Here is a 144,179-nt window from a genome sequence, read left to right as displayed (position 1 = left end):
CTTTTAAAAAATATACAAAGAGGGGCTTCCCTGGTGGCGCAGTGGTTAAGAATCCGCCTGCCAATGCAGGGGACATGGGTTTGAGCCCTGGTCCGGGAAGATCCCACATGCTGCGGAGCAACTAAGCCCGTGCACCACAACTACTGAGCCTGCGCTCTAGAGCCCGCGAGCCACAACTGCTGAGCCTGCACGCCACAACAACTGAAGCCCACGCACCTAGAGCCCGTGCTCCGCAACGAGAGAAGCCACTGCAATGAGAAGCCCGTGCACCGCAACTAGAGAAAGCCCACGCGCAGCAACGAAGACCCAACACGGCCAAAAATAAATAAAATAAATTTATATTAAAAATATATGTATATACAAAGAAAATGATAGTACAAGTGATAGGAGGGCAAGGCTGGCTGGCTGGAGCTGGGAGCTCTGCTCACCAACAACTCCCTCATCTATTTTGGGGTCTCCGGTGGGGTTGAGTTCTTGGGGAGGCTGTGCGCTGGGCCCATGGCTGGTCTTGTTTCCCAGGTAAGAGCAAAGTCACAGCCTAGGTTAATAAACTGTGTTTTCCTTTACTCTCAAGACGACTACCACACTCACAAGACCTCTGACACCAGATGCGGGGTTTTCCCCCATCTCAACCCATTCTCTTGACACCAGCTGCTTGTCCTGTGATTCAGTTCCGTTCTGACGGTAACCGGAGTTAGTGCGGTCCCCACAGGTTCACAGCTCAACCCCACAAGGCTAACTCCCACTTCAGACGCCAATCACAGGCAGTAGGTCCCAGATTCCCAAAACCTTCGTCTGACTGGTCTGTAAGGTGGGTTCCTCACAGCCCCTCCTTGGGTTTGATAATTTGCTAGAATGGCTCATAGGACCTACTGAAACCCTTACTTACATTTACCGGTTTATGATGAAAGAACATGATGAAGGCTAGGGCACAACCAGATGGAAAGATGCATAGAGGGGGGTCTGGGGAAAGGGCACGGAGCTCCCATGTCCCCGCTGGTGCGCCCCCCTCCTGGCACCGCCATGTGTTGAGCAACCGGAAGCTCTGCGAATCCTTGGTGCTTTTATGGTTGGCTGCATCAGGTAGGCATGATGGATCATTAACTCCACCTCCAGCCCCTCTCTGCTCTCCAGAGAAGGGGAGCAGGGGGCTGAAAGTCCCAAGCTTCTAATCATGGCTTGGTTTTTCGAGTGACCAGCCCCACTCCTGAAGCTCTTCAGGACCGCCCCCTCCCCGCCGCCCGAGTCATCTCATTAAAAAAAAGATACTCCTTTACCCATGAAATTCCAAGGGCTTTAGGAGCTCTGTGTCAGGAACCGGGGACAGAGATCAATATATATTTCACAATCCATTTTTCTCACACTAATCTTCCAACTTATAAATCAAACTTTGCGAGGTTGGTTAATGTGATGAAATCAATCCCTGGAACCCACGGTGTTAAGGATTCAACTCTAGATCTGGGGTAACCACCATCCCAGCTTTACCAACTGAAGTTCGGATACAGCTTGATCAAGCCTTTCCTGACGCTTCCTGTGTGCCAGGCTCTGGGGGGGCCAGTCATTGGGAGTACAGAGCTGGATCTGACACAGTCACTGAGCTCGAGCGCCCTCACTCCAAGAAGGGCGACAAAGCCTGAAGCACAGCACGTCGTGCATGGTCCCTTACGGGAGATGCCTTTGTCCCCGAAGTTCTGAGGAATGAAGAAACTATTCCTCCTGCGGCTGAGTTAGGGACCTTTCACGTGGGAGGTGACATTTGCACGAGACCTGGTGGAGCTGGGGGAACAAGGAGACTCCAGGCAGAGAAATGACCCCCACAAGGCCCAGAGGCACAACAGAACTTGTGCAAATGAAACAGTCCTCACGGGAGGCTAGTGCAAGACACACGTGCAGCAAGGATGAGGGCTGGAGGGGCGCCCAAGACAAAGTGGGGCTGCAGATTGGGGGTGAGGGGGAAGCTACAAGGTGTGTGTGGTTGACGGGCTATACGGTTGTCCCCAAAGAAGATCCAGACGCTGGAGCAGAGCGTTCAAACCAGTGAGAGTTTTGATATAAGAGCAATTTATGAGCAACTTCAAAAATCAGCAGTATGGTGACACACCAGGAAAGCCAGTTTGAAAATAATTTTTTTTTTTTTTGGCTATGTCACGCGGCATGTGGGATCTTAGCTCCCCGACCAGGGATCGAATCCACGCCCCCTGCAATGGAAGCGCGGAGTCCTAACTACTGAACTGCCAAGGAAGTCCTGAAAATAATTTTTTTAAAGATGCCATTTACGGTAATAAAAATTACATGTCAAAAATCTTTTAAAATTTTAAGAAATTAGCAAAAGACAAAATTTTAAACATCCATTGACAACAGAGAACTACATGTTCATGGATGGGAAGATTCTATCTTAAAAGCATGAGTTCTGTCCAGATTCATCCAAAAAGTCAATGCTATTTCAATCAAAATCCCGACAGGTCATTTCCGGAAGTTGACAAGCTGCTCATTAAACTCGGAAGGAATTTAAAGGTCCAAAATGGCCAAGACAGTTCTGAAGAATAAAGAAGAGAAGGTCTTCCCATAGCATATGTCAAGATTTATTATAAAAATAGTACTTAGGCCTGTGGTCCCGGCTCAAAGCTAGAAGCTTGGAGCAGAAGAGAGGCCGCAGAAAAAAATCCCAGGCGTGACAGCTGGGTCCAGACAGATGTTTGAGAAATCAATGAGGCGATAACAGACTTTTCGGTGAATGATGCTGGACCAGTTGGCAATCCACATGGCAAAACACAAAATTAAATGTTATATGGCAATCATAAAGTATTTATTTTGCTTCGATTTATCTCTCAGTGGATAGTGGCATCTGTAGTGACTCTTTGTCCGTTCCTGAGGGGAGCACGCCCCACACCCGCACCTCGAGCCTTGCCCTCCCCTGGTCAGGAGGTGGCCTTGCCCCTGTTCTGCTGAGACTGAGGTCGAAGCTCCCAGTCCTCCTTCCATTGTCATCTCTTAATATCTGGCATCTTCTCTCTAGATTAAAGTCCCTTCTTCCCTTGCTGCCTATTCTCTCCCACCATTCATTCATTCATTCATTCATTCATTCACGGGACATTTGAAGCCCTCCCACTTTCCCCAGTACATTTTTCTTTTCCTTTCTTTTTCTTTTTTCTGGCCACACTGTGCGGCTTGTGGGATTTTAGTGCCCCAACCAGGGATCGAATCCGGGCCCTCGGCAGTGAGAGCGCAGAGTCCTAACCACTGGACCACGAGGGAATTCCCTTTTCTATTTTTTTATTGTGGTGAAATATACATAAGATTTACCATCTTAACCATTTTTTAAATGTACAGTTCATTGGCATTAAATACATTCATAATGGTGTGCAACCGTCACCACCATTTATCTCCATAACTCATTTCATCTTGTAAAACTGAAACTCCGTTCCCATGACACAATAACCCCCTATCCTCCCCTCCCCCCAGCCCTGGCACCCACCGTTCTACTTTCTGTCTCTGTGATTTTGACTAGTCTAAGTACCTCATATATGTGGGATCATGCAGTATGCCTTTTTGTGACTGGCTTAGTTCATTCAGTATAATGTCCTTGGGGTTCATTCACGTTGTAGTGTGTACCAGAACTTACTCTTTTTTAAGGCTGAATAATATTCCATTGTATATATGTGCCATACTTTGTTTCTCCATTCATCTATCAATGGACACTTGGGTTGCATCCATGTTTTACTTATTGTGAGTAAGGCTGCTGTGAATATGAGCATAAAAAATATCTCTTGGAGACCCTGCTTTCCATTCTTTCGGGTATGTACCCAGAAGTGGAATTGCTAGATCATACGGTAATTCTATTTTAAAATTTTTGAGGAACTGCCACACTGTTTTCCACAGTGGCTGCACCATTTTACATTCCCACCAACTGTGTACAAGTGTTCGAATTTCTCCACACCCTCATCAACACTTGTTATTTTCTGGTGTTTTTTGATAGCAGCCATCCTACTGGGTGTAAGGTGGTAAAACTTCTACATCAAGCTTAACACAAAGAAAATTCCACCTAGAATAAAGAACTAAATGTGAAAAGGAAAACTTTAAAATTCTTAAAGAAAAAAATAATAGGCAAGTGTCTTTATGACTTCCAAGCAAGGAAGAATTGCTTAACCGACACGGAAAGTGCACAAACCCATAAAGGAAAATATTGATAAATATTACATTGAAATTACAGTTTTCTGTATGACAAAGATGCTGACAAAATGCAAAGACAAATCATGCGCTAGAAAGTGACGTTTGTAAGATACATGTCCATCAAATCTCTGTAGCTAGAATATATAAAGAACCACATATCAACAAGAAAAATGTAACTCAGAAAAAGGAACAAAGGATCAGAATGAGAAATTCATAGAAAAAGTAACCCAAGTGATCAGTAAACATGAAAAAGTACTCAAACTTACCAGGAAAGCAAACAAAAGTACAATTAGGTGCCTTTTCATACCCAGCAGACGAGCCAAGATTGGCAGGCAGATCACTCTTGAGTGTCGGGAAGGACACCAGGGAAGGGGGACTTTCGCACATTTTGAAGAACATGTTTATAATATCAAGCAAGGTTGCAGATGGCATGTCATATCCTGTGACCCTATGTTTCCATCTCTAAATACATACTTCACAGTCACGCTGTCCTATACGGTAATCACCAGCCTTGTGTGACTCTTGAACACTTGAAATGTGGCTCATCCAAACTGAGAAATTCGTTTTGGATTTGAAGACTTTATGAAAGAAATACTGGACTTCCCTGGTGGCACAGTGGTTAAGAATCCACCTGCCAATGCAGGGTACACGGGTTCGATCCCTGATCTGGGAAGATCCCACATGCTGCAGAGCAACTAAGCCTGTGCACCACAACTACTGAGCCTGCGCTCTACAGCCCACGACCTACAACTACTGAGCCCACATGCTGCAACTACTGAAGCCTGCACGCCCAGAGCCTATGCTCCGCAACAGGAGAAGCCACTGCAATAAGCCCGTGCACTGCAACGAAGAATAGCCCCCGCTCACCGCAACTAGAGGAAGCCCGTGTGCAGCAACGAAGACCCAACGCAGCCAAAAATAAATAAATACATTTTTTTTTAAAAGAAGTACTGTAATGTGTTTCATTAACGTATTGGTTATATGTTGAAATGGATATATTGGCTATGTTGGGTTAAAATATGTTATTAAAATTAAATTCATCAGTTTCTTTTTATATTTTTTAATGTGGCTACTAGAACATTTTAGGTTACATATATAACTCTCATTTGGGGCTTTATTATATTTCTACTAACAAAGCTGCTGTGGAGAAACTCTCACTATCGTACACAAAGAGACATGCTCAAAATGTTAATTGCCCTATTGTTTGAAATGGTAAAAATTGGGAAACATTAGTGCCCACCAACAGGAAAACGATGAGAAACACACATTGCTGGAGGATTTAGACAGTTAATAAAATATACGTAAAAGTGAACAACACAAAACAATCCAGTGTGTTATTACAGGGAGGGAGGAAAGGGTTCAGATAAAGTGAAAGTGTAAAACATGGATGGAAGGGACGTGTCACATCTTCCAGAGAGCGACTGGCCCTGGGAAGAAGAGGACAATAGGACGAGCAGTGCATACAGAGAACATCGATGCACCGGGAACAGCTTATTCCTTTAGATTAAAAACCAAATATTCTAGGCAAATAGGGCAAAGTGCAAACATTTGTCATATTTGTCCAATCTGGTTGCTTGCGCCACGTTATTTATGTTATGTTGTTCTCTACATGTTTGTGTGCTTAAAATAATTAATAATTTTTTAAAGAAACAGGTCGTGAAGAGTTTTGTATCCCATGCAGAGGGGTTTGGACTTTGTTCTTTTGGTCAATGTTCGGAAGCCACTGAAGGGTTTTAAAACAGGGGACAAGATTTCCATTTAGAGGGAGCATTTTGGCAGCCTCGTTTTAGGCTCATCCAGGCCAGCTAATAAAGGTGAAGAAGAGTATTTCATTGCTTCTGGCACACACTGTTTCCCCATGCTTTAACAGCTCTGAGATTGGGCTATGCCGTGTTGGCCAGTCAGCAGTCAGGGCGTGGGTGTCGCTGATGCATCAGGATTTGCAGAATGGGTGTCCGGAACCTGGATGAACATCCTGGAGATGGTGGAGCAGCCTTAAATGCTGCCTCACCCTCGCTGCGCTGCTCGTGGTACTGAGAACGCTGATGCTGGTAAACCTCGGCATCAGTGACTCTGAATCAAAAAGCGATTTAGAAGGAGTAAGTTCTACACATGCGTGAGTTTTAGAAAAGCATTAACTTATTGATTCGGCCTATATTTTCCTTTTTATATATGCACAAGAGTGGAATGATGTGTTTTTTTTTTTAATTTGTTTTAGAGTTCCCTGGTGGTCCAGTGGTTGGGACTCCATGCTTTCACTTCCAGGGGCCCAGGTTCGATCTCTGGTAAGGGAACTAAGATCCCACAAGCCTCGAGGCCAAAAAAAAATTTTTTTAAAACAATTTTTAATCGTGGTAAAATACACATAACATGAAATTTACCACCTTACCCATTTTTAAGTGTACGGTTCAGTGGCATTAAGGACATTCACCTTGCTGTGCAGCCGTCATCACCATCCGTCTCCGGAACTCTTTCTGTCTTGTACAGCTGGGACTCTGTCCCCATTATGCAATAACTCCCGTTCCTGGCAACCAGAACGAAACCAGTCTCCAAGTCTCACACAGGTCCGTCTGATTGGTAGGACCTCCCTAAATCACAGCCGAACTCTAGTCGAGGTTGGAGGGTACCATTTTCAGCTCTGCAGGCTCTGCCACGCAGGGAGGCGCCCTGCAGGGGGCAGATGGAGGTGGGGACCACTCTGCCGTCTGTGCTGTAAATGTCCACTGGTCCTGGTCCAGGGATACACTGGGGAAGGATTGTTCTAAACAGGGAAACCCGATCACAGGCGAATTCTGTGAGTTTGAACCACCAAAGTCGGCCTCACTGAACTCTGGCCCTAGGGACCCACCCCTGTAATTCCCAAGGGCGGCCACTGCAGGGTCTCCCATCACAGTGGGACCTCACACATCCTCCAGGACTAAACCTTACCAGGACCAGTCCAGGCTGAAGACCTTACGCAGATAAAGCCCATCGAATCTCCCACGTTTGCTGCCCCTGGGACTTAGCTAGCCTTGAACTTTTCATCTCAATGAATTGCTCTTCTAATGCATTTCCTTTTCCAATGGCCAGAGCGCCTCTCTGCCCTCCCAGAAGTTCCCCATCGACACGTGGTCTGCGGCGCTTAGCTGGCGGTTATGCTATTGACCCATGAGGTGCTGTTTACGCCCAATTCTCTATTGTGTCAGCCTGTGAGTTCCCTCCTCCTTTTCCTCAACAAAAAAACGAGGAAACCAAACAACCACAAATCCCTACAGCTTTTCTCCAATTCTCAAGCTTTCATCTACTTTCAGTGTTCCTGTCACCAGCGGTTGTGTCATCAGCAGAGTGCTTCAGGGACGATCGGATTTTGATCTATCAAACTGGCAAAAACACATTAAAGGAGATCACAGTAATCCCAGCCCCAAATCCAAGCAGATAAGGATTATATTACTCAAGAACGTACCCCGAGTGACAGAAACTGAACTCATCCAGTGGGAAGACTCATTAGCATTCAGCAGCCAGGATTTCAAGTCTCACCAGTTTGGGTAGTGGTTTTATATATTTATTTCAAAATCGTCTGGAAATCTCTGGCTCCCGGAGGTGGCTCCCTGTAAATCTTTTTGAAAAGACACAGCGTCGTCATTTGCTTTCCTCTGCTGATGTTTTCCATTTCCTCAGGCCAGTCCAGCCTTTGACACAAAGACTATTTGATGACAGATGGCTCTGTGAGCTCCTGGTGAGGCCATATCTCACTCTTGGAATGCAAGTGATAACCGGGTTCCTCTAGAGCCTTATTTATTATACTGTTATTCCACACAAACTCATTCGATGTAAAACGTTCTGCCAGTCAACTTGAACCCGCTCTTCCCCAGCTGTCATGCTGGCAGCTCAAAGATGGTGACAGATGATGCTGATGGACAGGACGCCTGCCGCCTCCTGCTTTCCCAAATTTAAAGCCGGATGCTTCCCAACTGAGGGAACATGCTAGAGAAAAGAGCTAAGAAGGCACTCTGCGGCATCCTGCAGTTTAATCACCGTAGTAGTTTACTAAGTGGCGTTTGCAGGGTCTCGTTGCCAGGCCTTCCTAGCACTTGTGAGTGTACTTACGCCAATGGTATGAAATCAATCGAAGGCAGACCACATCACTCCCTCCAGAGCCACGGGAATGCTGTCAGTCTTGCATCCTTGTCCCAATGCTTGCCAAGGACTAGTTCTTTCTCCCTTTTCAGAGGTGCCTGCCTCCGGTCTCCAGCTCAAACATTTCTCATAGATATTTTGGCAATAATATAAGAAGTAATGATTTATTCAATCACTCATTTAACAAAGGCACGCAGTAAATATTATCTAACGGTATTATTTGCTGTTCTGTGGAAACACACCTAAAGGATTGGATAGACTGTCTGTGCATGGATTCAATCAGGACATTACCTTTGGGGTGAGTCTCAAAGAACCAATAGGAATTTGGCAAGTGGACGCTGGGAGCTCAGTAGTTCCGGGCATGCGTGTGCCAAGGGAGGTTCATGACCAGGTGATCATTTTTACCTGTGAGCAATTAGAATTTTCGTATAACAAGAGAGCTCATGTTAGGCTCTCATGTCTCACATTCTGACCCCAGGTGACCTTGAACCTCAGCAAATCCCCTTGGGAGGATGTGGGAGAAGAAAGACTATTAATGTACGTCATGAGAATCAGGGGACAGGTGCCATGTTGGCACTGAGGACAGGCAGCAGAAAAGCCAAGATTATGATCCAATGAGAAACTCATCCTCCACGTCTGGAGGACAGGAGTCCAAACAGGAGGAGAGAGGTTTCTGGGAAGGTGGTGGGGTAGGAAGCCCCAGGACTCTGTCTCCTCACCCAGACAACAACTGCACTGGCAGGATGCGGCTGATGTAACTGCCTTTGAACTCTGGAGCCTATCCAAAGGCTTGCAACTTCCAGGGGAGGGTTTGGATGGTAAACTGCAGTTAATTCCAGCCAATTTCAGCTCCCAGCATAGTGGCTGATACCCACCCCCGACCCTTATCCACATGGCAGGCAGCTGTGCATGAGTTCCTGGAGCAGCTTATGGGCAACTTTGGGGAGCCAGAGTGGGCAATAAGGACCTTGACCTCCAAAAACTGGGACTCTGTGTTCTGATTGCTGATTGCTGCTTCTGATCTTGGAGGTGCAGAGACATAGGCAGGTGGCCCATGTGGAACCCCTCCTCGGTGTTGCAAGCCCCTCCCTCTCCAGCTGAAGCAACTGCCAAGGGAATTAAAGGGCCAGCACCCTTTTTTTCCCCTTCCATTCATTTTTCTGCTTTTCCCTTTTGGGAGCCAGACATTTAAAATCTAGGACTTTGAAAAGGAACCACAAATACAGGGGAATTTATAAAGTCAACACATAAGGCCAGAGAAAGGTACATGCCCAAGGAAATATGCAGGTTTAAAAAAAGACCTGAGAAGATCGATGTTTATACCTCAGGCTTATCCCCAGCAGAGACACAGCTTACAACAAGCAACAAAACAAAACCAAAATGCAGCAAATCCTGAGGAAGGGGGAGAATCTGATTTCCAGAGTTACTACATTACTAGATTCAAATGTCCAGTTTTCAACAAAAATTCACAAGGCGTACAGGAAAGAACAGCCTGTTCAAAGGAAGAAAGAACCTGACAGAAACCATCACTGAGAAAGACCAGATGGCAGAATTGCTAGATGACAAAGACAACTGTCTTAAAGATGCTCAAAGAACTAATCAAAGACATGGAGAAAGTCAAGAAAACAATGTATGAGCAAAATGGAAATATCCAAAAAGAAATAGAAAACCTAAAAAGAAACTAAAAAGAAATTCTGGAGCTGAAAAGTGCAATAACTGAAATTAAAAATTCACTAGAGGGATTCAAAGGCATATTTGAGCAGCCAGAAGGAAAAAAAAAAAATCAGTGAACTCGAAAATAGGACAATTTGAAATTATTGAGACTGAAGAACAGAAAAAAAAATTGAAAAAAAGTGAACAGAGCCTAAGGGACCTGTGGGACACCATAAACTGGACCAACAAACACATTGTAGGCATCCCAGAAAGAGAAGAGAGAGAGAGAGAGAGAGAGAAAGGGATAGAGAGATTATTTGAAGAAATAGTGGCCAAAAATTTCCCAAATTTGATGAATGACATGACTATAAACATTTAAGAAGCTCAGCAAACTCCAATAGGATGGACTCAAAGAGACCCACACCAAGACACATTATAATCAAGCTATAGAACAGCCAAGACAAAAGGAGAATCTTAAAAGCAGCAAGAGAAGAGTAATGCATCACATACAAGGGATCCTCAGTAAGATTATCAGCAGATTTCTCACCAGAAACTTTTGCCCAGAAGGCAGTGGGGCTGTTATATTCAAAGTACTGAAAGAAAAACTGTCAACCAAGAATCTTATACCCAGCAAAACTGTCCCTCAAAAGTGATGGAGAAATGAAGACATTCCCAGATAAACAAAAGCTGAGGAAGTTGGTTGCCGCTAGACCTTTCCTGCAAGGAATGCTAAAAGGAATCCTGCAGATTGAAATGAAAGGACATTAGACAGTAACTTGAAGCCGTATGAAGAAATCAAGATCTCAGTAAAGATAAAGATGTGGGCAATTGTAAACACTAGTATTATTTTAACCTTGGTTTATAACTCAATTTTTTATATTCTACATGATTGAAGAGACTAATACATTTTTTTAAATATTAGCTTAAAAGCTATTATTATAACTTTTGTTTGTAATTCCACATTTTGTCTTATACACAATGTAAGAAATTAATGCATAAAAAATTATTATTAGTTCATGTTTTGGACACACAACATGTAAAGACATTTTTGTAACATCAATAACTGAAAGGGGTGGGGACAGAATTATTTAGGAGCAGAGTTTTTTTATGTTATTGAAGTTAAGTTGGCATAAATTCCAGTTGGTGCTATAATGTTAGGATGTTAAATGTAATCCCTGTGGTAACCACAAAGAAAATAGCTACAGAATATACACAAAAGGAAATGAGAAGGGAATTAAAACATTTCACTGCAAAAAATCAACTCAACACAAAAGAAGCCAGTAATGCAAGAAATGAGGCACCAAAAAAAGCTATAAGGCATATAGAAAAAAAAAGTTAAAATGATACAAGTAAGTCTCTCCTTATCAGTAATTATTTTAAATGTAAACAAATTTAACTCTACAATCACAAGACAGAGATCAGCAGGATGGATTTTAAAAAACATGACCCAACTACATGCTGCGTACGAGAGACTCAATTTAGATTTAGAGACACAAATGGGTTGAAAGTGATAGGATGGAAAAAGATACTCCACGCAGAGAGCAATCAAAAGAGAAGAGGGGGCTTCCCTGGTGGCGTGGTGGTTGGGAGTCTGCCTGCCGGTGCAGGGGACACGGGTTCGAGCCCTGGTCTGGGAAGATCCCACATGCCGCGGAGCGGCTGGGCGCGTGAGCCACAACTACTGAGCCTGCGCGTCTGCAGCCTGTGCTCCGCAACAAGAGGGGCCGCGATAGTGAGAGGCCCGCGCACCGCGATGAAGAGTGGCCCCGCTTGCCGCAGCTAGAGAAAGCCCTCGCACAGAAACAAGGACCCAACACAGCCAAAAATAAATAATAAAATAAAAACTAAAAAAAAAAAAAGAGAGCAGGGGTGGCTATAAATAAGCTGGTCCCAAGAAGACAGATGCTGTATGATTTCACTCATATGAGTTCCCTAGAGTAGTCAAATTCATAGAGATGGAAAGTAGAATGGTGGCTCCTGGGAGGTTGGGAGGAGAGGGAAAAGGGGAGTTAGTGTTTAATGTTTTAGTTTTGCAAGATGAAAAGAGTTCTGGAGATGGGACAGTGGTGATGGTTATACTTCAATATGAATGTACTTACCACTAAAAATGGTGAAGATGGTAAATTTTCTGTTATGTGTATTTTACCACAATTTTTTAGTGTTATTAAATTTAAAAAAAACCAACTAAATTGGAGTCATTACAGTCCTAATGTACCAAATGATAGTCTTTTTTTTTTTAAGTGTGCATCATGGTCAGATAGGTTCAGGAAGCACTTTATGTTAAACCCCCCACGCATATGAGCTTCTGAAATTCTTGGGGAGGTGCTGCATAAGGAAACCCTTGTTTACCCTTTTTTTCATGGAGCAGTTTGATCTCCGCGCTTCGACAGAGTGGCCCTGATATAATCAAGGAGCCGAAGGTGTGTGAAACACAGCCATCTCTCATGTGCCCTGTTCCTGTGGTTGCTGTCTGGCCTATAGGAAATTGCCGCTGGCCACAGCCCCACATCCGTGTGTGTGGTGAACTGTCCATCTAGTGGCCCCCAGTGACCCTCTCCCCCTGGTATTTAAGTCTTTTGAATCTGGCCTGGCCCTGTGACCTGCGGCAGAATCCACACGGTGCCAGTTCCAGGCCTTGAGCCTAGGAAGGTCTGGCAGCTTCCACTTTGGCACTCTGAGGGAAGCCAGGGGCCGTGTCAGAAGTCCGGCTGCTCTGAGCCCACAATGAGCTGTGAGGGAGCCCATGCTGGCCTTGTGGGCAGGACACGTGGACGAGAACCGAGGAACCCAGCCAACAGCAAGTCGTTCTGTTCAGCCTCCAGCTTTGTGAGCACCAGAGCTGGTGAGTCTGCGTGAAGCCAAGATGAGCTGCCTGCCCGAAGTCCACGTTGGGAGCAAATAAGCAATTGTTGTTTGTCTTAAGCCTCTACGTTTGGGGCTGGTGGATTTGTGCAGCGATAGATACTCAAAGCCGCATGTTTCCCGTCTGGCTGAGTGAGGTCGTGAGCAGCCCAGCTGGGGCTTCTCATTACCTTCATTCTCCCTTCCCCTGTGGTCCCCTCTTCTTTCCTGATGATCTAATCCTCCAGCCTGCATCTCTGAACAATAAGGCCATATCCTACCTAATCACAGTACTATTATCATATTTAAGACAACTAGCATTAATTACGTAATGCCCTCCAATATATAGTCCCTATTCTAATTTCACCATTTGTGCCCCCAAAATTTCTCTTATAATGTTTTTCTAACTCCAGGAGCCACCAAGGCTTACTCGTTGCATTTGGTTTTCAGAGACATGAAGAATTCTCGAAAGGCATTTCACTGGAGAAAAAGATCATGACTGAAGTCCTGCTGTGGTTATTACCTGGGCCGCCCTTCGCTCCTCTCCTGGTCCACCTCCTTCACAGGTTGTGTTTCAATGAGAGCCATTGCTAATTTGTGGTGACCACTATTCTAAACTAGTCCAGGTTAGTAAGAGCTTCCACATATACCATTTTCATTTATGCTCGCACATAAACACCCAGTGTCCTCACTACTTGGTATATTGGCTTCTTCGTGGGTCTTCTCTCAGTTCTTATTTTATTTCTTGGTGGCTCATTGATTTCTCTGGATAGTAATTCCAAGCTGTGCATTTCCCTTGTGGGAACCTCTGGCTCCATTGTGTTGTCTTCGCTGCATCTTTTTTGGGTAGAGATGAATCATTCTGGAGGGGTTGCTTCGAAAGAGTGAGACCTGGGCGTGGGAAGAGAGAGGAAGATAACATGTTTTTTGCAGCAATGGTGTTAAGAGGGTGAAAGTAAGCTAACCCAGGGCTTTCCTGCCTCTGTTGGTGGACAAGGCAGTAGGACATCTCCAGAGACAGAGGGGAGTCCAGGATATGGGGGAGCTATCAACCCTAGTCCTGGCATTAAGCAAAATTTTTTGCATGAAGATACAGGTATATCCATAGTAATAATTCTCGGTTTGCACATTATCTTGCCCAAAGCCAGATAAATTCACAAGTTTCTTCTTGATACTGTGAGGAAGGATTCTGAAGTTTCCTGGGGCACTTACGCTGCCCTCACATCACGTGGGGGAGTCAATATTTTATTCTAATAAATGTTTAAACATTTAAAAAATGTTTTACAAGGACTTTCAAAGGTTTATTGTGATCTCAGTCCTTTAAGGTGGAGTCCCTTCCTGCCCAGAGGGAAAGGGACCATGACCCTGTTTTAGCCAGTTCCTGCCTGCGACCCTCTTTCCCCAGGAAACCTCCAGAAAAAAGAATGCTGCAGGGACCCCCACAGGCTATACCAGGACCTGGGAAGTCAGATGTCTTCCTATTTCTTCCTACGGAAGCAGCTCTGCAAGAACTGGGAAAGGACAGATTGCTTCCCATCTTCTGTGTGGCCTCAGGGGAAGAACAACTGATTAAAAATGGGGAAGGTCAATATCACCCCTGCTGGGCAAACTTGAGATCCTTGAAGAGCCTCTCAGCCCAGCAGGACACTCGAGCCCTGCTCAGAGTGAACAGAAAGAGACTGAGCTTTCCCCTTGGAGGCCCATCCCGGCCCGAGCTCATCATCAAATGCGGAGCGTCTTCATCTTTATGCTGCCCCTGCTGCCCTGGCCAGAAAAGCATTCATCACAGCGCCTCGCTCTATCATTTCCTTCAGAAGCCTAAAGTTCCAGTCACTCCAAGCCTCTCTTGTCAGAAAGTGGGAGATGATGGCATGACGTTGGCCCCCGTGAGTACAGAATAGCACACGGGGTCCCCATTTGCATGGCTCAGTTGCGAAGCTGGTCCGTGACCTTTCCTGACCCCTCCATCCTAACTCTGCATCCATTTGCCGAACACAACCGGCTCCTTTTTTAGGGCAGCTGAAAGCTTTATCCTGAGATTTTTAATAATGTCAAATATTATAATAGCTGCAGTTTGGGGTCATGGCCATCTTTCCCCACCCTGGTAGTTACAGACAGGGACTCTGAGGTGGCCACATTCCCGTCATGGGGGTGGGGGCAGGGGAGGCTCCCTGGCCCGAGAGAGGCAGACCACAGGTCGGGGAGAAGCCCCCGTACCTCTGTCCCCAGCCAGCAGCGCTCTGCCCCTGGCCTCTGCCGACCCTTCCCTCATGAGGCTGTCTGCCTGGGGTTCCCTGAGCTCTGTGCTCAGATTCCCCACCTCCTCACCCGTCAGGTGTGATAAGGAGAAAACCAGTATCCCCTGGTGGGGACCTCAGCTGGGGCCGTCGGCCAGAACGGCTACACCTGGCCTCTCCAGGTGGCTGCTTGGCTTCCTCACACATGGTGGATGGGTTGAGAGAGAGAGAGAGAGGGGGACACGGCTCCAGGTGGAAGATGTATTGCCTCAGAAGTCACATCCTGTCCCTTCTGCCACATTCTGTGCCTTGGAATCAAGTCACTAAGGCCAGTCCAAATTCAAAGGAAGGAAGTGATGAGAAGGGTGCTATGGAATGTTCAGACACGTTTTAACTTTACCACACATCTGCACAGTTGCCAAAACTCATTGGCTGAACATTTGAGAACTGATCATCTTATGGTAGGTTGTGGTATTATGACTTACTATAAGAAATACGTATTTGGTCTTCGTCCCAGTTCCTGGCACAGAGCTCCTGAAACCCTGGGAATTTCCCAGAGCTGATAGAGGTGTCTTTTGTGATGTTAATGAGGATGGAGAACCAACCTTGATTAGATTGGAACTTTCAGTCCCACCCTCTGATTTCAGGGGAGGAGAGAAGGTCTGGAAATGCAGTCAATGATCCGTCATGCCCATTAGATGAAGCCTTCAGAAGACCCAAAAGTACAAGTTCGGAGAACATCCGAGTTGATGAATATGTTGAAATTGGGGAGGGTGGTAGCACCCAGAGCTCCACACCCTTTCCCCACCCTGCCCTGTGCATCTCTTCCATCTGGCCCTTTCCTGAGTTGTGTTCTTTTATAACAAACCGGTAAGCTAATAAGTAAAATGCTTCTGTGTTCTGTGAGCCACCCTAGCAAATTAGTCTAACCTGAGGAGGAGGTCATGGGAACCCCTGATCTACAGCCAGTGGGTCAGAAGCACAGGTGACGACCAGACTTGCGAGGGGCATCTGAAGTGGGGGGAGGGGCAGTCTTGGGGGACTGAGCCCTCAGCCTGTGGGATCTGACACCATCTCCAGGTAGACAGTGTCAGAATTGAGTTGAATTGTGGGACACCCAGCTGGTGTCACAGCATTGCTTGATGGAGAATTGCAATTACACTTTGAAATTGGTGTCAGAAGCGTATATGTCAATTATACCCCAATTTAAAAAATGGAAATTTGGCTTTCCTTGACCCTAAAATAGAGGCCCCACCCCACTGTCACTCCCCTTCCCTGCACCCTGTTTTATTTTACTCCAGAGCACTTATCACAACCCAACACAGTATTATACGTTGTTTCTTCACTTATTTGCCGTCTCTCTCCCACGCCACTCCCCATGCTAAGCAAGACTGTAGAATCTAGGAAGACAGGCAATTTTTGATGAACACCTAGCACCTCCAAAAGAGGCTGGCACACAGCTGCACAGTCAAGATTTGCCAAATGTTACTGAAAGCATTCTAATGACTCCAGGGAGGGAAGCCCCACAAAGCTGAAAACAAGTGGCAACAAGCTGTGTATGTCAACGTGTTAAATACTGACCACAGATGACACAGGCATTCAGACAAGGAAAGTGGCGTCTAATGCTGAAGGTTAGAGCCGGAAGAATCCTCAGAGGTGATTGGTTTAGCAACTCGCTTTACAGGTGAGGGTAGTGAGGTCCCAAGGAGGTGAGAGGATCGTTCAAGGCCACACAACAGTAGGTCTAGAGCCAGGTCTGTGACTTGGGTCACTAGGTAAAGTTAAAGCCCCAGGTGTCTATCCCTCTCTCCAGTGCAGCATCTTTTAGGATCGTGGCATCCCTAGCCTGACGGTGCTGGCTGGCTGGGCAAAAACGAATGAGATTTTAGAACAAGACTATGAATTGGACAATGAAAGTCCGGCTCACACGTTGCGGGATCTCTGGGTACTAGACCGAAGGAAATGCATTCTTTGGAGTTTTATTTGATTTACCTTGGGTCGTGGGATCAGCTGCATGAAAACTACTACTGGTCTTTGGTATCATAAAAGCCTCTGTTTTTCCCGGCCATTGGCTAAAGTGCTCTCTGTAAAAGACAGAAGTTTCTAAGCCAGTTCTCCTTAAGCAAGTGATCCCATGATAGAAAGATAGAAACACGTGACTGCCATTCATGCACAGAAAAGCTTTTGGATTCTTACCTTTGTTAACTTTCTGAGAGCTCTAATTTAAGGCGCTCTCCCATGGTGCTGGACTAACTCCCACATCGTGCAGCCAGAAGCCAAATCATGACTCATCTCTGCACCACACAAGCATCCAATTCTATGTCTTAGTTCTTATTCAAGTTTCTTGAGTGATTCTATTTGAGTAATGTGTTAGGACAAAGAAATGCACTAGTCCAGGTGGAAGATTCATTTCAGAAAAGAACATGAGGATTTGCAGAACAGTGGGAATCAGGTTTAAAAAAACAGAATAAAAAATGGCACGTGCACACTTCCTATACCAATGTATTTTCTCCTTCAAATTGACATCGTCTTAACAAGCAAAATGGGCCGCTGGCGATTTTGTAAATGCACGATTCTTCTCCCCTCCATCCCGTTTTCATCTTCGTGATTGGCTTTACCTGGAAGAGACTGCATCTGAGCCCAGGAGACATTACAGATCTTTTTCATGATGATGCTTCTTTTTTAAAAAAAATAATTAATTAATTAATTTGTTTTTGGCTGTGTTGGGTCTTCATTGCTGCACGCAGGCTTTTTCTAGTTGCGGTGAGCGGGGGCTACTCTTCGTTGCGGTGCGTGGGCTTCTCATTGTGGTGGCTTCTCTTGTTGGGGAGCACAGGCTCTAGGTGCGTGGGCTTCAGCAGTTGTGGTACACGGGCTCAGTAGTTGCAGCACGCAGGCTCTAGAGCACAGGCTCAGTAGTTGTGGCGCCCGGGCTTAGTTGCTCCGCGGCATGTGGGATCTTCCCGGGCCAGGGCTCAAACCCATGTCTGCTGCACTGGCAGGCGGATTCTCAACCACTGCGCCACCAGGGAAGTCCTCATGATGATGTTTCTAATAGCGATAGACATCATTGCAATTCAGCAGCACCAAATGGACACTTGAGGTTTATTTGCTTAAACAATGAATGAATAATGAGACAGGGTGGGCTGCTCGCTTTTTCTTCCTCTTCGTAATTGTCATGAACTGTATATTCCAGTTTTCCCATTTGTGCTTCAGGTAAAATTGCATCAGCCCATGTGGTTACTTCAGGCTCCCTTAGAGCCGTCTGCTACTTCCCCCTTTTAGACTGCTGCAGTGACCCACATCCATCCTATAGAGATTCTACAAATGGTATCTCCCATTATGCTTTGCTCCTAGTAGATGCTCACTAAATGTCTGTAGACTGAATCTGTCAAGAGAATGCTTTCTGTACTCCCTTCCCTTCAAAAAGAAGATTTCTGAAATCCTAGAAACATGTTTGGAATGTTTAGAGACAGACAAAATTTCAAGATTAATGATGTCTGTGAAGTTTGCCTTAAGAATGTGATGTCACATATATAAGTTGGTGCCTAACCCTGACCATTTGGCTGGTAGGTATGCAGTCACATGGACAACGAGGCAAAAAGAGGAGCTGGACTAGTGCAAATCCATGTGCAGTCCTGGAAAAACTGTCACTTATGTTTGGCTCAGTTGTGGATGAGCAAGTAGTTCAATGGTGTGTGAGTGAGTGAAGTAAGCATATACTAGGGTGGTGGAAAAGCAAAATAAGGGCAGATGGCAGAGGGCCAAAGATGCTAGTCTAAGGAGTATCAATTCCATTCTATAGCAATCAGAGAGCCTCCCAAGGTTTTTGACAATGACAAGAATGCTCATGGAGGCCATTCTTATAATCATCAAATGTATGTTTAGGTAAGATGGTACAACTATTTGTAAAACAGTTTGGCAATTTCTTACAACATTAAACATACACCTACCAGCAGCCCTTATTCCCAGTATTTGCTTGCTCCAAAGAAATGAAAGTGTATTTGCAAATACACACAAAAAAACTTGTACATGGATGTTCACAGAAGCTTTATTCCAAAACATTGGAGACAACCCAAATATCCATCAACAGGTGAATGGACCAACAAATTGTGGTACATCTACATAGTGATAAACAAAGGACTGATTCACACAACATGGATGAATTTCAAAAACATTATACTGAGGAAAAGAAGTCAGACAAAAGACTATAAACGGTAGGTTTCATTTATAGGAAACTCTCGAAAAAACGTATCTAAATTAAAAAAAAAATAAATAAATAAAATAAAAAAAATTTTTTTAAATAAAAAATAAATAAAAATAAAAAACTAAAAAAAATAAAAAATAAAAAATGAAATAAATAAAAAACACTAAAAAAATAAAAAAATAAAAAAATGAAAAAAGTAAAAATAAAAATAAAAAATAAATAAATTAAATAAACTAAAAAATAAAAATAAAAAAATTTTAAAAATAAAAAAAATAAAAAAATAAAAAAATAAAAAATGAAAAAAATAAAAAATAAAAATAAAAAATAAATAAATAAAATAAATAAATAAACTAAAAAATAAAAATAAAAAAATTTTTAAAAATAAAAAATAAAAAAAAAAACGAATCTAATCTATAGGGGCAAAATGCGGATTAAGAGTTGCCTGAAGCCAGGGGTGAGGAGGGAGTTGCCACCGCACGCACAGGAGCACAGGGAACTTTTGGGGGTGATGGAATTGTTCTATATCCTTGTTGTAGTGTTGGTTTCCCAAGTACGTCCATTTGTCAAAATTCATTGAACTTAAATGGAAGTATTTTAATGTATGTAAATTATACCTAAACGAAGCTGGTTTTTAAAAAAAAAAAGAACTGTACTTGGGCAAAATGCCACACAAGGCAGAGGAAACAAGACAGACCTTCCTAAGGTGCTTGTCCTCTTGTCTGAAGGTGAGTTGCAGCCTGTGACATAGAGGCCCCGCACTGCAGCACCATGGACAGCAGTGTGGGTGCCATGGCCCGGGAAGCATGTGGACAGAACGGAGAGGAGAGTGCGTGTGCGTGCGTTCGTGTGTGCGTGCAGGGGGGATGGGATCCCTGTGGCCTGGAGTTAATTAATGCACGTCATTCTAGTGAAAATCTTACCTATCTGGCTCTTCCTTCAAGACTTGTTCCCAGTCCCACTTTCTCCATGAAGTCTTGCTTGACTCCCTACCCACATCAGCCTTTTCTTCTTTCTCTCCTCTGAACTCTTACAGTAAGTTCTGTTTAATTTGTTTGGAAGTAACCATGGCCTTTTTTTTTAATTTTTATGTCATAATATTGACATTCAGTCCAGTAATCCTCCACTGTAGCAGCTCCTTTACTTTGCAGTGAAAATTGATTTGTATATTCTTTGCCTCTGAGTCCTTGTGGGATTTTTTTTTAAAAATTCAAACAGAAAGTAACAAAAATTATACTCATCCTCATCAGTTCACTCAGTCCCATGTAATTTATTTATTTATTTATTTATTTTCATCTTGATCTTTTGTTAGCACTTTTATGAGTTCATCAGTTCCTTTTTTTTTTTCTTCTTGTACTGCTATTGAAATTGCTTATTGCTACTTAATTTTAAATGTGATTACACCTTATATCGTCTGCTACTGTGAGTCCCTGAAGAGAGAACCACAGCCCGGATCCCCCTCAGTTCCTACAGAGAAGTCAGGCAGTTTTTGTGGATGTGCTTGATTCATGTTGATTTTCAGTTCCTAAAACTGGACTCTGTTAACAATTTGGCAGAAGGAAGAGACAGCTACAACTCTATCATAATTGAACTTAAGGACTACATAGGGAGATGATGAGGTTTGTGAACCCCTCAGTAATTCATCTCCATTTCTACTTTATTTATTTTTATTAATATTTATTGGAGTCTGGTTGCTTTACAATGTTGTGTTAGCCTCCACTGCACACCAAAATGAATCAGCCCTACACATACAGATATCCCCTCCCTTTTGGACCCATTTCTACTTTAATTGACAGACCATAATTTCTACCACAAAGCCAATACCCTCTTCAGGTGATGTCCTCTCTGTGGCAAACTGAAATCTAGTTGATATATTTCCCCGATGATTTCATATCTCCATGATTTTTTTTTCAGTCATGAATTTCAGCCAGGGCAGTCACATTTGTATTCGAAGCCTGCCAACTCTGACCAGAAATCAGGTGTCCGCTTAAGACACACCTTGACAAGTGGATTAGATGTTCTAGTGAAAGGCAGATAAATGTCACTCATGTCACTATAAATAAAAGTCTGGACTTGCTTATCAGCTTGTAGGGTTGAGGTCATACCTTCAACACTTCTGAGTGCTTCACACTTTATTATCCTTTAAAGGAGGCCTTTTTCATCCAGTTTCTCCATTTATACCCCCAGAGGGAATTATTACCGTTCAACTCCTTGAAACATGTGCCTTCTGTCAACTTCCTGTCTTGCTTTAGGAGACAATACAACCTGTGGCCTTAAACAGAAATCTGCCAGAATCTTCTCAAATGTCATATTATGGAATGAAATGGAGCAGGACCCTTTCATAGTGCTGACCTAGGACGTCTTATACCTGCTTTACAAGCGAATCACATTCTGGTGGGCTTTGACTGTTTGGGGTTACATTTCAGAGCACGGGATTTGTCATTGAAATCCATGTAATAACAAGTATGGATTTAGATTTGTGGTTTTGGTCAAATCCTGTTCTTTGAAACCGAACTACATACAGCCAAAGTCAGTCGCGGCCTGTATACACTGTATACACTCCAAAAGTATCTGAGGGATACAAGGCCTTGCAAAAAAAAAAAAAGGATTTTTGTGGTTAGAGAAATTGTGAGATGGGGCATGCCAAAAGGCTCTAAGATGGCCACAGAAATGTAGTCTGCTTAACTCAGTTTAACCCAGAGCTCCTCAAGTCATGTGACTACAGATCCCCTTTCTCACACACTTTGGGGGTACGATGCTCATTGTTTTATGTCTTTGGTCAACTTAAGGTGTGAGTACAGACTGAGAAAGTTTACAGGGAAATAAGCTTTCTGAATACATTTAGCAGTGTGTACAGATTGAGGCCTTAACAAATGCATCTTTCAGTTATCACCATGTCTGCATTACCTTTCTGTCCCTACATTTCTGAGCTGCATTCTTAAGTTCAGTGAGGACAGGACTGCACAGGAACAAACATGTTTTCACCACCGTCATGTTCATTTGTACCTGTGAATTACACCTGGTGATCATGATTGCACATTGTTTTGTGCTGCAAGGAGCATTTAAGACAAGATCTGAATATATCAAAATCCTAGAAATTTGAAAAAGTAGATTTGGATGGGTTCTAAGAGCAGAAACTTGTCGATTCCATTTCTGTTTCTGTGTCCTAAGACAGAGGTTCTCCAAGTTTTTGGCCTTGGGACTCCTTATACTCTTCAAAATTATTGAGCACCCCAAAGAGGTTTTGTTCAGGTAATTAGATCTGTCAATATTTACCATGTTAGAAATCAAACCTGAGAAAATTTAAAAATGCTTAGAATACTAAAATAAATAATTATTAATTGGGACTTCCCTGGTGGTCAGTGGTAAAGAGTCCGCCTTCCAATGCAGGGGATGCTGGTTCGATCCCTGGTCAGGGAACTAAGATCCCACATGCCGCGGGGCAACTAAGCCCAGGCGCCGCAGCTACTGAGCTTGCGGCCTCAAGGAGAGAGCCCACGTGCCGCAAACTACAGAGCCCATGTGCCACAACTGGAGAGGGAAAACCCACATGCCACAACTAGAAAGAAGCCCGTGCACTGCAACGAAAGATCCCGTATGCCGCAACTAAGACCCGACGCAGCCAAAAAAGAAAAAAATTATTAATTCACTTTAACAAAAAACCCATAACATGCTAACATAAGTAACATATTTTAATAAAACAACGATTTTTCCCAAATGCCCCAAAATTAGTGAGAAGATTGGCATTGTTTTATATTTTTTTTGAAATTCTTCAGTGTCTGGCTTAATAGAAGACAACTGGGTTGCCACAGCTGCTTCTGATATTCAATCTGTTGCGCTATCACATCACATAGCCTCTGAACAATACACTCGGAGGATGAGAGTGAAGAGGGAAAATCACATCTTTTTTTTGGCCTCGCCGCTCGGCATGCGGAATCTTAGTTCTGGACCAGGGATCGAACCCATGCCCCCTGCAGTGGAAGCACGGAGTCCTAACCACTGGACCACCAGGGAAGTCCCCAAAATCACATCTTAATATTACTATGAAAATAGTTTTAACCTCATGGACCCCCTGAACAGGTCTCTGGGATCTTAGGGGCCCCCGGATCACATTTTGAGAACTACTGCTCTAAGAATTCAATTCAATAAAAATATTGACAATCTACTGGATGCCCACAACAAGATTAATAAAGACATGTCCCTGCTTCCAGGGAACTCACAGTGTCTCCTTCCACAAACACCTCCTTATTTCCAATCCAATCTCACTGAGATTTCAAGACTCATTGTCATTCTACTTCCTCCTTATCATCTCTGATTTCCCCATTAGATGACTAGATCTCTATCTTTTTAAAATGTCTGTAGCAGTTATTGTCTGTGCAATTCATCTGGGATTTTTAATCATACACTGTGGTATGAGACTTGTTTACTGTAGGTCAAAATGCGACTTAATTATTATGCTGTGGTTGTATCTTGTCCTTGCTACTGATGGTAGGTTCTTTGAAAGCAATGATTTATTTTGCTAATGGTGCCCAACATAGGCAGGCAGCAGGGACTGTGGACCTTAAATACATATTTAATAATTTGATTTTCAGCTTAATTAAAGAGTGTGGCAGAGATAAGGTGTGTTCACCAGTCCTGTTTCCTTTTCCTATTCTTGAGCACTGCAAAAGACTGTATTTCCCAATCTTGTCTCCAGTTGGGTTGGGACCATGTGACTGAGATTTGGTCAAACGGTTGCAAGTAGAAATTATGTAAGCCACCATCAAGTCTGGCCCTTCAAAACATCCAGGGCAGCCCTCCTGCCCTGTCTTCCTTTGGTAGTGGCTGTGGTGCTCATGTGTTGAGCTGGCAGAACCACAGGATGAAAGCAGCTGGATCCCTGAGTCACCACGTGGAGGACAGCCCTGTAGGGTAGCTCAACCGCACATATGGTCAGCTGATGAGATTTCAGGCATTACTTATTACCACAGCAAAGCCTAGCTTATCCTGATATGTTAGAGGAAAGAGGATGTTCACAGATGAGATAGGAAACAATGTAAGACACAACACCATGTGTTAGAAGTCAAGGAGTGCTATGGAAGGTGAGGGCAGGCAGGAGCCAGTCTGGGCTCATGTGCTGGGAGATATTTCTGGAGAAGAGGGGGAAGAGGGAATACATACGATATGAATTGGCAGAAGACTCTTTCCTTTGCGAAGGATAGGAACTTAGCCCAAAACATCTTAGGGCAAAAGGATCATTTGTTGGCTCATGGAATTAAAGGACAGGTTTACCAACCAAACTGGAGGAAGAGGGATATAGCTGTACTCAAAACCAACTGAAACCAGGGACTAAATCTGCTCCTCTCATTGCAGACTGGCAGTAAGTCCCATTCTTATCTTTTGGCTTTCAACCATCTGGGAGGGATTGCCTCACCATCCTTATGGCTTGGGCAAGGACTCTCAATGGCCAAGCTTGCCCAGCTACCCATCCCCGTACCAAATGCCTACAGCATGTGTTCCTATACGATACTTCCGCAGGGAAGCCAGATATTGAGGAGGGGCTGTTTCTAGGAGAAATGAAGGACTTTACCACAGATAGAATTCCCGGTAGTAGTTTTGGTTGTCCTTAGGTAAAATATGGGCTCACCATTTCTCTAATTTCCACACCAGCAGTTTAAACAAAGTGGCATCAGACCACAGAGGAGGGGGCATGAATACTGCATGCCAGGTAGCAGGGGGAAATGCTTTCACAGAGGCCTCCTGAGGTGAGTCTTTAGGATTGAGTGTGATTTATCAAGCCAAGAGGGGATTCCAGGGAGACAGACTTACAGGCTTGAGCAAATGGACATAAATAACTCCCCTTCCACACCTCCCATTTTATATGTTGGAAAAAAATGTATTTGAAGCCATCAGAAAACAAAGGACAAAAGTATTCTGTTAGTGCAAGGACAGAGGATTAAATGATCTTTACCTGGACTGAAGCACAAGCTGTGTGAATAAGCAAGTGACTTAACCCCTCTACAACCTGGCCTTCTCATCTGTTACATGAAGATGATAAAAGCACCCTCAGAATGCCCAAGTGACGATCAAATTTGAGAATCCCTTAGCCAATGCTTTAGCACATTGTAAACGCTCAATTAAATGCTGGAGAGTGATACCAGTAATTATTTTATACTCATAAATGTAGCTGGATGCTTGAATTAGATGCTGAACAGTACATTCCATTTTATAACTATTTAAAGTGAGTTACTTATGCAAACCAGCCATCATTAGTGCAAAATACTTTTCAAAAATACGGTTGCTAGTCTTGAGGGAAAAAAACGGAGCTGGAGGAATCAGACTCCCTGACTTCAGACTATACTACAAAGCTACAGTAATCAAGACAATATGGTACTGGCACAAAAACAGAAGCATAGATCGATGGAACAAGATAGAAAGCCCAGAGATAAACCCACGCACCTATGGTCAATTAATCTATGACAAAGGAGGCAAAGATATACAGTGGAGAAAAGACAGTCTCTTCAATAAGTGGTGCTGGGAAAACTGGACAGCTACATGTAAAAGAATGAAATTAGAATACTCCCTAAAATCATACACAAAAATAAACTCAAAATGGATTCGAGACCTAAATGTAAGACCGGACATTATAAAACTCTTAGAGGAAAACATAGGAAGAACACTCTTTGACATAAATCACAGCAAGATCTTTTTTGATCCACCTCCTAGAGTAATGGAAATAAAAACAAAAATAAACAAATGGGACCTAATGAAACTTCAAAGCTTTTGCACAGCAAAGGAAACCATAAACAAAACGAAAAGACAACCCTCAGAATGGGAGAAAATATTTGCAAACGAATCAACGGACAAAGAATTAATCTCCAAAATATATAAACAGCTCATCCAGCTCAATATTAAAGAAACAAACAACCCAATCCAAAAGTGGGCAGAAGACCTAAATAGACATTTCTCCAAAGAAGACATACAGGTGGCCAAGAAGCACATGTAAAGCTGCTCAACATCACTAATTATTAGAGAAATGCAAATCAAAACCACAATGAGGTATCACCTCACACCAGTTAGAATGGGCATCATCAGAAAATCTACAAACAACAAATGCTGGAGAGGGTGTGGAGAAAAGGGAACCCTCTTGCACTGTTGGTGGGAATGTAAATTGATACAGCCACTATGGAGAACAATATGGAGGTTCCTTAAAAAACTAAAAATAGAATTACCATATGATCCAGCAATCCCACTACTGGGCATATACCCAGAGAAAACTGTAATTCAAAAAGACACATGCACCCCAATGTTCATTGCAGCACTATTTACAATAGCCAGGTCATGGAAGCAACCTAAATGCCCATCAGCAGACGAATGGATAAAGAAGATGTGGTACATATATACAATGGAATATTACTCAGCCATAAAAAGGAACGAAATTGAGTCATTTGTTGAGACGTGGATGGATCTAGAGACTGTCATACAGAGTGAAGTAAGTCAGAAAGAGAAAAACAAATATCGTATATTAACGCATGTATGTGGAACCTAGAAAAATTGGTACAGATGAACCGGTTTGCAGGGCAGAAGTTGAGACACAGATGTAGAGAACAAAGGTATGGACACCAAGGGGGGAAAACCGCGGTGGGGTGGGGATGGTGGTGTGAATTGGGCGATTGGGATTGACATGTATACACTGATGTGCATAAAATTGATGACTGATTTAAAAAAAAATCAAAAAAAAAATACGGTTGCTAGTCCAGATGCGTACTGTGGCATAAAACCGGGAGAAAGCAGGAAGCAGAAATAACGAGTGCGTGTAGATGCTTAGATTCTACGTGAATTAAGATGGGTGGGAAAGAGGAGACCAGACCGGCCAAGGCTCCCTGGGGGCCTGCGGAGCGCAGGGATCCCGCCCGAGGGGCGCCCGCGGCAGGGGAGGCTCCGGGACAGGTACCGCCGAGGACGCGCGCCGAGCCACGCCGGCTGCTGTCCTCGCCGCCCGCTCCATTGGCCAGCCCCGCCCCCGACCGGGCCCGCTCCGCCCAGCCGGGCCGGAGCTTCCTTCCCAGCTTCCCCGGCGGCGGCGCCATTACCTCACTTCCTGTCGCCGGGTGCACGTGGGAGGAAGTGCCTGTGCCCGCGGCCCGCTGCTGCCTGTCTCTCTGGTTACGTCCGTTCGCGGGCCGGGCAGCCGCCTACAGCTGCGCCGCCGCTATGGGAGTCCCGGCTTTCTTTCGCTGGCTCAGCCGCAAGTACCCGTCCATCGTTGTCAACTGCGTGGAAGAGAAGGTGAGGAGGCGCCCGGAGGCCGCCACGCCAGCGCCTGGAGCCCCGGCGCGTCCAGGCCGCGGTCCTTGGGGCCCGCCGCCCGCCCGGGGGGCGCCGTGCGGGGGCCCGCGCTGCGTTCGCCCCGGCAGCCGCGGCCCGCCGGGCGCGGGCGCGGGCGCGGGCATTGGCGTTCGGACTCCGGCTCCTGGGGGTGGCTTGGGCGGGGCGAGGGCCGAGCGGCGGAGCTCGCGGAGGGATGCTCCTCCCCGGCCCGCAGATTCCCCGGCGGAAGGCCCCGCCCACGGCTTTGTTTCTTCCCTGCTCGCAAGGTTTGGGTTTCGGAAGCGGCTCCCCGGCCGTCGGGCAGCGCGCGGCTGGTCAGCTGAGTTAGCTGGTTAGGGATGCGCGGGTGCCCCTGCCAGCCTCTAACCACTTTGTGAAGTAATGCTGGGGGGGGGGGCGGGGAGGCAGCTTTTTGTCGTTTCCTGTCCCAGCCTGAAAGGTTTTCTGCTAGGGGAGAGGCCATTTGTTGCTGTTGTCAGGTCCTACGGAGAGAGCAGCACCTCGGAAACGTCTAGGACAGGACAGACGTCCCTTAAGTGCCCCCTTGTCTAGGTGCCCGACTGCTGGGCAGCATGCCTTTGACATTTTCAGAATTCTTGAATGCACTTGGACAATACACTTTTTGCTGTTGGTTTGTTAGTGTTGCGTAGACTGTTGGCCGTTCTTGAGTTTTGTATTTGCCGTTTCCTTGTTTCCGTCCCAGTTCGATATTGTACTCTTAATGAGAATTTCCGGATTGGGAAGTTCAGGGGCACATTATGCTCTTCACCCCTTCGTTTTTGAAGGAAGTGCCCAGTCGACACTGGGAACTTTTTGCTTAGGCTAGTGAGATTTGTTTGTTCGTTCGTTTGTTTTTTGGACAGGTAGATGGATCTCCAGGGTTCATTCGATGTGAGATCTTGATTTTGCTTAGTTTCTATCCTAGGAGGAACCGAAACCCTTGTTCTGATGAATTTCCAATACTCCCTGTATTTTTCTCAAAGAGAAGCTGTTAAACTGAATGCTCATGTTCTTTGCTTTTAAAACTTTTATCAAATTTTTTTAAGTTTACTTCCATCTTATCCCATTTCTACTCTCCAGTGATAACTGCTTTAAACTATTTTTGGTTCTATCTCTAAATGTCCTGTTCGCGTCTGATTTACTGATTTTGGGTGTACCTGTTGAATTCTAGCTATGATAGAAGAGGATGTAGTCACTTATACAGCACCCTTCCCCACACGCCCCCATCCTCCTAATCATTATTTTTATTTCTTCTATTGTAAACTTGATAAATTTAAGTAATATTCCTTTATTGTTTTATTCCATCTCCTCTACAAAGTATCCCATGATTCTTCACATTCTGAGGTTAGGTACTAGCTTTTCTACTGCTGTTTCCTTACTCTTCATCCCAAGCTTCTCAGCTGTGCTCTTGCTTCGTTGGCATCCAGAATTAAATTGTCAGGGCTTTGGCTATACAGGTTTGTTTCAAAAGATGAAAAATCAAATAGTATTGGTGATTATTGCCACTGTGTAGATTCAGGTTATGTACCGTGACTCTGTTTTTTCTCTTGTGCTACTTTTGTCTTTTTCTATATGTTGCCTGTTTTCCATTATACATGGTTCCCCATCTAGACTCTCCTTCATCAGTTATTCTGTCGAGTTGTCTTTCTAGGTGGAGACTGCTTGAAGTCTTTATTTCTGTTGCTGTCACACCTGGTTATTTAGACTTGCTGGAAAGCTGCTTCCTGAGATTTTTAAAAATTTCTTCAGTTGGAGGTACTGTTTTCTAATCATTATGTCTCTTGGCTTAAACCCTTCCTTGGTTTTTGTTCTTACTTGAGTTCTTTTTTTTTTCTTTTAAATTTATTTATTTATTTATTTATGGCTGTGTTGGGTCTTCGTTTCTGTGCGAGGGCTTTCTCTAGTTGTGGCAAGCAGGAGCCACTCTTCATCGCGGTGCGCGGGCTTCTCACTATCGCGGCCTCTCTTGTTGCGGAGCACAGGCTCCAGACGCGCAGGCTCAGTAATTGTGGCTCACGGGCCCAGTTGCTCCGTGGCATGTGGGATCTTCCCAGACCAGGGCTCGAACCCGTGTCCCCTGCATTGACAGGCAGACTCTCAACCACTGCGCCACCAGGGAAGCCCTTGAGTTCTTAAGAAGTGGTGTGTGGTATGTGAGTTTTCTAAGTCTATTCTACCCTTGTATATGTGGATAATCATTAGCTAGGCAGAGTTTGAAAATTACTTTCCCTCAAAACTTTGAAGGCATTGTTCTTTTGACTTCTGTCATCCAGAATTGTTGATGAGAAGTTGAATGTTAATGTGATTTATTTATTTAGCTAACACTTATGTAGTGTTTAACATGTACTAGGCACTTCACAGATTAATTTATTAAATCCTCATAACAACCACATAACTATTTCTCCTTCTCCCTCCTCCTTCTCCTTCTTCTTATTACAGGTGAGAAAAGTGAAAGACACAGGGGTTAAGTAAGGTACTCAAGGTCTTGTAGCTAATAGATGTCAGAGCCAGTGTCAAAACCAGGAAGCCCATGCTCTTGGTTTCTGTGTTCTTTTGCTTTCATTCTTTTGTAGTTGATCTGTTTTTCTTTCTGAATTTTTGAAAGATCTTTATCCTTGGTGGTATTAGCTTTTGTAACTATGTACTTAGGTACAGATTTTTTAAAAAAAATTTCAATTCATTTTGATCAGTGCTTGGCTGACTCTGAGTCTGGAGGCTTGTGTTCTTTAGTTCTAGGGAATGCTCTTTGATTTTTTTCTTGTTTTCCTTTTACTCTGCCTTCTCTGAACTCTGAATACTGGTCCTCCTAGATTGATTTATTTTTCTTTTCTCTGTTCTCTCCTCCCTCCTCCACCGAGGTATAATTGACCTAGAACAAACTGCACATATTTAAAGTGTACAGTTTAATACATTTTGACATATGTGTATGTTCATGAACCCATCACCACAATCAAGATAATGAACATCATCTCTGAAACATTCCTTCTGCCCCTTTGTTGTTCCTCCCCATAACCCCTCCACACTGCCCATCTTTAGTCAACCACTGATTTATTTCTGACTCCGCTGATTTGTTTCTGACTCTATAGATAAGTTTTCATTTCCTACAATTTTAAATAAATGGAATTATACAATATGTACTCTTTTTTTTTTTAACCTGACTTGGTTACTTTCATTCAGAATAATTATTTTGAAAGTCATCCATGTTGGTACTTGTATCAGTAGTTTATTTCTTATTATTTTTGAGTAGTATTCAGTGTTGTGCATATATCACGTTTATTCATTCACCTGATTGGTGAACGTTTGGATTGTTTCCAGTATTCGGCTATTAAAAAAAGTCTATGAACATTGGTATACAAATCTTTGTGTGAATGTATGCTTTCATTTCTTTAGAGAAAATACCTAGGAGTGAATTGATTGCATTGTATGGTAGGTGTTTGATTATTTAAAAAGAAAAACTTGCCAGACTGTTTTCCAAAGAGGTTGTACCGTTTCATTGCCACCAGCGGTGTATGAGAGGTCTGGTTGTTCCACTTCCTTGTTCAACACTTAGTATGGTTAGTTTTTCTAGTTTTAGTCATTCTAGTGTAGTGTTATCTCAGTGTGGTTTTAATTTGCATTTCCCTAATGAGAAATGATGTTAAGCATCTCTTTGGGTGCTTATTTGCTTTCTATATGTCTTCTTGAGTGAGGTGTCTATTCACATCTTTTGCCCATTTTTAAGTTAGGTTGTTTGTCTTACTGAATTGTAGAGTTTCTTACATATTGATTTTTTTTTTTTTGCAAATATTTTCCCTTAATCTGTGGCTTGTCTTTTTACTTAGCAGTGCAAAGAAGAGCAAAAGTTTTTAATTTTAGTAGTCTGCTTTCTTTCTTTTTCCTCAGTATTCCTGCTTTTTGTGTTATATTTAAGAAATATTTGCCAAGGTCACCAAGATTTTTTCTTGTGTTTTCTTAGAGATGTCTTATTATGCTTTTAGTTCATACTATGCTTTCTGTTTTTTAGGGGTTTTTTTCATGGTGAATTACATTGATTTTTAAATGTTAAACACACCTTGCATTTCAGGTGGATAAATCCCACTTGGTCATGGTGTATTATTTTTATATATTGTTGGAGTCAGTCTGCTAACGTTTTCTTGAGAATTTTTACATTTATGTTCAAAAAGGATGTTTGTCTATAGTGTTCTTATAATGTTTTTGTCCAATTTTGGTATGAGTAATCTCAGCCTCATATTGAGTTGCAAGGTACATACCCTCTTTAGTTTTCTGGAAGCGTCTGTGTAGAATTGGTATTATTTCTTCCTTCAGTATTTGGTAGAATTCATCAGTGAAGCCATCTGGACCTGAAGTTTTTTTGGGAAGGTTTAAACTAAAAATATAATTTTTTTAGTAGACATAGAGGTATTCAGATTATCTATTTTTTTAATGAGCTTTTGTATCTTACACAGATTTTGTTCATCTATGTTGTCCAATTTGTTGCTATAAGGTTGTTCATAGTATTCCTTATTATCTTTTTAATATCAATAGAAAATGTAGTGATGTCACTTCTCTCATTCCTGATACTAATTTTGTCCTTTCTCTTTTGTTCCATTATCAATCTGGCTAGACTGATCTCAGAGAACTAGCTTTTGGTTTCATTGATTTTTCTATATTGTTTTTTCTGTTTTCTACTTCATCAATTTCTGTTCTTATTTTTATTGTTTATTTCTTACGCTCATTTTGAGTTTAGCTTGTGTTTCTTGTCCTTTTAAGGTAGAAGCTGAGGTCATTGTATTGATGCTGCTTCTTTGAGTTGCTTCTGTTGAGTGCCATAAGCTGCTTGCTAGGTGCTGTTCCAGTGGCACACCACAAACATTGACATGTTGTCTTTTCATTTTCATTCAGTAAAAAATACTTTCTCATATCCCCTTGACTTCTTTGGCCCATTGGTTATTCAGAAGAGTGTTCCTTAATTTTCAAATATTTGGGGGATTTTCCAGGCATTCTTTTTCTGTTATTGATTTCTAATTTAGTTCCCTTGTCAGAGAACACAACTTTCCATAATTTGAATTACATATTTTAAAGCTTAACTGATTTGTTTTATGACCCAGAATATGGTTTTGGTAAATGTTTCATTTTGACTTGAAAAAGACACAAGTTCTGCTGTTGTTGGGTAGAGTGTTCTATAAATGTTATCATGCTGGTTGATAGGATATGGAAGACTTGAACAGCACATTGATTTTTCTGTCTCCTGTTCTATCAATACTTAATAGGGGTATGGAAATCTTCTGTAATTTTTTTGGATTTGTCTGTTTCTTCTTTCAGTTCTGTTGGTTTTTGCTCCTTGCATTTTAAAACTCTTTTATTAGTGCATAAATGCTTAAGATTGTTAGGTCGTCTTGATGAATGTGTTTCTTTTTTTTTTTTTGAAGATTTGATACTTTTATGTTTTTTTTAATTTATTTATTTTTGGCTGCATTGGGTCTTTGTTGCTGCGCGCGGGCTTTCTTCAGTTATGGTGAGCGGGGGCTACTCTTCATTGCGGTGTGCAGGCTTCTCATCGTGGTGGCTTCTCTTGTTGTGGAGCACGGGCTCTAGGCACGTGGGCTTCAGTAGTTGTGACATGCGGACTGAATAGCTGTGGCATGCAGGCTCAGTAGTTGTGGCTTGTGGGCCCTAGAGAGCAGGCTCAGTAGTTGTGACTCATGGGCTTAGTTGCTCTGCAGCATGTGGGATCCTCCCAGACAAGGGGTCGAACCCGTGTCCCCTGCATTGGCAGGCGGATTCCTAACCATTGCGCCACCAGGGAAGTACCTGGATGTGCTCCTTTATCATTATAAAATGATTTTTATCCTTGGTAATATTCTTTGCTCTGAAATCTCTTTTGTCCAATATTAATGTAACCAGATCTTTTGAGTAGTGTTAACATGGTCTGTTCCCCCCCTACTTTCTATCTTATGAATTTGCCTATTCTAGGAGCTAATATAAGTGGAATTATATAATATTTGTCATTTTGTGTCTGGTTTATTTCACTTTTTCATTTTGCATAGTGTTTTCAAGATTCATCCATGTTTAGCATGTATCAATTTCTTTCTCTTTTTTTTCAGATTTTGGAAACCGTTTAATTGAAGTATATATACACAAATACATATATGCATGTATAGTCACTTAAATGTTTAAACTCTTCATATATTGAAGTTATATAACTATGTGTATAGCTTGTTAATTTTCACAAAATAAAAATGTATGTATGACTTGCATCTAGATTATGAAACAGAATATTATTGTAGTATTAGTTCCCCAGAAGTTCCCCTTTGCTCCCTTCTAGACAGTGGCCACCCCACAATCCTGTCTTCTAATAGCAAAGAGTAGTTTTGGTAATGCTTATATTGTTAAAAATGGTACTGTAACCTCTACTTTCTCTTGTATCTGTGTTTATGAGATTTCATGTTTCTTTGATTTATCCATATTTGTTTCATTACTGTGTAGTATTTCACTGTGGAACCCATTGTATGAAAATGCAATGAATTTTATTGGAAAACAGTTTGGGAGCATCTGTAAAACCTGAAGATACATATATTCTATAACTGTTAATTTTTAAGTTTGTATAATGATATCCCGACACAAGTTATTTTTACCTTTTGACTATTGTGAATAATGCTGCTGTGAACATTGGTGCACAGGTATTTGTACAATAGATCAGTACTTTGGGTATATACCTATGAGTGGTCCCTGCTTTTGATTCTTTTGGGTATATATACCTATGAGTGGAATTGCTGGGTCATATGGTAATTCCATGTTTACCTTTTTGAGGAATTGCCAAACTGTTTTCCCAATCTCTGCCTTGTAAATCGGGCATTTAGAACACTTACATTTAATGTGATTATTGATATGGTTAGATTTAAATTTGTAATCTTACTATCTGTTTGCTGTCTGTCTCATCTGTGCTTTGTTTCCATTTTACAATTGTTCTGCTTTTTTATGATTCCATTTTATTTCTTTTTGGCTTTTTAACTATTCTTAATTCATTCAACCATCAGTTTCTTTACTTTGTGTCCTTGGCTTATACAGTCCTCCACTCATTAGCTTTCTGGTCTTGGGAAAATGACTTCAACTCTCCTAAACGGTGAAGAACTGGAGTTTCTTGCATTTCACCACCCTGTTCCTACAGCCTCTGTGCTCTGGTCATCTCTGTATGAGAGCTGAAATAGGGCAGAATGTTGCCTTGCTTAACATCAGTTGGGAATGTGTGTGTCAGTGGACTCAAATTTTTCACCCTTCTGCTTGTGTCTGTGAATGACCTTGAGAGTGCAAAAATACTGATTTGGGGGGGGGTTACAAAAAATTTTAGTGAGCAGGTGAATTAGCAAATATGGAATTTGTGAATAAAGAAGATCAGCTGTATATGTGCCACATAAGGTGGTTGTGTGGGTTAAGTCAGTTAATCCAAGTTAAGTGCATGAAACAGTGCCTTGCACTGATATTTCAGAATTTTATTTGGTAAGTTAATTTTTGGTAGTTTATATGTCCAAGTAAAAGTGGGGATATTTTTGTGTCTAACTCTTGGTAACATTGCGTAGTATAGAATTGTGCTGTTTGCATGTAGTGAAATCTAGGTTTCCCACCTTGCTTTTTTTCTTTCTTGGTCATACTTGCCAGAGGTTTGTCAATTCTGTTGATCTTCTTTGGTTTCATGGATTTTTAAAAATTGTTCTTTTTATTCTCTGTCATTAAATTTTTCTCTAATACTTGTTGTTTTCTTCTTTCTGCTTGCTTTGGGTTTAGTTTGCTCTTCTAGTGTCTTAAAGTGGAAGGTTAGGTTTTTTTGTTTGTTTGTTTTTTAAGCTTAAATGATATGTGAAAAGATTTACGGGTGTATAGGGCTCTTAATTTCATAAAATAATAATTCAAGTCATATCAATACATGTTAAAAAGAAGCTTCTAATTTTCCAAGTATTTTGATACAAAAAAATTTTAAACAAATATTTTATAGACCTTTTTTTTTTTTACTTTTTAAAAAATTATTTATTTATTTATTTATGGCTGTGTTGGGTCTTCGTTTCTGTGCGAGGGCTTTCTCTAGTTGCGGCAAGTGGGGGCCACTCTTCATCGCGGTGCGCGGGCCTCTCACTGTCGCGGCCTCTCTTGTTGCGGAGCACAGGCTCCAGACGCGCAGGCTCAGTAATTGTGGCTCACGGGCCTAGTTGCTCCACGGCATGTGGGATCTTCCCAGACCAGGGCTCGAACCCATGTCCCCTGCATTGGCAGGCAGATTCTCAACCACTGCGCCACCAGGGAAGCCCTTTATAGACCTTTTGTGAGAAGAATATAAGGATAGTTACAAGAGACATGGTGTTCAAGTGATCTTATGCAGTTCACTTGGCCTTCTTCAAATCAGTTATAATCAACATGATTCCAATAAAGGTTAGGTTGTTGATTTGAGATCTTTCTTATTATAGACATTTACAGCTATAAATTTCCCTTTGAACACTGCTCTTGGGCTCTACACTGTAAGTTTTCATATGTTGTGTCTTCGTTTTTATTCCTCTCAAATTATTTTCTGATTCGCTTTTGGTATCTTCTTCAATTTATTGGTTATTCATGAGTGTGTTGTTAAATTTCCACATGTTTATGAATTTGCCACCTTTTCTCCCATTATTGAGCTCATTACTTTGTTGTGGTTGAAGAACATACTTGGCATCACTTTTATGCTTTTATTGAGGTTTGTTTTATGGCCCAGTGATTGGTCTTTCCCAGAGAATGTTCCATATGCAGTTGAGAATGTATATTCTGTTGAGTGGAGTGTTCTGTAAAAGTCTGTTAGGTCTGGTTGGTTTATAGTGTTGTTGCAGTTATCTGTTTCCTTGTTGATCTTCTGTCCAATTCTGTCCATTATTGAAAATGGGGTATTGAAGTCTCCAACTATTATTGTTCAATTGTCTGTTTCTTTCATTTTTGTCATTTATTAAAAGTTGCATGTATTTTGATGCTGTTATTAGGTGCATGTGTTTCTAGTTGTTATGTCTTCTTGATGGATTGACCTTTTTATCATTATCAAACATCATTATTTCCAGTAAGTCTTTTTTAAAGTCTAGGTATTTTGTCTGATACTAGTACAGCCACTCCAGTTTTCTTGTGGTTGTTGTTTGAGTCTCTTTCCCCATCCATTTACTTTCACTCTGTATCTTTGAATCTCAAGTGTGTATCCTGTAGACAGCATATAATTGGATATTTTTTTAAATCCAGTCTGACAACTTTTGTTTTTTGATTGGATTGTTTAATCCAGTCACATTTAATGTTATTGACATCACTGAATTTACATTTGTCCTTTTACTTTGTTTTCTATATGTATTTTTAATGTAGCATTTAGATTTCATTAGTGATCTTTTTAAAAAATATATGTTAAGGGCTTACTATACACATCTTATCAGCTTTAGATTTTTTTTTTTTTGTCTTTTGGCCGCACCACGCTTACAGATCTTAGTTCCCCAACCAGGGATTGAACCCAGGCCCCCAGCAGAGAAAGCCCAGAGTTAGCTTTAGATTTATACTAGCTGAATTCCAGTAATATACAGAACCTTTACTGCTGTATGGCTTGATTACCATTTTCCTTTTTTTTTGATTTTATTTTTGGCTGCGTCGGGTCTTTAGTTGCTGCATGCAGGATCTTTTGTTGCGGCGTGCGGGCTTCTCTCTAGTTGTGGCACATGGGCTCTGTAGCTTGCGGCACACGGGGCTCTCTAGTTGAGGCACGAGGGCTCAGTAGTCGTGGCACGCAGGCTTAGTTGCCCCGCAGCATGTGGGATCTTAGGTCCCCAGCAGGGTTTGAACCCACGTCCCCTGCATTGCAGGATGGATTCTTTACCACTCGACCACCAGGGAAGTCCCCCCATTTTCCTTTTTTATATGGTATTGCCATTATATGTATTATATCTATTAATGTTACAAACCCAACAGTGCATTGCTATAATTATTACTTTACCATCTGTGGTTATTTCCATAGCACATTGCTATTTTGCTTCTACCCACCTCTTTTTGGGCTGTTACTAGGAAATATATTACATTTATATTAAAGTGTGTGTTGTAAGCCATAGTATTTTACAAAATATCATTTCATCCCATTGTTTTTTTGCAATAGCAGTTAAGAAAAGAAAGGATTAAAAAATGTATTATTATCTTTAGTGGGGTCACTTAACTTTCAGCCTGAAGAACTTCCTTTAGTATTTCTTGTAAGTCCGGTCAGCTAGCAACAAATGCAATTTTTGTTTATCTGGCAAAGTCTTTATTCCACCTTCAATTTTGAACAGTGGCCTTCCTGGATATATGATTCTTGGTTAACATTTTTTTTTCTGTTTCGGCACTTTATATATGTTTTCCCACTGCTTTCTGGCCTCCGTTATTTCTGCTAGAAGCCAGCTGTTAAATTTATTGGGGTTCTCTTGTAAGTGACTCGTCATTTTTCCTATTGGTTCTTTGAAGGTTTTCTCCATGTCTTACACCTTCATCATTTTAACTCTGATGTATCTGTCTTTGGGTCTCATTGTGCTTATCTTACTTGGAGTTGTTAGAGCTGCCTGTATGTGTAGGTTATTGTTTTTCAATACATTTGGGAACTTTTTTGTTATTGTTTCCTTGAATATTTTTTCTGCTCCTTGCTCCCGTCTCCTTCCAGTACTCCAATTGTATGTTCATGTATTTATTTGTGTCTCATATTTCTCTCAGGCTCTGTTCATTTTTCTTCATCCTTTTTTCTCTCTGCTCCTCAGCTCGCATAATCTTTATTAATCTATCTAAGTTTAAGAATTCTTTTTTTTTGGCTGCACGCAGGCTTTCTCTAGTTGTGGTGAGCGGGGGCTACTCTTCATTCCGGTGCACAGACTTTTCGTTGCGGTGGCTTCTCTTGCTGCGGAGCACGGGTTCTAGGCGCGAGGGATTCAGTAGTTGCAGCACGCGGGCTCAGTGGTTGTGGCACGTGGGCTTAGTTGCTCCGCAGCATGTGGAATCTTCCCAGACCAGGGATCAAACCCGTGTCCCCTGCATTGGCAGGCGGATTCTTAACCATTCCGCCACCAGGGTAGTCCCAAGAATTCTTTTTTTATTTTTTGGTTTTTTTTTGGCTGTGTTGAGTCTTTGTTGCTGCACGTGGGCTTTGTCTAGTTGTGGCGAGCGGGGGCTACTCTTCTCTGCTGTGTGCGGACTTCTCATGGCGGTGGCTTCTCTTGTTGCAGAGCATGGGCTCTAGGCATGTGGGCTTCAGTAGTTGTGGCTTGCAGGCTTCAGTAGTTGTGGCTCACAGGCTCTAGAGTGCAGGCTCAGTAGTCGTGGCACGTGGGCTCAGTATTTGTGGCTCACGGGCTCTAGAGCACAGGCTCAGTAGTCGTGGCGGACGGGCTTAGTTGCTCCGTGGCATGTGGGATCTTCCCGGACCAGGGATCGAACCCGTGTCCGCTGCATTGGTAGGCGGATTCTTAACCACTGCACCACCAGGGCGGCCCCAAGAATTCTGTTTTTTGCCAGTTCAAATCTATTGTTGAGCCCCTGTAGTGAATTTTTTTTAAATTAATTACTTAATTTTTGGCTGCATTGGGTCTTTGTTGCTGCGTGTGGGCTTTCTCTAGTTGCGGCGAGCAGGGGCTACCCTTCGTTGTGGTGCGCAGTCTTCTCACTGCGGTGGCTTCTTGTGTTGTGGAGCATGGGCTCTAGGTGCGTGGGCTTCAGTAGTTGTGGCACATGGGCGCAGTAGTTGTGGCTTGCGGGCTCTAGAGTGTAGGCTTCAGTAGTTGTGGTGCATGGCCTTAGTTGCTCCACAGCATGTGGGATCTTCCGGGACCAGGGCTCGAACCCGTGTCTCCTGCATTGGCAGGCAGATCTTAAGCACTGTGCCACCTGGGAAGTCCCAAATATTCTTTTTTTTGCCAGTTCAAATCTATTGTTGAGCCCCTGTAGTGAAATTTTGATCTCAGTTATTGTATTTTTCAACTCCAGAGTATCCATTTGTTTGTTTTTTATAATTCTTATTTTTGTTACTGTCTCTATTTGATAAAAGTTATCATACCTTTCTTTAATTCTTTAACCATATGTCTCTTTAATTCTGTGAACATATTTTTAATAGCTGCTTTAAACTCTATTCTGTTAAATCTGACATCTGGACACTATCACAGGTAGTTTCTTTTGCCTGACTTTTTTCCAGGATGTGTGTCATACTTCTCTGTTTTTCTGCATGCCTGGAATTTTTTTTTTTCCTGCAAACACGATATTTTAGGTGCTGGTCCCCCCAAGCTGTTCCCAGATATGTTATTTATGTAGCTACTGGCTGGATTATTTTAACGAGGTGAGTTTCTTCCTCAGTGTGTTGTTATGCCTCTGATACTGCTCCTCAGGGAGGTGCAGTTTGGATGTGCCCACAGTCACCCTGCGATGACAGTGGCACACGTAGGGGTGTCTCTTATTCTCACCCACGTAACTGCTCGGTGTGATCACCCAGCAGTTAAATTCCATGGATTTTTGTCCATTGCGCCATTGTTTTCAACAGCACTCAGGGAATAAATTCCTCTACAGACTAATGCAGTGAAACCGTGGCACCTTCCAAGGATTAGCTTCTGAGATTAATGTTTGGTATCTGTTCTAACCCCAGGAGGGTTCCTCCCAGCTGTCTTATTCCCCAGTTCTCTCCTGCAGACCAGCTGGTCTGTGGTCTAGGCTGTATCTTCATTAGATTCCTGATTCTCTACTCAGTTCTTTTCACCACACCTTATGCCGTTCTTGAGAATGAATGCCCTTGGGTGTAAACTTCTCCATGCTCTGTTGCAAATGAAGTCATTTCTGAATTTTCAAAGTTTTTCTTGACTAGGTTGCTGTTTGCTCCTTGGACTGTTTCCAAAGGCTTTAAATGTTTTGGTTTTTTAAAAGATTTTCTCTAGTTCAGCTGGGGAGCAGGTGGGCAGAAGTCCTCATGCAGTCATGCTGGTAGCCGAGCTCTCCAATATGATCTCTGTCTTGGAGAGTGAAGATCAGATTCACACATTTTGCATATTATGTGTCCCCCATAGTTCTGGGTGTAGTCCTTGACATGCATTATAGGTGTTCAGTAAGCTTATGCTGAATCTAGTGAAATTGCAATTAATCAGTCTGACATACCGCTTAAGATACCAGCTCTGAATTCAGGTGACTGGGTTCAATCCTGGTCTCTGAACTTGGCAGAAGTGTGACTTTGGAAAGCCACTTACCCCTCTAAGCATTTGTGTTCTCATCTGTAAGTGGGATACTCTGTACCTCACAGGGTTGTTGTGAGGAGAGAGGGAAATAATCCATGAGTAAAAGCCCTTAGAAGTGTCTATCCCATTTTAAGTGTTCCGTAAATGTTAGGGATAATTAGTAGTCCTTGTTGACTAACACTGTATAAAAATGGAGAGCTGATATACATGCAACTTGAAAAAACACTAATCGCTAAAAATACTAAGTGTTTTTGTTTGACAACTACATCAAAATTTATGGCTTGAATTTTTAACGCAAATACTGTAATTTATATTTTTCAGTAGGCTTTTGACCCTTTTTCCCCAAAATGTCACCTGTGTTTTGCAGTTCTTTTCTGGAGTTCTGAGCTGCTTTAAGGGAAGTCTAAAAGCAAGTTCTACAGTATGTTATCTACCGTCCAACAGTGGACGCTCTCGTTACAGTGGAACCTTAGGCATGAGTCCTGATATTTCTAGTGCTGCCGTTAAATATTGTTCAGACTTACACAAAAATGCGTTTAGTTAGGTATTACTGATAGTAGTGGTTTCCGCCTTACATTTGAAGAGCCAGAAAGCCGTATAAGGTTGACTGGAACAGTAGGTTGGTGTGAAGTTCATTCTGCGGGTTTACTTCAAAACCTGTGGAGAGTATTTTTATACAGATTCACTGTTTGTGTATGTGTACCATCTTTACTTCTTCAAATACCTTCTTTATCTTGATTCCTTGGCATATTTGTGCACAACCAGTGTAATTTCTCAACTGCTTGTTCGGGATACATATATCCCTTCCTTTTTCCATGCAGTGGGCTTCCTGCAGGGCAGAACTGCCTTGACGGCCAGCCTTTGGGTGGGTGTGCTCCCTGCCCCTGCGGGGAACTGCTGCTCAGCCAGGGTACTGACTGCCCTTCCTCCGCAAGCACTCGTGTTTTCTGGGAATAACTGTCTGAAGTTGACTGGTCCACATGGGGCCTGAGAGGGCCAGGGGAGAGGAGAGTGCAGGGCTTGACCCGCCGGGCTGTTCCTGCTGTGAGGTCATCCAGACGCTGTCCTGTGAGCCCCCTCTGGGCCCAGAGCCCTCTTGTGTTCTCCCATTTCTTCATGTTTGAGGCTGTGTGTTCCATCTGATCAGATCTACTAGTTTTCTACATTTTGGGCATCCCCTGTGATTTATCAGTCACAGATGGATCTCCTTTTGGTTTTTCAGCACAGTTATGCAATTGTGGTTATTTGTTTTTAGTCTTTTTAAAAAAAATTATTTATTTATTTGGTTGCGCTGGGTCTCAGTTGCAGCACGTGGGATCTTCGTTGCCGCGTGCAGGATCTTTAGTTGCGGCAAACGGGCTCTTAGTTGCTGGATGCAGTTAGCTCCCTGACCAGGGATCGAACCCAGGCCCCCTGCATTGGGAGCGTGGAGTCTTAATCACTGGACCACCAGGGAAGTCCCTGTTTTTAGTCTTTTATGTGGCCTGGGGATAGAAAGGGAAGGCTGCACTGTGTGCTCAGTTTATCATCTGGAAGACCCGAAAGATAAAGAAAAGCTATTTGAAATGAATTGGTTTTAGGGTTCAGAGTAGCTCTCCTTTTAGCTACTCTTTGATTGATTAAGAATCTCTCTTGAACCTAGCAGGAGATAACTGGCATTGTATTTAATGGCAAGGCTCTTGAAGAGTGAGTTCCTTTGTTGAGTATCAGAATTTTCTCTTGAAGAAAGAAACTCTAAATTTATATAATTAATGTGTTGAAGATATCCTCAGAACTCTGGAGAGAAAAATATGTTCCGTTTTCTTATTGGGAATGCCTGGAGCTCTTTTCTCAAAATTAGGACCCTCCTATACTTCCTTCCCCAGGCTATACTTTCTAGGTAGTGGAAGTGAAAATTCTCATGCAGCTGCACTCAGCATTCACTGAAGAGCTGCAATATAGTAAACCAGTGGTTTCCTGTTTTTGTAAAGTTTTATTGGAATGCAGCCATACTCATTCATGTCCATCTTGTTTAGGGCTGCATTTACTTTATAAAGGCAGATACGAGTCATTGCAACTGAGATCATTCGGTCAACAAGTCTAAAATACTTACCGTCTGGCTTCTTGGGGAGCACAAAGAAAGTGGGTTTGGATCCTCCTGAGTGTGGTGTCTGCTTGGCTCAGGAGAAAGGAAAATGTGGACTTTGAATGTAGAGGTGAGGTGGAGAGGCACAGAGCCTCCTGCCTTCATAGAGCTTGTTTTTGTTTTGGACTCATCAGATTGTCTTCTTTGATAGACCTCCTAAATCGACCTCCTGCTTTCCTTCCCACTTATCCCATTCACTGCTTCTGATCAAGCCCCTCTTTCCCGATTTACAGGGAGTCTGCACAGATCACTGATAGCTTCCTCCCTGTTTTGATATCCGTTTCTCCCCATTATAAATACGAACTGAAGCCCAGTCTCATTCCTTCCCTCTCTCGAAGATCACCACTTGTCCTGAAATTGGTGTTCATCATTCCCCTGCTCTTTCCTGTGCTTTCACTGCATCCGTATTCATCCCTGAACAATGCCTAATACTGTTCTGTGTATTTTATAACTTCCTGTAAGTGGTATACTATGTTTATTCTTCTTCACCTTGCTTTTTTGGCTTAAGATATTTGTGATCTTCCAGCCCTATTTCTTTGAATCTTAGTTTTGTCTGGCATTCCAGTGTATGGACGTACCACAGTTCATCAGTCCTTTCTACAGGCTCTTTTTTTTCCTAGTTAAGTTGACCTTTTGTTTTTATTTCTTTTTTAAATAGCTTTATTGAGATATAATTTATATACCATAAAATTCACCTGTTAAAACTATACAGTTCAGTGGTTTTTAGTATATATGCAGTGGTACAGCAATCACTGTTATCTAATTTAGAACATTTTTGTCATTCCCCAAAGAAGTGTTGTAACTGTTTTTAGTCACTTCCTATCTCCCTCACCCTTCCCCCAACCGCAGATTGAAGGTAATCTATTTCTGTCTGAAGATTTGTGTGTTCTGGATCTTGTAAATGGGATCTTTTGTGGTCTTTTGTGACTGGCTTTTACTTAGCAGAATGTTTTTGAGGTTCATCCATGACGTAGCATGTACCTGATGGGCTTTTAAGTTGTTCACAATTTTTTGTTATTACAAATGATACTTTTTATGTTATTTTTTAAGTGACTTTGCTGTTAGTAAGAGTAAAAACCAGTCTCATTGTTATCATTTACTGAAGCTCTGGCAGAAAAAGAGAAAGATAATGCTTACCACAGAAATACAACTGAGTGTTTCCAGGAGTGAGTATGGCACGGTCCTTGCCTTTGGAAGAACTCACAGTGTAGCTGGGGGTTAGAATGACAAACTAATTATAAGACCACAAAAGTGCTGCAAGTGAATAAGCAAAATTGGGAGGAAATGCAGGCAGAGCAGTTAACTTCTTGAAGGATGTGTACAAAGTGTTATAAAGTGAGTGGCATTTGATCTGAGTCTAGACCTTGGAAAATTAATAAGGTTTCAGGAAGTGGGTGTTGGTTGGGAGGAAGAAGGAGGAAGGAGCAGGGGTGTTGAGAGGTGGAAGGGCGTCTTCCAGGAACTGGGGGGATCTGGCGGCCTGAGCAGTGCTTGGCAGGACAGGGTGGGTAAGGGCTGGGCTCATTGGTCTGCACCTGCTGTGGTATCATTGGAAAAATTAGGGAAGATGAAGACACAGCCACATTTGTATTTAAACTGACAGCATAGAGGGTGGGCTGGAGACAGGAGAGTCTGGAGGTGGGGCAGCCCATATGAAGGCTGTTCCAATCTTTTGGTGAGAGGTGATGCCTGATGTTGGTAGTGGGAATGAGAGGAGATGGCGTGGAGAGGCATTTTTCAGGTTAAACTGACAGGACTTACTGGTAATGGGCGGTAAGGGAGAGAATTCTAAGATGACTCCCATGGTCTCTGTCTTGGACAACTGAGTGATTTGGGAATTTGGTAACTATCCCCCACGTAGTCAAGAGTAACTTGTTGCGATGGAATCTTTAAGGACTAAAATAGCCTATCTTATAATTTAAAGATTACTAAAAGTATTTTATTTCCAATTCAGAAATGAAGGAGGTTCATACTGAGCCTACGATGTGTCAATTTCAGACTTGAATGGTCAAACTACTATTAATTATCACTTCCTTATAGCCAAAAGAATGCAGTGGTGTAAAGATTCCTGTCGATGCCAGTAAACCTAATCCAAATGATGTGGAGTTTGATAATCTGTATTTGGATATGAATGGAATCATCCATCCCTGTACTCATCCTGAAGACAAGTACGTAACCCATTTTTGTTACTGATGTCACAAATTACAGAGGAGTACTATATGATATTACATTGTTTGCTTGTCATTGTAGACCAGCACCGAAAAACGAGGATGAAATGATGGTTGCAATCTTTGAGTACATTGACAGGCTTTTCAATATTGTAAGACCAAGACGACTTCTCTACATGGCAATAGACGGAGTGGTAAGTGCTGAACGACTTAGAGTCCCCCATTTTTGTTTTTGCTGTGTTCCCAGTGTCTAGAATGAAAGTAAGCTAAATCGTGAAAAATGTTGACTATAGTGAATTTGAGAAAGAAAGCCTCATCTTTCAGTCATTCATTCAAATGTATTTTGTGTATGTGCCTGTTTTGTGCCGCATCCCGTGAGGGGCTGGGGATGTCAGTGACTGCCCTTGCTTTGAAGGGCTCGCCACTCAAGGGACAGAGGCAGAGGTAGACGTGCAAGGTTAGTTACCCAAGGCCTTCCTCGGGCGTTAGACGGCACTTGCGGGGCCCTTGAGGGAGGGGGAGTCAGTGCTACAAGGGAGTGAGGAAATAGAGAGGAGGGGGCTTTTGTCCCATTTTTTGAAGAGTTAAGAATAATTGGAGATTGGTGGGGGCAGGGGCAGAGGAGGGAGGTGGATGTGGCCAGATGTGGGGAAGGAGGACCTTCCAGATGTCTCAGATGTGCCAGGTCACACACTTTGTGTGTCTCGGGCCACACTGACATGCTGGGGCAACTGCAGGTGTTTAGATTGGAAAGAGAAGTAGAGAGAGGGGCTTGAGAAGGCCTTTCCTGTCACACTCAGTTTGGCTTTTATCCTATAGGCAGTGAGTAGTCATCACAATAACTTCGGAGGGGACTACCTTATAATAATACCAAGTGGTTTCAGTTATAAATGACCAGCAAACTATATATCAGGGTTCAAGGAAAATTAGGGTAAATCATAACCCTAAATTTATTTAGCCATATGCACATTGATTCCCTTTCTTTTGGATTTAATAATTTTGGTGGATAATGAAATAATTTTGAAAATCTGGAAAACTTGGGTCCAAGAAGCTTAACTTTTCTGTGAGATACTATTTACTCAAAGAAAAACCTTAGCTACCTGAAAACTTAAGTTGCAGTTAAAGTGTAGTGAGGAATAAAGGGAACAGGAATATGTCCTATTTGGAGCAGATTGCAGTTCACATTAGCTAAGTTTCTTGAAGAAGCTCTTTGACTGTACTCCGTTGTGCACTTCTGCTGAATCAGGTCTAATTTATGTGCACATTCGTATGTGTATGTACATGCTCTTGTCTATAACTCATGTTTTGTTAAAATATGAATGTAGATCATAGAACCTGAAAGAGTTAGATTAGGTGGTCTCATTTTACAGGAAAGGGAACTGTTTAAAGAGAATATGAAATAACTTATTTCATGTAGGCAGGATACTTGAGAGTCCCTTCCTGCCCCAAACCCAGTTCAGTAATTGCAAAACCTTGCAGTTCAGTTCACTTCATTCAGGCTTACCCAGTGATTGAAGTTACATTTGGTTCGAGTGATTTAAGAGTACTTTTGATTAAAACCTTGCTCCTTTTCTACCTGCTGTGCCTTATTATTGACACAGAGTGATAATTATGAACCTTATTGTGGGAAATACAAAAAGGCTTTTAAGGTCTTGTGAATCCCATTTGGAGACCATCCTTCCTTTTAGTCGTGGACAAAGGGAAGGTCTTCCTGATCCTGGTTCTGTAGAAACCACTCAACTTGCTGTGTGCTGAGTCTTTGAGTAAAGTGAGCTTTCCATCTGGGGTGCCTGAAAGCGTCGTAACCCAGTGGAACTGGCCTTGGGGCATGGACCCTGCAGTATTAAGTGCTGTGGCCTCATAGGATGTTTGTCCTTTTGACATGTCACTCACTCACCTAAGTTCAGCGTTCAAGGTTCTTGGTCCAAATTTAAGCTCCCAGGAACTACTGTCTGTCATGAAAGGATTGTTTGGACATATTACTTAACTTTTCCATTTTAGCATACTATTTTTGTAAGACTAACGGATTCAAAATAATGTACAGATTTAGTTACGAACATTTGGAACAGTATTATGTCACTATGAAATACCTGTTTTCAGGCGCCACGCGCTAAAATGAACCAGCAGCGTTCAAGGAGGTTCCGAGCATCCAAAGAAGGAATGGAAGCAGCAGTAGAGAAGCAGCGAGTCAAGGAAGAAATACTGGCAAAAGGTAAAGAACATGCACCTTGAGGTTGGACTTGTTATCAGATGTATGCAGACGGGGGTAGGGGTGGAGACTTCTCCTTCCAAATAGGTACGGTTTTAATTTAATCAGGACCGCAGGATAGCCAAGGGAAGTTTACGTTCACTGTTGAGGAAAAGTAGTTAATAGAATCGTTTATTCCATTTATAAGCTTGTTCATTTCCAAACTCTATAGTAAACAGGAAACTTGGGAATAGAAGGAGGGAATTCTGGTAGGGAGAGCAAATTGTCAACTTCTATCAGGGCGAGTGCAGCCCTTCAGCTCACTTTTATATATCTGTAAACTAGAAACCCATGAAGAATGCTTCTCACTTCCTTTTTCTGTGGAGGCTGTTAGGAAGCTACAGTTCTGTAAGCATTTTCCTCAAGTCAGTCTTGGTGGCATGCTTGCTGCTTCTCCCAAGAACTCAGGTCTGGATGAGGAGGCCTGGGATGATGGGACCATGCTTCCAGGCTTTCCCCGAGTCATGCACACTCTCACTTTGGGTTGAGGCGGCAGGCACCGAGGTAATGAGGTGCCCAGGGCTCCCTCAGTTCAGGGAGGGGGTTGTGGGGTGGAATGTGGTCATCTTGGCAGTTCCTCAAAGCCCTGATGGGTTCAGAGGTGGGAGTTGGCTGAGTGTCAGAGAGGAGGACGACCAGGGCCCTGACGCCCCGGGACCGCTTCTTCCAAGACGCCTGTGGGTGCGGTGCGGTGCAGGGCGGTGCTGGCAGGGTGGCTTGTTTGGTGTTTTGTTACATGAGGCAAAATGATAGACCAGGAAAGCCACGATTATTGGTTCAGGATGTTGCATTTGGCAAGTGGAAAAAGAGACATAGTGTAGTTGGCTGAGGCTTATAATTACACTGCCTTTAATGTTATTTTAATTTGCTGGAAGTGTGCAAGTATGTGAGTATTTTAGCTGCAGCTTGTAATTAATACTCTAAAACCTGTTTATATTTATAACAGGTTGTCTTTGCTTTTAGAGATGTCTTCTTTCTTGAAGATGTTATAAAATATATTTGTGTCTTGAGAAAAAGCTAATCAGTGACATAGAGGAAACAATAGGATTTCTAAATCCCTCTAGGTGATATAAAGCTCTGATAAACTCAGCATTTTAACTTTGTTTTTCTAAGGCCCCTTCATCTTAAGAACTGTTAGTAGGATCAGAGCCCCTAACCTCTGTGTGTGTGTGTGTGTGTGTGTGTGTGTGTGTGTGTTTGTGTGTGTGTGTTCTGCTGCCAGGGGCATTAGGAAGAATGTCATAATTTTTATATTTTTATGTAACAATATAGTATCTTTTGTGTACCATGTATTGTTTGACAGTCACGTTAAAGCTTTAAATTTGAGGAGAGGAATCTTATTTTCTTCAGGAAGGGGGATCATTGTTCCTCAGGTGACAACGCTTCTCCTTCTTTTGTATTTCAACTTATTGTTTTTGTTGTTCTGGCCTACTGTTGAATAGTTACCTCACTGTTTATGGGGAGAACAAAGCATTGCCCCTTTTTCTCTAGGTGGCTTTCTTCCTCCAGAAGAAATAAAGGAAAGATTTGACAGCAACTGCATTACACCAGTAAGTAGTCTCATACTTTGCTAGTTATTGCTAACTCTTAAATGATAGGTTAATTTATTTCCTTCTATCATTTTAGGGAACTGAGTTCATGGACAATCTTGCTAAATGCCTTCGCTATTACATAGCTGATCGTTTAAATAATGACCCAGGGTGGAAAAATTTGACAGTAAGTTTCATATTTTTATACTTCAAAAAGATTAAGGTGACGATTTGAGGCTATCCTTTGATACGACTGATATTATTTGTCCTTTTCCCCCCATAAAATACTGGTTGGCTGTTAGAGGAAAGAGAAGCTTCCAGGGTTATTAGAGATGGGGTGCCTTGCACGGTCCAGTTAGAGACAGCTGATTTTCTCTCAGTGCCAATTTCGTACTCTTATCATCACTGCGAAGCCATAAGATGGGACTCATGATTTAAAATACATATATATGAAAGTCATTTCTGTTATTAGAAATCAAAATACAGCAAGATTAAAGTCATGGGACTGCCTCTAAAGAATGGCTGTGTTCTCCTGAGAATTTAAGCAAAACTTTTATATAATAAAAATTATAATAAGCTTGTTTCCCTATTAATTAGATATGGTACATTAATTTAATGGATATCTCTTACTGATTACTCTCAGGGCTTATATCGTTCGGTGCGGTATACTTGAGTAGCAGTGAGAAGAGTAGAAACTTGTGAACTGAATCTGTTTTTCAAATGGCTAAGTTTGACACAAACATTTCATTTCTTTCTATTCCAAGTAGTAAGTTTACCGATGAAATAATTTCGATGTCTAACACATGCACACCTAATTAAGAAAAATTTCCAATTAGTAACACTATCTTAATAGAATTATCCCAGTTTATTTTAAGACATTCATTTCTGTTGATTTTTGTGCTGGAAAACTGGGCGTGAGCTACAAATGTTAAAAACTGTTTTTTATAGGTTATTTTATCTGATGCTAGTGCTCCTGGTGAAGGGGAACATAAAATCATGGATTACATTAGAAGACAAAGAGGTAAAATTCACTTATAAATATTTGATTATATGTTCCATTTTAAAAAAGACAAGCCATTGTATAGAAAATATTTGGTAAAATGTGATATTCCTATAGTATAAAATGTATTTACTTAAATATAATATATATTTCCCTTCTCTCTAGCCCAGCCTAACCACGACCCAAACACTCATCATTGCTTATGTGGAGCAGATGGTAAGTTTCTTCTTTGGGATCTGAGTCTCTTGGATTAAACCATAGCAAGTGGATGGGTTGGTGTGTAGTAATGGATTATTTGTGGTTGCCTGGAAATTCTAAAATGCCTTGCTTATTTTATGTGTGAGGGGGAACTAGTATAGAGTTGTTGTTCAATCTGTGATTAACATTCACCTATCTTGAATTTTTGTTGTTGTTGTTACATTTTTTCAACTTTTTAATATGGCCACACATATCTTTAAAATGGAATGTTTCCAAGTGTTGACTCCTGAGTGGTAGTTAGATTCTAGGCCCACATTTCTGTAGGAGATCTTGTTGGCCTCTAGGAAGTTTTAGGCTTTTTGGCTTTGCTGCCTCTGTGTGCTCATTTGGGCTTTTCTTTGCGTTGGTGTCTTGTGTTATGATAATGTCTTGCCTTTGGTTACGGGGTAAGGGTCTTCTAGAGCACTCACTGTTTGCTGTTTTGTTGTTGTTGATTGATAGCTGATCTCATTATGCTCGGCCTTGCTACACATGAGCCCAACTTTACCATTATCAGAGAAGAATTCAAACCAAACAAACCCAAACCCTGTGGTCTTTGTAATCAGTTTGGACATGAGGTCAAAGACTGTGAAGGTTTGCCGAGAGAAAAGAAGGGAAAGGTAAGAACTTCGAGATGGTAGTAGCCTCATTTAAAATTTCTTAATTTTATTTTTTATTGTGATAAAATATTGATATATGTCAATACAACAGAAAATACACCTTTTTAACCACGTTTAAATGTACAGTGCGATGGCATTAAGTATATTTAGGTTGCCTCATTTTAAAAATGGATAAAGAGAAGACAGTGGTTGATTAGATTTTTACCTACTTGCTCCGTTACCCCTCATAGAGATGTATCTTTCAAAGCTCTTTAAAGTAAACACAAATTCACAACCACGCATGAACTCATCCTTTCTACTCCCCACTTTCCTAACACAGCTTGTATCTACATGAGGCTGAGGTCATATAGGTAATAATGCCCATTGCACTTGATTTGTTTGTAGAAGTTATTTGTCTCAAATGGTTATTCTTCTTAAAAGGAACTATAAATCAGGTATGTTAAACTTCTTGGTATTTTTTTTAACGGCATATGTATTTTACTTTATTTAGTTTTTTAAAAAAATTATTTATTTATTTTATTTATTTATTTTTGGCTGTGTCGGGTCTTAGTTGTGGCACACGGGATTTTTCTGTTGCGGCGCGGGCTCTTCGTTGCAGCACTTGGGCTTCTCTGTAGTTGTGGCGTGTGGGCTCTGTGGTTTGCAGCATGCAGGCTTTCTAATTGAGGCGCGCGGGCTCAGTTGCCCTGCGGCATGTGGGATCTTAGTTTCCCGCCCAGGGATTGAACCCGCGTCCCCTGCATTGGGAGGCAGATTCTTTACCACTGGACCACCAGGGAAGTCCCCTTGGTACTTACTTTTAAGTTACTCCTGGTTTCTACATATTCTGGGTTCCCTTGATTATATCCATTCTCCTTTAAAGGGGTTTCTGTTTTAAGAATATGGTACCTCTTTAAAAGACATGTTGAGTGAAAAAAGCAGGTAAGAAGTATACGTATTCACAGAGAAAGATGAGGCATATGCATTAAAATGTTAATATTGGTTGGGTGGAGGTCAAGGTTTGGCAAACTGCAGCTCTCCAGATTTGACGTATGCTAAGAGGGTTTTTTTCGGTTTTTCAAGAGTTGTAAAAACAAAACAAAACATGAAAGAATATGCAACAGAGACCATATACGTCCCGCTCCCCAGGCTAAAATATTTAGTGTCTGGCCCTTCGCAAAAAACGTTGGCCAATCCCTGGTCTAGGTCTGATTGAGGTTATGGGTAATTTTTATTTTTAAAATGGTTTGGTGAGTTCTTTTTTATTTAATACTTGTAATATTGAAGTGGGTCTTGCTTTAGAAAAAGCCATAATGTTTGTGTGGGTGGAGAAAATTCCAGGGTTCAGAGTAGATGTGTTGAGTCTTCATCCCCTTTCTTGCAGCACGATGAACTGGCAGACAGTCTTCCTTGTGCAGAAGGAGAGTTTATCTTCCTTCGTCTCAGTGTTCTTCGTGAGGTATGTAGCAGTGACCCTTGGCATCGGTCCGCTAAACCAGGGTGCCTTTTCATGGCTTTAATGGCAACGTTCCTTCTTGGTTGCAGTATTTGGAAAGAGAGCTCACCATGGCCAGCCTGCCGTTCACATTTGATGTTGAGAGGAGCATTGATGACTGGGTCTTCATGTGCTTCTTTGTGGGAAATGACTTCCTTCCTCACCTGCCGTCCTTAGAGATTAGGTATGTGTGTTTGTGTCAGTCTTCAAACTGTTGTTTTAGCCTTCTTGCCTTTACAGTGCACGCTGGTCCTAATGCATAATGTTTGTTTCCTGGTGGCAGGGAAGGTGCAATTGACCGTTTGGTTAACATATACAAAAATGTGGTACACAAAACTGGGGTAAGTTCACTCTTGAATAATTTCAAAACAGAAGTATTTGCTTTTATAAGAAGATCATTTTACATGTATTTTATCACTTACAGGGTTACCTTACAGAAAGTGGTTATGTCAATCTGCAGAGAGTACAGATGATCATGTTAGCAGTTGGTGAAGTTGAGGATAGCATTTTTAAAAAGAGAAAGGATGATGAGGTAAAGTGTTTCTATTGCAGTAGCTAAATTGCTCCTGTCTCTAATAGGCTGTGATGATCCTGTGATTGTCCTTTTAACCTCTTTGAGTGCGCTGTTAAATCATTGTAGTGTATCAAACACCAATGTAATCACGAGTGGTCAGTGCTTTGATGATTTTATAAAGGCTGTGATGCTTGCTGTGTGGAACTATGTACTGCACCTTGTGTGAGTTGCATTGTAATTTCTTCTCTCTTAATCTTAATTAAGGTATAAATCCAAACACTTGTCTAATCAATAGGACATGAAATGAGGGTTCCAAAGCTAGAAGAATGCTGGAATTGAACTAGTGTGTTTTATAGGCACTATTTATGCTCTGGACCTAAGAACTCTGTACTCTGGTGGCAGAGTATAGGGGGTCTGGGTGGGATTACATCAGTCAAGGTAGGTGGTTGCAGCTCTGTGTAAGAAATGTAGACATAAAAAAAGGAAAAGTCACAAAGCACTCGGGAATTAGTTACCTGTGATAGGGTGAGTGCTTAGGTGAGAAGTCCAGGTTTCTGGCTGGGGTAGTTGGGAGTTCGCTGGTGCCATTCACCAAGGTAGCAAGCCCCAGGGGTAGAGCAGGATGGGGTGGGGATAAGGTAGAAGTGAGTTTCATTTTGGAGGTACTGAGTTTGAGGGGCCACAGGACACCTGAGAGGAGAAAAGTCCATGAACCAATCAGATGGATATATGTGGAGCGCAGGTCATAAGTCTTTTGAAAGGAGATTTGAGAACCATTGGCATGTGGGAGATACCTCCCATCATGAGTGTGAACTTGATGTCCCTGGAAGCTCATATAGAGTGAAAGTGCCTCCATCAGGAACCTTGAGGAGTGTGGACGTTTAAGGAGAAGGCGGGGCCAGGGGAGGAGGTCCCTAGAGAGAGGAGAAGCCGTCGGTGCTGCCTGAGGTGTCAGAGCGGGATGGACAGGCCCCTAGTCTTCAGCCAGGGCTTGAGATGCCCTCGGGAGCTGAGGGCTGGAGGGGCAGCAGCCTGGAGGCCGAGTGGGCTGGAGGATGACGGGGGGGGGAGTCACCAAGGAGGCCAGCAGCGGGTGAAATGAGCAGAGGGAACGTGGAGGAAATCCCTTAGAGACTGATTTTCTAAAAGTCATATGGCTCTTGTGAGCAAATAGCAACATAATATCACTGCCTTGCTTCACGATTTCCTAACAGATTAAAACATGTCATTGTCTCTGACAAGATTTTATGTTTTCTTCATTTTTGTGTACTGTAGCTAGTGGCCTCTTCTTTAGAACTTTGGGTACCATTTTGTGTAACAGTGAGTGGACTGTAGGCATTCTTTCAAAAGCCTTTGGTATTTGATAATCTTCACATGTAAAATTCAAATAACTAACTTTGGGATATCAAATATCTACCAGAACAGCTGTTTTTAACTAAGTCTTCAACAATTACAGTGGCTCCACTTGAACTGCTGCCATTTTGCTTAAGAAATAACCTATGTATACTGTGTACTACTTGGTATAAAAATCTCATGTTAGACAAGTCCTTTTATGTGGCTTTAGCAGACTCTGTACTATTAAATATTGATGGTATTTGGCATTAGAATGGGATGTATAGGATTTGATAGATTGCAGAGTGCTTCAGATTTAAGTATGTCATGTGGTTTCCAGCTGGCCTGGCAGAGAGGGCATTTTACAGCTTTGGATCTTTTTTGGTGTCCTTGACATCATATGATATCTGTTAGCATGGTTGGGCATTGGGGAAATTAATGAAGCCTCGGAAATTCAATATAAAAGTATCTGGCTCACTTGGTGGGGAAGTATCTGGGAAATTCAGTATAAAAGTATCTAGGGAAGTGTGTCCACGGCTTTTGACAGATTTCCAAAGGAATTCATAGCACACAAAAAGATTAAAGGTCAGTAAGGTCCATCCAGGTGGACCTGTTCTGCTTACGTAGCCACCTCCCTTAAAAATAGCAAAATAGATAGTAGAATGGGAATACATCAATATTTGTTATTAAAATTGAACAGTTAGGTCAGAAGTGTATAGTTTTTATTTAATGAGTTTTGATGTTTGCCTTTCATCTTGCAAATGTTCATTTATTCAGCAAATATTTCTTGTTTACCGTGTGCCAGGTAGTATTCTGAGTGCTACTGATACAACAAAAAATGAAACAAAAAAGCAGACGAAATTTCTGACCTCATGGAGCTAACATTCTTCTGGGGTAAATGGAAAATCAAGACAAAAACGAAGTGTAGTGTGCAGGGTGTTAGAGAGTGCTAAGTGCCATGAAGGAAACTAAAGCAGGGGAGGAAGTGTCTGGGGGGGTTGCAACCCTAGAAAAGGTGGCTGGAGAAGGCCTCACTGACGGATGGTTTTGAGGAAAGACCTGAAGGATGTGAGGGAGTGAGCCATGCAGATGTGTGTGGAAAGAGCATTTCAGACAGGGAATAGCCCGTGCGAAGGCTCTAGGGCAGGAGCATACACAGGATGTTGAGAACAGCGAGGAACCAGGAGCCACTGTGGTGGGAGCAGAGGAAGCAAAGGGAAGCGAGCAGGAGAAGAGGTCAGAAAGACGATGGATCCGGTAGAGCCCTCTAGGTCATTAACAGGACTTCAGCTTTCAGTCTGCATCATTTAAGCATAAAAGTGACAAAGATCTGACACGTACTGTAAAGCCATCACTCTAGCTGCTGTATGGAGGTAAAGGCAGAAGCAGCGAGCCCAGTTAAGAGACTCCTTTGCAATAATCCAGGGGAGCCAGCATGGTGGCAGTGAAGGTGAGAATAGGTGGCTGGATTCTGAATGTGTGTTGAAGCAGGAACCAATGGGGGATGAAATCCTAGGTGTGAGAGAAGGAAAGGTGTCAAGAATGACTCTAAGGCATTTTTTCTGAGCAGATGAAAGACGGTCTGGTCTGAGCAGCTGTGATGAGACGACTGGGAGGTGCAGGGCTGGGGGTGGGGTTCTGTTTTGGACACATCAAGCTTGAGATGTGCGGGTGGGGGTGTTGAGTTGGGAGAGGCTCTGGCTGGAGAGTCATGAGATGAGAGGATTCCTTCTGTGAGCGCAGGGAAGTGGGGAGGTCCAAGTATTGGGCCCGGAGGGGTGCCAGCGTTACAGGGACAGTGTGGGGGCTGGGGGGCTGTTGAGTGAAGGCAGCAGCAGGAGTGAAGGAACCAGGTGAGTGTGGTGTCCTGGCAGCCCAGTGCAGAGGGCACCATTCCAGAAGGAGGAGTCGTGGTCAGATAAGAGACGTTTCCTTAACGACAGGGGCAAAGCTTCATCAGAGAAGTGGGTGGTGTTCACGTCTTAGGAGGTTTTCAGGAGTAGGTCACCATGTATCCAGCATTCAGCCCCTCCTGCAGAAAGCACAAAGCTCACATCTCGTTAGGTGTCCTCTTGCAGGTGGCAGTACTCCTTGGAGGGGTGGAAGTGCTGCGAGTAGGGTGACAGTCAGTATAGTACCTGCCGTGGTCACCTTAGCTGTCGTTTCAGTGCCTGGACACTCAACAGAAATGCAGGCGTGGGAGGAGTGCTTTCTGGGGAAAGGGGGCCTTTGAATGGCTCACTTGGTGGGGAGCAAGGTCAACTCTAAATCCTGTCTAGTTGAAACCATGGCTACATTTTGAAAATGAGAGGAGGGAAGAATCAAGGCAGACTGGACACTTTCCTGTGAATTAAACTGGCCCAGAATAAGCAGTATAGACATCTGAATTTTCTTCCTTCTTTCATTAGGTCGACTTGTTGCAATCTTGGTGGGTAGTGTTTGCATAGAGCCCCGCTGCTCTCTTTACCCACTTGTGCCACACATGTGACAGGGTTAGAAACTGTCCAGCCCTTTTTAGGTAATAGAGGCCCATTATTAAATTGTCGTGTTGATTTTTTTTTAATTGTCATCTTGATTATTAACTATCTTCAGCTACAACTTAAAGAATTGTTTTCTTACTTATGTGTATCTTCTCCATTATTGGCAGCCTGTTCACTCCAGGGAAAAACCAAGGGTCCTTGTCATGACTCTTGCATTCTTTCCTGAAATGATGTTAAAAACTACCTGAAAAAAAAATTGAGGAACATTTTAAATTGTATCTAAACTCAATTTAGAATGCTCTCTATCCATCTGCAGTTCTGATAAGCAGCACTTTGAACATACAGTCCATTGCCTGATTTAATTATGTACCTAGGTTTCTGGGGTCTTCCTTTAAAACTTTAATTGTCTCCCGAATCATTCCTGGTAATGTTTAACTCTTACATTTTTGTGTAATTATTTGACAGAATATGTGGATTTTATACTTTTAGGACAGTTTTAGAAGACGACAGAAAGAAAAAAGAAAGAGAATGAAGGTGAGTTTTAGCTAATATCATAAGACTGGCAATGGTATCAGTTTACGATTTAGGAGGAAGATGTTCATTATAATAGCTGTTTATTCCTTACCGGCTGGGAGTTGGTTAGGGACGTGGCGCCCACCCAGCTGCCTTCCTACCTGGTATTGATTTTAAAGAAGTCCTTTCTAAGCTCTCTGGAGTCTGAAGGGAAACACTTGATGGGCAGGAAGAGGCAGGTTGCATTTAGCTGTTTAAGAGTTTTTTTTACAATAATCAGATATTGTTTTTGTAATAAAAGCAGTCAACCCTTTGTTTCCCCTTACAAGTCACTATACTCTGTCTATATCTTTGTCAGGTTAATCTTCCTAGAACAAGATACCCGTAGCTTTGTTGTTTCTCTGCTCGGAAATCACCAGTGACTCCTTAGTCCCCTCAGAATCCAGTTCTCTCTCAGTCTGCCTTGCAGAGCGCACCGTGGTCTGGTTGAATTCCGGCCGCCAGCTCTTCCCCTGCTGTCCTCTAAATACACCATGTCGCTCCTGACCCAGAGCCTTGCCCCCCTTTGGCTCCTCCAGAAGGTCCCTACTTCCAGCCCTGCACACCTTGCCTTCTCCACGGCCTCCCTTGCTGCCTCTGCTTGTGGTCCAGGTTGAGCAGTCCTTTCCTTTATCTCTGGTGAATCTTGTCTTCCTTCCTGGGTTTTAAATTCATGGAGTTGAGGGACTGCCTCTTATTACCATATTTTATTGGATTTGAGCAATTTCAGGAACCTAGAAGGGAGAAGAGTAATTTATTGTTGCAGGTAGTTGCCAACCACTTAGATTGGGAGGAGCATATTTGGTTTCTACTTTATTTTTTTTCCTTTTTTTTAATTAATTTTTTAAAATTGAGGTATATTTGATGTATAATATTATATAATCAGGTGATTAGAGTATATTATATACAGTATAGTATATATAATATTGATTCAGTTTTTAAAGGTTATATTCTATTTACAGTTATTATAAAATATTGGCCATATTCCCTGTGTTGTACAATATATCCTTGTAGCTTATTTATTTTATATATAATAGTTTGTACCATATATTATTATTTCCTTTCAGTCAATATCTGTTTTTAAAACATCTGTTTTATCAGTCAGCCACAACCGTCACCTAGTATAGCTATAGTCATAGCTGTAATTAATTGGCAATAAAGAATTAAATTCTAGCAAGGTGAAGGGTAAATAAAAGCTGTATTTCCTGAGTAGAAATCAAACTCTTGACTTATTTTTTTTTTTACCATTAAGGTAAATGTTATAGTTATTTATTATTTGTTATTTTTATTTGCCTAAAATTATGTCTTGAATGTGTTCAGAAATTGTGAGTAAACGTAGTAGAACAGCCTAATGAGACTTGAATAGTTCCACAGGGAGGAACTGCAAGTGACGGGCATTCTCAAACTCTACGTGTATATACCAGAACAGTGAATTATATGTACTTTTAGAGCAAAGTTACTATTACAAACTGTTGTTTACAGGGTAAATTACCATTATATCAAAGTGTAGACAACCCTGTAATGTTAACAGAAATCCATTTTGTCTTTTAAGTGCTTACAGTGGGAACTCTTTCTATTGCCCTCTTTTCTTCCTGTCATCTAACTGTGTTGTGATTTAATTTTAATTTCTACATTCATTTATTTCCATGTATGTTAGAGAGATCAACCTTCTTTCTCTCCTGGTGGAATATTAACCCCTCATGCCCTTGGTTCAAGAAACTCACCAGGATCTCAAGTAGCCCATAATCCGAGACAAGCAGCCTATGAAATGAGGATGCAGAATAACTCTGTAAGTGACTCACTTTTATGTAGCTTTGGAGGGTGGTGACTTACCAGATGCCCCTGTAGTTGTGTGTGAATTTGATCATTTAGCCTGGGGTTGTTTTGTTTTATAGTTTTTCTCAATTTCTTTTGCCTTGAGAGATATTTTTAATTCTATTACATTCTTTATCAATATGAAAATATCTAAATGATGTGAAAGGAAAGAAAATGCATGTAAATACAGATGGCTAAGTGGCTGCAGTGTCTCTGTAATGCACATGGGCCGCAGTGCTTCCCTCTTCCCCCAAAGGTACAGTGGTGATGGTGCTAGAAGCATGAGGGGACATCCAAATGTCTCACGTCTCTGGCGTGAGAGACGAGGGAGGGTTTTGCTGCCTGATTTCCCCTTTCCTTCCAGGGATCAGTTATGGGCATTTTGCAGAATGGTATTCCTCAGTCTGTTAAATACAGGTACTCCTTACTGCCTAAGCTTCACTCTCCAGCTCAGTCATAGAATAGATCTGAGTATGTGTTTTAAGGTAGCTCTCACTACCGAACTCAGAACGGATTTGCCTCATGGTATCCCTCCTTATTTGAACTTTGTAATCTAAGCTGCGTGAGCAGATCATTTCAGCCAGCAAGCCTTTACTCTGTGCATTAGCTTCCTGTTGTATTGACAAAAGACCAAGAGCTCAGAGCACGTGGCAAGACAGCAAGCAGGGGTGAGGGAATAGACCATGAACTAACGCACACATACAGCAGATAAAGCTATTGCTTATTTCAGGCTAGTAGGCATGAGAGAGAGAGAGTTTTGTAAAGGGAGAAAAGATACTATGTAAACTTTTACTATGATAGATGCAAGGAAATTGCATAAGTTTGGATATTTAAGTTTTATTTTTCTATTAGTTATCCTATTGATGATAAAATCCCTTATTATAGCGCAATCCTATACGTAGAAATTTTGCCATATCAAGAGACTGATTGAATTTATATTCCCATAAATTCACAATTAGAAGTTTTAGGACCTTAGATTTGGAATTTGAGAAATGAGGTTTTGCATCTCCCAAGAGAAGAAGACTGCCTTTCTATTGTGTTTTTTTTTGTTCTGTTTGATTTCTGTTTTCTTTTTCTTTTTTTAATTTTTATTTTATACTGGAGTATAGTTGATTAACAATGTTCTGGGACTTCCCTGGTGGCACCAGGGAAGAATCCGCCTACCAATGCAGGGGACACAGTTTTGAGCCCTGGTCCGGGAAGATCCCATATGCTGCAGAGCAACTAAGCCCGTGTGCCGCAACGGCTGAGCCTGTGCTCTAGAGCCCCTGAGCCACAACTACGGAGCCCACTGCTGCAACTACTGAAGCCCGCGCACCTAGAGCCCGTGCTCCACAGCAAGAGAAGCCACCGCAATGAGAAGCCCGCGCACCACAACAAAGAGTGGCCCCCGCTCGACGCAACCAGAGAAAACTCGCATGCAGCAACGAATACCCAATGCAGCCAAAATAAATTAATTAAAAAACAAAACAAAACAAAAAAACCAATGTTCTGTTAGTTTCAGGTGTACAGCAAAATGATTCACTTGTATATAGTTGGCCAAAAAGTTCCTTTGGTTTTTAAGTAAAAATAAAAGCACATTTTAAATTTTCACCAAGAACTTTATTGAGCAATGTATTCACCGTTTTGTTCCACTACCTTCTGCCGTTTTTCAGGCAACTTTATAATTCCATTTTCCCAAAACTTTTTATCTTTTTGAGCAAAGAACTGTTCCAGGTGCCTTTTACAGCCTTCCGGGGAATTGAAATTTTTTCCATTAAGAGAATTTTATAAAGACCAAAATAAATGGAAATCCACAGGTGCAATGTCTGGTGAAGAGAGCGGATGACTCAGAACTTCCCAGCCAAGTTGTAATAGTTTTTGCCTGGTCATCAAAGAAACATGCGGTCTTGCGTTATCCTGATGGAAGATTATGCGTTTTCTGTCTGTTTTCCGGACGCTTTTCGTCGAGTGCTGCTTTCATTTGGTCTAATTGGGAGCAGTATATGTTGGAATTAATCGTTTGATTTTCCAGAAGGAGCTCATAATAGAGGACTCCCTTCCAATCCCACCACATACACAACATCACCTTCCTTGGATGAAGGCTGGCCTTTGTTGTGGTTGGTGGTGGTTCATTTCACTTGCGCCACAATCTCTTCTGTTCCACATTATTGTACAGAGTCCACTTTTCATTGCCCATCACGATTTGTTTTAAAAACGGAACGTTTTCCTCACGTTTCAGTAGAGAATCACATGTGGAAATACAGTCAAGAAGGTTTTTTTCACTCAATTTATGTGGAACCCAAACATCAAAGTGATTCACATAACCAAGCTGGTACAAATGATTTTCAGTGCTTGATTTGGATATTTTGAGTATGTCTGCTATCTCCCGTGTGGTATAACATTGATTGTTCTCAGTTAATGTCTCGATTTGTTTGCTAACAACTTCAACTGGTCTACCCGACTGTGGAGCATCATCCAGCGAGAAACCTCCAGCACGAAACTTCGCAAACCACTTTTGACACATTTGATCAGTCACGGCACCTTCTCCATACACTGCACAAATCTTTTTTTGCGTTTCAGTTGCGTTTTTACCTTTCTTGAAATAATAAAGCGTAATATGCCAAAAATATTGCTTTTTTCTTCCATCTTCAATATTAAAATGGCTACACAAAAATTCACCGATCTTGATGTTTTTTTTAAATACACACTGATGTGACAGCTGTCACAATACAATCTAAGAAAATTGTTTCGGACTTCCCTGGTGGTCCAGTGGTTAAGAATCTGCTTGCCAGTGCAGGAGACACGGGTTCGATCCCTGGTCCAGGAAGATCCCACATGCTGTGGGGCAGCTAAGCCTGTGCGCCACAACTACTGATCCCACGCTCTAGAGCCCACAAGGTGCAACTACTGAGCTCACGTGCCACAACTATTGAAGACCACACGCTCTGGGGCCCGCGTGCTGCAACTACTGAAGCCCGCGTGCCTGGAGCCTGTGCTCCACAACAAGAGAAGCCACTGCAATGAGAAGCCCACGCACCGCAAAGAAGAGTAGCCCCCCGCTCACCTCAACTAGAGAAAGCTGCGTGCAGCAACAAAGACCCAACGTAGCCAAAAAAAAGAAAAGAAAATTGTTTCAAATGAAGTTAAAGACAACTAAGCGCTACTAGAGCCATCTTAATGGAAAAAGACCAACAAACGTTTTGGCCAAACCTATACATGTACATGTATCTATTCTTTTTGATTTTTGTTTTCTTATACAGAGTGAGATGTGGAGGGTCAGTGAAAGGGATTGCAGTGAGACACTTGAGTAGGACAGAAAAGACTGATGTCCATCATTTAAGATCATAGTGACTACAGTCCCCACAGAGTGGAACTGAAAGTGACTGGCATTCTCAAACACCATACTGATGATAGAATGCTTTTTTCTTAATGTCAGGGAGGCAGTAGGTTTAAACTTTGTCACCTGTGATTGCTCTGAGAAGGACTGCAATATTACAGTCAGGCTCCACAGAACCAGACCCACTGTTGATTAGTAACGTCTCCCACGGGAGTGAGAGTGGAGAGGTTGGTGTTTACGTTGCTTATTTGATCCTGTATTAATTCCTCTTGACACATTTATTTCTTTTGGAGTCTTTGCAAAGAGGGATTTTCATCTAGAATGTTCTGAATTTAAAGTAATCATGAAGCCATATTACCAGTTCATTTAAAGATGGCCCTTAAAGTTATGGATTTTTGCTCTTTTGGCATGTTTTTGTTTATTTTTGTTTATTGATTTTTTTGAGCTGTTTGGGCATGTTAGTCTGCAGCACTTGACCAGTGTCTGCTGATGGTCAACATTGTCAGTGTTTTATCAGATGGCATCTGTTTCTTCATAAATATGTGTTTTTAATTTTTGCATTCTGAAGTATGGTTTCATTGTATCTGCAGCCATTCTCAATTTAACAGAATATGATTACAAAGCAGCTTTTAAAAAAAAAATTTTTATGACTTGTTATGAATCTGGTATGTTTCGGAAGGAATCCTTTTGTTGGTAGAGGGAGAGGAGAAAAGAGCAGTGGGGGGGGGGTTAGCATTAAAGAGCAGACACCCGCCTTTTGTGTTTTCCTTGAAGATATATTACTTTTGTTATCTAAAGATGGAATTTATATTTTGTCAGTTTGGGAAAGTTTGCTTTTTACCCAACTTCCTCTCATAATTTAATCCAAATGGATTAGTGTGGGGTTTAAAAATAAAAGTGATGACTTAGTGAGTCAGGTGTGCTATTGATCTGTCACATGTGGTGTTTCATTTAATCCCGGCAGTAATCTGTGAAGATGAGAACAGTAGCATCCCCAGTTCAAGTTGAGGCTGACAGGTTGAATAAATTGCCCAAGGCCATGCACCGAGAAAGGCTGGTTTGGTATTTCAGACTCAGGTCTGTCTGACTGAAAATACCCATCTCATTTTCCCAGTGCAACAGTGCCTTCCTGGATTTATTTTTTTACTGGGTTTTGTGAGGGGTTTTGGACAGTATTGGCCATGCAGTATCATGGGTAAAATTGATACTATACATTTTTAAAAGGAAAGTGTTATAAGCTCTATGTGAAATATAATTTTGCTTTGTTGTAACAAACTTTCTTAGCCTGTGGTATGAACTACCTTTATGCTAATTATAGTATCAACAAAATAGCCTCCTGAGCTCTCAATTTAAAAAATTCAGTTTACTCAAAATATCTAATATATTGTGAATAATAAGAACAAAACCTCTACTATGAAAACCTTTTTTGCCACTTATGTTTTTGGTCATTTAACATAAAACTAAAGTTGCAGAAGACTTTAACTTTTTAGTTAAAATTAAAATACTCTAGGGTGTGCCTATCTTCATTAAGTACAAAGGGAAGAGATAATACTGAATTTAAAGTGGTATCCAAGTCTTTGAAATACTAATAAGATGTGCATTTTTCTAAGATGACCAATAGATTTTTATTTGTACATTGAATTTTAAAATAGTGTATGTAAAATAATTTACAGTTATCTGGCAGAGTCTTATTACTAAACTATTGCTTTCCAGAGTGGTTATACTAGGTTGAACACATACCATTTAACTTCATTTTCACCAGCTTGACTATTTTATGTATTATTAATTTATGTATTTATCTTTTTCCCCCTTTACCGTTTTGCTGTTTGATTGGTGGAAAGTGATCGTGAATTCGTAAGATCAGCGAATCACCAAAGAAAAGAAATATTTAAGTATTAATTTTTAAAATTTATAAAATTAAATTGTTCTTTTTTCTTCTGAAGCAGTTTTTACCCTAAGAATGTTCAGATTCTTTTGAGTTTAAGCATAGGAAGCTTGGTACCATATTACTCTTTTTTGGGGAAGTGCAGTAGTCCAAGATCAGTCTTTGTGCTTTCAAAATACGTTTACCAATATCTATTTTAACAGCCTTAAAAAATGTATTACCGTGAAGCATGGTGGTAGTAGCAGTTGGATGTAACTTCTTATGTGAAATGAATAATTAAGTCCTTCCTCTCTAATGTCATAATTGTCTGCAGAGTCCTTCAGTGTCTCCTAATGCGAGTTTCACTTCTGATGGCTCCCCATCTCCGAGAGGAGGAATTAAGCGAAAAGCGGAAGACAGTGACAGTGAACCTGAGCCAGAGGATAACGTCAGGTGAAGCCATTTTTTGGTAGCACTTTGTTAGCAAATTGCTGAAATAGAGGCGGTCTAATTAATGCTATTAGCTCAGAGCAGCAGTGCCTTCAGATGCTTGCCTGTGATCTTTTTATCCACCAGTAATTAATGTGGAGGGTTAGAATAGTCAGTAAATTCCAGTGAGATATGTAAGCTATAGCTGTTAAACCTAAGTATCTAGATTAGTATGCAAGTTTTCGTCCTCCAAGCCACTTTTCCCCCTGAGAGCAGGCGCTAGATGGGCTAAGCATGAGGTGTTTAGCTCTGACTATGTGATCTGAAGGTCACTGTGTGGAGATTACATTTTCAAGCTGCTTAACCCAGAAAGTTCAGTTACACTTGGATACTTGATATAGTTTGCTTTAATCTTCTTAGTTGAAAAGTTTCTTCCTCAAGATGAAATATGTAGAACTTATTTGGTTAAGAAATAAATATGTATATTTTTAAAAACCACAGACTTGTATATGCATAGTTATATTTCATGACAGAGAAGTTTCCCTGTAGCTGTATACTTATCATTTATTTTATTTTTAAAAAATAAATAAATTTATTTATTTATTTTTGGCTGCGTTGGGTCTTCGTTGCTGCACGCGGGCTTTCTCTAGTTGCGGTGAGCGGGGGCCCCTCTTCGTTGCGATGTGCAGGCTTCTTATTGTGGTGGCTTCTCTTTGTTGCAGAGCACGGACTCTAGGCCCGTGGGCTTCAGTAGTTGTGGCACACGGGCTTCAGTAGTTGTGGCTCGCGGGCTCTAGAGCTCAGGCTCAGTAGTTGTGGTGCACGGGCTTAGTTGCTCCATGGCATGTGGGATCCTCCCGGACCAGGGCTCGAACCCGAGTCCCCTGCATTGGCAGGCGGATTCTTAACCACTGTGCCACCAGGGAAGTCCCATACTTAACATTTATAATAGGAAATTTTGATTCTTTAATTTGTCCAGAAGTTGGAGATCATCACATAATAAGATTAACAGCCTCTCCTGTGAGTAAATCTAGGTTTGAATCCTGGGCTCGAAGTGCAAAAGGCCAACAGCCTTAATAAATGTAACTCATTAAGAATTTAGCAAAAATGATATAGTTCAAAGTTAAGCAAACAATGGTGGTCCATATCTCGTGCTTCTTATATAGGATGTGGATGGTGTGTTTATAATTAGAAATGTTCTTTGATGTTAGATTCTAATATCTGTGATGACTGGTCATCGAACATTGACCTGACCTGAGTTTTTATCCTATGCTTCTATAACAATGGATTTCCTCTTAGAGTGTCTTTTGTTTTACTGTGAGGTCATCATGATCAATACTAGCTTAATAGTAAACTTGATTTATTTCGTACTTTATTATTTAATTCAGGTGCTGGGGATAATCAAGGTAGAAATGCTTGTCAAGGAATGCTTGGCATTCTTAGCATTTATTTTGTTCATATTTTCTGTAAAATGGTGATAATCCACATTATGGATAGAGGATAGTTCTCCTGATTGATTTCTGTGAATCCTTTGTGTATGCGGGAAATTAAAATTCGTAATGTGTGCGGGTTTCCCCCGAAAGTAGAGGGGGCCTATGAAACCTTTCAGAGCCGAAATGGCGTAAAGAGGCAGTTACCGTAGGTCACATCTTGCTGCACAAAATAAATGGAGATAAAGCCCAGATGCTCACAGACACAGCTCACAGCTCTGGTGGCAGATGCTAAGGCGCTGAGTGTGATTCCTGGGGAAGGGGCTGGCGGGGCCACTCTTGCTCCTGGGGTGCATGCTGAAAACAAACGTGCTAAACGAGATTCCCACTTTCTGCCTTTTTTTTTTTTAAGTGAAATCTCTGCATTTCTTTCGATTAGAGAAAACAGGTATTAATGGGGGTCTTTTGTAAAAGCAAAGTGGTGTAAAGTGAACTTTTGAAAAGCAGGACATACCTGTATTCTGAAACATGACTGCAGTTAATTTGTAAGATTTGGCACATGGTAGAAAATGGCCTTACTGTAGAATCATCTTGATGTTCTTGATCTGTCCTGATTAAAAAAAAATTTTTTTGGCATCTTTGTGTTCCTTCAAGAAAATGATTTAATCTCTTGGAGAATGAGAAATGAGTACTTTGTGGTTCTTCACGTTGTATTTTCAGTGATTAATGATAACTTAGTGAATTAATTGACCTGCTTCTAAGTTTTACCAGAACATACATACATACGTGTGTACATGTGCATGCGTGTCCTTCTCTTCAACTCTTAGCTCAAAGAGGCCCAAGCATAGGGAGAGTAGGTTAGGTATACACATGATTTCTGCCTGGTTTCTAGATTATTCTTTTATAAATCACTTTTTACCTTTAAAAGAATTACCCATGCAAATCTTTTTTTTTTAAGGCGTTTAATTGACTTTCTCTGTATAGTTTAAATATATTTTAACAAACTGAGGAACTTGAACTATATAAAAATATCTACAGCAAATTTTAAAGTGTAGTTTTAGGGACTTCCCTGGTGGCGCAGTGGTTAAGAATCCGCCTGCCAATGCAGGGGACATAGGTTCGATCCCTGGTTTGGGAAGATCCCACATGCCACGGAGCAGCTAAGCCTGTGCACCACAACTACTGAGCCTGCACTTTAGAGCCCATGAGCCACAACTACTGAGCCCACGTGCCACAACTACTGAAGCCTGCGAGCTCTAGAGCCTGTGCTCCGCAACAAGAGAAACCACTGCAATGAGAAGCTCACGCACTGCAACGAAGAGTAGCCCCCACTCGCCGCAACTAGAGAAAGCTTGCGCGCGGCACCGAAGACCCAATGCAGCCAAAAAGTTAATTTAAAAAAAGAAATGTAGTTTTAGCATTATTCCACAATCAAAAAGCATGTAAAACAGTATGAAAATTTGAGCAAACAAGTGTACTGTACTGTATCTACTTTATTAGCATAAGTGATTATTCTTTTTTTAAATGTAGTTTTATAATGATCTTACTGGAATCAGTGTTTGAGTTTTTGATGTTTAACTATCTTTAAGTTGGTAATAAATCCTGTGAAAGTGGACTTTTTAGAAATAGTTAAATGAAACCGTGTTTGTTAGCATTACTGTTTATTAACTCATTTACATTTCACCTGGACATTAAATATAAATTGATTTGGTGATAAACAGGTAGACAGTTACCATATTAATTCAGCATACACTGGCTTTGCCTGGTTTGTAGGTTATGGGAAGCTGGTTGGAAACAGCGGTACTACAAGAACAAATTTGATGTTGACGCAGCTGATGAGAAATTCCGACGTAAAGTTGTGCAGTCTTACGTTGAAGGACTCTGCTGGGTTCTTCGATATTATTACCAGGTACAAAGAGAATATTTTCCTCTAAACCTCTAGTTAGTCATTTTAGGAACATAATTTCTATAATAATATGTATTATTGAGCTGTATTCTGAGATTAAACCTAGACTTTTTTTTAAGCTTCCTATTTAGAAATTCATTACTTTGAATAATATTTGTTTCTAAAGCTCCTGAGGTGTTAATATATAAACAAAGCTATTTTTTTGTTGTGTCAAAAGATTTCAACACCAGGGAGTATGGTTGAGTATACTTTGTCTTTCAAATGACTAAAGTGTAGTGTTTTTTTTAATTGGAATAAAAAATAACTGAGGAACTAATAGATAGTCACTAAATGACTGAAAAAAGGACAAAGCCTGGAAAATACTAGTAAGAATTTGAAAGCAATTTGAATGATACCATTTCCTCTGTATAACGTAGTGATGTTACTTGAAGTGCTTTCTAATTGGAGTCATCTGTATCTGACTTAAAGCCTTTGATAATTGGGATGTCAGATTGATGAGAGGTTAGGTAGACATGGGAATTGTAACACAGATAGTTAATATCTGGTTTTGTGCTCGGAGAGTGAAGCAAGTTCAGTTTGTTGTGTGATCTGAAATTAGTAAGTAGAAAGTAATTTAATGTGCTGAGTATCAACTATAAAATATTTTAATTTCATGTTTTACTCCTACCAAGATTTTAATTCACCAGGCACAGAGTCAAAACACATATCAGGAAGACTTCTTTTTTCTATGAGTATAACTTGTTTCCGTTTTGATGGGCTTACTTAAATATTTTTATAATAAAGAGAAAGTTTTCACTGAAAATATAGGGAATAGTAAGATGAAGCTTTTGCCTGTTTTACTCTCAATCACAGTGATGTGCCTTCCTCACCTGTAGGCTCAGTAAATGTCAGCTGCAGCTGCTCTTCATTTTATTTGATGATGGCAGCTCTAGAGTTGAAAGAAATGCCACCAAACACATTATAAGGATAAAAATCTTCACCAAATTGTGTTTGTGGATATAAAGTTTGGTATTAACTACTGATTATTAAAGGTGTTTTGCAGTATTTTTTAAATCAAAGGGCCATTGATACGAAGTAAAAAGTTCAGATTTAATCAGAATAACTTAGGACTCGTGGAAAAACTTAATGCATGGAATATATACTAGAAGTCGTGTTTTATAAATAGAATATATAGGTTAATAGTCTAATTTTTATTTGTTTTTTTCTGTGTATATCATTAACATAGATTTTTGGGTTTGCTGTTTTTAATGATTCCAGGGTTGTGCGTCCTGGAAGTGGTATTATCCATTCCATTATGCACCGTTCGCTTCAGACTTTGAAGGTATTGCAGATATGGCTTCTGATTTTGAGAAGGGTACCAAACCGGTAAGCTTAACTATTCAGAGCCGTAAAATTTATAGAATTTTGGCTTAGATAAAAATTGTGTGTTGTATATTAAAGTTTTTTTTTTCTTTTTTACAGTTTAAACCACTGGAACAACTTATGGGGGTTTTTCCAGCTGCAAGTGGTAACTTTCTACCTCCATCATGGCGGAAGCTCATGAGTGATCCCGTGAGTCTTTTAGTATTTTGAGTGTGTTGGTAACTGGGTTTTTGTCGTACGTTTTACCAACATTAGCCACAATTTGTTTTGCATCTCATAGTTAAGAGAGCGAAGTGCAGATAAAAAGTAAAAGTATTTGAGTTCCGTATATTTTTCACCACTTTATTTTTTTTCTGCTTTCCTTGGCCATCAGGACCCAACTTAGTAAAAAAAAAAAAAAAATCATTTGTGTTTGGGAGAAATTCTTAGAACAGTTTTTTTATTCTCAGCCTACCTGTAAGCCATTATTTTTGGTTGTTCCAGCCTTTGTGGTGGCTGCTAGAGCTAAGGCTGGCCCGCTTGAAATCCCCTCCCAGCTGGTTTTGTGGGCGAGGAGTGAGACCCAGCTGGGAGGTGGGGTTGTCAGTAAGCTCTTCACTCTACACTGGGTCCACATCTGTCTGCTTTAAAATTCCTCTATAATAATGCCTTTTTTTTCATCTTTTAAAATATAATTGTTAATTTTGTTTCACTAGACCTGCAATTAAAAGAATACCATTTTTAAAAGGAAAAGACGCTCATTTTCTTATCAAGCATGATAACATGATCAAATGTTATATCAAATTCTTTGTAACAGAAATATGTGACTTCACTTTTTGAATCTTTACTTGTCTTCCTGGTATAGGATTCTAGTATAATTGACTTCTACCCGGAAGATTTTGCTGTTGATTTGAATGGGAAGAAGTATGCATGGCAAGGTAAAATTTAGACATTATTCCTTTTCGTTAAAATAATTTTCTCTTGGTAAAACTGTGCACAAACATGATTTATGGGATGAAAGAATTTCTATATTTTGCCATCCAAACTGGGATTAGCAATGATTGATATTCTAATAGTCACACTATGGTAAACAATAAATGGGTTGAAATACATTAATCATATTTTTTATCTCCTTTGTGATTAATTAATGGGACTTGGGACTTGCTCCTTTCAGTCACTGACGCCTTGTGAGGTTGCTGAGCAATGTAGAAACATGAGAGTGTCCATGTGGAGATTTACTTACACTCTGTGGAAACTTTTGAAAAATATATTAGAAATTTAGTTTACATACTTAACATTAATCATACTTAAAGTTTATTTCTTATTTATCTGTACATTATTTCCTCATTCCATTCTGTTCACAGACTTTGTAGAAAGAATGGCAATAAAAATTAGTAGTAAATGTAAGGTGATATTTCCCACTCAAAAAATGTGTGATGACAGTAAAACACAAGAAAGCGTCTCACACAGTAAGCCAATTGTTGTTTCACACCAGAGTCCCTTTCAGCAAATCATTTTAACCTCTTCTTCCACCATATATTTTTCTAGAATGATAAGCATGTTTGGTAATACCATGCTTTCATTCTTTTTCCCTGATTATTCTCTGGGGTACAGAGACCAGTAAAATAACTCAGAGAGAACTGTGGAGGAAAAGGGGAATAAATAATAATTTACCAATTGAAATAATTATTTTATGAGATTTTAGGGTTGACTTTTGATTTATGTAGTAACAGGAATTTCATATTACTTTAACAGAATGATAGTGGGAAATGCAACCCGTTGATTGGGGCTGTGCAAGTGTTGTACTCTGTGGGCATATTGTGTTATAGGTAAAAAGATTGGGGTCTTAGGTTGTTTTTGAAGATGCTTTGTAGAGGAGTAACATAGAGGGAGAGGAGGCATAGGAGAACAGGAAGTAGTAAAGTAAAAATAAAGTTATTTATGTAAGTGTTCATTAAATGAATAAGTAAATATATAAACATGCAGATGACTTACTGACTATCACTGTAGTATAAATTGTCCAGAGGAAAAGTAAGGCAGTGCACATCAGTTAGTTTCTCCACACCCTTGCCAATATTTATTTTGTTTTTTGATAATAGCCATCTGGATGGGTGTGAAGTGGTATCTCACTGTGGTTTTGATTTTTCATTTCCCTAATGATTAATTATGTTGATCATTTCTTTTTTCATGTGCTTATTAGCTGTTTGTGTATCTTTTTTTGGAAAATTGTCTTTTCAGGTCCTTTGCCCATTTTTGAATTGGGTTTTTGTTGTTTCATTATAGGTGTACTTTATATATTATTAATTTTGATGAAGTCCAGTTTTTGTTGGACTATTTTGTTGTTGTTGCCTTTGCTTTTGGTGTCTAAGAAATCACTGCCAAATCCAGTGTCATGAAGCTTGCTCCCTATATTTTCTTCTAAGAGTTTTATAGTTCTGGCTCTTACATTTAGGATGTTCAGCCATTTTGAGTTAATTTTTGTATATGGTGTAATGTAAGGGTCCACCTTCATTCTTTTGCGTGTGGATATCCATTTTCCCACCACCGGTTGTTGGAGAGACTGCCCTTTCCCCACCGAGTGGTCTTGGCACCCTTGTTGAAAATCATTTGAGTGCGTATGAGGGTTTATTTCTGGGCTGTTTATTCCATTGGTCAGAATGTCTGTCTTATGCCAGCACCATACTGTTTTAATTACTGTAGCTTTGTAGTCAGTTTTGAAATCAGGAGATGTGAGTCCTCCAACTTTATTTTTCTTTTTCAAGATTGTTTTGGCTGTCTGGGGTCCCTTAAGATTCCAAAAGAATTTTAGCATGGGTTTAAACTCAGACCTTTAATATTTTTATATTTTATATAAATATTTTCATTTATTAGACTCTGTAGCAAGAACACACCTTTCTTGAGGTTAAATTTACTACTGTTAGGAGATGTCGTTTTTTCTCCATACCTATCTTTAAATCTTATGGAAAGTAATGATAATACTTAGTTAAGTTCTTGCCTAAGTTGAGTGCATCTTAAAATGATAGATGATAAAATGTATCTGGGTATTTTTCCAACATTTATTGACCATGTGTACTTACAATTATTATATATAATAATATAGCATAGATATTTCGAATGCTATGTATTTTATATATGAACAGAGAATTTAAGTAATTTGATCAGAGTCACACAGTGTCAGAACTAAGATCTGAACCCAGAGAGTCTGACCACTGTGTTTAACTAAATATTACCACCATTTGGGCTGCCTCTGGGCTGTTGAGAGGTTTAAATGAACCAAAGCATGTAACATAGGAAATAGGTGCTCAGAAAAAAGTAGCTGCTGCTGCTATCATTTTTACTATCATATCATTCTCGAGCACTACCACTGTCACACCTGGGTGTAAGGCGTCCTTCCTCCCTTGGCCAGTAGGGCTCGTTTGTTACTTGTTAACCATATTGCTGTCATTAGCACTGCAAGTTGCTTACTGTTTGGAGTTAGCTTCTGGAGTTGATATTGTAGGAAAATCTTTCTGATAATTTGTTTAGATCCTAAATCTATTAGGTAGAAAACGAAAGGTAGATAATGTTGTAGTTTTTCATGTTATAACTTTTGTTAAGTGAATGACTAATTACCACTTGAACAACTTTCTAGGTTTTTTCCATCTAAGTGTTTACCAGCTTTTTAGGCCCCATAAAATTCACACTAGAAGTTAGTATTCTCCTTAACTAGGTATTCTCCTTACTTGTAGTACAATTGAAGACGTTTCCTAACTTTGAAAATATGGTAGCTAAATAATCAATGACAACTTTGGAAACCTTTCATTTCTCATCATTTTAAAGGGAAAAAATCACGAATACAGCAGTTTTGAGTGGCAGTAGTTTCAAAATTATTTAGCTTTATTTAACATTTCTCTTTGCTATTTATCTTAAAATTTTTATTTGGCCAAAATACTATTTTTACTGTATACAGCAGCACTTATTATGCTTCAATAACTTCGTATATTTTTCTAGTAATAGATATTGTATTACTGGTGTGTTTCTTTGAAGATTATGCACATGGGTCCAGATAAAGCAATGATCTCAATTCTAGCACACTCCGGGGAACAATTTTCAGCCTGAAAATAATCATCTATTCTACCCGCCCCTAAAGTTAATTTAAGCAAACAAGTGTCTAAAATTTTTGTGTGTATAAGTTAATTATAAGGTCTTAAAATGTAATAGAATATTATGCAGTTGTAGAGCTGCAAGAGTCATTTCAAGTATTCTAGTTAAACAGAACTTCTGAGTATTTTTTTTGAATCATCTCTGTACAAAAGAAGAAACCAAGGTCCTAAAAAGATGAAAGGATAAACCCAAGCCTTTGGGAGATTGACTGGTTTGCCCGAAGGCATCTAGTAAGGAGAGCGAGAACAGAGAGAGGCTGGTGTCTAGGTGGCCACTTGTTCATTTAATTTAAAAATTTTATTATCACAGAGTTAAGATCAAAACATGGTTTTCCATATGAGCCATTTTAAGGGTAGGAAATTTGGAATTTTTTCTTCTACAGTTGAATTTTGGCTAAAGATTAGAGTTCAGTTCCCGAATGTTTTTATATTAGCAGGGATATTCTACTAGAAATGTTCATTTGGACCAGTTGGAATTTAGGTGACCCTAATAGTTGGGCGGTTGGTGTGCATTTATGTTCCCAGGTGTGGCTCTGTTGCCATTCGTGGATGAGCGAAGACTGCGAGCTGCCCTGGAAGAGGTGTACCCGGACCTCACCCCTGAAGAGAGTAAGGCCAGCGCCCCACTCAGGCAGCACTGAGTCTGTGGGACACAGACTTCACGTTTCCTTATAAAATTAGACCATTTTTTTTCATTTGTGAATTTTTCACAAAGGGGGCATAAATCATTGATTTTACTTCTTTGTAACAAAAGTTAAATTTGTTTCTTAAAATTTATTATCTGTAAATTGAATAGTAATTAAATGAAACTTTTAAGTTATAAGTGTTAGATTTCCTCCATCTCCCTTCTTCCCTTCCTCCTCCCCTACCCCCCAAATAACAATAACTTTGCTTGAAGGTTAAGTTGAGTCAAAAGCATTTGCTCTCAGAGTGTTAACTTGAAATGTTATTTTTCACAAAAAGTGGGATTTTGTCATTAATATTGACAGTTAAAATATTGGGAAATTGCAAGGCTGAGCTCAATTGGAAAATTTATTTAATACCAATGTAACAAACCTATAGAAATAGTATCTCCATCAATCATCCTTAGTATAATTTTTGTCCTCAGATGATACAATTTGTATTTCCTCAGGGAATGTTTATTTCTTATAATAAGAAATTGAGTTCTGTATAAATAAGAAAACTCTGACCCTTATCTTGCAATCCCATAATAATTCAGGTATATTTTAGTAATTTTTTTTTTGATAGTCATTGATTTTTGAAACCTTATCGTCAAAGTTTTTTTTTCTTCTGCAGAGACATATCACCTGTTTAGACCTATTATTGTTAAATTATTTTTCACAAACTTTAAGTTTTTAAAATTTAGATGCATCTTTTAATTTTGTTGTCATAAAAATTGCTCTTGCAGGTATAATTGTTTGATCTTTATTCTTTTCCTACTTTCCCCCCAGATAGAAGAAACAGTCTTGGAGGCGATGTCTTATTTGTGGGGAAGCATCACCCACTGCACGACTTCCTTTTAGAGCTGTACAAGACAGGTTCCACAGAGGTACGGTCTCCCTTCCATCATGAAGTGTTTTTAAACAGTATATTTATTTGGTTAATTAATCAGGAATACCTTTTTTACATTTGGTAAAATATAAACATGATTTACCATTTTAAGCATTTTTAAGTGTATAATTCTGTGGCATTAAGACCATCTACAAAGTTGGGCAACTACCACCAACTGTCTGTTTCCAGAACTTCTTCATCTTCCCAGTCAGAAACTCTGTACCCATTAAACAACATTAAACACTGCCTCTCCATCCTCCCCTCCTCCCAGCCTCTGGTAACCTCTCTTCTTCTTTCTGACTCTATGAATTTGCCTAATCTTGATACCTCACATAAGTCGCATCATACAGTAGTATTTATCCTCTTGTGTCTGGCTCACTTCACTTAGCATAATTTTTCAAGGTTCAGCCATCTTGTGTCAGAATTTCCTTCCTTTTATGGTTGAATAATATTCCATTGTGTGTATACACTACATTTTGTTTATCCACTCATCTGTTGATGGGAACTTCAGTGGTTTCCACCTTTCAGCTGTTAGGAATGTTACTCCTGTGAATGCTGACGAACAAGCATATGTTTTAGTCCCTGCTTTCCATTCTTTCGGGTGTATAATCAGGGCTGTGTTTTTCCACAGTCAATGGATGTACCACCTGAACTATGCCATGGGATTCAAGGAAAGTTTTCTTTGGATGAAGAAGCCATTCTTCCAGATCAGTAAGCATTCATTGTATATAATTGAAACGATTGGGAGGATGTATAGTTAGCATTTTTACTTTGTTGCCTAAATGTTTCATTTTCTAGTAATAATGAGAAAGTAGTGAGAAAACAAAACAACAACAGAATACCCCTGGACTGAAAAAAGACTTGGGGTCAAAGCCCAGCTCTTGGGGCAATCCGCAAGGTCAAAACTATTTTTATAATATTACTAAGGTGTTATGATGCTGTTTGCCTTTCTAACTCTTTTCCTCCCTTGAGTGTATGGTGGAGTTTTCCAGAGGCTAAATGTAGTGTGATATCTCAAGAGATTGAATCTGAAGCGGATAACAGAATCCAGCTATTAAGATAGATACTAAGCCATGTATTAAAGAAAGTCAAAACATAACATTCTTCTCATTTGTTTTTTGTTTTGCTTTGTAAAATATAGTGGTTTTTTCATAAAAATGTTATATAAATTAATGGTAGGTTTATTACTAAATTGTCTTAGGTTTTCAATAATAGGTTTATTTATATAAATAAATATATTATAAATAAAATAAATAATAAATAAATATATTATAAATAAATAAATAAAAATAAATAAATTTATTTATTTATAAATAAATATATAAATATTTATATTTATTATATTTATTAATATTATATATATAAATAAATATTATTTATTTCAATAATAGTATTATCTTTAAATTAGTGTTTAAAAATTTTCTTAGTTTTAATTTTTAATAGGTAAATATTGACAGATATAACCAACATGAACAGAAGTTCTTTGGGGTCCTCAATTGTTAAGAGTGTAAAGGGGCTCTGATATCAGAGTTTGAGAACTGCTGCTCAAGGGTGTATAGATACAGGAATAGAATTGTGGGTCATAAAATACGTGTATCTTCATCTTTTCTAGATAATATCAGGGGGGTTTCCAAAGTGATTACACTATTTTATAATCTGTGTCAGTTTGTGAGAGATCCTATTGCTCTGTGTTCTTGTAAACTCTTGGGATTGTCACGACCTTAATTTTTGTCAATTTGGTGGATGCTTGTTGGGATCTTGTGGTTGACAGTTGTATTTCTCTGATTACTAATGAAATTGAATGCCATATGGTATATCTCTTTATTTGGTTTTCCTCATTTATGAAATACCTGTTCTGTTTTTCTATTAAGTTATCTGTTCCCTCACCTCCCTCTTTTTGGTTTGTAGGTATTCTTTACAAATTCTGATAAAAGCCTTTTGCCCATAATTGTTTTCTGTTAGTGAGATCACAAGCAAGGAAGACAAGGCCCTTTGTTAAAGATATATACGATTATATTGTTTTGCTGGTGCATTTTAATGACTCCTCAGAAACATAGCAACATCTTGCTTCCACTTATCCAAAAGGTTACAATTCACAAATAGATGGTTCTTCTCTTGTTTCTTTTTAGAATAGTATGTTCTCCTGTTCCCATGTTAAGGGATCTGACACAGAATGCTGCGATCAGGTAAGTTTCCCCAAACTGCTGACATTTGCCCAGAATGCAGCTCTGAACTTGCAGATAAGTTTAAGAAGACTGGTTCACCGGGAAACGGTAGCTGTTATTACAGCAGTGCTTTGAGATTGGAGAGTCCCTGTGTTGCAGACCTCCGAGTAGAGCCTCTTGACTTTAAATTATGTATATTGTTAAGGTTACTGATTTAACAAGCTTGCTTCTCTGCTTTCTGGTTTCCCCTAACAACCTCTAATTCTTCCTGGATTAGAAAAGTGGGAGGTAGAAAGTAGGAGTTTCCAGGAGTAGTTTGCTGTGTATGTGCAAACAGACCTCTTCACCCCAGAGGCCCACACAGCTTCACCGTATTGTACGACTATTTATTACATTTATAGTCGTGGCCCTGCAGATTTTAAAAACAAAACTGTTACTATACTTTATTTTGGTTAAGATGAAATAGAATGAATTTGTGGAATTTTTTTATCAACAATTATAAACTTAAGGGGCTAATTTCTGCTATCTGGAAAACTTATACTTCGTTTCTTCAATGGTGACAGCATTTACTACTGAGTATGTAAAATATAATATAGCTATTTAGATAAAAATCAACAAAGTTACTACTCATTTATGTAACTGTTGTATGTAATTACTAATCTTGATGGCAGGGTTTATGTTGTTGTTTTCTTCAGTCTTTAGATGAGAGTAGGGCAAATATTCTAGTAATTCAAGGATTTTGTAAAAGCTGTTCCTGAATACTCCTTTCCCACATTAATTCTCTCATTCTCAGGGAATATTTTGGATTTTACTTAGATTTCTCATTGTGACGTATAAGCATGTTTATTTTCCTGTCTTTCATGGATTTAGATAGCAACTGCCATTCTAGAAAGGCTTTTACTTAAAGAAAACCATTGTGAATTTGGAAAATCTTCCTAAATTAGTTGCCTTTATTTATCTCTACCCACGATTTTTGTTTATCTTTGCACATAATTTGTCCTGGCTCTTTGTCTGTGGGCTCTTTTGTTAAGGGTGGGATTCAGAACCGTAAGCCAAGCTGCTGTGCCCACCACAAACAGCCTGGCTGCAGCAGAGCCAGTGTGGACTCTGTGTAGTAACCCCTGGGGTCTTTGGCTCCCAGCCGAGCTTCAGGCCAGTTACTCCCACCTGTCCTCTCTGTTTGCTGTGCTCCTCAATTTCTCAGCATGTTCTCAAAGGTCTTCCTTCACAGCCCTCTAGAAATAGTTAATTCTTCTTAGTTGTCTAATTAGGATAGAGACTTGCCCAAGGGAGGAGTTACAAACTTGACAGATCCTGGAGTTTTTGTTTGTATGATGATATGGTGGTGGTGATTTCTGAGCCTGAAATGGCCTTTGGTATTGTTTGGTATCCACTATTTTCACAAGATTTATTAATTTATAAAAGAAATCTCAGATTCAGCTGTAAATTCAGGTATATGTTGAATATAACTTCATAATAAAATTGACTTAATTGAGTTGATTTCCTAGAGATTCGTGAAAGACCAAAGTGTTAACTCTTACCATATGAGGTGATTTTCAGTGTTTTCTCTGAGGGGTCATGTTGAGGCTGAGATGCAGTTTACTGTAGTTTTGCGTGTGTTTGTTTCAGGGTTTCTTGTGTATCCTAGTGGGTTTTTTTGCTTTATAAACAAAAAATCTGAAAAGGTAGCCTCCATAGTCAGCTGCCAGTTATTTCTGTCTGTTTTGACTCTTAATATTTTCCCCCTTCTCTGTTTGCATGCATCTGGTATTGCATTCCACGTTTGAGAAGTTGTTTCCTCACATTGACTTTAGGTAGATTCTTCCCATCGTGTAGGTCTTATCTATAGTATTGAGAAAGTATATTTTAGAAGTTATTGAAGTGCCTTAAATTCATAGAAGGATTCTTAGAGAATACAATCAGCTGTTACCTAGGATTTTTTTTTTTCCAACTCTGATTCCATAAATCGTCCAACATAGCAGTAGTGTAACCTTGAACAGAACTGAGCCACCTCCCTGAGTTTTCCTCATTCTGCTCTTCCTCCACCATTGTAATTTGCTTAGCAGAGTATTTTAGAATAATTCTTTGTCAAATTTAAATATATAAAACCTGTATATGATTTTTAAATTACAAAAAAGTTATCTTCCTGGTGTAGCAGCACAATTTTCTATCCGCCTGGGGGAGTAGATGCACGCACACCCCCTTGGTCTCACCTCGGACTCTGTGTCCACACTGGCTGCTTTGTTCTGCGCCCCTCACACGCCTCCTTGCCCATCTCTCCGTTCTGTCCCTCGACCTCCTGTTCCCCCAGATGCCCAGACTTAGGAGCTTTGGCTTCTCACTTTACACGACTCCATGTACCTACACCACTGCTCTGGAATATTTTTTTCTTCCCAATTATTTTTCATATATGGCTTTTCCCAGTGAGCCTGTTTTGTACTCTCTCCTCCTGGATTACCGTGGTGCTCTCCCAGCTGATTTTTTTTTTTACGCCACCTTCCTTCCCACTGAATCTGTTGTCTCATCTTTCTTAAACACTGCCACCCCTCGGCGATCTTTGGTTCCTGCCATAATTTGGTGGAGCCGTGCTCTGTGCCTGAGTCCCCACAGCTCCTCAGGGACGCCTCCTCCTTGCTCTCCAGGCTGGTCCCTTCCGTGTCCCACTCATCTCTGTGCCTTCCTCCCAGTGCTTGGAAGCTCTTCCCTTTGCCTACCCTTCATTGCTTTTCTTCTCAGAGGTAATCTGGGTTTATGTAATCTTTAGAGATGTTTTCATTAGTGGCATTGTCAGATTTCTCTTTTTCTCTCATGGCACCTGGCATCCTTCTAAACCCATGTAAAAGCTTGGCTGTGCATAGTGTTGGAACCCGTGCTTGCCAGAGTCTTCTAAGAGCCCAGACTTACTTCTTCAGAGGACTGCTTCTCAAACATTCTGTGTTCACTTTTGGATGGATCAGGCAAGGGATAGAATGTTTTCTGTCTTCAAGGAGATTTTTTTTTTTTAATGGTATTTATTTATTTATTTATTTATTTATTTATGGCTGTGTTGGGTCTTCGTTTCTGTGCGAGGGCTTTCTCTAGTTGCGGCGAGCGGGAGCCACTCTTTATCGCAGTGCGCGGGCCTCTCACTGTCGCGGCCTCTCTTGTTGCGGAGCACAGGCTCCAGACGCGCAGGCTCAGTAGCTGTGGCTCACGGGCCCAGTTGCTCCACGGCATGTGGGATCTTCCCAGACCAGGGCTCGAACCCGTGTCCCCTGCATTAGCAGGCAGATTCCCAACCACTGCGCCACCAGGGAAGCCCCAAGGAGATGTTTTTAAAATGTGAATGTACATGAAGATAGATTTGTAATGTAATGACCATTACTGCCGTGTTTGTAAGACTCATGGTTGGCAAGCAGGTAACTTGAGATCCAAAACCTGAAGAAGTGGAGGACATGGAATCAGTAACAGACTTGATGGTTGGGAACACTTGGGAGGCTTTAACTTTCACTGCCTGTAATACTTCATAGGACACAACTGGTTGACCTCTTGTGATAGGATGTCAGAAAAGACATTGTTAAGTCCTATAAACTCTTTAAGTGCTTTAAAATGTCAAGTATATGGATCATGAACAGTTTGCAGTGGTTTGCTGATTGAGCATTAATTATGGAATGTATCAGGGAAAGGTAAAAATGAAAAGATTTCTGGAGTTTTCTGCTTTCTTTGTGATGTGTGCTAGCACTCTCAATAGTAGTACTTAAATAGCATTTCTAAGGATAATTCTTAAAGTGAATGGAATTGGAAAAGGTGTTGTGCATTGTGTTTTTTTTCTATTGAGACTTTGCTGCAATATTTTCTTCTTACATCTAGCGTCTAAAGTGCTACTTGTGATAAAAATAAAAGCACTGTTCAGTTTCCTTACTTTACAACTATGCTTAGGTTTAAAATTTTTAATTTATATTGTCCTTAGTGTGTTTATGAAGACAATTAAATGATTAAAATAATAGGGAGGTTACCTACCAAGGAGGGGATCTACTCTACAAGCCCTCGTCGGAGCTGGTCTGGAGGGTAGAAGCTTATGCTGGCTGAGTCGGCCCTGTTCCACCCCGAGGGAGTGGTTAAGCTCCCTCCCCCGTTCACCAGTTAGATGAAACAACATGAATCTACGCACAGTTCTCTGACCTTAGCCGGGCAGCCTGTTGGGTCCAGAGGTTGTTCTGTTAACTCGTCTCCTCCCTGAGGGTGCTTCTGACTTTATCTCCATGTTACTGCTTTCCCTCCCCAGTAAACTCTCCACAATTAATGCCTCTTGTTTCTAATGGTGGGAATTTCTCAGAGTAATCTATATTTTTTCCCCATTATTTTTATCTATATATTTTAGTATAATGGAATTATTTCCATTATTTTTAATGCTCTACCTATAAAAATTTGAATTACGTTAACCTGAAAAAAAAAAAAAACAAAGCACTTTGAAAGTTTGGATCCAAATAAAAAGTTACCCTTTGGGCCTTTGCCTAATGGGTTCCTGCCTAAGTCTGTTTTACTTTTAGGAAGTTTAAGTTGTGGCTGATGTTATCACATTGGAAAAAAAGTACAGTAGAGTTGTGCTTTAGCTTCTGTTGTTACTTTAATTTCTAGAAACATAATAGTTCTTAGTATATATTTTGGGGAACAAATTAAAATACAGAAAATCTCACAACCAGTAAAAGCTTAACTCTTTCTAGGAGAGAATAAGTCTTCAAATTTTTCTCAAAGATCCAAGGGGAAAGAACGCTTTAATCTTTCAGATTATAAGTAGTGTCCCTTGTCCCTTCAGTGGGGGACCTCCAAACTTATTTTTAAATACTCCTTTTCTGTCTCCCAATGGCTTGAACCATATTAAGTATAAGATCACTCTGTTGAGTGCAGTTCTGAGGGGACGTGGGAGAGATCTTGGAGATTGTTTTCTTATTAGCTTGGAAATTTTTTCCCTTTCAGAGCATGAACATGAATAATGGAATTTTTAAAACAGTTTTATTGAGGAATAATTGACATATAATAAACACATATTTGACGAATAAATGGATTTGTTTTCTCAAACATTAGCTTCAGCTCTCTTATTAAACCTCTTGTAACCGTTGTCTTTTGAGAGAGATTATCACTATGACCTGGGATTCTCTCTTCTCCCTGGGAGCTTGTTACTTGGCTGTTTCTTTCACTTCTTAGTTTCAGCTCTTTCTGTGGGTGCCTTGCAGGTGTTCCCCTAGAGCCCTCACCTAAGCATGATCTTCCTTCCAGCTCCAGCCCTGCCATTTCTTTAGCTCGCCCAGCATTCCCTAGGCTACGACTGTGACCTCCTTTTGGTTCTCGCCCCATCTTTCTAATGCAGTGTGGCCAGGTGGTTCTTTCTGAATTGCATCTTGGATTGCTTTTACTCTCTGACAACTTGAAGTGGCCTTACGTTGTGGTCAGAACAATCCCTTCATGACAACATTCCAGTTCAACCAGGCCATCTTACTGCCCACTTCTGTTCACATACTTTTTCATTCCAGTCCAGCCCTTCTCAACTGGGGTCCCACCTGAGAATTAAGTCTTGAGAACTTAAAGCATTTGCTGCATGTAATGAACCAGTTTGTATCCTGTGCCTTTAGAATGGCACTGGTTATGTATCTTCCTTGGGAGAACTGAGAATGTACGTAGTCACTCAAATCATTTTTTGTAGGGCTTGTTACCTCTCTCCCAGATCCCCATTGAGAAGGCTGCTCCAGTTAAACAGAGCTACCACTTTCCATGTCTGTTCCATCCTGCAGCCAGTCCTGTCCCACCTTCAACCATAGCCTGTTGGGTGCTGTTTTCCTTGGTCCCAGGTGAAAGGCCCGCCTCCCCCATACATACATGCATTTAGCCCACACTCACAAGGGCGTGTGTGTGGAAGGCATGTGCACTCACATGCTTTGATTCAGCGTCTTTCCTGTGCCTGTTGTTGCCTTTTCCACTTTCTTCCTTATTGAACTGTTATTAAACCTTTTCTGTCTATTTCCCCTATTAGAAGGGGAGGCAGGCTCCATGCTTGGTCAGTGTTGTGCCCCTGCTCCCACCGTGAGCCCGTGTATGCAGTGGGCACTCTGAAAATTTGTTCGGTAAACTGCCGAAAAGGCCTGCTGACACTGAGAGAACTATTTTGAGATACTTTAGTTGCAAGTCTTGCTTTATCACCAGATTTCTCTCTCTCCCTCTTTTTTTTTTTTTTGGCCACACCACGTGGCTTGTGAGATCTTAGTTCCCCAACCAGGGATCAAACCTGTGCCCCCTGCAGTAGAAGCTCGGAGTCCTAACCACTGGACCGCCAGTGAAGTCCCCAGTTCTCTCTCTTTACTATGTATCTGCAAAGCCCTAACAGACCCAGATACCTACCTATCTCTTTCTCTCTCACCCTCTTAAACCTTTCATACTGCCTGTCGTGCCTGGTCCTGCCCTAAGCCATCTGGAATAGAGAACATCTGAGATAAAGACAGTTGCGGTGAAGAGTGAGTTTGTAAGAGGAACAGATTGAATAAATGAAGTGTTGTTCAGTTGTTCTTGAGCTTATAGCATCTTTATTATAAATGAAACTATTTTTGTGTACTTCAAATATACAGTTAAATCCTACTGCAACGAAAATTTCTCTGTAACAGATGGGCCCTAATTATTTTAAGTGGCAGTATTTGAAGAGGAAAAAAAAGTTAGCTATCTAAAATGTCAGCCAGTTCAATAAAACCTTTTTTCACTGATTGCAACTGTAATCTGTAATCTTTGGAGGATCTTTGGAGAATATAAAAAAGCACAAAGAAGGAAAGGAAATGGTTGAGTGTACAAATAACCTTTTGGTGAATGTGTGTCTAGTCTGTTGCATGTGTACTTTTCCCATGTCATTAAGTATTTTGTTACTACATTTTAAAAAATATCAATTGAGGATACCGTTTTTAGAAAGAACCATAGTTTCTTTAACCAGTCCACTATTGTCTATTCACTTAGGTTTTACAGTTTTTCAACATTATGAATACTGATGTTATGAGCATCCTTAAGTATAAACCAGGCGCGTATCCAGAGTCCTAGAAGAGACATTGCTGTGTCAGAAGGAAGACTTGTGTGCTTTGGGAGGCGCGTGCACACACACACGCACCCCCCACCAGAAAGGCAGTTTGGCCCAGCTTGTTAGTCTGAATGTACAGCCTTCGTGTAGTGTTCAAATGGTGGCTATTACATTATCACAAACACACATTAGTAGAGCAGGATACAGGCTTCCAACTGGGAGGTTTTGTGTTTTTTCCCCTATGGATTATTTGTGTTCTTTTTTTTTTTGATTTTGCAAATGTTTCTGTTGTTGTTTGCATCTTTCTTGTAACAAGAGCTGATCTTCTCTAAGATGCCAGAGGGAGGGTCTTTGCCATGGACTGAAAAAAATGAAAGGTGTTTTTTATTTTTTGTTGTTGCAAACCTCTTGGACCTGTCTCTGATATTATACTGGAATTTCTCAAGAGTTGGGTGGGCAATGTCTGTTATTTCTCTGTGGTCACTCACAATTAGCTTGAACATGACTCTTGCACAGAAAGTTACACGAGGGCCATCCTGGAAATTAGTGGTAGTTTGGTGAGGAAGATGTTTAGCCATTTGGCAATTTGGCAAAATCCAGTGACTAAGATCATTTTTGGAGAACACTTTTGAATTTTAGTTATTCTGTTTAAGGGTCAAAAGTACCTAGTTCCCTGGTGGCCTAGTGGTTAGGATTCCAGGCTTCCACTGCCGGGGCCCAGGTTCAATCCCTGGTGGGGGAACTGAGATCCTGCAAGCCATGCAGCGTGGCCAAAAAAAAAAAAACCTAAAAAAAATTAAATAAATAAAATAAAGGTGAAAAGTACCAGAGTTTACATGATAGTAGTTAAGCGAGGCTAATCCAGTATAATCATTAAATTATGTATTGTTCTCTTCTAGTATTAATTTTAAAGACCCACAGTTTGCTGAAGATTACATTTTTAAAGCCGTAATGCTTCCGGGAGCAAGGTAAACAATAATGCATTTATAAAACTCTCTAGGTTTATTTTGTATAAACGAAGTTCATCCCTATAACTAAATTTTGTATTTTCAAATGGTTAGAAAACCTGCACCGGTACTGAAACCTGGCGACTGGGAGAAATCCAGCAACGGGCGGCAGTGGAAGCCCCAGCTCAGCTTTAACCGGGACCGGCGGCCCGTCCACCTGGATCCAGCGGCCTTCAGGGCTTTGGGGTGAGTGGTAGGTTTTTCTGTGTGTGTATTTTGCTTTTTCTGGGTCTTCCACAAAGCATTAAGTCAGCATTTATGCCACAAATATTTAAGACCATTAAATACAACTATTCTGCAGATATTTTAATGACTTTGATACTTTTCTGCTTTTCTTCGTTTTTTAAAATTCACTTCTGTTTCTTTGGTCTATATATTGCTTTACGTGTTGCTTGAGAAATCCGTTATTTTCTCTTAAGAGATTTTGCTGTCTAGAAGACCGTTATTTCAAAAGAAAAAAACGTGCTCTTCACCCTCAAGAAAGTTCTGGCCGAGTTCATGTCCGGGTGTCCCCAGTACCTCTGTGCAGAGCTATCAGCTCCTGGGCTTGTACCCAAGCACTGATGTCTCCGTGCTGCCTTAATGTGTTTCATGGCCTGTTAGTCAGGTTGAGTCTCTTTTAAGATGTCTGCTGGCCATTTGTATCTCCTCTGCTGTGAATTTCTGATTTTTATCCTCTGCCCTTATTAGCTATCAAATTGTCTTTTCCCTAGTTATGGAGACAACCGTATATAAAAGAGGGGGCTTTGAAACAGTAACACGTAAAGCTGGGATAAAAAGAGCAATGTGCTGGGGTAAATATTAATGAGTTATCATCTATGAATTAATGATGATAACTCATAAATAGATATTTCCAATTCATAGGAAAACCTTAAGATTCAAAATGGGATTTAGGCAGTAGGTTACCATCAGCAGCATGTACTTTATACAGTGGCTAGTAAGGGACAGTGGGATGTACATCAGCAGCATGTACTTTATACAGTGGCTAGTAAGGGACAGTGGGATCATGGGCTTTGGATCCTAAACGTCTGGATCAGATGCCTTGTCTACCACTTGATACGTTTGTTCACGTTACTGAACCGCCCTGTGCCTCCATTTCCTGTGTGTAAAATGGGAATCATAATCACACCTACTTAACTCATGAAGTTGTTGTGGGGATTAACTGCTTAGGATAGTTTCTATTGTGGTTGTTTGGTCGTCTGCATTCTTAATAGTAAAAGAAATGCAAATCTAAAATATTCTTAAGATTTCTTTTTTGCATTATTTCAGCCATTTTGGAAAGCAACATAGAAATACCTCTAAATAGAGTTTTAAGTTCTGAAGGTACTCTGAACTTTTGATCCAGATTCCTGCTTATTGGAATTGATCCTGAGAAGATATTTTAGAGGAGCCTAGTTATATGCCCAGATCTCTCTAGGCATTGTTGTCTGTACTACTGGTGCTAAATGGTGGACTGGTTTAGTAAAATATGAGATATCAACATGTAAATATTCTATAGGTATAGATGTTAACACCTAGGAAGACTATGAAAGATATAGGGAAATGTTTGATATATCAGTAGTAAACTGAAAATAGTAAGATATAGAGTAGTAGTATATACCGTTGACGCTTGAACATCTCTGGGGTTAGGGGCACTGACCCTCTGAGCAGTCGAAAATCCTCAACCGTGTATTGTATAGGACTCTAGTATTTACTATTGAAAACAATCCACCTATAAGTCGACCTGCACAGTTCAAACCCACGTTGTTCAAGGGTCAACTGCATAGTGATAGCAACAGTATGGGTCTTTGAGAACAAAACTAAATACAGGGCTTCCCTGGTGGCGCAGTGGTTGAGAATCCGCCTGCCAATGCAGGGGACACGGGTTCGAGTCCTGGTCTGGGAAGATCCCACATGCCGCAGAGCAACTGGGCCCGTGAGCCACAATTACTGAGCTTGCGCATCTGGAGCCTGTGCTCCGCAAAAAGAGAGGCCGCAATAGTGAGAGGTCCGCGCACCGCGATGAAGAGTGGCCCCCACTTGCCACAACTAGAGAAAGCCCTCGCAGAGAAACGAAGACCCAACACAGCCATAAATAAAATAAATAAATAAATAAACAAATAAAAAAAAAAAAAAAAAAAAAAAAAAAAAAAAAAAAAAAAAAAAAAAAAAACTAAATACAATGCAAAAAAAGAGAAATAGACTCAAATTATTTTTTGCATAAAGTAATTAATAAATATTTACATGATTATTAAAAATCTTTGGTGTGATAAGTGAATATTTGCTGTCACCATTATCAGGTACTGTTTTGAACTTTGTCCATTATAAATCTTTTAAATTTGCATTGTCTTAATCAGATCTAGTAGTAAGAAGATGGCTGCCAGCATTTATTTATTATGTGTTGGATATATGTCTATATAATTGTTTTGCTGGCTGGGGGGTCCTTTTATAGCCATGTTATGCCCAGAGGCTCTGGAACTGGCGTTTACAGCAATGCTGCACCACCACCTGCGACTTACCAGGGAAACTTGTACCGGCCACTGTTGAGAGGACAAGCCCAGATTCCAAAGCTTATGTCAAGTAAGTTTTCAGTAATGGATTATTTTACCTGCTAAATTAAGTACTGCAACAAAAGGTGGCTTCTGATCTTCATTGCTAAAAAGATTTATTACGTCAGTGCAAACATATTGGACTTAAAAACCCTAATGTTTAGAAGAATTATAAGAGAATACTTCATACAGACTTTCAGATATTTTTATCTGATCTGTATATAGTTAATTGAATAATATGAATTGGATTTCTTATTTTCATTTCTAAATCTGCTTCTGGGTGAACATATGCAGAAAAAGGTATGCGAAACAAGCTCCTGTTTATTCCATTAATACAGGTAATGGGGCAATTAAATCAGGTGCAGTAGACATGGAATTGGAATTACCTGAAAGACAACAGTATCTGTTTCTTAATTCAAATTGTATCTTAGTAACTGCCTAACATAAAGACAGGCGTGTTGCCTTAGGTAGAAATATGCCTTTAACCTTGTGGTTCTGTGAAGACTGTGGCCTTTCCTTGACCCCTTATAACTTGTTTTGTGGGCAGAAGTGAATCAGAAATGTTAACTATGAAAGTGATTATATGGCATTTGGATTGCAGTGGAAATGGGAGAAAATAGTTGAGTGTTGGGCTTCACGGATTTTGTATTAATTTTAAACTGTATCCCCATTAACTGTTGTGTCTGAGCTCTGTGGCCGGGCTCATTTTCAGGGAAGTGTAGGTCATGTGCCAAGTTCTGAGCCACTTTCTTTGTGAAGCCTGTGCTTCTGCGTTCCGTGTTGTCTGGTTGCTGCCCCACCAGCCAGCCCCTGCGTGGGGAGGAGGGAGACAGTGCGGCGAGATGCTAACATTTGTTAAATCCAAGTGTCGTAGCATTTAAGTTTTTTTCTGAATGTTTCAAATAGTTCATAAAAATTAAATTTAGAAAAAACAGGAAGGGCTACTGTATTGCAGAGAACCCTCAGAACTCCTTTTAAACCAAAGTTACACCTGTCAAAGAGAGAACCAGATTAAAGTGAGGATTGTTGGGAAATATTTATGCTTTGTACTTAGTATTGTTTTCATGCTGATTTAGTTACAAAACCATTTTTAACCTGAAGCCCTGTAAGAAAGGAGTTCTGATGGTCTCCTTCTCTCAGGGTCCTGTTTTCACTGTGTTCTGTCTGTCTGTCTGTCTGTCTGTGTGTCTCTCTGTGAGGCTTAATGACACTGAATTGTTAGACTCCACCATGAAATCTGTGGACTTCAGGGGTTTTATTCTATTTAGTGAAGGAAGCACAGAAGGGGCACAGTGTTTAATGGGCTTCTTGGAGATCTTCTCGGTACAGTAGTTCCCTCAGCTGCTTTCCCCCGAAAATTCAGCAAATAGCATTTCTGAGTATTTCCATTTGTAATGCATGCAGAATATGTATCAATATGTAACACATACAACAGAAAAGTCTAATCACTTTGAAAGAGTTATCTGTGCCCTGAGATCTCACAAGTGAGCGGTGAGAGCATCTCCAGCTAATTGTTAAAGCCAGCTGTTTACTCACACGTTCCTTATCAGTTCCTTTTTCCTTGTGGCTCTTTGCCATTTATTTCTATCTCTACTGGTATCAGAGCTTCCAAATACAGGGACAAAATGAGATGCAAGTGCTAGAACCAGCTATAATCTCTGTGGCTTAGTTTAGCCAGTATTTCTCAAGACCATGGTTGTGGGGAATTTCTGAGGTTGTTGCATTGAGTAGACTTTCCGAGGTGTGGCAGGAGGTTTGAGTAGCAAAGGTGAAAGCACGTGCTCTGTGTTAAGTGGCTTCCTTCCACCTCCTGTTTCCTAAGGCCCAGTTGCTGGCCTGCTGCCACCATAGTTTATCCAGATGGCACCTGGACATCTTACTTAAAACTTTGAAGTCTTTTTTTTTCACTAACTTAAATTGACTTATTTTTAATTTGTAAAGTATATCAATACATTATGGGTTTGATGTGCTTGCTGTATTTTTTCAAATATACATCAAAATGAATACAACCACGAAGAGAACAAGCTTGTTCATGGACCCCCAGAAAATCATCTTCTGTACCACCTGTGATATGTACCACACTTTGGGACATATTGCCTAGATCAGTGGTGCTTAATCAGGGAATCATAGGCCATATGAGAATCTGTAAGTCATGGAGTCCCTTCCCAGAAAATCACTCAATGTGGGATTCATATAAATCCAAGTACTGCATCCGAGGTCCCCTTCCACCCTGCAGGATCCTGCCCCAACAGTAAGAGAAAGAAGTCAGAAAGTTCTTTTATTTATCAAGGTCATACCAGAGGTAAAGAATTTCATACCCTTCGGGGCCTGCAATTCTAGAGTTCTTAGTTTGCCTTTTTTGGAAACAGGCAGCTCTTGTCAGCATCTGGGCGTTTTATTTAAAATAGTGGGGTCCCGTCTTCCCTTTTATTACTTTGACTAACTCCTCATTTGCTGTTTTATAGCACTTAATTAGATAAAATTTGTTTATACTTACAAAGAAGCTTTGATTAGAAACTTTGATTAGAATCTGTTCCACTTAGAATCTCTTTAATTACATCGTTAAAAAATAGGAAATATGCTTTGTAAAGTAGGAATTCACTTTGAGCAAGAAACAAGTGGCCCTCTCTGCCTGGTGACTTGTAAACATCGAGTCACCTGAGGATCAGTGCTGGGACTCTCATTGTATTTAACATATCTTTTCAAAGGGGGTGGGGATGGGAGGAGTGAAAAAGTTTATGGAAAAAAATCAACCAGGATGCGATATTTAAATTGAGCCAACAAGGGGGAATTTGGAATACTCCAGGCTGAGAGAAAATAATGAGCTTGAAGTACATTGCAAGTACTCAGGTAGTATTAAGCTTAGAATATAAAATTAGTCAGAGAGTATGCACTGGAACTGATTATGAAGGTAGGGAGGCTGATTTTTTTTTTTTAACTGATGTTTTAAATGTATGTTAACTGTAATACATGTTAGTTAAATAAAATATGGTGTATAATAGTAAAACATATTTTAAAAACCAGTAAATCCATGATCCTGAAATAAGCAGTGTTTCTTCTGTTAATTCTTCATATATGCAATTTTTGAAAATTAGGTTATTATACATATGTTTTCACGTATACTTTTTATTAAAATGTAACATACATAAAATGCCAAGTCATAAATGTACAGTTTTATTTTTATGAAATGATCACAGTCATGTAACCACCACTCAGATCAAGAAACAGAAAGTTGGGACTTCCCTGGTGGCGCAGTGGTTAAGACTCCGCGCTCCCAATGCAGGGGGCCTGGGTTCGATCCGTGGTCTGGGAACTAGATCCCACATGCATGCCTCAACTAAGAGTTTGCATGCCACAACTAAGGAGCCCGCCTGCAGCAACTAAGGAGCCCGCTTGCCTCAACTAAGGAGCCTGCCTGCCGCAACTAAGACCCAGCGCAACCAAATAAATAAATTAGTTAAAAAGTTACTGGTGCCCTAGAAGCCCCCCATTGTGTCCTCCCCCAGGCACTGCCCCTGCCCATTAAAGGCAACCTGACTTCCATAGATTAGTTTTGTCTGTTTTTTTTTTTTAACGTAGTATCTAACAGTCTCTTAACACCGTTACCCTTTTTAAATTTGCCCTTTTTAGTTGGATGTTTTGCTTCTGAGATTTATCCGCCTGTCGCTGTAGCGAGAGTTCATTTGTTCTCATTGCTTCCTGTGTCCCATTATGTGACTGACCGTCATTTATCTGTCCAGTTGGGATAGTGTGGAGTTGGTCCCCAGCTTGGGGGTGCTTGGAACGGACCGCTGTGAAGCTCTCCCGTCCTGGTGCGTGTTGTAAACGCTTCTGGTGGGTCCATTCCCAGAACTGCAGGGTCAGGGCTGTGTGCACGGTCAGCTTTCGTGAGAAGTGCCAGACACGGCCCGGTTTACATCCCCGCAGCAGTGTGGGGGAGGTGCAGCTGCTCCCTGCTCTAACCAGCCCCTGGTGTTGTTGGCCTGTTGGCTTTTAGTCACTCTGTTGGACGGGTAGTGGAAGCTCACTCACGTTGAATTAGCCTCTTCTTGGTGACTTGGAGCAATTTTTCATGTTCATTGACTGCTTGGATATCTTTTTTGGTGATGTGCTTGTTTGGGTCTTTTGTCCATTTTTCTACAGGGTTGTCTACCTTTTTCTTTTTACTTTGTAGGAGTTCTTTTATAGTCTGGTTATGAGTTTGTTTGGGGGTTTTTGTATTGGAAGTATCTTTTTCCACTTGAAAGCTTGCCTTTTCCTTTTAGTGTCATCTGATGAGCCAGCATTTGGGGAAAGTGGGTGAGGTGCCTGTGGGAACTCCTTGTGCTCTTGTAGCTTTTCTCTGGGTCTTGAATCATCACAATAAAAAATCGAGGACAAAGAAATCGTAGATATTTCATGTATTTTGATGTTTTTGTAAGTAATATCTTTTAAATGTCGTTTTCCAGTTGCTTGCTTGTATATATAAAGAGTTGATTTTTGAATATTGACTTTATCTGACAACTTCACTAAAATTCGTGTATTCTGAAAGTTTGTATGTTCTTTTGGATTTTTTCCCTACTCAGTCATGTCATCTGTGAGTTGTGACAGTTTTATATATTCATTTTCTAATCTTGATGTCTTTTGGTCTTTTTGTTTTATTGCACTGCCTGGGACCTCTAGTGTGAGTCAGTGTAAGTGGTGATGATGGGCATCCTTGTTTCATTCCCAGTCTTAAGGGGAAAACTTGTAATATTTCACTATTAAGTATGATATTTGCTATAGTTTTTTCATTTATAGAAGGAGTTTCCTTCTATTCCTTGTTTCTAGTGGGTATTGAATTTTATCAGATGCTTTTCCTCCATTTCTTGAGGTGGTAATGTTTGTTTGTTTTTTTCCTTCTGTTACATGGTGAATGTACACAGATTGATTTTTGACTGTTAAACTAACCTGGCATTACTGGAATAAGCCTAATTGTCTGTGATATATCAATTTTGTGTGTGTGTGTCAGCATAGTGTGGGCTATTTTTTCATCTCTGTGTTATGAAAGATTAGTTTATAGCTTTCTTCACACGTCTGGCCTCATAAAACAAGTTAGAAAGTGTTTCCTACATTTTTGTACTCTAGTAAGGGTTACTGTGAGATTGTTGTCATGTCTTAATCCTTAGACTCACACAAACCACTGAATTCTTCTCTTTTTTTGGCAAGAGTTTTTAAAAAACTTTTTAAAGCAAAAAAGTGTGCAGTTACATCTCGTTTCTAGAACCACAACTTGGTTGTGGAAAGACTTGGTGGTGGTTCTGTTTAGGGAGAGATGGTGAAAGTCTGGACTGATCTGTGGCGAAGTGGATTCCAAGTGGAGAAGGTGGGAATGGAGGCACTAAAAGGCTGTGTAGTTGAACGTGCGAAGTGCAGGAGAGAGAAGATTCCAGATGAGGCTCCTTGTGCACTGAGGGCACCTGGGGGACTAGAGAGTTTGGAAGCACAGGAGGATGGAGGAAGATGGAAGAACATGATAGTTCTGATGTGTGTGGAGGTTGAAATGCCTGAAGACATTGATGCCATCTGCCTGGAGGTAGCGATAAGGATCTGATACCTGCTCAGGAGAGAGGAAATTGGGAATCATATCCATATAAACCAGAAGTGTAAAAGTTTAAGCAGGATTGGGATAGGTTAAAGATTTCTAATTGCCCTTGGTTATACGAGAACCTAGAACAGCCTGGGGTTGTGAGATTGGACTTCCTAGAAGGCAACCATGTCATTTCACACAGTATTCCCTGATAACCTTTGTAAGAGATGTGTTGGAGAAATAATCGGCCTAATCTAGAATAGTTGTTGCATGGTAGTAAACTGGTCACAGTTGTATGATAAGCACAGACAAATGCTGCCAACTGTCAAGAAAGGAAATTCCATGTTCTGGGATGTTTTCCCCAATACTCTTTACATGTGGCTCAACATAAGATTTGGTTTTTCTTTTCTTTTCTTTTCTTTTCTTTTTTTTTTTTTTTTTAGTTTACTGTCATTAAGATTTTTCTGGCATATTTATTTCATGGTCTCTTGTGACCTCGTGACCTCTAGATTTCATATTTATGCAGACAGACCTAATCCTTGTGTATATGCCAGCCAGTCTGTCCATCCATCCATTGATCCATCTGTCTATCCATTCATCTCTCTCTATGTATTTTCTGTTCTAATTTGTATCTGATCCCTTACGTTTACATTTATATTTACATATCTTTTTTGAATACAAAGTGTTTTAAGGTAGTATTACCCTTTTAAGAAGAGCAGTGATTCCGGGGGCGGGGGGTTGTGGTGGGATGAATTGGGAGATTGGGATTGACATATATACACTAATATGTATAAAATAGATAACTAATAAGAACCTGTTGTATTAAAAAAAAAATGAAATTCAAAAAAAATTAAAATAAAAATGGATACAAATGAACTAACTTACAAAACAGAAAAAAAGTAATTATGGACTTCAAAAAAAAAGATCAGATGTCAAAAAGAATTATTTTCTAATGTTTAACTGTTTCCACATTCAATTACTAATAAAGTGAATATAAAAATTGTATTAAAAGAAAAAAGAGCAGTGATTCCAGATGTTTTACCCAAGATCTTTTCTTATTTTCTCCCCATGAATCTGTGTTTGTCAAGATGCTTACTCCCGAAGTGCATGTGTTAATAAGTATGTTTATTTTTCCTTCCTGTCTTAATTGGGTGTGTGTAGTCATGTGAATTCTAAACTTTGGTAATATTGAAAGTAGTCTGCAGATCCCCAGTCTTGCCTTCTTGAGACCCTGAGCTTCTGAGCCTCCTGGTTGAGGAGGCAGCTCTCCTGGTCCTTCTGACATAAAATAACATGAAGAGTCACCTCAGCTGATAGCACAAGTGCATGTGAACCATGGAGCAGCATAGTGTGTCGCGGAGGTGGTCCTGGCTTTCCGTCCACCCCTTCATAGCCTTGTGACCTCAGGCAGGCTTTTGTCAGTACTCCCTTTCCTCACGTCTAAAATGGTACAGAGAACACCCGTCTCACAAAATATCCACAGTAAGTGAGTTTAAGTTATTAAGTACTTGAAACAGTGCCTGGCACATAGTAGATACTGTGAAAGTATTCAGTGATAAAAGATAAGCATTCCTCTTTATAGAATTTTGAACTTTAAAATTTGTTTAGAAATAGTTTTAGTAAAATTGAGATCGAAACTGTTTAGTCAGTCTTTTTAAATATTTGTAGTATCAATATCATAGCTGGTTTTTCATGTGGTGCAGGGTTACATCAAGGAGAGCCATTGGTCATACTGCCAAGCTCTGTCGAGTGTCTGCTGCAGGCATTTCTCACTGTCGGTCTTTGATTTGTCTTTGATGTGTCAGTTTTTGGCTGACGGGCGATTGTCCGGGTACTGGGAACTTGTCAGAGTCAAGTGCAGCCCCAAGTGCTCAACATGAATAAAGCGTTCGCTTCTGCAACCTGGAGAACGTGACATGTCACTTCTCTTCATTTCAGTCGGTAAACTTGTCAATTAGCTGCATTTGAAAAGTGATTTTTGATTAGTGCAATCACTAAACATGGAATCTTTTCCATGATTGCTGCGCTGATTAGGTAAATTGTCACTTGAGGAGCTATTGGTGAAGCCTTGGTTTCTGTGGCCGTAGAGCTCTAGAAAAGGGATACGTTTTTAAAGACCACAGGAAAAAATTAGCTGTCATTTTTTTTTTCTCTCTTGCTTGTACCTTTGTGAAGTGCAATTCACTATCTCACATTTTTTTTTCTCCCTCTCAAATGGATCTTTTAGAGCCATATAAATGAATGATAATAAGTTTGTTTTACATTCTACTTCATTACTTCTCAGCCAGGAAATATTTCTGCTTTATGAACACTTAAGGGCCATATATATTGCTCAGAGCCACATGAAGAGATTTGTTTAAAGGTATCCTTGAAATTTGTCTTCATTCCTTTTTATTTTTCTTCTTGGGTTGAAAGCAAGAGATATTTTAAAGTCTTAACACAATTTGCTTAGGTTTTTAACAAAAAACTATAGATTTTGCATGTGCTGAATTTGTGTGGAAAAAAAAAAGTTGTCCTGGAGGTGAGAAATAGTGAAAGCAAAACAGAGGAGGCAGCACCTGGCATACCAGAATTGGTGGGGTAGGAGCTCTGGCTGTTTTTCTAGACACTTACAGTTATACAATCAGACTACTGAGAAGGGCTCCCCCTCTCCAAAAAAAACATATACACTTAGTGAACACTACATGCCAGTTCTACTTAGAAATACCGGTGTGCTTAATCTAACACGCAGCGTATTTGGATCTGATGGTGAGGACTTTCCCTCCACCTAATACTGTTCCTGGGAGGAAATATACCAGCTTTTCCCCTGACTTTATATTTCATAAAACATTAGGATAAACATTTCTGAAGGCTTTTCTTAATGTAAATGTGTTTTTTATTACCTTCATTCAATTTCACATTTATTAGGGATCCTGTGTGGAAGCTTTTATTAGTACCATGCAGAGTGTGTTCTGTGATGACATCATGCAACCAGAGTCACGGAATTAAGTGTTTATGTTAAAAAGAGGCGTGTTTCCAGGGTGACCACAGTGATTCTGGGACATGTGAAGTACAGAGCTAGACAGGGGTCCAAATGAAATTTTACTGTATTTCTTTTGACCTTTGCTATATTAGCTAATTTTGTATAATAAGACACTAAAATATAATACTTCTGGGAACATTTTAACCAATTTTCACTGACCTAAGTTTTGTGCAGTATCTGAATAGTTATGGACTACAAGTTTAACAAAGTCATCATCAGGAAAAGTGGCCAAAATGTTGGTTTTACTTTCGGTAGATTGCTTTCTCGTAACTCATTGAAAATCGTATAGTGTATTTTAAGTTTCTCTATAGAAGTAAACTGCACAGGTGGTTTGCTGTCTTGTAAGAATTTCTGGTTTTACCTCCTCTGATTTAGATTTTCTGGTGGTGTACAGTCTTTATAGTGATCCAGAAGTTATTCTGGGCCCAGACTAGGGATCTTGGCCCTGTTTCCTGTGGATTGTGTGGCGATGAGCTTCCTGAGTTTCCATTCAGGTTCTGAATATCTAATGACCACCGAGAAACCTCCTCAGCATTGTTCTCAGTTTGACCGCTACTAATTTGGTTTTTAAGAGATAAAAGGGGGACTTAATGCAGATTGACTAGGGATGCCACCTTTCTTTCAGTTCAGAATGGAATTCTGCTTGGAAGTGATGGTGGTGAAGGCCTCGTGCGTGCGCTGATCGTTGGGCCAGGGGCTGGGGTGGCTCCCCTGGGGTGGTTTGTCCATCTCGGAGGCTTTCTTTGGGCCAGTACCTCGACTGTGTTGCTTCCAGAGCAGCAGCAGCTGGGTGTTTCATGCTGGAACCCTTGTGAGCAGCCAGGTGCCTTACTTGTTCCAGATTCTCTTTTGCAGGGGGTTTTATAGCACAATTCTACTTTTCTTTCTTCTTTTCTCCCCCCACCCCGCCCCCAAGTAAACCCAGATTGCATTTTTTTGGTTGGTAACCAGAGATAAGCTTTCATTTCTTCTTTCCTTTAAGAAAGTAATTTCGAAAAGCATGTTTCTAGTTTGTGTTTCCATTAAAATGTGAGCCTGAATACATTATGGTAAGCCTTGTTGTCCTTGGGCCTTGGGAGTCTGGAGGAGGTTGCTGTCCTCAGGCGGAGACCTCATTAGACAACTCCTGGAACAGCTGCTTTAATTAGGTCACACTCAGACCCTGCCGGAAGGTGGCCGAGATGGCTGAGACTGGGGACTGGAATGGTGGTTGGTTGACACCAACCTGCCGACTGTGCTGGGGGTGCCCTTCATCCCATTTACACAGAGGACCAGCAGCCACTTAACTCTTCCTTGTAATTCGTTCTATGTTCCCAGCTTAGCTTCTGTTAGGGGAAGAGGTTTGACTCTCAGAAACAATAGGGAAGTGGGCAGTCCCTTTATGAACATGTCTTCTGACCTGTTGGAGAGATTGTGTACTGTCTGCTTCATGTTAGCACAGCTAGGCAAGGCAGCGTTCTTTCCAGTTTACACGTTTCGGGGGCAAATTTTAGGATTTCTATTAAAGTTACTATTTGTTCAGTTTGTATTTACGGATAAAACCAAAATACTATCGTTTTGCACAGCGTTTAAAATATAAATGTAAAATATATGTATACCTTTACATACGTACGTACACAGATAGTGAGGGAGAGAGAAACGTGAGTTTAATGACCAAGGCTTCTAAAACTATGTTTTGTTATCAAAGGAGAAATAATTTGACAGATTTACTGACGCTGTTGGTTTCATATCTTTTTATATTTCCAGGGTGTGTAATTATGCTAGTTATTTAATTTATATTCAGTCTCAACTTTTTTCAAGAATTTTTAATTACAATATATGTGGGTAGCTGAATAGTGACTACTTTTCAAAAAAAAAAAAAAAATCTGTTCAACCCTTTCCTGTTTATCTTCCAGATATGAGGCCCCAGGATTCCTGGCGAGGTCCTCCTCCCCTTTTCCAGCAGCAAAGATTTGACAGGTAATATTAAAGCAAATACGACTTTTCAGTAACTTTTCACATCGGCATTTGAAGTTTGGGCTTTCTCTGTGGTATGAAGTATACTTTCTTCCCTCTAAATAGTTTCTCTTGTGCCCTTTCTTTAGGAAAATAGATGGTTAACACGTTGAAGTAAAAGATCCATGCCTGTATACTTTGCTGCTTTTCTTGGTTCTTGGACTTTATTTTATTGATGCTTTTGAGGTGCCCTGAAAAATGCAACACAGAGAGCTTAAAATTGTATTAGGTTTTGGTCAGGCTAAACAAATTTCTTTTTAGAAGTGTTGTGCAGCTTAATGAGGCATAACTAATGGGGTTCCACTTTTATCATTTCTGTGCCGGCAGCGCAGCGTCAGTACAGACCAACCATTGATTCTTGCTGCAAACCTCTTGAAGTCCTAATCAGCTTCTTTGGTACAACTTTTTCAGGGCTGACAGGCCTATTGTAGTGCAGTGTCACTGTAGGTCAGTAGTTATTAGTTGCCACTGAAAACAGTTTCTTTAACTACTTAAGACTGAACTGAATTAAATGCAGAAGGGACTTAGAAGAGGATTATGGGATCTGCAGTCTAATAAGTACCATGGACGAGGAAGAATGTGACATGGTTTAATAACAAGGGATGTTTGACATGTGTTCTTTCATTGATAAGTTGTGCTCTCCGAAGTCAGGTGGTCTCTGCATGACAAGGCAGCCAGGCGTGTTATGAATAATTATATTAACATCTGAAGAATAATTTTTTAAGGGCAGCTTTAAAGTCTGTCGTCTCATGCTGGTCTTGCCAGCACCAGTAAATGCTAAGGCGAGTTTAAGCCCCCTCATAGCACGGCTTCCTTCTTTGCCTTCCCAGTTCTGATCTGTTTTGTTTGCCTCTCCTCTGCCGTTTTAGCAGTCTGAGCTGTTCACATCTGAAATGAATGAAGTGTTGTTATTTGAACAGGGTTATAACCTCTACCCCCTTTAAGAAAGGTCTTTGTTTAGAGACTCCAAAACCTCATTTCATTATTTTCTTCAAGAAGATAAAAGAAATTATGTTATTCAATTGTTTATTAATAGTATCAGCTACTTAGTGCAAGCTGCATTTTAATTTAAAATAACTGCTACTGCCTGTGTTTATGTTTTGTTTTCAGTATAAGTGCTCAAGGCACACGGTATGTACCACTTCAGCATCCTCAGAGTAGCACCATTGTCAAACAGATTAAATGAGTGAGGGGTAAATTTTTTCTAAATTACATATTATCACATTCACACTGATCTCATTTTAATAACTGTCTTTCTCCATTACATTTGTCAAGTTTGATTTTAAGATTTGGTTTCTCCACTTTGTTGCTTGCTTTTTTCCCATATTATTAATAATCACCAGTATTATCATCTGCTTATGAAGTGCCAGCACTGTGCTAACATGCTTTTAGAAACATGAATTCACTTATTCCTCTTAGCGACCCTTTGAAGTGGATGTTGTTATTTTTACAGATGAGGAAACTGAGGCACACAGTTCAGTAGCTTATCTGAGGTCTCTCTTCCTCACCATCCTTTACTAAGAAACTTTTCACTCAAGCGAAACTCATCAGAAAACTGACTCTAAGCATCATATTCCATAATGCCACAGGGACTTCATAGAAGAAAAGGAGCCCCTTCCACTTCCAAGGCACCCTTTCTTCAGTCCTAAAGCTTTCCTTCCCTCTACACATTGTTTCCCTAAGATTATCACCTTGTGTCCTGACATCCATCGTTTATTTTTTGTTCTGCCCTAGCCAAGTTGGTATCTTCTGGACTGACTCTGTGAACCCAACAGATCTGGGACATATTTTGTGGATGTTTTTGGTTTAGTTTTAGTCAGAAACTAAAATCATGCTGTAAAGCAGAAGTTACGTGTGAGCGTAATAGAATTCTTTCTTATATCTTAAATCATGGTCATTTAAGAAACACACCATTTATTCATAAAGAAAACAAAGTTTGAATTCAGCCTCCTGAACTTCTCTATTAGCCAGCCTCTTAGCAAATACAGTACATCACTCGTTTCTATAGCACGTGTCAGTCTAACCTTTCTGACCTTACAAGACATAGAGGAGAAAATACAAACTCATAGTCACTTTGACTTTGCTGAGATGTCACAACTGGTAAGTAGAATTCTTCCTAGAACCAGGTTTTACTGATCATTAGTTCAGTACTTTTCCACTGCACAGTTTTGAGTGTTTGGTTGAAAACCCTATTAGAGAAGAAAATTTTGAGTGTGCTTTTTTTTTTTTTAAATAAACTACACTGTTTCTTGAATTAATTCCTACTTTGAAATGGTATATATAATTCATATATTCATTTCACTTAAAAATACACTGGGCGCATCCCTGCCCCCACCCACCTTCTTCTCCCCACACAGAGACAACCTAGCGATCGTTGTGTTGATGGCGAGTGAGGTCCAGCTTGTGCCTCCTCCTCACCTGAGTTTCTGCCCTGTTGTCTGTCTCTTTCCCAGCGGAGCAGTCTCTTTGCTGGCCGTATCCAAGGTGGCCATTTAGTTTTTAACTTAAATGGGTGCTAAGCTCAGTCGCAGAAAATTTTTAAAAGCTGATTTGCCGCATATATATATATATATATATATATATATATATATACACACACACGCGTGCGCGCACACACACACACACATATAAATTAAAGATATCCCAGTGGTAGTATGTAGTTATGTCACATTACCAGCTACTTTGCAGAGCAGTAATTTAGAAACTTAAGAATATTGTTACCATCCATGATGCCAAATGCCTCAAATAAGTTGCCTCAATCGATGGCTACTGATTTTAAAAAGTTAAAATGTGTCAGCCTCAGCGCTTCCATCCCAGATTTAAAATGTATTTTCCAGGGCAAATTTCAGTTTGTAAGTATTTGCAAACTAATATAATTAATATAATTAGTACAGTATAGAAAAATGATAAACTTGTGTAAAATAAAGGCCTTTCTGCCACTAACAAGCAAAAAAGAGTAGTACATGTCCCTCTTACTTGCCCTTTCCATTTAATTTTAATTATTTTTATAAATATTATTTTTGTCAAAAACATTTCAAGTAATCATTTCAAGAAAAAAAGGAGAACTTTGTGCTTTTAAATTGTGGCTTTGTTCCTAACCTATTTTTAAATCATAAAATAATGTAAAATTGCATTTATAATGTATTTTATCCATACCAGCAGATTTTCCTGAAACTCAGTTGAGTGAGTTTTAGCATTATAAAACTGGAAAGAAAAAATGATCACAGTTAATACAATGTGTGAGTTGCACTTAATGCAAGTGGGTTTTGCATGCCCAGTTTTGATGAGCCTTCTTGGTCACAGCACAAACCTTAACCCCTCAGTCCTGCAGAGAGTGGAAGAGACCATATGTTCTCTACATATGGAGCTGTTCTTGCTAAATAGATGAGGCCTTCTCACTAAAATATATTTGTATTAATGAATCCAAAAAAATAAGTAAAAGCCCTGAATATATGCATATTCTTTCTGAGGTACAGATTTTTCATTTTATTTTGACTCACAGCAAATTATATTATTAGAGTCCTTGTTTCACCACGAACTGTGGAGAATAGCATTGGCCTTTCTAGAGTTCTTAAAAGAGCTGTTCTTAGAGCCATCACACAAAAATAATTATCTTTGGTGTTTGAAAAAAAAAAAAAAAAAAAAGGCAAGCTCCAAGTGAAGGGAGGAGAGTGGGGGGTAGAGAGGATGGATTCAAGCTTGAATAGCTGTGAGAAGAATGCATTACCCAGTGAGCCCAGCTTTGGGCTTTTCCCCCTAAGACCTAGGAAGTGAAATTCATATGCTGATCGGTTATAGCTAATACCAGCTAGGCAGTGCTTTAGCAAATTTAAAGTTTGCTTATAATTCCTCCCAACATCTGTAATGGCCCAAAGCTTCTAATGCTAAAATATACTGGAGAATTTTGCTACTGTTTATTCTTTGTAGTGACTGTTCTATAAAATGGAAGTTGAGGAAAATGCTTCAAGAAAGTTATGTCATACATGGTGATTGCTTTTAGAGGGTAAATCTTTGCTACATTGTTTATGTGACAGTTTTAAATTGTTATGATTTAATACATCATACCTGTTGTTTTGTATCTGCAAAGTTAAAATAGGCACTTGAAGACAATTAAAACATTTCTTTTGACCATAATCTGGGCCAGCAAACTGGGTTATAATAGCTGTTGAATCTGTGTTCCCATGTAAACTGTACACCAAATGCCAGTCAGCCCATGCCAATTAGTGCTCATGTTGCTAGGTCACCGTGGTCAATTGAAAGCTGCATCAATAGAACTTGAAAAGGTTTCCTCCTGATCAGACCTTCTGACATATTGAGCAGAATAATGGATGGGAAAAAACAGCCAAGTCCCCTACCCTAGATTCAAAATACTCAGCAGTAAGAATTCATTTGCAATGTGCAATTAACTAGAAAGAATGGACTCCAAGAACCAGCCTGGACATTTTTAAAAATAAAGCCTCATTCTCCTGTCTTGTACATGTTTACTCTTTGGATAGCATCTTAAAATGTAGCCAACTTGGTGATCTTGGGTCCAAAACTTTAACTGACTAAAAAGGAAACTTGACAGTTGAAGGTGAACAAAATTTTTTTTAAGTCAGACCTTTCTGATTCAGTTGAGTTTAAACATCCTTTTAAATAAATGCTGATACTTCCTCAAACATGTTAAACTACACTCGCTGTGAGGAACATAAAGGCCACTCTGATACTACATATCCCCTATGACAAATCCAGGCAAACTGGATTGTCCTCAGATTTGGAGATGATGATACCTGCCAGATTTTAGCCTTCTGACTTTTAATGCAGACATGATGCTTTTCCACAGAGGCGTTGGGGCCGAACCTCTGCTGCCATGGAACCGGATGCTCCAAACCCCAAACGCAGCCTTCCAGCCAAACCAGTACCAGATGCTCGCCGGGCCGGGCGGGTATGCACCCAGACGTGACGATCGCGGCGGGAGACAGGTGATGCAGCGGGGGGCTGTGGCGTGGAAAGCTTACTGCTCACTTTGAATGGAACCGTGCCTCTTGGGACTCCATGGTTTAGTTTGGTTTTGGTTTTGGTTTTCTGAAACATCTGTGGATAAGTTACTGATAGAGTTGCTCAGTTGAACTTGGATCCCTCATTAAAAATGTATACGGGGTGAGTATCTGCCTCACTAAGTAGGTTATCCTTCGATGATGCTGAAGAATTTTCAGACCAAAAGCCCCTTTAATCACAGCAATCTGATATTTAGCACAAATATGGTCCATCACCAAAACACGTTGTTTATCCTTAGGGTATTGCTTTTTAGTTTCATAGAAACTAGATCTCTCAAAATGTAATGTTCTAGAAGCTGAAAGTAATATTTCACCTTTTCAGCTGTTATCTTTATTCCTCTTAGGAGTTTTCGGTCTTGATTTATCTGTTCTCTACATGGAAAGAAATCTTTCCTATCTAATTTCCCACTTTTTTTTTTTTAACTAAATTTAAACAGCTATACATTGAGTATAATAATTCCTAGACAGATTCAGTAAATGTAAGCTTTATTTCCTTCTCTTTATAGCATCCACTTTTAGCAGCATTTAAGCCTGAGGTCTGTTTGCCTCAGTCTCTTTGTCCCCCAGCCATTGGACACCCTGGCCAGTATTTACATGCTCTTTAATCAAACGCTTGCCAGAGAACAGGATCTGAATGCAGTGATTCAGAGTGTGTGCTATTCCTGGAGTTGGCACCTGTGGTGATGTGAAGTGGTTTTTAAATTGCTTACCTGGTGTCGCCTACAGCCTTTTGCAGTGCTTCGAATATTAATTTTCTAACTCAGGTTCTTGCCATGTGTCCCTTTGTTCTGATACCTGAGAAAAATCTTCTGCCAGCTAAGAAAAATCTTTTTTTTCCACACTTTTTTGGTGTATTCTTACAAGTCTCAGTTCACTTTACAAGAAAGTAATCATCTTGTCTTTTGAGAGAATTTTGTTACAGTTCTTTAGAATCAATTTGTAGAATATTACTTTGCATACTCTCAGCCCGAGATCTCTACAGATGCTATCGGTAGGTGCAGTAGATTGAGACTGTTTATGCTTCTAGCGTCGAGGGGACACTGGGCAACCTAAATGATGAATATTTTTGAAAGGAAGGCACACTTGCAACTAGAAGAAGCTCTGGAGGAAGTTTAGTCTAGTCACCTCATTTTCCAAGTCAGGAGTCGAAAGTTTAACCCTCCTGCCGCTGGGTTGGGCAGCAGAGCTGGGGACGCCTGTGACTTCTGACCCCAGTTCAGCGCCTCCCCTGCCTCCTTTAGGGGAGCGCGTCCCTTTAAAGGAGCTTTCCGCTGTTACACGAGGTAAAATTCTTATTCACTTAGGAGATGCAAACCAGTTGTACATTATAATTCTTTTAGGACCTTTTGGAAATACATTTCTTTCTTAGTCTTTTTTCTGTGGAGATGTTTTTTTTAAATCAGAATTTTGAAGCGCTATTAAATTGTAGAAGTTTATTGTTAAAAGCAGTAAAATTATGACTTCATTATATTTTTAGTGCAGTTTATATGACTAAACAAGTCCTTAGCCTACATTATGACCTTGAAGGACTACACATATTCATGTTATAATTTAAACTAGTGAAGCGCTCTGAGTGGCAACATGGGGAAGGGGGTCCATTTCAGAATCCTCCGTAGGAAGGGAATTGTGATGGGAGACACATCACATTTACCTTCAGGTTGTACAGAAATGTTATTTGCAAGCATATTAGGAACTGTTATGAATACTGCCAGTAATTGATTATGTAATAACCTAATGTGGTACACTATTATTTATAGCTAAACAAACAAAAAACCCTAAAATTAATAGTTCATTAGGCCTCAGCTGATGCAGCAAGCTCCTGCCTTTGTTAAGCAAAACGACTTTCCTAGTATAATATGTGTGAAGATGATGTGGGCACCTTACCACCGTGTGGCCTGAATTAGGAGCTGGGGAGGGGGTGGTAGGGAGAATTGAGAATGACAAGTGTTTTACGCAAGACACTTAACTATCCTTCATTTGTGTGCATTTTAAGGAATTTCTCAAGCGCTTGTTAAGGCTTGTTTGGTTAGTTGTCAGTGATAGCATTTATGCTGATGTCCCACTTTGCATGCAGCTTTCTATAAAGATGCAGACCAAAAGCACCCGTTTATGGAGATCTTCCATGTGATATACCTGTAAGACATATTCACCTTCTTTATGGTGTGTTTTTCCATAGAGAAGTAAGATTAGTTTCTTTGCAGGAGTGTTAATCCAGAAGATGAACTCTTTCTTTTGCTTTTTTTTCAGGGATATCCCAGAGAAGGAAGGAAATACCCTTTGCCACCACCTTCAGGAAGATACAGTTGGAATTAGGCTTTTGTAAAGCTTTCTGAAATCCTTTCATCATTCTACAGTTTTATGCTATTTGTGGAAAGATTTCTTTCTCAAGTAGTAGTTTTTAATAAAACTACAGTACTTTGTGTATTTCTTTTAACTGTGTATATTTCTACTGATCCGATCTCACTGTTTTATGTTGCTTTCCAAAGATGTGTGTTGCATAATACAGTGGATCTGAATTTATTATTGCTTGTAAAACACATTTGATGGAACAGGAATACTGGTTTTTCATTATGGTCAAAAATCAAACCAGCTGTGGATTTCAAAACACAGTGTATTCTAGATCATCTAAGATCCATGCTGATTTTTAATGCACAATTAGCTGTGAACTCTTGAGCTGGAACTCTCAGCCAACTAGAGTGTATATTGTTCAGTATTTCTTTGGGAACATTTCATTAATGTACTTGTCATATGGAAATTTCTGGACTTTAGTAAAAAAAAAAAACTTAAAACTCTGGTCTCTTGTTTTTCTTTTACAGTATTTAAACTTTGAAAATCTTGGCCAAGCATGTGTGTTTTTTTGTTGTTGTTTTTTTGTTTTTTAATCAATATATCAGAAAACTATTTCTACAATTAGATGTCGAAAGAAAATCAATGAAGAAGTAGATTTTAAGAGGATATGGTCAGCAAGACAACCCAACCGACCCATGTATGTGTCTGCTACTGATTTGGCGAATTATAAAATCTTCATGAGAATAAATTATTTACATTTTAAAAATTTCATGTAGATTTGTACTGCAGTTTTAAGGACTGGTTTTAAATCTCTAAGAAAAGTTGAAAAATTCCGGGGAGTGGTGATGAGTGAAATAGGTGAGAGGGATTGAGGTACAAACTTCCAGTTACAAAATAAATGAGTCATGGGATGGAATGTACAACATGGGGAATATAATCAATAATATTATTTTTGTGTGGTGACAGATGGTAACTAGACTTATTGTGGTGATCATTTCGTAATGTATAGAAATATCGAATCATTATATGCACCTGGAAGTAACACAGTGGTGTAGGTCAGTTGTACTTAAGTTGAAAAAACACTACACAGAACCCAATGGGAGGGCAGAAAGAAAGAAGAAAGAAAACTTAAAAAGTTTAATTCCTAGCTAAATTGCCTATGCTCCTTGGCAAGTTTTTGCATTATTTCACAATAGATTCCAATTTGTACTTATTTTTTTCTTGCTACTAAGCACACTATAATTCCTTACATTTACGCTTGCAGTTCACGTGCAGCACTTCCATATGCATTTTCATTGCCACGACAAACCCAGACACACGTATGAAGACTTGCTGCCGTGTTTCCAAACCTTTCCATTCTAGCCTCAGATTGTAAAGTAAGGTTTCTCTCTGACTTTCTGACCTAGGACATTTTTGCTTTAGTATTCTACAAAGGCACACTTGTTAATCTTAAATCTATTCAGAAAAAGTCCCACCTTAACCTTGGATAGGAAGGTATTTTGAAGCTATTGAGTTCATTGCTGATGATGGGTGAATAGAGCAGGGTCCTTTATTTATTGTTGAGATAAAGAGTCTCTCCGCCGGGAATTAACACAACCATTATATATTACTTCACAATACATTAAAGTGGGAATAATACCTTCTGTTAGATTTCTCTATCTTCCAAATACTGAAAATGTATAGCGCCTAAATCAGTATTGCATATTCCAAAGGAACCCATATACATGTCTGTCTGAGTGTACAGAGCTTCATAAGTACCCCATACCCACACTTCTGCAGAACCTATATTTTCTCAGATCTTTAATTTTGGCCTAGTTTTTAATTTTGTTTTAAGCTATCATGAACGTGTCTAAAATAATTGTTTCTGATTTGGCTTTTTCACCATTACATGTAACGGATGAAAACAAGTTTGAAAATTAATGTTTAAAGTGTTCTGAAGACACCTAAGCAAAAAGCCTGACGGAAAAATTAAGCTGGCTAGAGTCCCACTGGCGAGCGGGTGGTGAGACCTCGCTTCCTTCCCTCTCCTTACTCTGCATCTCTTTCTAACTTGTCCCCACGTTTGAATCTCCCAGAAAAATGCCCTGCTATTTCAACAAGTAAACGCTTTTTAGAACTTTAAATGGCATGTTTAAAGCTATAACTATCCCCTCCATATTCGGATGTAAAGTCAACGGGTCAATTTTATGTAATTAACTCCATTGTACTATGTTTACGTAGGGCCAAGTTTTTTCAGGGTCTCATTAAAGATTTTTAAGAATCTTAGAACCTGGAAACAGCCCGACTTCATCGCGGCGCTAAGAGCCCGTGGTGAGCAGCTGTCTTCCCCGTAGGGTCCAGTGAGGCAAAGCCTTAGAGCCCATGGCCATCCATCCGGAAGCGCTGTCCGGCCGCCGTGCAGCGTCGGGGAGGCAGGCGGGGAAATGACCGGCAGGCAGAGCCCGAGCCAGGGCCGGCCGGGCGGGCTCGGGGGGTGCTCGGCGGGAGCGGGGACGCCCGCGGCCCCGACGCTCGGGGGGCCCGGCATCCTGGCCCGGATCCCCGGCCGGCCCCCGCGCCGCAGCTTCTCCGCCAGCCCAGCGTCGTCTCAGCTCTCCGCATGGGTGCGAACACCGGGACCTGGAAGAAAAGAGCGGAAAGGGTCTTCTCCCGAGGCTGCTGTTTTAAGTTCCAAGCCTGAACGTAAGCGAATTCCGCTTTGCTTCGAAATTAGAATGTAAACATTCTCCGAAGTCACCTGGACGCCCGGTTCGCAGGCGGCTTGCGGCCCCGGCCGCATCCCGCTCATCGGCGCCGCTTCCCGCCCCCAGGGCGGCCTGGAGCCGACCCACCGGACGCGTGCCCGCGAGCGACGGCTCTGCTACTTCTAACCGGGAAAAAAGTCAAACCAATGAACTAGCAAACGCCCCACTCGGGGTGAAGTGAATGCCTGCGTTGCTTGTTGTCTGACACCGTATACATGCACGAGGGCCAAAGAGGAACATGCTTTAATTTGTGTGTGTGAAATGGGAATGGAGCTATTCACTACTCCAAAATAGCTTGCACAACTTAGACTTGGGCAAATTCGTGGTTAAACTTTTATTAGAAATCACTTAAGCAACTACTGAAATAAGAGGTTACATGGAATTTAGAAACTGAAATAAAAGGCATTTCATTCAACTGCAGGTAAACATTCTAAAGCAAAGACAAATGAAACCAAAACACCTCTTTCAGAAGCTTCCATTTAAGCTTACCTCCAGGCTTAAAAATAATGACATAAAAGTGATCTTAAAATCACAAAGTTATCTTAATACTTACTGGAGAGAGCGAATTCCTGACTTCAAGTCTTCTTTGAATCTTGTCTAGATGCTCACCAATTCTCACTAGCAGCAAAAGTCTATTTATTTAATTCATTTTTAATAAAATGTATCCTAGTGCCCTGTCTTATTGTATTTGGGCATGGCAAGTAGCAGTATTTTTAAAAACTGGACTTGAGTAATTAACATACAGGGTTTTATCCACACGTTAGTGTTATATTAAACAGTTGGGCAGTATCATTCATGCTTTGAACTACATCTGAAATTTATACTGCCACTACACAGTGCATTATCTGATGCACAAATTCATAGCTAAAAATCCAATCAATGGGTCTTTATGTGACTATGGTTCACCAATTTATTCTAAAAGTTTATAAATCATCAGTATTCAATGCAGCTAACAAAGCAAGTCTTTGGAAGGTGCTTGCATTTAGTGAACAGGATTGCGTCTCTGATTTGCTTTAAATTGAAAGTAAACAGTCGATAGCAGAATGGAGTTTGAACACAACATCTGTGTTGATAAAAGTCTGATTGACTTACTTGTTCCGACCATTAGGTTTTAGTTCTAAGCAAAGCCTTAAATAGAAGACAACTGGGTTACACACACCATCCCCCCTTCCATATACAAAACACCCTTCCTGTATCCTTCAACATTGCGCTCATACACACATACACACAAACACCCCGCTTCAATTTACATCCCAACACAGATTTCAGAAAAGTACCTGCAATCCCTGCCGTTCCTCTCTGCAACTTTGATTCTGGATTTTGGTTTCTGTGCCTCAATTGGAAAAGATACGTTGGAATGCTGTAAAACTCCAAAACATTTAGGAAAGTGTCACATCTGCAGTTAGCATTTCTGAAATCGAGTTTTACTGTGGCCTCTGCTAAAGTTTGGAGGGGCTTTGTTCCACTTAGACCCTGCGCCAGCCCTCCCTCTTGGTCGTGAAGACACTTATCCTCCTCTTCAGTTAATGAGTTTCACCTAGTCTGGCCGTTTGTGTTTTTATAAAAGATCTGCAAAGCACTAACTGCAAAAGAAGAAAAAAGCTCTTGTTTTGCATTAATCAGAATGTGGAATTCTATAATAAAAACATTTTCTATTTTAATGTTTCAAAATCAAACCTTGTCCTACTTTCAGGATGTGCACACATAAACTCAGTAAGTTTCTGGGTGTAGAATGTTAAGCCCTCTGCAGCAATTACTTCTGGCTTGGGTCCTTTACTATTTAAAGGAACATTGAAAGGGAAAAGATATGCCTGTACCGAATACACTTTCAGAAGATATTGTATAAAGAAGGCTGTTTCTTCTTAATGGTCTTTTTGATAGAGAGTTCACTTAGTCTAAGGGATTTTTTGTTCCAGAAATTAGCACGGAAAAAACTGTCCATGAAGATTTATTTTCTTTAAATATGTTACTTGGAGCCCTTAGTCCACAAGCTATTCTTGCTTTTGTTAAGTATTGGGCTGTAAAAAAAAAAAAAAAAAAAAAAAAAAATTACAAACCATGTGAACTTTTAGAACATGTTTTCTAGAAGTAAAATTTCAGAATTTGAAGGAATCCGATCAATATAAACAAGCATTTTGAAATGTGGCACATCAGTAATAGTTATGCTAGCTTGGCTAATATTTTGAAAGTCAATTTTATTAGTATGCAAAAACCCAAATTGGGAAAATTTCCTGCAGGTGTATTGCACCATTGTCATACTATTTTTTCTGCTTAAATTATTTCTTTTTATGTAAAATGTTTTAAAAATCAGTTATCATTTTACAAAAATGCATTCACAGCCCCTTGATAAAGGCTGATCCTCTTGCTTCTTTAGTGTTTTTTTTCTCTCTCTTTGTGGAATGAACTGGAGTTTTAAATTACTATTATTATTATTTATTATATAAAATACATTTAGAGAAAGTGCAACTTTTAAAACACCTTCTTAAAGAATGCACTTTGCACATTCAGAAAAACACCCAAACAATGAAGTTAAATAAAATGTTTCACTTCAAACTATAATTCTAAAACTTCAAATGTAGAAGAGCTTTAAGGTCTCTGGTAGATGTTTTGGTCATTTATAAATCACGTTTTATCCATGTTACGTCTTTAATTTTTCTTCATTTCATAAGCTCATGTTCTTCAGCTTTCTTTTAGTATTTTTACTCCGCTACCAGTTCTTTAAATCATGAGTCAACTGAGCTGTGTTGTCACATCATGCCAACTAGTGTTAAAAAAAAAAACCTATACAACTTAGTGAAAAATAAATAACCATTTGAGTCTTACCAAAAAAAAAAAAGTACTTGAGGTTCTTTTAAGTTATATTTAAATATCCTTTTGAAACACAGGAAATATAAATCATCATATTAAAGAGTAAATACATTATTTGTACAAGAAAACACCAACAAAATCGGTGTGTAACCCCTATTAAGTTCTAAATATGAGAAAATTATAAATATTTTAGTTACTTATTCTTTACATACTGATTACAATTCAGTAAATCACCTTATTCTCTTCTTGACATGCTTTCAAACAGGTTAATTAATTGATGTCTATCTTAGCAATTTTGCTTACTTGTTCTAGTGTTTTATCACGGTATTCAAATTAAGATAAGCAAATATCTTAAAAAGAGTAAATAACATGTCTACAGAAAGACAGGGTGTCATTTATTTTACCCATTCATTGGGGAGACCAGTTTCCATATAAAAAGTAGCTTACAACCCTTCTTTCTTTTGATGAACTGCATATTAGGGAGAAAATCCTCTTTTAGGGTAATTTACAAACACTCATTGCCAAATAATGATCAAAACATTTAAAAAACAGCATTAAATTTAAAAAGCTGTATCAATTCGTATAAGCAATATTTTGATTAAGTTTATTCCATTTCTGTAAATGGCAATAACTCCTCTGCAATAATGTTGCTATGTGCATGATCCACCTTGAGCTACAATTCAATTTACTTTCCATCAAACATTAATGAAATTGCACTTAAGGGGAGGGGGATTCGAAAATTAATCTCCCAAGTTAAGTTCCACTCCAAGAAGAATTCATTGCTAAAGCTGGGTTGGTTTTTAGAGCAACAAACACCAACGAAGTCTCCAATGTTTAAAACTCTGAGAGCTTTGGTTAGGAACGTGGTGGATGTGGACTCGGCCGGCTTTTCACATAATTTAGGAACCTCTGGAAGGAGGAAATGACCACCTCAAAGCCCCCTGGCGCGATGCTCGTGATTCGATTCTGGGGCTGTCGCGTCCCCACCCCCATTAGAGAGGTTCCGCGCCCGCCCGCCTCCACGACCCATCCGGCCGTTTGCGAGCTCCGCGTCCGCCGTCGGTCCAAGCAGACCCTCAGGCGTCAGGAGGGACCCCGCCCGGCCCGCGCCGTCACCACGTCCTGCCATAGAGCAGGTTGGCGCCCAGCGCGCCGCCGCCGTAGTCCCCCGCCGCCGCGTCCAGGGCCGCCAGGCCTCCCCCCGGGCCGTGCAGCGCGGGCGGGCTGGGCGACAGCTCCTCCAGCTCGGGCGCGGGCGTCGGCGCGGGCGGTTGCGGGCCGGCCTGGCCGGGCGTCGGCGTGGCCGCGCCGTTCTGGCAGGGCTTGCCGTCCTTGACCAGCACGGGCACGGCCACGCGGCGCGGGGACGGCGGTGGCGGGCCCAGGCCGACCTCCTGCTGCAGTTGCTGCGCCGCCTTATCCTTGGCCTGCCGCTTCATCTTGTAGCGGTGGTTCTGGAACCAGATCTTGACCTGCGTGGGCGTCAGGTGGATCATGCTGGCCAGGTGCTCGCGCTCGGGCGCCGACAAGTACTTCTGCTGCTTGAAGCGCCGCTCCAGCTCGTAGACCTGCGCCTGCGAGAATAGCACGCGGCGCTTCCTCCGCGGCGCCGCCGCCGCCGCCGCATGCAGGGGCGCCAGAGACTTGGAGGCGTCCGCGATGCCCGGCAGCGACCCCATGCCGGCCACGTTCACTCCCGCTGACGGCCCCATGAACCTGGAGACTGGGGAGGGGCCCAAGGGGAATGCCGGTCAGCCGCCGCCCAGCTCTCTTCACACCGCGGCGGCCGCGACGCCGGCGTGGCCCCTGCGGGTCCCAGGACGCCCCGCGCGCCCAGGGGCCCAGCACCCCCCGCGCGCGCACGGTCCCAGGACGCCCCGCGCGCCCCCGGCCGGGTCCCAGCGCCGCCCGCGCGCTCAGGGTCCCAGGACACCCCGCGCGCCCCGGGCCCGGTCCCAGCGACCCCGCGCCTCGGACTGTGGCGGGAAAAGCCCGCGCGGTCCGCTGCCCTCCGTCCCGCGCTCCTGGCCCCGCTCACTTGACGAGTAGCGCGGGTCCGGGTTGGCGCCGTACCAGCCGGTGGCTGCGGCGGCCGCGCCGCCCCGCATGCCGTCCGTGTAGGCGGGCAGCTCGCCCACGTTGCCCAGGCCGCCGTTGCAGTAGCCGCCCATGGCGCCGTGCGGGAACTGCGGGACGCCGGGCGGCATGTGGTAGGTAGCGGCCGCCGCCGCCGCCGCCGCTGCCGCCGCCGCCGCCGCCGCCGCGTTGTGGCCCGCCATGGCGTGCGGGGGCTGCATGCCCGCCACGGCCGCCGCTTGCGAGGAGGGCCCGGTCGGCGGCGCGCGGTAGGCGGCGGCCGCGGCCCCCAGAGGCGCCCCCAGGCCGGGCGGCGCACCGTCCATGGCGCCGCCGAACTTCTTGTAGGTCTCCTCGATGGGGCTCAGGATGTCGGACACGGAGAAGGGCGTCGTGTGCTTGGGGCTCAACGACATGGCTCGGCGGACGGCCAGGTAGGAGGGCCCGGGGCGGGCGCGGGCGCGGGCGGGACGCGGCGGCCGCGGGTCGCCGCCACCTGGGCCGGGGCGGCAGTGCCTGTGACCAGGAGTCGGCGGCGCGGCGAGCCCCCGGAGCTGCGGGATCTGGGGTTTATTTTAGTCCGGCGCCAGGTTTACGACAGACTCGGGGGGCGGAGCAACATCGCAAACGAGCAAACAATGGTCATTGACATCTTTTTCTCTCGGCCCCCCACCTCCCCATAGTGGAGGCAAAAAGGTAAAGGGGGCAGTTGGGTGTTTCTTGAAAAGATCACCCCCCTTTGCTTTCTCCATGCTTCCCGCCTTCATCCCGGCCGTTATCCCAACTCTCGAGCACCAGAAATAGAAACTCCGAGGCCGGCGTCGAGGCTTGAAGTGAAGGATTGCGCGCCTCTACCGATCCAGACCCCAGTTTTCCTAAAACTACTGACTTCGTAGCAAAGTCCAGTGTAATTGGGGAGGGGGGATGTGGTGCTAAGTTGAGGGGGGGTGGTGGTGCAGGGCTCGCCTATTCGTCTCCAGCTACCAGCCTCTCACTCGCTCCTTCATCTAAAGTGTAAAAAAAAAAAGAGAGAAAGAAAGAAAGAGAAAGAAAGAAAGAGAAAAGGAAAGGCTCTTGGGTCCCACCATAAGAGCGAATAAAGAGTGAGGTACAATGACCGGCTTGTGCCTTTGTAGGGCTTCTAATTTATGCATCCTTAGACTCTCAAGCATCATTTTGTGGACAACCAAACGGGCCCTTCCAAATTAGCTCAAAGTATCCAAATCCAAAGAAGAGAGAAAACACATAGAGGTACAAATACACAGATGCTAACTTGTAAGTATTCTGTTTCTCCTCTGTAGGGATGGAGGTCGGGTAAGGGAAAGAGGGTACATTTTTATCTTTTCGAATGTTTCCTGTTCAGCTTGCACCTGCAAAATTCTTTACAGGTTTCTTCCCCCCACACACACATTTTTCCCCCGCCCCTGCCCCCCCCCAAGTACAAATATCCAACTTAGGGTTTACTGGCCTATCACTACAATGATCAAAAAGAAGAGAAAGAAAACACCCCACAAATCCAAATATTTATAGCTATTCGAAATGGGTCTTTTTATTGTTCTTTGAAAAATATAACCTGCTCAAGGATTATGAAATGGATGCACAGATCAGGTGAAAATGGTAGTTTCTCTTGAAAAATACTGTAGATAAACTGATTCTTAAAAAAACTTTGTCATCCTTTGATTTGCATGTTTACCTGCATAGCAAAGAACTTAGACATTGTGAACTTTCCTCTGAATGCTGAACACGACAAAGAATAAGACAAAAGAAGTGTGAGAAGCATACTGACTAAATTTTTAAAACAGCCCTGCAGTTAAAAAAACAAAACAACCAGGGAAATGAAGATGCAGTTTTTAAGTTTTCCTGGAGACTGGGGCAGGAGAAGGAAAAACAAGGAGAGTGCTTTCTTAAGCAAGGTTTTATTGTTTAAAAAAAGAAGAACGGGATGTATGAAAACAATTCCAGTTTAACCTGATAGAACATAAGACCTAATAGTACACAGTCTTGAAGGGAAGAACAGTTACCTTTTCCTTGTTTGGTTTCAGTGCTTTGGTTGAAATGTCCTCCATGGTTTTGCTCTTATTGTTTTAATCATTGTTTTGTTCATTTCAGTGAGTTTTGCAACGAATCTGGGGGTGAGGGTTGGGGGGGAGGGACCAGTATTCACCTATGGGAAGAAAGTGTCAACCAGACAAGTGCGTAGAGTATTAATATTTTAAAATACTGAAAGACCCGAAAGACAAGGTATCATGATTGTTTCCAGATGTCAGTTGCTGACTTAGTAAGATTAGTATTGCTACAATTTTTACACCTCTCTACTTTTACAGGTCTTTCCTCAGCTTGAAACACTTGGGCTAGGTCTTCATCCTCACCTGCACTGGAATTGCCTACTTAATTTTTTTTTAAATTACTGATTTAATACAAAGAAGTATTCATGTATGTATTTAAGTAGTTGCTAGAATCTTCAAAACTGCAGTTTGGTTTTTAAGTTTTGGTTTAATTCAAATTGTATTGTTTACTTGATTCTCTTAAAAATAGTAAGAAGTCTTTCCTTTCAAACTTTCCTCAGAGACAAGAGAGTAAGTAAAAGTAGTTTTTATAACATCTATGGATATAAAAGTCATTTGTGAACCGTTACATTTTATTTTTCAAGTTGAAACATGTTTTAGAAGTGAAACCTATTATCACAGTCTTCATTCGTGTTGTTGAGTTACCCAAAGTGCAAAAGTGTTTACAATTATAGTTTTTTTTAGACAATTATTATTTATTCTGTTTTCAGGCTATACATTTCATCTTGTGTAATTTTTGTGTGTGTGTGTGTAATATTTTTATAGAACTTTAGGAGAGCAGTTCACATTGAGTGGTTAAACTACAATTTGTTGCTTATTTTGTTTTTCAACTGTAGTGGGTCCTGCTACAAGTTCATTTACATCTGGAAAGTTCCCACCTTTAAATAAAAAAGCACTTTATCATATCTGGGGGCTCTCTGCAGATAGTCACTTTCTGGCTGCTTGGGAACTTGATACCCTAATTAGTACTTCTTTACTGGAGGTGACCAGTTCTGGAAAAAAAAATCCACAATCTTCAACATTTTTCCCTATCAGTTGTTTGTGTCTCATTCCAGAAATTACATAGCTTCATGCTGGAAACACTGTTTGGATGTGTGCAGATGATTCTGGAAATAGGTGTAGTCTGGAGGATGTGTATGTACATTTATATACAGATACAAATTAGAATAATCCAATTGATGCTCCATGAAAGCTCTTTATCAAATTCATTTCATCATATTGCCTGCCTAAATTATGTATGGAAATTTATACTCAGTAGATTCTTAAATACTATTGACTTGTGAAATTGGATTTCATAGGAAATATGTTTCTGAGAAATGTTTTCTCGTTGGTTTTTTTCTTTCCTTAAAAACAATGCTGGCAGTCAGAAAAAAACCCAAAAAACAAATACTACCAAAGAGAACGCAGTGAAAAGATGTTCCTCCCCTTCCCATCCTCCAGCCCCCCACTTTCCCTCCTCAGAGGCACTATTACCTGTTTCTTCTGGCATAGTCTGTACATCTTGAAGCATACTACCATTTTACACACAGGGGGTAGCATATAGTTTGATACCTTGCTTTTTTCACAGTTAAGGTTTTTGTAATTTTATACATCACACCACTGAAAACTTAATACATGGGTTGTGGCAGATATATAGAAACATTTCCTAGATAAAAAGATTCAGTAGACTCTCTTAGCTTTCTGACAAAAAATGTGCTGGTTAATGAAAATTTCTCATGTGTTTGTTAACCTTAGGGCCAAAATTATTTGGCAAAAACAACTCTGAAGTAGGAGCCTTCCCCAGATAGAGGATTTGCTGTTGTCAGACAGAAGCTCAGAGAAAGGGGCCTGAGAGACTTTGAGAAACCAGTCAGTTACTTAAAGGGAAATGTTGTTTTTCTAAGGTGGCAAGTAGATTTCTGATGTATCCTGAATTTCCTTATAAAGAAAAACTTTGTTTGAAAATATAACTTTCTGCTTGACACTCAAGAAGATAAGTGCCTTTTAGAAATGAGACACTTGCTACATTTGTGATTAGTTTAAAATAGTTGTGAAATAATTTGATTAATAAAATTCTCACTTTTGGGAAGTAGCTTTAAAATATTGTCTTTGCAGTTGGGAAGGAATAAAATGAAGCAGGTCAGGATACTAGTATTTTGTAGGAAAATTTGAGATTATAAAGAGGAAACAAAACTGCTACAGAGATGAAACACAAAGTTTTAAAAAATTATTTTTAAAATGTTTGCCAATTTCTGAAATTTGGTTTCTTTTTAGTCCTTCTAAAAGACTGTGTTTTGAATGTTCATTTCAATTATTATGAGTCTCTTATGATAATTTTACACTTGTATTTATATGACTTTGTTATTTCTCCCTCCTCCTCCTCCTCCAACGGGGGATGGCAGAGGGGAGGGTTTCCACAATACCCACATGACTCCCTGCCAAGCCTCCTTCTCTTAACCCTCAGCTCTTTCCCTGGTGTGCTGAAATGCAGCTAGGGCCGAGGGGAGTGGGACTGTCTCTCCTTGCAAGGACTGGAGGAAGAGGCTAGAGAACTTGACACCCCCCACCTCATCCTTTCATAATTTCTTCACAAATGCAAATTCCTTGCAGTTTAACTCCTATTAAAAAAATTTTGAGTCTCTCTTTCCTGATACTCAGATATTTAGATTGAAAATAGTTTTCTGACCAATGAATACATTTTAAATTAAAATGATTATTAGTACAATGTGAGAATGAGTAGTAGGTGTTAACACATGATTGTTGTTGGAATCATCATAATAATGAGGGCCAATTAAATGGTTCTTAAAAAACAAAAAGAAAAACTAGAAACCTCCCCTTCTAAGGGATAATAACGTTAGGCTACACCAAAGGGGTAAAAATATGAAAATTGACCAGTATGGCACAACTCTCTCACCCTAGGATTATGAGCTTAAGCTAGAAATTTAAATTTTTCTATGTTTTAAAAATTATTTTTATTTTTATGTATTTATTTTTTTAATTAATTAATTATTTATTTTTTGGTTGTGTTGGGTCTTCATTGCTGCTGGCAGGCTTTCTCTGGTTGCAGCAAGCAGGGGCTACTCTTTGTTGCGGTGTGCTGGTTTCTCATTGTGGTGGCTTCTCTTGTTGCGAAGCACAGGCTCTAGGTGTGCGGGCTTCAGTAGTTGTGGTACACGGGCTCAGTAGTTGTGGCTCGCGGGCTCTAGTGTGCAGGCTCAGTAGTTGTGGCACATGGGCTTAGTTGCTCCGTGGCATGTGGGATCTTCCCAGACCAGGGCTCGAACCCGTGTCCCCTGCATTGGCAGGCAGATTCTTAACCACTGTGCCACCAGGGAGGTCCATAAAAATTATTTTTAGAGTAAGTATTAAAATAAATACATGATGTGGGAAACAAGGGCAATATTGAAATATATTCTTTATTGTGATAACAAGTTTACTTGTATATCTTGCTTACACAGAAAGTTTAAACTTTTTAGAATATAATAGCATTTCCATTGAACAATATCTTTGACATTTTTTACATGTCTTGGAATGTAATTAAATGGTTCTTTTATAGGAAAAAAGAATGCTTTGAATTTTAAGCAAAATCGTATTTCTATTTATTATTTTGTGTGAGGAGCTAGTCATTCTAAAGGTTGTACCATATCTCTACACATACCTGCATGAATACATATAGCTTTTTAAATGTATACTTTTATAACTTTTTTTCTCAAGTGCACTCAATTTTTCCAAATCTAAGGTTCATTGAATTTAAAGTCTCTTTCTCTCCTACATGTCACATTAAAGATGTTATCACCTTATGTTTACAAATTAATTTGTGATTATCAAGGAAAGTATCAGTCTTTACACCTGCTATCATTTACTTGAAGGAGAAACTTCAATTTGGGGCATTTTGATAAATTATTTGTTGCATTTATTAATAAAGTTTTACTATACACATTTTAGAAGAAAGAACTATGAAATTAACATAATTAGAGAATGTTGCCCAATGTTGCCCTTTTTGTTCTGTGCACTATGAATGTTGTGGAGCTATTTGTTATGTCTCTATCTGCATTCTAGGTTGAGAATTGTGCTTGATGCAGTAGGCTAGTGTTCACCTCATAACTCAATGTCAGTTTTGGTAGATTTTAAACAATTTAATTTTTGGTTCAATAATTTGCTTTACAAAGCTTGATATGAAATAATTTTATTAATCTACTTTATACAGACACTGAGTGCAGTGAGGAGAACTGATTGATAAAAGTTTCCTCATAAGTTTTCCTTTAAAAAAACAAAAAATCAAAACCTAGTAAAATGAGTCTTAAATCACAACATACCTGTCAGATGGACTTGAAGGTTACTAAATATTGCCTCAAAATACCCAGTTATTTGAACTAATAATAAGATGACTCTTCAGTAAACCTAGTGTCTAGTAAGTATTTGAAAATTAGGTACTAAATTTGATCTTATAACTGTGTAGGGAATTACATGAGGTAATACTGAAAAGATGATTCAAACGGTTTTTTGCTTTTAGAATTAGTGGAAATTTCACAAGTGTCACAAGCTACTAGCTATTGGAATTTGGCCAAAAATGCCAAGTAAGAATTACTTGAGAAAATCAGTACCAACTTGAATGAAAGCAATTTATCATTGGTATACAGCATGTCTTTAGAAATAAATATTATCTCACAGAAGAAATAGGTAAAATTTGGCATAGGTCATCTCTTCTAAAATAGAAAGCATGTATGTATATGCAAAATATTTTAAAAAGCTAACAAAACTAACTTAACTGTAAGAATAAATGGCAAACTTCAGTGGGTGAAAGATTTTTTTTAAATTATACAGTATAAAAGAAATTTAAAATACAATTTATAATTGTTTAAAGTTCACTTTTTAATAGGATAAATAAATCTTGAACTGTGAAGGGTGTATTACGGTTGGGTGTTGTGCATAACTTGTTCTAGGAGTTAGATGATGGAATACAAAGTCATTGTTTTGATTTGTGTTTTGTATGCTTACTGTTATTAACATATAAAATACTCTGAAAGATCTGAAAGAAAACTATTTCACATATGAAGTTTTAGTTTTCTATAAATAGTCTGGTATGTGTGATGATTTCTTCTAGAGTTAATTCTTTTAAATGCAGTGTTTCTTTAGAATAATCAGTGGTAGTGCATATATGATTGAGCTGTCATTATGAACATAATTGATGACAGACTGCCTTGCTGCAGCTCTTATGAACAATTTGCAGAGATTAAAAGGGTGATGGAAATGGTGGTTTAGGAATTGCTTTCTAAAGACACGAGAGGATCGAAAAGAAACCTGGGGTTTCCAGTGCCCTCTGAAATCATTTTCACATAAAACCCAGGTTTAGTAGGTACAAGTGTTGTTTAAGTGCTCTGCTCTTGAAAAAAAATATTTATGTGGCATAAAGAGATGATTTGGTCATGGATCTTAAATGATCAAATCAGAGTGTCTATTCTATACCCGTTTCAAAAGGAGAAATGCAGAATGTTCTGTCTATTCAGTATTCCATATGTGCCTGCATTTAACTACATAGGCAATAAATGAATATAGGTAAATACTCATGAAAATCAAACACTTTTCATACCCCAGAAAGTCTAACCACAATTGTCCTTAGCTTTCTATGTATGTATAGATTGCCACATTTCCATATATTCAAGCAGAAAGTTGTATCTCTCATGTAAATGTTTTGACGTAGACTCAGGGGGAATTAGTTATATGATGCAAAAAAGAAAAGCTTAATTATATACTTCTTCTTCTACCTTGATTCATAAAGGATATGAGGCAGCTTTTAAATAAATATGTTTGTATACTTCAAACATTTAGTAAGAATCATGACCTCGTAAATAAGGATCTTGTAATAGTAAGAAGTTAAGATATGGCTGGAAAAAACATCAAATCTATGGGCCATAAAGCCTACCAAGTTTCTGTAGTTGAACCTCAACCTTGGCTGTAAGCTTCCTAGTGGTCAGCTGAAAAAGCCAGTTACACTTTCCTTATTTTTAGGGGAAAAAACAAAACAAAACCCAAAACAAACACCCCCCCCCGCCTCGATTCTTCAGGAAAAGAAGCACTCTAAAAGAAATTCCTCACAGGGGGCTTCATATAGGAAACACTGAATACTGTAACATTCTTAATAGTTTTCTAGCAGAGTTATTTCCTAAAGTTAGCTTGTTTTAGTGGCCATTCCTCAAAAATTTGAGACCTCAACACCAAATCAGCTCAATTAAGGTAACTGAGGGGTGGGAGCAAAGTAAGTAGTATGGTCCAGATGTGTAGCCTTCTGATGTTCCAGGACTGAGCTCCACACTTTTCAAAGAAGACTTCATAAAAACCACAACATTGTTATGCTTTGGTTATTAGAAAGTTCTTATACTGAGGCTAACTATGTCCCTCTCATTTGCAGATATCAGTCCCAATTCAACCCTTTGATGCCAAATTATAAGTCTGGTCTCCCATAAAGCCCTCTAAATATAAGAAGATACTATATTAATCATATTATCATATTATGTTTTCTCCTTTTCATACAAAAAGTCCCCCAAAACAAAAAAAGTCTGTAGTGAACATACACAATTATTAACCAAGAATTTATCAAGTGATTACTATTTATCAGGTGATTATCAGGAGTGTCCTGAGTGCTTTAGAAAATTGGGAAGGGAGCCCTTCTGGTACCAGAAAGAGGAAACTTATTCTTGGTATCCATATTCTGATCTTGAAATGGTACTTTTAAATTGTGTGTACGTATGTGTGTATTACTTGATTATTTTAAATTATATGTACCTATGAACGTATGCTTGTGTGTACATATATATGTGTATATATATATACACATGCCAGGTTCTAAACAATTGACTTACTAATGAACTTTTTAGAACATATTCCATTTGTAAGGTGGAGATAAGGCTAAAATCCTGAAACCCACTAACAGTAATCTTTTACTAATGTGCTAGGTACGTTCGTGAACTTAAGGTGTTTATCTCATTTGACAGTTATAATAGAAGAGAACTTAAAGTGTGGACATTGACAGTGATTCAAGTGAAAAAATATTCTTTTTTTTCTTCCAGGTGTATTGAGATACAGTTGGCATATAGCACTGTATAAGTTTAAGGTATACGGCATAATGATTTTATTTACATACATCGTGAAGTGATTATAAGTTTAGTGAATTTCCATTATCTCATATAGGTACAAAATATGAGAAATAAAGAAATAGAAATAACTGTTTTTCTTGTGATGGGAACTCTTAGGATTTACTATCTTAACAACTTTCATATATAACATATATCAGTGTTAATTGTATTTATCATGTTGTACACTACATCCCTAGTGTTAATTTATCTTATAACTGGAAGTTTGTACCTTTTGACCACCTTCATCCAATTCTCCCTCCCCTTACCCCCCGCCTCTGGTAACCAAAAATCTGATCTCTTTTTCTATGAGTTTGTTTGTTTGGTTGGTTGATTTTGAAGTATAATTGACCTACAACACTATGTTAGTTCCTGTCACACAACATTGTGATTTGATATTTCTGTACATTTCAAACTGATCACCACGATAAGTCTAGTTTTGATATGTTACCATACAAAGACATTATATAGTTATTGACTATGTTCTCTACACTGTACATTTCATACCCATGACTCATTTATTTTGCAACTGGAAGTTTGTACCTCTTAATCTTCCTCATCTATTTATTTTTCTCCCATTACTACCCTTCACCCTGGCAAACACCTGTTTGTTCTCTGTATCTATAATTCTGTTTATGTTTTGTATGTTTGTTCATTTTTTTTAGATTCCACATGTAAATGAATTCATACAGTATTTGTCTTTCTTTGTATGACTTGTTTCACTTAGCATAATAGGTCCATCCATGTTATCACAAATGCCGAGATTTCATCCTTTTTTATGGCTGAATAATATTCCACTGTATAAATACATCACATCTTCTTTATCCATTCATCTATTGATGAACACCTAGGTTGCTTTCATGTCTTGGCTGTTGTAAGTAATGCTGCAGTGAACATAGGGGTGCATATATCTTTTCTAATGAAAAAATATTCTGAAAAGGAGTGGGAAAGAGATCTCAAAGATACTTCTTTCCTGCATCTTTACAAGGGTGATAGATTAGGATTTATGTGATATTTGAGTAACTATTGTTAAACTATTCTTACATTGTCAGACTATTCTGATGGCTATCTAGATAAAGTTTAAAAACTTACTATTCAACTGGATATTTGTTTTCTATACATTTTCTTTATAAGGACAGCAGAAAGTTTGGAAGTTTCTAGTGACTATAAGCAGAGTTAATAGAGCAGTGATAAAAAGAGTTTTTTCTGTAGTTACTGCAGTAATAAAACAATGTCCTTAAAAATATTTACAATATAATTTCTCAAAATTATGTAAATATTTGATTTGTAGATTATAGGCATTATTGATACCTGCTCAATATTATTACAGTTACTGAAGTAATAGAATCTTGTTGAAAAACAATTCAAAATACTGTTGAAGTATATTATTGTAGAACAATTCTGTCCAATACAAATACAATGTGAATCACATACATAATTTAAAATTTTCTATTAGCTACATTAAACAAAGTAAAAAGAAACAGGTGAGATTAAATTAAAATGTATTTTATTTAACCCAATATATTAAAATTTTATCTGTAGCTCCAAAACTATAACTCCCCAGGCCAAATTCAACCAGGCACCTGTTCTTCTACAGCCCAGGAGCTAAGAATGGTTTCTACATTGAGATGGTTGAAAAATGAATAATGATATTTTGTGACATGTAAAAATTATATGAAATTTAAATTTCAGTGCTCATAAATAACATTTTATTGAACATACCCACACACCTTTATCAGTGGCAGAGTTGAGTAGTTGCAACAGAGACCATATGGCCCACAAGCCTGAAATATTTACTTGCTGGTGCTTTTACAGAAAATGTTGGTCAAACTCAGCCAAGGTAAAAGTGAAAGTCACCTTTACAAATATCCAATCCCATGCTAATCTCCGGAAGTAATCACTATGAAGGTATGAAGGGTTTTCTGTGTGAGTTTTTCTAGATCTGTATGACTACACATATTCTGTAGTTCTGTTTATGTATCTAGAACTTACATTCACACTTAAAAAATATAATGGCATCATTTCATATATATTCTGATTTCTTTTCTTCACTTAAAGATATTTTATATCAGTTTCCAAATGAGTACTGGTTTTTTTTGGCCACGTTGTGTGGCATGTGGGATCTTAGTTCCCCCACCAGGGATCGAACCTGTGCCCCCTGCATTGGGAGCATGGAATCTTAACCACTGGACCGCCGGGGAAGTCCCTCCAAATTAGTACTTATACATATGTTCCTTGTTAGTACAAATATGTGCTTTCATGGCAGTGCACGTAGATGTTCTCATTCTAGAATCTACTTATTTATATCCCATGATTCAGGTTTACTATATGTTATTTTTTCAGTCCCATGTTAATGAGTTTAGGCTCTTTCCTCTCCTTTCTTCCCCTCCTGTCTTTCTCTCTCTCTCTCCCTTTCCCTCTCTCTTTCTATTACAAACAGTGCTGCAGTGAACATTCATGCAGATCTGTGTGTACTGGTATAAATATTTCTGCAGGATAGATTTCTAGAAGTAAAATTGGATCAAAGGGTAAGTTTATTATACATTTTGGTAGGAGTTGCCAAATTAGCCTCCAAAAAAAACAGTATCAGTTTACGTGTCAGTGGTGTGTGATGTAACCTTTTCTCCCTACATCTCTCACCAACACTGGATAATCATTAAAAAAAAATTGTTTTTACCAGTCTAGTTCAGCTTTACATACCTAACTTAGTATTTCCTTAATAGTCTTCTATTTGCTAAAGTACTATTGCTCATTTAAAAAACCAAAAAAGAAAAGAAAATGAACCAAGAAATATATAAAGTGCGAGGGGAAAGTCCTCTGAAGTAACATTCAGAAATAACCACTCTTAAATAAGTATTCAAGCTAGAAGATTTAGCTTAGGACTCTGATATATTTGTATTTTCATCCCGATTAGTTTTCTTTGAGAGGAATATGGCATAGTAAAAAGCAATCATGCTTTAGAATTAGACTTCAGTTGACTCCTACTCTATCAAACTGTAAAATTTGATGGCAAATTTTACTTAATCTTTCTGAACTCAGTTTTCCCATCTGTAAAAATGTGAAGATTAGATTAAATAGGTTTAAATAATAGATGAAGTCACCGATCATAGCTGTTGCATAAAGTGTTTGCTTTATTTATTGCTTCCTTTCTTTTTCTCTCAATGCTTTCTTTCTGAGAACAAAAAGACATGTTTCCTAAAATACCATGTTTTATTACAGAGGTTGGCAACCCATGATACGTCAAAGGAGATAGCTGAGAAGTAACATTAGTATAGTAATGGATATGGACTTGTGGAGAGAAAGATTTATTCCTTTGAGGACTGAGTCTTCTCACCATCTCCTGACACCGCCCCTTCAGGTCATCTCCTCTTGTCCCATGACATTCTACAGCCAAAATTTTTGTTTGTTTGTTTGTTTGTTTTTAAACCTCAGTATTGAGTAGTGATTCCTTCCACCTTTTAAAAAATTTTATTTATTTATTTATTTTTGGCTGCATTGGGTCTTCATGGCTGCGCATGGGCTTTCTCTAGTTGCTGCGAGCGGTGGCTACTCTTTGTTGTGGTGCATGGGCTTCTCATTGAGGTGGCTTCTCTTGTTGTGGAGCATGGGCTCTAAGTGCATGGACTTCAGTAGTTGCAGCGCGCAGGCTCAGTAGTTGTGGTGCACGGGCTTAGTTGCTCCGCAGCACGTGGGATCTTCCTGGACTAGGCTCGAACCTGTGTCTCCTGCATTGGCAGGCAGATTCTTAACCACTGCGCCACCAGGTAAGCCCCTCTACAGCCAAAATGTTGAATAACATTATCCTCCCTTTGGGGAAAACATGACTCTCCAGGCATAAAGGAAATACCTTAACATTTTTTTTTATAGAAGTATACCTGATTTATAATGTCGTGTTAGTTTCAGGAGTACAGCAAAGTGATTCAGTTATACATACATAAATATCTATTTTTTTCAGATTCTTTTCCCTTATAGGTTATTACAAAATATTCAGTACAGTTCCCTGTGCTATACAGTAGGTCCTTGTTGGTTATCTGTGTTAAATATAGTAGTGTGTGTATGTTAATCCCAAACTCCTAATTTATCCCTCCCCCACCTTTCCCCTTTGTAACCATAAATTTGTTTTCTGTGCTGGTGGGTCTATTTCTGTTTTGCATATAAATTCATTTGTATCATTTTTTTAAAAGATTCTGCGTATAAGTGATATCATATGATGTTTGTCTTTCTCTGTCTGGCTTACTTCACTTAGCATGGTAATCTCTAGGTCTATCCATGTTGCTGCAAATGGCATTATTTCATTCATTTTTATGGCTGAGTAATATTCAATTGTATAAATATACCACATCTTCTTTATCCATTCATCTGTCAGTGGAAATTTAGGTTGCTTCCATGTCTTGGCTATTGTCAGTACTGCTGCAATGAACATTGGGGTGCACATATCTTTTTGAATTATGTTTATTCCAGATACATGCCCAGGAGTGGGATTGCAGGATAATATGGCAGCTCTATATTTAGTTTTCTAAGGAACCTCCATACTGTTTCCCATACCCATAGTGGCTGTACCAATTTACATTCCCACCAGCAGTGTAGGAGGGTTCCTTTTGCTCCACACCCTCTCCAACATTTATTATTTGTAGAATTTTTGGTGATGGCCATTCTGACCAGTGTGAGGTGATACCTCATTGTAGTTTTGATTTGCATTTGTCTAATAATTAGCAATGTTGAGCATCTTTTCCTGTGCCTACTGGCCATCTGTATGTCTTCTTTGGAGAAATGTCTGTTAAGGCTTCTGCCATTTTTGATTCGGTTGTTTGTTTTTTTGATATTGAGCTGTATGAGCTGTTTGTATATTTTGGAGATTAACCCTTTGTCAGTTGCATCATTTGCAAATACTTTCTCCCGTTCTCTGTGTTGTCTTTTCATTTTGTTTATGGTTTCCTTTGCTGTGCAAAAGCTTTTAAGTTTAATTAGGTCCCATTTATTTATTTTTGTTTTATTTCCATTATTCTAGCAGATGGATCCATAAAGATATTGCTGCAATTTATGTCAAAGAGTGTTCTGCCTATGTTTTCCTCTAGAAGTTGTATAGTATCTGGTCTTACGTTTAGGTCTTTAATCCATTTTGAGTTTATTTTTGTGTGTGGTGTGAGAAAATGTTCTAATTTCATTCTTTTACATGTAGCTGTCCAATTTTCCCAGCACCACTTATTGAAGAGACTTTCTTTTCTCCATTGTATTTTCTTGCCTCCTCTGTCATAGATGAATTGACCATAAGTGTGTGGATTTACTTATGGGCTGTCTATTCTGTTCCATTGACCTATGTGTCTGTTTTTGTGCCAGTACCATCCTGTTTTGATTACTGTAGCTTTGTAGCATAGTCTGAAGTCAGGGAGCATGATACCTCCAGCTCTGTTATTCTTTCTCAAGGTGGTTTTGTCTACTTGGTGTCTTTTGTGTTTCCATACAAATTCTTAAATTATTTGTTCTAGTTCTGTGAAAAATACCATTGGTATTTTGATAGGGATTGCATTGAATCTGTAGATTGCTTCAGGTAGTAAGGACATTTTAACAATATTAATTCTTCCGATCTGTGAACATGGTATATATCTTTCTGTTTGTGTTGTCTTCAGTTTCTTTCATCAGTGTCTTACAGTTTTCCAAGTACAGGTTTTTTTTTTTCTTACCTCCTTAGGTAAGTTTATTCCTAGGTATATTATTATTTTTGATGTGATTGTAAATGGGATTGTTTCCTTAATTTCTCTTTCTGATAGCTCTTTTTTAGTGTATAGAAATGAAACAGATTTCTGTATATTAATTTTGTATCCTGCAACTTTACTGAATTCATTGATGAGCTCTAGTAGTTTTTTTTTTTTTAAACTCTACCCTAAAGCTTCCTTTTTTTTTTTTTTATTTTATTTATTTATTTATTTATATTTTTTTATTTTTGGCTGTGTTGGGTCTTCGTTTCTGTGCGAGGGCTTTCTCTAGTTGCGGCAAGCGGGGGCCACTCTTCATCGTGGTGCGCGGGCCTCTCACTATCACGGCCTCTCTTGTTGCGGAGCACAGGCTCCAGACGCACAGGCTCAGTAATTGTGGCTCACAGGCCTAGTTGCTCCGCGGCATGTGGGATCTTCCCAGACCAGGGCTCGAACCCGTGTCCCCTGCATTGGCAGGCAGATTCTCAACCACTGTGCCACCAGGGAAGCCCAGTTTTTTTTTTTTTTTTGGTAGGATTTTCTATGTATAGTATTATATTGTCTACAGACAGTGACTGTTTTACTTCTTCCTTTCCAATTTGGATTCCTCTTACTTCTTTTTCTTGTCTGATTGCTGTGGCTGGGACTTCCAATACTATGTTGAATAAAGGTGAGAGTGGGCATCCTTTCTCATTCCTGATCATAGAGGAAATGCTTTCAGCTTTACACTGTTGAGTATGATGTTAGCTGTGGGCTTATTATATATTGCCTTTATTATGTCTAGGTATGTTCCCTCTGTACCCAGTTTCTGGAGAGCTTTTTATCATAAACCAATGTTGAATTTTGTCAAAAGCTTTCTCAGCATCTATTGAGGGGATTATATGGTTTTTAGTCTTCAAATTGTTAAGGTGATGTATCACATTGATTGAATTGCATATATTGAACCATCCTGGCATCCCTGGGGCAAATTCCACTTAATCATAGTTTATTATCTTTTTAATATATTGTTGGATTCAGTTTGCTAATATTTTGTTGAAGATTTTTGCAGCTATGTTCATCAGTGGTATTGGCCTGTAAATTTCTTTTTTTGTGATATCTTTGTCTGGTTTTGGTGTCAGGGTGATGCTGGCCTCACAGGATTAGTTCAGAAGCATTCTTTCCTCTGCAATTTTTGGGATTAGTTTGAGAAGGATAGGTGCTAACTCTTCTCTAAATATTTCGTAGAATTCAACTATGAAGCCATCATATCCTGGACTTTTGTTTGTTGGGAGGCTTTTGTTTTGTTTTGCTTTTTTTTTTTATTACTGATTCAATTTCATTACTGGTAATTAGTCTGTTCTTATTTTCTGTTTCTTCCTGATTCAGTCTTGGGAGATTGTACATTTCTAGGAATTCGTCTACTTCTTCTAGGTTGTCCATTTGATTGGCATATGTTGTTTTTAGTAATCTCTGATGATCCTTTGTATTTCTGTGCTGTCAGTTGTAACTTCTTTTTCATTTCTTTTTTTATTGATCTGAGCCCTCTGTCTTTTTTCTTGATGCATCTGGCTAAAGATTTATCAATTTTGTTTATCTTTTCAAAGACCCAGCTTTGTTTTACTGATCTTTTCTATTATTTTTTAGTCTCTATTTCATTTATTCCTGCTTTGATCTTTATGAGTTTCTTTCCTTCTACTAACTTTGGATTTTGTTTGTTCTTCTTTTTCTAGTTCCTTTAGGTGTAAAGTTAGGTTGTTTATTTGAGATTTTTCTTATTTCCTGAGGTAGGCTTATGTTACTATAAACTTATCTCTTAGAACCTCTTTTGGTGTGTACCATAGATTTTTTTTCTTTTAAAATATTTATTGGGACTTCCCTGGTGGTCCAGTGGTTAAGAATCCGCCTTCCAATGCAGGGGACGTGGGTTCAATCCCTGGTTGGGGAACTAAGATCCCACATGCCATGGGGCAGCTAAGCCCATGTGCTGCAACTACTGAGCCCATGTGCTCTAGAGCCCACACGCCACAACTAGAGAGCCTGTGCTCTGCATCTACTGAGCCTGCACGCTCTGGAGCCCGTGCACCACAACTAGAAAGCCTGCGCTCCGCAACTCCTGAGCCCGTATGCTCTGGAGCCCACGCACCACAATTAGAGAGAAGCCCGTGTGCTGCAATGAAGAGCCCACATGCCGCAATGAAAGATCCCACGTGCTGCAACTAAGACCCAATGCAGCCAGGAATAAATAAATAAATAAATAAATATTTATAATTTTTAAAAATTCTTATTTATTTATTTGGCTACGTTGGGTCTTAGTTGTGGCATGTGGGAGCTTCATTGCGATGCACAGGATCTTCTCTGTGGCATGCTTGTTTCTCTCTAGTTGTGGTGCGTGGGCTCCAGAGTGCACAGGCTCAGTAGTTGTGGCATGTGGGCTCTCTAGTTGTGGCACATGGGCTCAGTAGTTGTGGCATGCGGACTTAGTTGCCCTGTGGCTTATGGGATTTTAGTTCCCCAACCAGGGATCAAACCTGCATCCCTTGCATTGGAAGGTGGATTCTTAACTGCTGGACCACCAGGGAAGTTCTCTGTACCATAGATTTTGGATCATTGTGTTTTCATTTTCATTTGTCTCAGGTATTTTTTTTTATTTCCTCTTTGATTTTTTTCGGTGATCCATTGGTTGTTTAAAAGCCTATTGTTTAGCCTCCACGTGTTTGTGGTTTTTACATTTTTTTTTCTTGTATTTGATTTCTGGTCTCATAGTGTTGTGGTCAGAAAATATTCTTGATATGATTTCAGTTTTCTTGAATTTACCAAGGCTTGTTTTGTGGTTTAGCATGTGATCTATCCTAGAGAATGTTCCATGTGCACTTGAAAAGAATTCGTATTCTGCTGCTTTTGGATGGAATTTTCTGTATATATCTATTAAGTCCATATGGTCTAATGTGTCATTTAAGGCCAGTGTTTCCTTATTGATTTTCTGTTTGGTTGATCTGTCCATTGATGTAAGTGGGATGTTAAAGCCCTGTACTAATATTGTGTTACTGTCAGTTTCTCCCTTTATGTCTGTTAATATTTGCTTTATGTATTTAGGTGCTCCTATGTTGGGTGCATATATATTTACAATTGTTATATCTTCTTCTTAGATTGATCCCTTGATCATTAGGTAATGTCTTTCTTTGTCTCTTGAATGGTCTTTGTCTTAAAGTCTATTTTGTCTGATATAAATATTGCTACCCCAGCTTTTTTTTCGATTTCCATTTTAATATTAATCTGCTTAGGAGTTGTGCTGTGTTTAATGTTTTCTGTAGTTGTAGGTGCCAGAGGCCTTCACATTTTTCTAGTGAAGACCTTGCTTTTGTCTCTCCTGTTGTTTTAGGGCTGCACTAAGGACTTCCTTAAATACAGTCTGTGTCTCAAAGCTCTTTAAACTGTAATACTAATGATATAGTGATAAAGCATAGGGGAGGGGAAGTGTTCTATAATCTTATGATTAAATCTCAGTCTTTTAGTGGGCCTGTGTCCCTGGATGTGACCTTCACAAGTGTGTTTTAGCTCTCTCCAGCCTTCAGTGAGGCAGGAAAACTAGAGAGTGCTGGGGTTGGAGAAATGCCCTTCCCCCAGGTCAGATAAGTCTTCAGCAAAGTCCTTCCCCTTGAAGAATGGGCATTTGTAGGGCAATGCTCTGGGTATGTTTCACAGTGATTACTTTTCCCCTCCCCCTGCCACAGCCCTGAGGGGATCTTTCTTGGCTTTTTATCACAAGAACCTGGTGGGGTTCTTGGAGGTAAAACCCACAGAAGTGTGGATCCCCCTAAGGCTGAACCCCCCAAGAGATTCTCACTCTTATGTTAGTTTACCCTCAGCCTCTAGCAATTCATCACATTTACCATTTATGTGCCCCTACCAGTTTATGGCTCTAGCACTTCTGCTCCAGTTAAGCAGATCTCAGCTGTGACTCTGAGAGTTCTCCCATCTTGCCAGATTTCAAGGTGGCAGATAGCCTTGCATCCTCAGTTCTCTAATGGGTCCAAGAAAAGCCACTGATATTTCAGTTTGTTCAGCTTTTTGCTCGCTGTAAAGAAGAGAATGATGACTTCTAAGCTCTTTACTTTTGGAAGTGAAATATGCTAATAAGCACTTAGTAGCCACTAAATAAGCAGTTTATTAGACAGTAGAATTTTATATATTTGTTTAAGAACTTTATTTTTTTGCTGTTCTGGGAATTACCAGCTTACATTAAAAATGTTTTAATGCAAAATTAAAGCTGTCTCAAAATACTTAGAGTTATAAAAGGGAGATTAGATTTGTTATCAGTAGCATCAAAAGATCTATTGGTTAACACAACATTGTAAATCAACTATACTTCAGTTAAAATTTTTTTGAAAGATCTATTGGTGGAAATTTTATATATGTAGGCAGATCTTAATTCAACGTAAGAAACTTCTGGGAAAATTATTCAACAATGTTGGGCATATAGGTGGTAGTTTATGAATTTGAAAATCCATTCCTAATTGTGAATTGATTTGGGAATGCCACTAAGTTTTTCCTACTCCCCTAGGTGAGTATGTAAAAGCAGAAGCTAAGTGACAACTCTTCAGGTACTTACAATAAAGGGTAACTATCTTGGATGAGAGGGGGCACTATATAGCTTCCAATGTAGAGATTCTTTGATTCTCAGACACTGTGCCCTTTAAACCTCCCAAAGTGGAAAAGTCCACTTCTCTTCCAAATTTTTCTAAGTAGAGTTTAAATCCATTTATACACTTTTAATGGGATGGCCTAGAGGAAACTGATGTTCAGTGTCCTAAATCCCATTCCAGCTTTTCAGCTAAGGGTTAGGCATGGAGCTTCTCTGCAGCAGGAGGTTGTTATGAGTACCAGCCCAGCCTGGAGCCATGCATCTAAATGAGACCCCAGTGGGCAAGCTTGCATATGTGTGTAGTGCTGGGCTGTGGTGACATTGCTTACAATATGCCTGTGAGGCAGAGGATAGAGGATATGCATTGTGCCCAAGCTCCTGTGAAGTGAATTTCCCCTTTTGCAGGAGGTTATGTGCAGGGAAGAGACAGGCTCAGATGTCTTAAAATTTATCTCCATTGCTGGGAAACTGCTGTGTGTAGCAACCTTGCTGAAAATACAGAGCTTATGGTCAGTATAGCTACTTTGTATTGCTTTTGTACTAAAAGCTTTATTTGTTAATGACAAAAGAGAGAAAGACCTTGGTTGGTTGTTTTACATCTTACTGTTTTATTTTGAAGAAACAAGCATGTTCCCAAATGTTAAAAAATAAACCAAATCTTTTAAATGTTGTTTTCAAGGGCTGGGAAATATTTTGAAGTAATGATGTTTCTGAATTTTATGTAATTCATGGTCTCTAAATTCTGTACAATTCATGGTTTTTTCTCCTCTAGTCAACCCCAGATATATTTATAAACATATTTGTATGTTTCAGGAACCACTTACGTTGACTTCAATATACTTACTAGAGAGTTGAACCCAGAAAGTTTAAGGTTTTGCCCAAGTCACTTTTGATGGTTAGTGGCAGAGTTGATAGGTTTTATGTAAAGTGATCCTTTCTTAGCACTCATAATTTTAAAAATTTTTAAATTAAGGTATAATTTACATACATTAAAATTCACACTTTTTAGTGTTCAATTCTGTGAGTTTTGACAAATGCATACAGTCATGTAATCACCACTACAATTAAAATATAGAATATTTACATTAACAAAAAAATCAACTGTGCCCTTTTAAAGGTTTAGATTTTACTTTAAGGTCTGTGATACATTTTGTGTCAACTTTTGTGAGACTATGAGGAAGTGTGGATCTAGTTATTTCCTTCCTTCCTTCCATCCCTCCTTCCTTCCTCTCTTTCTTCACTCTCTCTCTCTCCCCCCGTCCCTCCTTCCTTTCTCTCTTCCTTTCTTTCACAAATGGATAGCCAGTCATTCAAGGACCATTTGTTGAATTGCCTTTCTGTTTTTGTTGAAAATTAATTCACCATATATGGGTATGTCTAAAGTTTCTGAGCTCTCACTTCTGTTTCACTGATCTCTATGAGTATAAATCTCAAAAATTTTAAATTCATTAGTGTGGTTAAGTTATAAATGTCTTTGGTCCCATAATTACTTTCTAGTTTCTAGAAAATCTGTTTCGATATTAAAAGTATTCAAGAGTAAAACATTGCAAAGAAAGTAGAAATATTTTTTTTCTCTGAATGCCTAGTAAGGGTCTCTGTTTTTGTCTAACTTCATCTTTTCTGGCCTGAGTTTGAATGGCAGAGTGTGCATCAAGATGGAGGATGGAGCTTCTCCCCTGCCTACATTCAAAGCAAGACGTCTCTGGTTTCTTTGACAAGAGCTGTATTTCATCAGAGATTTTGTTTCTAAAGTACTTTCTCTCTGAGTCCATATTTAGCTGTAGGTGGATTTTGTCTCTGTTGTTGGGGGTGGTGGGGGTGAAGGGAGCAAGGGCTGGAGCACCAACCACTAAAAGACTATGCTCCATACACCTCCAGGGTCTGGGCTTCTAAATTAGTCACTCGCTCCTGGGGATCCCATGGCTATGGAAGAGAGGAATGAGAGGGGAAGTTTTTTGCTTTGACCAGAGAACCCTGATCTACTCTATTCTGTTCCTCAGTGACTCTTGTTCTCTAACTACCATTGCGTGGGCTTTCTGTAGCCTTGGAAATGTTCACCTCTGCCTTGACACTAGATGAGCACGGTCACTCACAGACTGTGGGGACCTCCCACTCTGTTCCATGCACATGGCTGAGCACCAGATTCCAGAATGTTGCAGCTAGGCTTACAGATAGGGACATTCACTGCACCTGCTAAGGGTGGCACTAGGTTGCCTCCACTATACTGTGGTGTTTCCTGCTTGACAAAGCTTGTCTCTCTCTCTTCCAATCGACAGCTTGCAGAGTATGCCTCTGAAGGGACTCTGCCTCAATGTGCTCCGACAGCTCCCAGAAGGCAAGCCATTGCCCTTTTCTTGATATCATTTCCCTCCCTCCCTGATAAAGTGAGTAGTCATCCTTACCGTCCCCTCTGCCTACGTCAGAGCCAACTCACGAAGCCAGCCTTGGGCTGTTTACAGAGTTCCTCAGAACTGTGTAGCACCCCCCAGCCCCCAGCCCCATCCCCATCCCACAGTGTTACAACAGGTGCTTTCATCTCCCTTTTCTTGAGGGCAGTATAGCCAGGAATAACTGGCTGGGTGGTGTTAAATGAAAATGCATCTCAGCCACCTGATTCAGCCACCCACCCTTATTGAGCTCATGGTTCCTTATTTGTAGGACTGCTGTCAGTGGAAGACATCTCCCTCTACCCTAATGGCCCAATACTTGGAGCAGCAGCTATCTGGGGCCAGAGGAGAAGCTGATTTTTTTTTTGTTTAATTTTATTTTATTCATTTATGGCTGTGTTGGGTCTTCGTTTCTGTGCGAGGGCTTTCTCTAGTTGCGGCGAGCGGGGGCCACTCTTCATCGCAGTGCGCGGGCCTCTCTTCTTGCGGAGCACAGGATCCAGACGCGCAGGCTCAGTAATTGTGGCTCACGGGCCTAGTTGCTCCGCGGCATGTGGGATCCTCCCAGACCAGGGCTCGAACCCGTGTCCCCTGCATTGGCAGGCAGATTCTCAACCACTGTGCCACCAGGGAAGCCCCGAGAAGCTGATTTTACCTGCAGTCTTCATCACTCCATTTCGCTTTCCAAATTTCAGTCTTCTAGGAAGGCACCTGTGTGCAAATGATCCCAGGGCCTTCAGTTATGCTGCCTCTTGCCCTTTTCCAAGACATGACCTCAGAGTCAGCCATTTAAAAATTTAGTATGTAGTCTTCTAGATTCTTTTATGCATTAAAAAAAACATACATGGGGTGATACTACACAGACTGTAGTCTTCTTTATTCACTCCTGTGTTGATGGCATTTTTCATGTTATAAGCTGCGTGAAATTCCATTGTATAGTTAGTTATAGCATGGGTTACTTCACCAGTGCCTCACTGACTGATGTTCACGTTGCTCCAATTTTCAGATATTGTGAACAATACTCCCACAAACATCCCTGTAGGTACATCTTAGTGCACCTGAACAATGATTGACTTAAGATGTATCCTTAGAGGAGGAACAGATAAAATTTATATTTTGATACACACTACCCTTTAGAAAGACAGCACCATTTATGCTCTCACCAGCAGTACATAAGGTTCACTTTTTCCCTTTGCTCTGGTCAGCACTGAGCTTTATCGTTCTTTTTCATCTATCTCAGACCATACCCATACTAGGGCAAACAGAGTATTTTATTGTTTCAGTTTGTATCTCTTTGATTATTAATAGGGTTGAGCATCATTTCATATACTTAATAGTCAATTGCCTGTTCATATATTTTTTCTACTGTAATATTCATCTTTTCTGTTTTTTTAAATTATTTTTTTAAACTTTTTATTTTATATTGGAGTATAGTTGATGAACAATGTTGTGATAGTTTCAGGTATACAGCAAAGTGATTCAGTTATACATATACATGTATCTATTCTTTTTCAAATTCTTTTCCCATTTAGTTGTTATATAATATTGAGCAGAGTTCCTTGTGCTATGCAGTAGTTCCTTGTTGGTTATCCATTTAAAATATAACATTGTGTAAATATCAATCCCAAACTCAGTAACGTTTTTTCTGTTTTGATTTGTAAGAGTTTTTATGTGGTAAAGACGTTAACTCTTTGTCTTGTGTATACATTGCAGATATTTCCCCCAGTTTGTTGTTTGTCTTTTAATTTTGATTCTAGTGTCTTTTTCCAAAAGGACTTTAAATTTTTGTACAGTCAAATGTGTTGGTATTTTCCTTTGTGGCTTCTAGTTTTTCACTCTTTTCCCATGCAAAGATTATAAAATATTTAAGTGTATTTATTGCTACTGATGATTTAAAAAAAATCTTCTTCCAGGCTCAATGGAGGAGGGTAGTATGAAGTTACTTCTTGACAGGTCTGGTGAAATAGACTCTCATGAGCACCACAGAAGTTGAGTATAACCAAGAGCCCAGTTTGATGACATTGGTTGTGTCTACAGAGTTGTTAATACAATTGTCCCAAATGTTTTATAAGTAAATGAAAGGTAGAACATATGATTCTCTTGTTATTAAGTTGAACAAATCTTTTGTTTCCAGCTTTGACCAAATATGTACTAGCTTTATAATTTTTAAGCTACTAACCAGTTGGCCTAGAGTTTTCTGTATAAGGGGAAAGAAGCCTGGCTAAGCAATATGTTATTAATTACTGTTGCAGCCACTCTGAGAAACAGAATGGACACCCTCTCAAAATTTGTTTCAGTTGTGGCACTGATGGTGCCACACACACACCAAGAGGGTATGAAAATTGTAATTATGTCCACAATAGGAAGTCTCTAGGGAGAGCAGGGCAGGCAGCCAAGGAGGTCCAGAATGGGTGAGAGAGTAAGGAAAGGAGATACGAGTGTTTCCTGTGGATGGGGTGGGGCTGGGAACAGGGTTCCTGCTTGTGGGCAGGACCTTGCCTGGTTTGAATCTTCCTCTGACGTCAGCAGAGGGAGCACTAAGGTTTTCCCATCCACTTGCCCAGATGTGGGGCAGAGGGGCAGAGGGGCAGAGGGAAGGGTGTGGCTTAAAAGCTGATAGCAGTCAGATTTCTTATTGTAACCACCAATCCCTGAACAGTTACATTTACATATCCTTAGGTTCCCAGAAGTGCCGTCAGGTAGGAGCACCTTTGCATATTGAAGAGTCCATCCCCCACAGAATGCTAGTTCATACTCAAAGGTGTTTCTGTAGTTGCTAATAGCTGGAGACAACCAACAAACCAAACACCTTTATTTATTATGTTTTTAATTTTTAAAATTTTTATTTATTTTATTTATTTTTTGGCTGCATTGGGTCTTTGTCGCTGCATGCAGGCTTTCTCTAGTTGCAGTGAGTGGGGGGCTAGTCTTCATTGCAGTGCGCGGCTTCTCATTGTGGTGGCTTCTCTTCTTGGGGAGCATGGGCTCTAGGCGCGTGGGCTTCAGTAGTTGCAGCACACAGGCTTAATAGTTGCAGCACATAGGCCCTAGAGCGTGCGGACTTCAGTTGCGGCACGCGGGCTCTGTGGTGTGCAGGCTTCAGTAGTTGTGGTGTGCGGGCTCAGTAGTTGTGGCTCGCAGGCTCTAGAGTGCAGGCTCAGTAGCTGTGGCGCACGGGCTTAGTTGCCCCGTGGCATGTGGGATCTTCCCAGACCAGGGATTCAACCCGTGTCCCCTGCATTGGCAGACAGATTCTTAACCACTGCACCACCAGGGAAATCCCCGAACACCTTTAAAAAGCTAAAAATATATGTGTCAGGAACTCCAGATACTAATGTTGTAGGTATTCATCACACCTAAACTCAGGTTCCTTGATAGCCTAGACATTTATGTTGAAACAGATTTTTTTTTTTTTTTTTTGGCTGCTTTGGGTCTTCGTTGCTGTGCGCAGGCTTTCTCTAGTTGCGGCGAGCGGGGGCTACTCTTCGTTGCAGTGCGCGGGCTTCTCATTGCGGTGGCTTCTCTTGTTATGGAACACGGGCTCTGAGCCTGCGGGCTTCAGTAGTTGTGGCACGTGGGCTCAGTAGCTGTGGCTCGCGGGCTCTAGAGCGCAGGCTCAGTAGTTGTGGCGCACGGACTTAGTTGCTCTGCGGCATGTGGGATCTTCCCGGACCAGGGCTCGAACCCGTGTCCCCTGCATTGGCAGGCGGATTCTTAACCACGGCACCACCAGGGAAGCCCTGAAACAGATTTTAAATGACTTCCTCAGCCACAGTGATATACATGACCTTATACTCCTCTAACGATAATGCCTCAGTCCTGAGTTTTTCCATTACTTCGTGATTTAGTTACTAATGTCATATGAATCAGATGTCAGCAATGCATTTATTTCCAGAATGCTGAGTATCAAGGCTTGGATAAACTATTTTCTTTTGTAAAAATTCTATTTGTTGATATGTGATTTTCTCATTTCCTCCTGAAATCACTTCATCATTGTCAGTAATTTCATTCTCTCTCTTTAGACAGCAGTCACTGCCCTTGACTGCTTGCTTTTTAGATTTTCTGCTTTCTCAGTCAGCACTTTCAACAATACAAACTGACGTCATGGAGTATTTATTTCTTAGATATTCTTGCTTTTGTTGAGAGTGTAAATGGCCATTTGATTTCAGTGGGTTCTTTGACTTAGATTAGTTACATATATCTTTGTGAACATATGTAGTTCTGAGATAAATTGGGCTTCATGTCCAATACTAATTTTCAAGGCCTGAGTGATTGGTTGGGAAAACTGAAGAATCACATATTGCTCATTTTTTCACCATTTAATGCTATGTTATATAATTAATTTTTGCCTTTTGTAAAAGCTTGTCATATACCAGGTTCTTGAGTCAAAATTCCATTTGCAGTTATTTGTTTTTAAAGAGTTAGTATCCTCTCCTTTTGTTTTTATACTACTACATCTTCTTTAATACTTTGATCCATGCTTCCAGCATAGGTTTTTATTGTACGTACAAATAGTTTGCTTTCTTTTTTGAGGTATTACTCAAGTGCCTTTCACTGCATAAATCCTTTTTATTCCATGTTTCTGCTTGGAATTCTGGAGATTTCTGAGAGATCGACAGGAATTTCACAGATCAAGTTCATCGAGGTGAGAGATTTTTTTACTAGACATATTTGGCAAATATAGAAAGTGTTAATATAGAAACCTCAAAAATTAAAAATAGGAAAGTAATGGCTCTTGGTCCAGTTTTCCTGGAAAATGTTGAGTAAATTTTCACTTAAAATGGGACAATAATCTTCCAGTCAAAACAGTAATGTTGGCTGCCTGTAAACCAGAAACTTGATAGTAAAATACAAAGGGATTGTGCTATCAGCATTAACATGGATTAGATTTATTTCTTTAGTCAAATGGAATGAAATCACTAAGCTCTGAACTCAGAAAAATTTCAGCAAGTACGATACAATCCTGACAGAATCTACACTACACCATGACCAATGTAATCATTATAATCTTCCATGAAAATTATATTCAACATACCTACATATCAATTATTGAAAGGCAACTGTATCTTGTTCCCTATGAAAATAAACATACCACTAATATGACGATGAAAGGTGTAATCAGAAATAGCTTCCAAGAAAAGGTGTCTAAAATGTTAAACTTTAATATAACATGATGATCCTCCAATATTACTATTTAATGTTCTAGTTTATGCCTAAACTCATAAGGTACTATGGCAACATCAGATATTATCTCGTTCACCATTAGAATGTTTCTATTGCCTTTTAAGATGTCTTAATAAATCATGGAGCCTTGTTTTAGAGACTGCTATATTAGTAAATAATTAAATATTTCTCTTGGTCAGTGAATCAGATTCCAGTTTGTGATTGAATGGCATGTTAAAGCATTTGGAGAGGCTGGAGTTAGGAGTACCATGATGTTTGTATGTTTCTAGTGTGTAGAATCCATACTAATTCTATTTTCTTCTATTCTAAAATTCTAAAACTCCACTGGTGTGATGGTTAATTTTATGTGTCAACTTGGCTAGGCCATGGTGCCCAATTGTTTGGTCAAACTCCAGTCAGATATCTTCAGAGAAGGTATTATTTTAGATGTGATTAGCATTTAAATCAGTAGACTTTTAATTAAGCATTTTACCATCCGTAATGTGGATGAGACTCTTTCTATCAATTGAAGGCCTTAGGAGAAAAGACTGAGGTCCCCAGGAGAAGAAAAATTCTGCCTCCATTTTGCATTCAGGCTCAAGGCTGCAACATCAACTCTTCCCTGGGTCTCCAGCCTGCCGCCTGCTCTACAGATTTCAGACTTGCCAGCCTCCACAGTCTTGTGAGCCATTACTTAGAATAAACCTCTTTCTCTCTCTCTCTCTCTCTCTCTATATATATATATATATCGTAACGGTTCTCTTCCTCTGGAGAACCCTAACTGATACAACTGGTAAATTAAAAATGAATAATCTAAAATATAAAAGACCCCTAGAAGAAAACATAGGCGGTAAGCTCCTTGACATTGGTCTTGGTGATAATCTTTTGGATCTGACTCCAAAAGCAAAGGCAACAACATAAAAAATAAACAAGTGTAACTACATCAAAATAAAACACTTTTGCACAGCAAAGGATATCATCAACAAAAAGAAAAGGCAACCTATTAAGTGGAGAGAAAACTTGACTTATTTATGATGTTAAGTTTTCTAATTCATAAACATGGTATGTCTCTCCATTTGTTTAGGTTTCTCAATGTTTTATAGTTTACTTTGTAAAGATTTTGCACATATTTTGTTAGGTTTATTTCCAGGAAAGTGATTTTTTAAGTGTATTGTTTAAAGAGTATTCAAAAATTTTTATTTTCTAGTGATTGTTCATTATAGAAATACAGTTGTATAGAAATACTTTAAATCCAGCAAATTTGCTAAATACATTATTTCTAATAATTTATTTGTAGATTATTTTGAACTTTTACATACCCAATCACACACTTTGTGAATAAGGACAGTTTTAATTTTTCCTTTTCAAACCTTATTGAAGGATAGTACCTCATTTACAAAGCAGTCCAGTTCAGTATTAAAAAAATCAATCAGTGTAATTAACACACCATATCAACATATGAAAGAAGAAAAAGAGTGTGATCACTTCAATATATGCAGAAAGACCATTTGACAAAATTCAATATCCATTCATGATAGAAACTCTCCCAAAACTAGTAATAATAGGGAACTCCCACAACCTGATAAAGGGTATATACAAAAAACCTACAGCTAACATCAAACTTGATAAGATTGTGTGCTTTCCCCTCTAATACTGGGAACGAGGCAAGGAAGTCCACTCTCACTAGTCCTATTCAACTTTCTACTGGAGATCCTAGCCAGTGCATTAAGGCAAGAAAAAGAAATATGCATATGTCTTGTAAAGGGATATAGGAAACTGCCTTTATTTGAATGTGACATAATTGTCTATGTAGGAAATCTCAAAGTGTCTTTTAAAAAAAGCTCCCAGAAACCTATGGAAGGGGAAAAATCATATATATGATGAGGGATTAATATCCAAAATATATAAAGAACTCACACAACTTAATACCAAAAAATAGTCTGATTAAAAAATGGGAAGAGGATTGGAATAGGTATTTTTCCAAAGAAGATATACAAATGATTAACAGGTACATGGAAAAGTGCTCAACATCACTAATCATCAGGGAAATGGAAATCAAAACCATGAGATATCACCTCACACCTGTTAGGACAGCTATTATCAAAAAGACAAGCAATAAATGTTGGCAAGGATATGCAGGAAAGGGAACCCTTTTGCACTGTTGGTGGGAATGTAAATTGGTGCAGTCACTATGGGAGACAATGTGGAGAGTCCTTAAAAAATCTAAAAGGCATATGACCCAACATTTCCACTTCTGGGTACTTACGCAAAGGAAATAAAATCGCTATCTTAAAAAGACATCTGGACACCCATGTTCACTGCAGTATTATTTACAGTAGCCAAGATATGGAAGCAACCCCTAATTGTCCATCAACGGATGAATGGATAAAGAAAATTATTAATATTCAGCTATAAAAAAGAAGGAAATCTTGCCCATTTGTGACAGTATGAATGGACCTTGAGGGCATTATTCTGTTAATGTGGTTAAATTACATTGATTATTTTTAAAAAAATATTATGCCAACCTTGCCTTACTGGGATAAACCTCACTTAATTATAATATAGTATCCTTTTTATAAAATGATGGATTTCATAAATTTTTGTGGATTTTGCGTCTGTGTTCCAATTCTCTACTTTTGAGATCTGAGTTTTTTCCCGCATCTCTTGGTTGACTGAAGTATACCTTTTAATGCTTATTTTTTAAGATGTATTTTAAAAAATAACCATAATACTATTATCAGACATAAAAGTAAGCAATACTTCCATAATATAAAAATATCCAGCTAGTGTTCATATATGAAAGTATATATATATTCTATATATAAATGGGAGTATACTATACACATTTATTTTTACTTCGCTCTTTTCACCTAATAGTATATCCTGGAGGTCTCTCTATAGAGATATAGATGTATTTCCCATTCTTTTTTACAACTGCATGATACTCCATGGTATGGATGTACCATAATTTATTCACCTAGTCCCCTACTGAAGGAAATTTAGGTTGTTTCTAGTCTTTTGCTATTACAAATGGTGCTTCAGTGAATAGCCTGTATCATTTTGTGGTTTTGCCAGTATGTCTTTGGGGTAGATTCCTAGAAGTGTGATTGCTGGGTCAAACAGTAACTGCATATGTAATTTGCTACATGTTACCAAATTCCCCTCCAAAGGGGTTGTGCCATTTTGTATTTCCACCAGGAATGTATGAAAGTACCTGTTTGTTGACGGACCTGCCAACAGAGTGTGCCAAACAGTTGGTAATATTGCCAATCTGATGTGTGAAATGGTATTTCAGTATTGTTTTAATTTGTATTTCTCTTGTGAGTGAGGTTGAGCATCTTTTCATATGGTTAAGAATCATTTGAATTTCTTTTTGTGGAATTGTCTGTACATATTCCTGGTCTATTTTTCTATAAGGGTTTTGGGTTTTTCTTTTCTACGTCCAGAAGTACTACATATGAAGGATGTGAACCCTGTGCCTGTGATGGTAATAGCAAATGTGTCTTCCCACTTTGTCATTTGTCTTTTTACTTTGATAATAGAATTTTTGACACGCAAAACTTCTTAATTTTTATTTTTTGGTAATTAATACCTTCCCCTTATTCTTTCTGGATTTTTAAGTCATAGCCTTACTCCCAGGTTACAGAGAAATTCATCTTGGGACTTCCCTGGCGGTGCAGTGGATGACTCTGCACTCCCAATGCAGGGGGCCTGGGTTCGATCCCTGGTCAGGGAACTAGATCCCACATGCATGCTGCAACTAAGAGTTCTCATGCCACAACTAAGGAACCCATGTGCTGCAACTAAGGAGCCTGCAAGCCGCAACTAAGACCCAGCACAACTAAATAAATAAATAAGAAATTCATCTTGTTTTTTCTAGTATTTGTATGTTTAATATTTTTACGTTGAAATCTTTGATCCATTTATTTATTTATTTTTAAAAGAAATTTATTTATTTATTTTTGGCTGTGTTGGGTCTTTGTTGCTGTACGTGGGCTTCCTCCAGCTGCGGTGAGCAGGGGCCACTCTTCACTGTGGTGCGCAGCCTTCTCATTGCGGTGGCTTCTCTTGTTGCAGAGCACGGGCTCTAGGCGC

The 144,179-nt window shown here is 40.0% G+C and overlaps 2 protein-coding genes across 2 annotated transcripts; one reads left to right on the top strand and one right to left on the bottom strand.

The window, feature by feature from the left end:
* Positions 1-27,309: 27,309 nt before the first annotated feature.
* XRN2 (5'-3' exoribonuclease 2) lies at positions 27,310-105,914 on the top strand. The gene is made up of 30 exons (XM_036826377.1): positions 27,310-27,489; positions 44,887-45,014; positions 45,097-45,208; positions 47,115-47,226; positions 48,754-48,812; positions 48,889-48,978; positions 49,740-49,812; positions 49,957-50,007; positions 50,491-50,648; positions 52,012-52,086; positions 52,173-52,306; positions 52,406-52,463; positions 52,547-52,654; positions 56,938-56,982; positions 58,658-58,789; positions 64,333-64,451; positions 67,631-67,766; positions 69,021-69,128; positions 69,225-69,314; positions 69,970-70,042; positions 73,772-73,855; positions 74,698-74,795; positions 75,429-75,508; positions 76,927-76,983; positions 84,892-84,960; positions 85,054-85,185; positions 87,431-87,558; positions 97,993-98,056; positions 102,915-103,053; positions 105,376-105,914. The coding sequence occupies exons 1-30, from the start codon at positions 27,415-27,417 to the stop codon at positions 105,439-105,441; spliced, it is 2,853 nt and encodes a 950-aa protein (XP_036682272.1). The 5' UTR covers positions 27,310-27,414; the 3' UTR covers positions 105,442-105,914.
* Positions 105,915-112,081: 6,167 nt separating this feature from the next.
* NKX2-4 (NK2 homeobox 4) lies at positions 112,082-113,482 on the bottom strand. The gene is made up of 2 exons (XM_036827435.1): positions 113,008-113,482; positions 112,082-112,692 (listed from the first exon to the last, which is right to left on the bottom strand). Exons 1-2 carry the CDS (start codon positions 113,459-113,461, stop codon positions 112,082-112,084), a joined length of 1,065 nt encoding a protein of 354 aa, XP_036683330.1. The 5' UTR covers positions 113,462-113,482.
* Between the last annotated feature and the right edge of the window lie 30,697 nt (positions 113,483-144,179).

The sequence above is a fragment of the Balaenoptera musculus genome, chromosome 15 (genome assembly GCF_009873245.2).
Source record: "Balaenoptera musculus isolate JJ_BM4_2016_0621 chromosome 15, mBalMus1.pri.v3, whole genome shotgun sequence".
NCBI lineage: Eukaryota > Metazoa > Chordata > Mammalia > Artiodactyla > Balaenopteridae > Balaenoptera > Balaenoptera musculus.
The sequence above is the reverse complement of the archived record's forward strand: the minus strand, read 5'-3'. Positions and strand labels throughout refer to the sequence as shown.

Coding starts and splice junctions, on each gene's coding strand:
- XRN2 (XM_036826377.1), top strand. CDS start 27,415: ATGGGAGTCCCGGCTTTCTTTCGCTGGCTCAGCCGCAAGTACCCGTCC. Junction 49,813..49,956: donor TTACATTAGAAGACAAAGAG/GTAAAATTCACT, acceptor CCTTCTCTCTAG/CCCAGCCTAACCACGACCCA. Junction 64,452..67,630: donor GAGCCAGAGGATAACGTCAG/GTGAAGCCATTT, acceptor CCTGGTTTGTAG/GTTATGGGAAGCTGGTTGGA.
- NKX2-4 (XM_036827435.1), bottom strand. CDS start 113,461: ATGTCGTTGAGCCCCAAGCACACGACGCCCTTCTCCGTGTCCGACATC. Junction 112,693..113,007: donor GGACCCGCGCTACTCGTCAA/GTGAGCGGGGCC, acceptor GCCCCTCCCCAG/TCTCCAGGTTCATGGGGCCG.